Here is a 115,463-nt window from a genome sequence, read left to right as displayed (position 1 = left end):
CATTCAACTCAAATTAAACATATGGATACGTTTTTGGAATGCCCAGGCCAAGTTCGAATATGGTCATGGTTATCAATGATTTTTGGCAGCAGTAATGCCCCCGTTACTTTGAAAAAATAATATATGAAATTTACAGTTTCTGTTTATGTATCTACCAACGTGTTTACATATTCAACTCAATATTTGACATATGGGATTATGTCAAGGAAATGGGATAGGTCAAGTTGGAATTTGGTCATGGTTCGATTGATTTTTTTGGCAGAGTTATGTCCCTTTCACTTTGAAAATATATAGATACATCTTAGGAATAAGCAGTTTAAGTTTGAATTTTCGGTCGTGGTTCAATGATTTTGGACAAACTTATCTTTCTTGAATGTTGGAAAAATTTTGAACTTTCAGTTTCAGCAACTCATACTTTTGTGGAAAGTTTGAATTTGGTCGTGGTTCAATGATTTTGGACAAACTTATCTTTCTTGAATGTTGGAAAAATTTTGAACTTTCAGTTTCAGCACTCATACTTTTGTGGAAATGTATGTAGCCATTATTTTGGCTACAAATATGAAATATGCTATTTTCAAAAGGTTAAGACTAAATAATTTCAGTGCTTTGAACATTGTATGAAAATGGTTTGTTTAACATTGAAAAGTTTTAAGGCTTTTGAACTGCAAATGAAAAAAATAATTTGTTGCAAACAAATTTGGAACTAAATATTATAACATCTGAAATTTTGGCTGCATGCGGGGGCATCCGTGGCATGATGACACATTTCTAGTGATGATATTGTTGTTTCCTTTAATGATATACGATTTACTGCTATATGAATAAAAATGTATTATGATATTTGATATGTTTAGTAGGTAATTTTAGTCCAAACACGTGATTAAACAGTTCAATACAAATTACAGGTTGGTCAAACTAATCTAATATGTCAGCTATATATATGTGTATATCACGGTGGACTGTACTTTACGTTCTACACAACAGAATCCGTGTTGTATAGTCTTAGGCATTTATTTCTCGCAAGTACTTTTTTCTCATATTCAAGGTAGTTACACTCTCTGTTAGTTTATTAATTGTTTATGATACATTTCAACGGAAGAGTCGTCCTCAGTAATACACCACGAACATTCGGTTACAAATTTAATAAACACTCAGGTTTATTTTTAATAATCATGATTATACAAAATAAAAGCACGCTTTCTTATGTAAATTTCAGCAATCACATGTGTCTACAGTTAAATTTGTTAGATGTGTGGTATTAAGACGTATGTTGTTATTTTTTACGGTAAGATTTTCTGAACATATATGCTGACTGTTATAGAAAGGTTTCTTATTATATTGTTACTGTTAGTGTTAAACTGTTGCTCTATGGTAGTTGATCAAATAATATATCTACTATTTTCATATAGATATGTATTGTATATGTAAAGTATCTTGATATTTTCACAGTAAAACTTAACAACTCTAGTTATTGTCTTCTTATTATTGATATCAGTAAACATTATACGAGGGTGTAACTATAGTAACCAACAAAGTTTACTCACAGTAACATTTCATCATTTTACGCCGATTTTAACACTTTTATATCATTGTCGATGTCAGTCCAGATGTCAGTCCACCTATACGGCTTCCCTAGATATCTAGCCACATTGACTACTGACTTCTCTGTAATTGAAGGACTACTAATCCTACATGATTTCTGAATCAGCAGTGAGAGACAAATGACCAGTAGACACAATGTCCGAGATCATTCGTCACGGAGAAATTTAGCCACGCTCGAGGATCGAACAAGCGGTCCTTGGATTACAAATATGTTGCTCTAACTATTGATCTTTGCTGGGGACAATAAAACATTTTAAGGCTAGGATCTTCATGTAGTATACATGTATATGTAAGAACACTGGTCAAGATCAATGTTGGATGCACTACAATGAAACATAAATTTCAAACATGTTTAATAAAACGCTAAATTTACAAATGTGTCAAACTGTATTATGACGTTTTTAAGAAAACAACAAATGATAGTTGTGTAACATGTCTTAACAAACAAACAAACAATTACAAAATAATAACTAGAAGCTCCTAGACACTTTTACTAACAAAGTAAAGTCTGTTTTCATTAATTATTGGTAGATTATAACATTTAGTAGTTATAAAGTCATCTAGTAATATGGTTCATCTGGTATTTCAGTAGACGGCGACGCTATAGAAATTCTCTCAGATCTGAAGTCGTCATCAATGTTTTCATACTGTACTGGTGATGGTGACACTGGTATTGACATCGACGGCGTTTGTCGTCTAAAACATTTGATATATATTTTTAACTACACAGAATTCGTAAATTAGGAGATAATTTGAAGTTTCGGTGCGTTATCGAAGGGAACTATATTGTGTGATACGTGCTCACTGTTCGTACAATAGTATACAATTATTGTATGATAGTGGGGTGAATATCCAAATAGACCGAGATAATATGATATTGAAAACGATGCTAAATTGATAAGTTTGGATCTCCAATAATGATTTATATTAGGAGATTGCATGTTGCAATCGCTTAAACTACATTGGTTACAAATTATACGTTGTTGAATTAAAAATAATATCATTACTTATGTCACAATTACTTTGCCACTCTTATTTGCTTCAAATTATAATTTAATACATACAGTTATGACCTCAATGATAATTAATTAGTTTGTAAACATGTGAGTTATATTACATAACATAAGGCATTACAATATAATCTATACAAGTATCCCTTTCAATATAACAGAAACACATGGAACCCGGACATATCAGGCTAAATTAGGGACTCATATATCATAGACACTATTGCGTGTGAGGCTAAAATTACAGATGGTTTATAACAATAATACAGTTATTGTCTTACCATAACACTGTAATTAATAACTGTGTTAAATTCAAAAAAGAAAATTAAATATGACTAGTGAAAACATACTGTAAAGTGTTACGACGTTGTTTGGACAAACTTGTGACTTGACTCAATGACGATTGTTCCGGTCCATACATGACGTCAGCACTCAGTCTGCCAGTGTCTGTAGTTGAGCGTCTGTTAGGATTCATATATTCCCAATCATCTATTCGAGGACGGGTTATAGATTTAACAGGAGCAACAGACTGTTCAGGGCTGTCTGTAAAACAACATAAATGTACATTGTCATCCATAAATACTTTTACACCTCTGGGAAAAATGTTTTGTTGTTGAAATACAAAATGTGTATCAATTTTGTTATATATTTATCATAACATAAGGTAACAATCATTTATACTGAAGTGATGCAATCTCTATTTCGGAAATGAATGACCAAAATGAATTTTCCAAAAGTTATAAATTCATTTGTGTTTATTCATAGTGGTATGTGCTTAAGATTACCAAATTGAATGAAATAGGAATGTCCTATTTGGAAATGTCTTCTTAATTTGAGTAAATTATTCCAGAAATTGACATTTATCCTGACACAATTTCTCTTGTAAATTGTTTTATGATAAAAAGGGAATTTTTGTATAAACTTACAATTTTAGCAGAAGCTTCAACACTAATAGCACTATTCTTTCCCATTTTTAACTTTATAGCTGTAACTTAGCTAAAAAGGTATACAACAAAAAGGAGAGAATTCTTATGTACATATATCAAACACATTAAAATATTAAAAATCTCAGAGAACAAGTGATGAAAATTTGTATTTCTTACTTGTTCCATCCATCCATTTGCTATCGTTCACCCTCACCTCAGTTACCTTAAATGAATCAAACAATCAAAATGAAATATAATTGCTATGATTCGTCTCTTTATAGTTATTTTCACATAACAAATTTCACTGCTAGTCACAAAAATTAAAAACCCAAATCTATGAACGGACAGACAATTATATTGACCTTATGGAATAATTTCCCTATCTATCACACGTCAAGTTATTTTCGTTCCTTTACCATATAGCTTAAATAAATAGTACACTAAGATATTTTTTTTAATTATAATTACCGTAACTCGTCCGCTTGTAGCACTGCCGGGCCTCATTGAGTTACCATCTACCGGCGCTGGTGTTGCTAGTAATACACGTGACGGTAGCAGAACCTCGTTAGCATGCACGTGTCGATATTGGGCTAAAAAAAGAGCAAACAAACTTTGACGTTTTCTCAAAAGTTCATAGGTCATCGTTTAAAAAGATAATATAACTTGGTGTTGACAGATTTTTTGTCAGAAAATTATCTATGAAAAACAAGATTATTCAATGAAAAGTTCAAAGTTATTATTAAAACATGATCATTTATAAAAAAAAAAGAAAATGTATACAGGATTTTTCTTACGTGCTTCTTGTTTACCAAAAGGCATTGGGCGTCGTTTCTTGTCTAGTTGACGCTTCGGTTTACTTTTAAATGCCCTGTAAATAATATATATGATTATATCTATTTACTGTCTGATACTTTCATATCTGAAATTATTAATCATACATGTATATGTTTGTTTGATGATACATGTATATGGAATAATAAATGATATATTCGTTAACTGCTTAATGACAAACAAAACAAAAAAATATCCTACCTAAAGACTCGATTATCAAATAACAACTTCTACATGTACTAATATCTTGTCAATCACCAACTTCTTAATGTTGTAAAATCTTATCAGTTAACCACTTACTTCTTCATGTATTTATATCTAATCAGTTAACCACTAACAGCTACATGTACTTATATCTAATCAGTTAACCACTAACTTCTTCAAGTACTTATATCTCATCAGTTAACCACTAACATCTGCATGTACTTATATTTAATCAGTTAACCACTTACTTCTTCATGTACTTATATCTAATCAGTTAACCACTAACATCTGCATGTACTTATATGTAATCAGTTAACCACTAAACTTCTTCATGTACTTATATCTCATCAGTTAACCACTAACATCTGCATGTACTTATATTTAATCAGTTAACCACTTACTTCTTCATGTACTTATATCTAATCAGTTAACCACTAACATCTGCATGTACTTATATGTAAACAGTTAACCACTAACTTCTTCATGTACTTATATGTAATCAGTTAACCACTAACATCTGCATGTACTTATATGTAATCAGTTAACCACTAAACTTCTTCATGTACTTATATCTCATCAGTTAACCACTAACATCTGCATGTACTTATATGTAATCAGTTAACCACTAACTTCTTCATGTACTTATATCTCACCAGTTAACCACTAACATCTGCATGTACTTATATCTAATCAGTTAACCACTAAACTTCTTCATGTACTTATATCTAATCAGTTAACCATTAACATCTGCATGTACTGATATCTAATCAGTTAACCACTAAACTTCTTCATGTACTTATATCTCATCAGGTAACCACTAAACTTCTTCATGTACTTATATCTAATCAGTTAACCACTAACATCTGCATGTACTTATATCTAATCAGTTAACCACTAAACTTCTTCATGTACTTATATCTCATCAATTAACCACTTGCTTCTTCATGTACTTATATCTAATCAGGTAACCACTAACTTCCTCGTGTAGTTATATCTAATCAGTTAACCGCTAACTTCTATATGTACTCATATCTATCATATCAAAAGTTAATGAATGGCTTACATGAAAAAAAATCCAAAATCGTCACACTAGACCTACTGTTGATGGCCGTTTTGTGTGAACTTTAAGATAGTTTCTACACTCGTACAATATCCCAATATACAATAATGAACCGCTAGTACTGTACTGGTACAATATCCCACCGAACAATAATACTGTATCATGTTTTTGTTCGCTTTTGTTAAAAACAACAAATGTATGTTACTATCAAAACAAATCAGAAAACTGCATGTATATAAAATGTTGGAAACTTACTGCTGGACTTTACTCCAGTCAATTAGAGGAGTCTTTCTTCTCATACACACTTGAATAATGCAGCAGACGACAAGAAGTAAACATGTTGCTATAGTAACTACAGACATAGTTAACCACGTGATATTTCTTTGATCCTCTGGAAAAAAATAACATTGCAAATAATGATCTAAAGCTGAAACATTATGACAGAATTGTAAAAATATTGAATATGACATTGAATAAGGAAGAATCGAGTTTATCTTTACAAATTCCAAAACAATGAAATATTGGTAAATGACCGCTACATTTGTCTCGTCACATATTTACGCCCCGACTGAATGATAATGGTGTATCAGACACAGTTGTATGACTTGAACAATGCAACATGAAATATTGTCAAACAAAATGAGACGGTTACATGTCTTCATTTCTTAAATTTGTTCAGGTTAAAACGATTATAATAAGACTATACCAATAAATTCCCAGTTTCTATCAGTTGTTGGAAGTTTGACAACAGTAGAATCTAAAAATGTCATGGTAACTGTCGCTGTAGCAAAATTTCCATCTTCATCAGTCGCATTCACAATCAGTGTTTTAGTACCCTCTATAAATATCAACATTTACTATATATAGACATTTACAATCAGTGTTTTAGTGCCCTCTATAAATATCAACATTTACTATATACAGACATTTACAATCAGTGTTTTAGTGCCCTCTATAAATATCAACATTTACTATATACAGACATTTACAGATCAACATTTACTGTGTACAGACATTTACAGAATAACACGTTAATATCATCATTTACTTTATATACACATTTACAGAATAACACGTTAATACCAACATTTATTGCGTAGAGATATTTACAGAATAACACGTTAATATCATTATTTACTTTATACACTGTACACACATTTACAACTGTCATAACACGTCATCATTTATTGTGTTCAAACATTTTCAGAATTATACTTTATATCAACATTTACTGTGTAGAGATATTTACAGAATAACACATTAATATCATTATTTATTGTGTCCAAACATTTACAGAATTATACTTTATATTAACATTTACTGTGTACAGACATTTTCAGAATAAAACATTAATATCAACATTTACTATCATTTACTATATACGGACCTTTACAGAATAACACATTTGGTATCATTATTTACTGCGTACAGACATTTACGGAATCATTCTTTATACCAACATTGACATTTACAGCATTCCACGTTAATATCAACATTTACTGTGAACATAAACATCAATATTTACTGTGTAAAGACATTTACAGTATTCCACGTTCATATCAACATTTACTGACTGTGTGCATATATATATTTAGAGCATCATATATTCATATAAACGTTTACTATGTACATAAAGCTACATACTTCCAAATATACATGTATATATTCATATTATCTGTCAATAGTCTACATACAATTAATACATTACAGTACATTTAAACATAGTTCGCAGTAGAAGTATATTTAAATTACTAATGTTATTCATGTCATGTGTTTAAAAATATCATGAGCAATATCACGATACTGTATCATGTTGTTAATAATACATATACGATTTTTTCCTTGCATTTTACACTTATATCTTTTTAAATAAATGGCATTGCAAACAACACATTAATTGATGTAAACATCTGAAAGACTAACCATTGGCGAGAGCAGTTAGAACATCTGTAGCATATATGATACCATCTTTAATAATGAAATGATCCCCGGTACCAATCGATGACTGATCTAATGCATAACTTATAGTAGTGTCTTCACCAAGATCCGCGTCTGTTACTGTTACCTGTATTAAATATGTATATGTATAACAACAATAACAACCAATAAAAACAATATCAACATCAACTATAAACGGACAAAAAAGGAATCAATTTCACAAGAACTTGTGAAGTGGTCTAAATTTAACAATGTTAGACTACAAATCTATGGGTCGCGAGTTCGACCATCCCTCCATCCCTTCCTGTCCCTCAACACGCTTATCATAACAAATCTTACTTGTGAGAAACAAACATTCTACAACACATTTACTTTTTCCTTGTGACTCTTAGAATACAATAATCTTTTTTTTATATGCTTGTATATCAACAAGAGGAAATTGTTTAAAAATATTACATATATGTCGGTGTATTGTCTGTGCTTGATATGTAAGAGAACTAATTTGTACTGTTACCCACCCACAAAGTTCATTGGCGGATATATCATTGGGGTTGAATAATGTCTGAAATGTTTAATGTTTATATGGGAAATGAGTTAATGCGATAAAGATCAGGACAAAGTCGACTAGTAAACTTACATAATTATGATAATGCCCCAGCTAGATTTACCTTTATTATTGAGAATCCCATCGGTGTATCTGAGCTCACTTCAACAGAGTATGTAGTTGGATTAAAGACTGGAGTATGTTCATTTACATACTTTATATCTATATACAGACGTGCTGTATCTGTTGATAAAAATAATACCAAAAATTCGTCAAATATTCTTAGAGAAACAACACAAAATAATTTTTAAAAGCATGCATATAACAAGATAATAAGTAATGATGTCGGACATTTAATGAAAATTCTATAATTTCTAGAAATACATATAAATTCTGAAACATTTAAACAACAAATTATTATACATGTATGTTTAGCTGAAATATTGACATCGCAAACCCACCATGACTTAGGATTAACTGTAAATTTTTAAAACTATGCCAATGTTGGTATTACATGCATATTATATTTAAAGAATCGCGTGAAAAAAAAGGTGACACAAAGTAAAGGGTGCCATGTCATGATTTGCATCATCAGTCTTTGTGACATTGTTTATATCCTGTTTTCATAATGGACTTGTTTCTAATCCAAGTTTGGTGAGGTGGGAAATCGTTCACCGAATAAAAAATGGAACTACATTCGTATTATATAACTATTGAAGCCTTGGAGGGTCACTTTTGAGTTTCGACTTACGGATGTTTTACTTTTGACTTTTGATTTAAGACTTACGTCTTATGACTTTTGGCTAACCCATTTTACACGTGCTTTAGAAGTTGAAAGCAGCAACTTTGGTTTCAGGTATGTTTTTTAAAAGTTTTAAATAATTTCATTGAGATTTGTCATGGAGGAGAGGATGTGTTAAGGAGGGAATTTAATATTATTTGATATAATCCCATTGTGGTAATATATCACAGACTTTAATTCCACAAGTGTGACTGTGTGTTTTGTGCAATCTGCTGTGTTCTTAATATGTTCATTATATTAGTGCTTATACATTTTTTGTCCTCATCACAAAATCTGTCCATGAGTAACAAACAAATTTTTACAAGTAAACAGGGAATACAAGTTTTACGTCTTAAAATGGCATGGTGCACAGTATTAAACATGTATCGCAATTCAGCATTTTATTGTGCTAACACAGACTCAGTATTTCTGTAAAGTACTTAGATAGTGCTGACCAATTTCATAAAGAACGGCAGTGCTATGTTCATACACACAAGTACAAAGTTAACTGAGCACCATTTGCATTTAGCATTAATGTCTAATTTTGTTGTATATTTTAAGTTTTTAACAATTGAGAAAAGAACACTTAAGAGCAAAAATAGATATAGGACCAGTTAGAACAAAATATCCTACTAGCATTTTAAATGTTATATTTCTCGCACCTATCAATCTTTAAAAGACGGAGCTAAGAGATTTACCCATTTTATATACTATGAATGTATAAAGATTTAGATAAAAGATAAACTCTTATTTCAGACACAACTACTGGACAAAAGGTAACGAGGACGAAAACCTTGATGTTGATCTGTGTCTTCATCATTATACTGTTCGGCATTACCAAAGCTACCATGCCAAGATACCTACCCTCAACATCTATAACAAACAAAACTCTGCTGATAATAGAGTACTTTCTGGTACGGCATGGCATTACGACGTCATTTAGTACAGTGAATAGACTTTTTAAACGCTTAAATTTAAAACGGCGTAATGGAATATATATACTAGGGCCGGGAATTATATTCGAATATTCGAATATTCGAAACACTACCGAATATTCGAACATTAAAAAACGAATACGAATATTCGAAAAATATAATTTGATATTACTTTCAAATTCAATTAATATCGTAAATTAAACCTTTGACCTGTATTTGACCAGGTGTTCACACGTTTGTATGACACGTGTCAACGATTATCGCCAATTAACTGTGAAAACTGTGGGGTCTAGTTGATCAAAAGGGCGTTTCACACTTTGCAATTTACCTGTTTAACAGTTTAGATTTTTTCCCGATTTTAATTATCTTATTTATTGTTTTCTGTGCTATAATCTTTCCTATTAATCATTGTCTTAATTTTGTGGAGAAGAATAAATAGGCACGCATTAATCGGCGGTTATGAAAGCATGGGAAGTGTCTATATTCCGTCAGAATATTTATTCCGTAGATATTACACTCCGTGTGATATTTACTGCGTTATAGCTATATTTATTTTAAGAATATTTTAAATCTTATCTAAAATTATAAATTAATATAAAAAATAATACAAGTTAAGTTTAAATATAATTATTTGTTATTGGGGCTAAGAGGTTACGATGATTCATATTACTGTCAATCAATCACGCGAGTTACATAGCTCCCGTTAATAAGACAAATATAGGATTAACTGAACAAAAGGCAATCAAATTATGAATTTATTTCAAATTGTAAACATATATGTCGAATAACAATATATAAATTTTAGAAAAAAAGCTGACGTAGTAATGAAGGTATTTTTAATCGTCGATTATTAAAAGCATATTAAAGTAGTATAGTATTCGACTCAATCAAATTCGGATACGTATACGTCAAAGAGAAATATTGGAACAAATGTTGTAAAAACGAATATTCGAATATATTCGAATATGGAAAACGAATATTCGAACATCAAATTCCTTATTCGTTCCCAGCCCTAATATATACTCCTTTTGAGACTGTGTCTGATGTTATTAACAGAGAAATACAAACAAGTGGGCAATGCATAGGGTACCGTACAATATGGCGTAGGTTTATGCTGGATTACCACATGTACGTCAAGGGGGACGACGTCATGTAAATAATAATAGATGGTATTGAGATGCGGAAAGCTCATCGCTTATGCCGACGCGTATACTACGCCAAAGGACCAGTTTTATATGACATATGGATGTTTAAACTTACAATAAGGATTTTGTATCCATGGTGCTGTGAATGGGTATAGTAGAAAAATAATATGGTTAGAGGTTTCGGACTCAAATAACAACCCACACCTTATTGCAAGATACTTTTAGACACCTTTACTAAACATTATCAAGTCCCCCACCCAATACTACGTTGTGATGTTGGTACGGGAAACTGCATTGCTTTACTATTGCAGCAATACTAAAGCACATCTAACCAACGCATTGAGAAATGGTGTAGTACATTACGACAAAATGGAATCAATTGGCGGATACCTTTTTTTCAAAGACTTACGCGATACATGTGTATTTAATGATCTGGACACGATACAATGTAAGAACTCAAAATTTTGCTTCATGGACCTCATACAAACCGAGTTAGGCCGGATTGCACATGAAATAAGGCAACAAACCAGTTATTCTGTTATTTGTGGTAAACCTGACACAACGCTCTTTACCAGGTCTGTATGAAACTCACGACTTCGGCAATGCAGCTAACTTGAGAAACGTATATATTTGCAAAGAACATGTATTCACGCCCAAAAAGACAATGTGGGGAATTCGTAGAATTAGAACCCCTTCTGAAGCCAGATCTATTGATGCCATTGGACCCTGATTTAGCACTACAACTGTGTACCGAGTTGAAAGATTTAATTTTGAGAATAGATTTAATATAAATACGCTTTAAAACGACTAATACTGATTGTTTTCGTGTTATTGATATATACTAGGTTACTATAGGTTAAGTTTCAAAAAATGATTTTTTAAAATCATAAAGACGATAGTTAACGATTTCACTTCATTATATGGTGGTTTGTAAATATTTAGCAAAATGTTTACAATTTATTTGTGAGTTATCTTTTAAGTTATAGTTTTTAACCACTCTAATTTGCATTATAAGGCATTGTAAAATTGACAACATTGTTGAGTGGTATACCTAAAGGACACCTGTATGCAAAATTTAAGCAAAATTTACCGTACGGATTTGGAGTATGAGTCAGAACATATACATTAAAAAGGCTTTTTAAAAGAAATACATGTATTGAAAAAAAATATCCGTTGTCATCTAATCATTATCATGTTTTGATAATATATCTATATTATATATTATATCTATATATCATATATATGACGTAATATCATGTTTTGCAAGTGATGCTTGTTTAGATGCAAATAATAACATTCTAGTAATGAACTATGCATGTTAAATGCATGACTATTCTCGACACGATAGAAATATGCATGGAAATGTTTCTTTACCCCACCAATTTGAACATTTTCTATCATATCATTCTAAATTTAAAAAATCACTAAAATTACATTTAGTCAAAGGGCTTGTATCAAAGTCTGCTAAAATCTTTCTAGAAAGTATACTGATTCATTCTGTGAAATATGTAAATCTTTTATCGGCTAGTCTGTAATATATAAAGCATTGGACATGTTATATGTCGAATTTGCTCTTAGATTTAGCATTAATTAGGCAATGAATATCTGTAAAAAATGATAAAAATAGAAAACGAGCATATTTTCCCATCTAAATATAGCTAGAAAAATACAAAAATACTGAAGAAAAAAAAATGAAGAAAAAAAAGTTGGCTCCTATGGGATTCGAACCCACAACCATCTGATTTCATACAACTATTGTAAATACTCTTGAAATGGAGGTAGTGCATTACAATGGTCATACCTTAACGGGTCATTTCTTAAACAGTCTTTGCATGTAATTTTTCACGAAAAGCATACGTGTAGTGGGAATCTTCCTAAAGTTATTTTAAAAAATCAAATCTAAACACATTTATTGTACAAGTTAATGGTCCTTTCCAACTCAGCAGCCTGTAAATATTAATTTGTAAAGTTTTTACATCACAATATAGGTATGTGCAATTTTGTGACTTTTTACGTAAAATACATGCTGTATTTCTTTTTGTTTTTGGTATACGTATTACGCGATTAACTACACTATATGAATCGACTTCTGGTTGTATCTCTTCTATCAAGCCCTGGTTACAAAAAGGCTGCCCGACTAGGAATAGAACATCGATCTCCCGTGTGACTGGCAGGGACACTTTCCACTATGCCAAATGTCACAGGGGGAGAAAGATATGCAGCCATATCGGGATTCGAACCCGGACCCCCTTACAGGGCTAGTTCTGTCCCGACCGAGATCGCACATCATCTACTGAATATATTCGTTCCGTGACATATAAGTTATACTTGTAATTTCAAGTATGTGTAATTAGATTCAAACGTCTTATTCATTCGCAACAAATAGCAACCATACTTTATAGGATGTATTATGGTATTTAAAAGGAATATATATGATTGTTATTCAAAACTAATAATTGATCTTTGTTATAAATGCTGACTTATTTTCTCGTTTTTTATGTTTTGCCTTGTGACTTTTCACTTATAATTTATCACTTTTTACTTATGACTTTTATCTTTTGACTTTTGACTTATAACTTTTGCTATTTTCTGTTACTCTTTGCCTTAGTATAAACATTAGTTTTACTTGATTTTAGATTAATGCAAATAAGCAAATGTGTGATACAATCACCAAACGCAAGGGAACACATCAGCCGAGAGTGGTGTTGAAATCATATAATGTTTACAAGTACATTTAGCCACCAGCCTCATTTTTGCATTAGAATCCTCATTTGTTGACAATTTATTATTGTGTTATTGTAACTTTGTTATAACCAAAATAAATTTGTAATTTACCACCGGTATAAACAGTATATAAATGTTACAGAGATTTTTTTTTATCCATGTAGAGATAGTGTTCCATTAAAATTATAAGTAAGAGGTTGAAATGAGCAAAGTAGAAATAGAATAGCAATCACTATAGAAGTAAACTGTGTGGAACCAGCCAACTCCCTCAACCGACTACCTAAATATACCTCTACCGAGAGACCACACTACCAAAGGTTTTTACTTCACGGTCTAAACCGTGACAGGTTGGCAGAGCTATCAATACTTTTTTGGAATAAATGCGTTTAAACAGATAACAACAAACATTGTTTATTCTACAAACATGCTTTATTTGTGTTAACAAAATTGTTGTCTTATAAGAAAACAAATGTATTAGATATGCAAAAACAAACTGCATTTGAGCTTCATTATATTTTAATTTAAAAAAGAGATAAGAAATACAGAGGTAAGCATTTTGTTTTAAAAAATAGCACATATGCCTTACTTAAAAGCAAACACTAAGGAACAGCTAAAAATAAACACTGCCATCAACAAAAACTTATTAACGTCACAGAAGACATATATACATGCAATATTTCTACAAAACAACACATTGTTGATACGTTACTGATGAAAAACTAAAAAATCATGATTGTTCTAACGAAGCTTTTGAAAAGATAAGATAAATTAGGTAAACTAGCAACGCTAGAGTGTCTGTATTATTATTGAAGTCATGATTTTCAAAATCATTGTCAGAGCGTTATTTCTTCATTTCTAAATGTTCAAAAGAGAGAAAAAGAAAAAACAAACATTCTCTAGCTAAAAATTTCCTAGTTAACTTTAAGAAACTGTATACATTGTATAATGTATATATTAAATAACGTCCACAAGTTTTTTTTTTTCGAAGAATGACCGACTTTATATGTAATGGAAATCTCATAGTATTTCGTAACGAGCATACCTCCAACCCACAGCATGTCGAAAAAGGGAATGTGTAACTTAGGAGAACGATTAAATGTTATAATCAAAAGTTTTTTAACAACACAATGCACTCTGTCTCGCCGAGACATATCTGCCAGTAAATTCAAGTTGATGCCTTCAACAGTTTTTGAGATAATTATGAGTTTAACAAAATCTAAGTATGGAAAAACAACAACAAAAACACACACAACAAAGGGGAGTTTCTAAAATGTATGTTAGCTATGATAGCAAGAAGGATGTTTCTTTCTGCCTCGCCAAGCTATATGAACATGCAAAGTTTGATTTCGGTACCTTTCATATAAGTTATAAATTTTATGGCCAAATACTGAAAATTATGAAAGCCAGAATAATGAATTCATGATTTTTCACACTTTTCTCTGTCTCACCATGACCTGTCTATCAATACAAGTTTTATACCATATTGGTGATATGGACAGGATAAAATAAACGTGGCGGGACGTGACATTGCGTGTTTCCACTAAAGCGTCCACAATTAGTGGTGGGGTTAAAACTTGAAAATTATCGAGCGTCTAAAAAACAAGTGTGAAAAAGTAACACTCGTTTTCCGAAAATGACTTAATAATTCCATAGACAATAACGAATAAAACCAAATCACCCAGTGTTTGGACATTTTGCATTTGCTAAACTGTACTACTTTCCACTCGGAAGGAACGCTGTTTTGCGATGAAACCTCTTAGTCTTCTAAACTGGCTCCGAAAACTTGAAAAATATGTATTGCTGATGCTCTTGCAACTGCTTTGTAGATGAAACCATTCGACAGCACGTCCTTAATTCCTACAGGTAGCTTTACTAGAATTAAAATTGAAAACATTAAAAGTATGTGTTATCTCAATTGAAATGAAATACAAATATATACAAAATGAAATACAAAACATCCCTTAATACATAACTGTATACAAAAGTTTATATACAAATAACATGTACTTTGTACTTGGTAGGACTGGTGTCCTAAGTTATTGATACTGAACAAGTGTATAAAGTTTCAATATTATATCATAACTGGTTTATTTGACCATATTTCATAAACCTTCTGACAAAACATTTTAGCTTTAAAAATGGGCATAAGTATGTCAAATTGTGAGCCACTCATACGAAACTTGGTCATTGACCTTAGACGTCAGCACTTAATATGTGTTTTAAGTTTCAAAGGAATCGCTAAAATAGTTTTTGAGAAACCATTTTTCATGAAAATTCTAAACCATAAATTCAAAGTCGAAAAAGAGGCATAATCTGATAACAAAAAAAAATCAGAGATTTCTTACTTAGAGCGTGTTCTAAACAAGTGTGTGAAGTTTCAAAGCTGTATGATTTATTGTTTTTGAAATACCATTTTTCATGAAACTTCTTAACTTTAATTTTTTTTTTGTCAAAATAAGGCCTATAATTTGGTCTATATTTAACATAAGATGGACGAAGAATGAACTACGGGTGAAAACCGATTGAAACTGCAGCAAACAACAGTGCGAGACTTATCTGGATTTAAAACTGGAACCCATATAAAAAATAAAGCGTTTGATTCATACCCTGTATGTCAATTTGAGATAATATATGCCTGTTCCGGAAATCAAAATAAAAAATGGATACCCAATGCAATGCAATGCAAGCAAAGTATTTTCTTTTCCTTATCAATTAAAAAGGCTTATATAAGAATAACATTCTGTTCTTGCATATGAATCCACATATTTTGTTTTTTAAATATGTCTCCAGGAAACTTAGGTAAATGAACTTACCTCGTCTGAATCGTTGTCATATTCTGCCATATTTTCCTTGGAAATTATGAGGCAAGCACGTGGGACAATAACAAAATCCATAAGTCAAAAATCAAAAGTCATAAATCAAAAGTCATAAATCAAGAGTAAGAATCATAAGAAAATAGTAAAATAAATCTATAAGTCGAAACTCAAAAGTGACCCTCCAAGGCTTCCATATATAACTCTTTGACTTTGTTTTTGTAAGACGTTAAAGACTATGACCTGCAAATGTTTGTTGGAATATTATGCTGATGGAATTACAGATTTCGGATAAATTTCGGTTCTTCTCGCTATTGAAATATAGTCATTAATATTTCTTAATGAATAATGATTTTCAAACTCCAGCTCGACAAATGATGGGGAAAATTGCGTAAAATAATTTGGTAGTAAAGTAAATTTTCCTTTTTATATTTAAACTAATTTTTAGATTTGCTTTATGTTTAAAACATTAATCGATTCTATCTCTTTAAGTAAATTTTGAATTGGTACGGATCTTGTTCAACCAGTTAGTACTCGAGGGGCTTTGGGTCGAACATTTTTCTAACGCATCTTTTCATATATTGTGCAATTGTCCACTACAAAAATTGCATAATAATTCTATGTTAGGACGTACGTTAGATATGTACATTTTATTGAGAGTGTTCCTTTTTATCATAACTTTTCAGTATTTTTATTGAAACAACAACTCTGGAAGCTATAGAGACGGTCATACATACACATTGATGTCCTGTCCTATCTTGACTAAAAATTACCCATAAATGTTATCAAATTTACCCATTCTTACCATTTAATCCTCCGGCGTCAGTGACGTAAAATTTACCCATTCTTACCATTTAATCCTCCGGCGTCAGTGACGTAAAATTTACCCATTCTTACCATTTAATCCTCCGGCGTCAGTGACGTAAAATTTACCCATACTTACCATTTAATCCTCCGGCGTTAGTGACGTAAGATTTACCCATACTTTTCATTTAATCCCCCGGCATCAGTGACGTAAAATTTACCCATTCTTACCATTTAATCCTCCGGCGTCAGTGACGTAATATTTACCCATTCTTGCCATTTAATCCTCCGGCGTCAGTGACGTAAATTTACTCATACTTACCATTTAATCCTCCGGCGTTAGTGACGTAACATTCACCCATACTTTCCATTTAATCCCCCGGCATCAGTGACGTAAAATTTATCCATTCTTACCATTTAATCCCCCGGCGTCAGTGACTTATAAAATTTACCCATACTTACCATTTAATCCCCCGGCGTCAGTGACATATAATTTATACCCATATTTACCGTTTAATCCCCCGGCATCAGTGACGTATAATTTACAATGAACGGCTGTTCCTAGACCTAGAGCGGCATTATCTAAATCATACTCCTGGATGAACTGTAATTGTCCAGATGACGGTTTGATATTTATATAAGCATCGTATAATGTCCCACAATCTGTTGAATACGTGATTGAATCACCGTCCGGATCCACGGCAGACATTAGTCCGGGATCACTTGCAAAGTCGGCTGCCTGAGATAGATAGATATATCATTATTATAGTAAAATATAGCTGTGCAAAACTTAGAATTTTCGAAATTATTTTACATAATTACTTAGTGAATTCGTATTGTAAAGTATATAAAAAATATACTTATGCATGTAAAGTTAATAAGACGTTGTTATTTTTTTCGTTGAAGACACGTCCGGGAGATTATACGTAAACCTATGGTAAGTCACTTTTTTTCCTTAACTTTAGGTACTTGAGACTCCTAACATTAATAGAGGAAGATCGATTCATTACATAATAATAGTAAATACCATTTATATCAGATATAAAATGTAGATATTGATATCAATTCGATTTGCATCAATAGATATTAACTTCTTGTTATAATTCTAATTGATCTATGATTTTAAAGATATAAAGTAACTCACAACTCCCTCATCTTGTGAAACCAGCCAATCAGCGTAGATGAAAACAGGTGCTTCATTAACGTTATTAACGGACGCTGTAAACGTTTCACTAACTTGCGTCTTTCCGTCACTCACGTAAATTGTTAGAGTAAAACTTTTTGTAGTGAGAATATCGTAGTTAATACTGTATGTAGAATGAGTTGTTAGCTCACCGCCTGGTTAAATATATGTAAAAAAATATGAAAATGTTATCTAAATTGATTGCATATATTTTCACAAATAAAGTCTTACCAGAATTTCAGCAAATTTGATACATAAAAATGAAATATCTTGCTTACTGTTTCTAAGCAATAGTTTCTGCTACTTTTTTTTCAAAAGATTTTTTCTTCATTATTTTGAATCTTCCTAGGCAAAAACTTACTCTAATTTTTGCATGTATATGAGAAAACTTGAGAATAACACCTATACGAGTATTTGAAAATGTTATAGATTTTGCTAGCAAGTATTTGGTAATTACTCACTTGAGGATAGCTGAAATACATCGTATCCCTCTTGGTCATTTATTGTCATATAGTATGTTAGTGTATCACCACTGTCAGCGTCAGTTGCCGACATCTGGTACAGCGACTTTCCCAGAGCCTCGTTTTCATCTACTGACACGCTCTGACCATTCACGTTTGTAAACACAGGCGCATTATTTACATCTGATATAAACATATATACATACATGTAATTAATACAATGTACCTATTATCCTGATTTCTAAACCACCGTTTAATAATCTCATAAAGTATTGTACCTTTTTCTTAAAAAAGTAGAAAAAAATAGAAAGGTTCCAAATAATAGATTAGAATCAACAATATAATGAAAATATATCTGCAGATACTGTAAATGGATACCAAATATTTGTTTTGTTTAATTTCAATGGGAAAATATATATAACTTCCGTATCTTCAAAGAATAAAGAATGGTTAATTTATGACGGGAAGTGCAATGTAAACGTACTTACTTTTCACATAAACTATCAGGTTTTCCGCTGTAATTGCCGGAGGTCGTGAGTCCAAGGCTTGTATAGATATTGTGAAAGGTCCTAGAGGAGAAGTATGTCTTAGCATATCATCATTAGCTAGAACTTCTCCCGCTATAGAAATAACAAAAGTTTTACAGTGATAAATAACATATACAATGTAAATATAGCTGACCGGCTATTATCGAAGACGAAACATCAAACAAGCCCCGCCCCGCCAAAAAAAATTATAAAAAAACCCAAAAAACGAAAATAAAACAATACAGATTAATGGTAGAGCCTCAAATACTAGTAACATTTTATTGAATTAGAATATGCAAACATTAAACCATGATAAACAATATCACTAATAAAAAACTGTACAAAGTTTCGGAATCCCAAACATCGTTAATAACTTCAAGATATATACAAACAGTAAATATATCATTTATAAACAGGGTAAACTACATATAATATTTCTATTCACATTATTCGTGGTTCGTTAAGAAGCTAGATATCGTATTTGTACCGTGAATTGCATTTTAAAACTTTTCTAGTATGTTTGGTAGAATAACTTACAATCTAATATAGTGAAAGGACACGAAGGGGTACATGACGTCACAGTTAATGTTCTCTGGTCAGTATCACCGTCCCTGTCAGTGGTTGATATAGTCAGTAACACATTACCGGCAACTAATGTGGTAGCGTCCACTTCTACCATGTCTTTTAAGATAAAAACACACATTATAGATAGCTATGTTAACATAAGAACTAAAATGATATTTACAATGAAAATACGGAAATTTAAAATACACATTTTACTTTATCAATATTTCATTTATAAGTTTATGATAAACATGTATAATTTAGTAGGGGAACTCGTTGAATAAGATGGTTTTGGTCTAAATCTTAACAACATATAAACTATTGTGAAAACTTAATTGTTCACTAGATAAACGAAATCATATCATACTTGGTAGGTTTGCGAAGATTGGTTCCTGGTTTCTTATAACATTAACCCAGAATGAGCCGGTTACTGTAGTACCATATGTGTCCGTACATTCTATTGTAAGGTCGTAGGTACTGGTGGTATCATAGTCTAACTTTGGATCCTCTATCAGATATATACCAGCTTCTAAAATATCAAAATATCTCTTATACCAGTTTCTAAATTATCATGTATAACTATATACCATGCTCTAAAATATGAAAAAACCTCTAAAAGCTTTCTAATACATACTAGCCTCTTTAAATAATTATAAAATACACAAAATTCTGTTATATATATCGTATAATTATGTCACTTTCAGATATGTTCAAAGCTTCTAAAATAACCCAAATTTTGTATTTTATATATAGTATAATTAAATCACTGTCAGCCTTAAAGTATCATAATATACTGGTCTTTCAAATATAAAAATATATGTGTCAAATATCATGCAGCCTATAAATTATCAAGTATCTGATATTTGTTTCTTTGACTTTGTGTAACAATAACAAAATTACGTGAGCTTCCAGGAGTAGTTGAGATCATTTTAACAATGAAAGGTTTTTCCCCGGCTCCTGTTCCTATAGTCCAGTCATTTTCCTTACACCACATGCCCTGGTTAGCCGGATCTGACATTGTCACTGTGTATAACAGTGCCTCATCTAGGTCATCCTCGTGTACCGTGGCAAACCCAGGTAAATTGTCTATAGATGGAGCCTTTAATGTTTATATAAAATAGTAGAAATGTAATAGAAAACATTACAAATGTAATTATATACATTACATTAGTCTTCAAACTAAAACCTTGTTATTGTTGTTGTTTTTGTTGTTTCTTTTTTCTAAATATGTTACTAACGTTGTTTCATTGTCATATTCTACTTATAAAAGTGAAACTTTTATTTTCTGAACATTTGTTTAGATACAGTAGAAGATTATATGTAATTGATAATCAAAACAAATATATAATATTCATAATCGTATATTCATAATGAAACAAATAGTAAATGACACAGTATTATACGAACTTAAATTGTAGGCAGAATGGGTGAATTGAGACATGTATGTATAGAAATACTACTTATATAACTTACACTGTCAGTGACAGAAACAGTTAATGTTGCTGTAGCAGTTTGTCCACAGTGACCTTCTTCAATACGAAACACGGGGTGATATGTTCCTGGTACAAGACTCTCTTTTGTCTTTATCAAATTCGGGGTAGCTGAAAGTATGTTACAATGTATTAATATTTTTGATGTCATGTTGACATGAAGGCTATAATTCCTTTATACAACACTTGCTGACTTATTATTAATAAGTTTGTGAAAATGCTAAATATACTCTCGGAATGTCCTGTTGCCTTTAGAATTGTTGGTAAAGTTGTTTATGTCAGTTTATACAGCAAGTGAATTTTAGAAAAAAATAAGCTGTCATGAGATATTATTATATGTAAGATTTCACTGATTCACACCTAAGTGGCCTAGAACTCGATCACCAACCAAACAAATAAAATGATAGATATGTGGTATGTAGATACATAAATAGAAATTATCAAACAAATAATTTATGATAAGGGTAAAATTAACCTCCTGTTGTGAGTTCAAACATGTCACTCCAGGCTGGTGATATTGACACAGTCAGGTCGGCAACATCATCTGGGTTTATATCGTTATATGACAACGTCATCAGTGTAACTCCACTTACAGCAACATCTATGTCCGCATAGCTTAATGTAGCTGGTAGATTCTTGAAATACGGATGTGTGGCTGATAATAAACTAAACTCATGTAATATCTAACATAAAATATATATAACATGTAATAACTAACATAAAATATATATAACATGCAATAACTATCATAAAAATAAATATAATATGTAATAACAATTATTTTATATTAAATATGTAATTCAGAGACAGTATTTTCAATGACTTCTATAAATTGATATAAGTTACACAGATAGATGGGTACATTCCTATGATACGATATTTCTTTTTTAGTTTTTACATGTGTAATGTTATTTTACATTCTTACCGAGAAAAGACATTAAAATGTTTCATATTCAGGTGCTTTGGAAATAGACACGTACAATTTTTATAATATCTGAAAATGTTCTATAGAAAATAATTAAAAAGAAAAAACAAACTGTGATGGTTTTATAAGATTATTAAATAAATACAGTTATAAATTATTGAACATATAGAATTTCTTACATTCTCTTGCTTCAATCTGAATTTTGTATTCGTTATCCTCGTCAATGTCCCCAGAGTACCAATTATGTGTGTCGCCAACAGACGACGCTGATACGCTCGTAGATGTCCAGCTTAAAAGTTTGTCTGCATTAGTGACTTTGTTTATGACATTACCAGTCCTGTAATAATATATAATGTATAATGTAAAGTAGAAGTAACTTTTTTGTCTATATTTATTATTTCATTTAATACTGGGAAGACATTAAAATAGGCTACTTATTTAACCTCGTATAAAAATAGAATGAGTTCAAAACACAACTAAGTACAAACTTATTCCATGGTGAAAATTAAGCCATATTCTCAATATGTTACAATATCGTAACATTGTTCAAAACTTTCTTAAATATAACATTTGTAACCACTGAAATAGTTTCACAAGAAATTGATATACTAAATGACTGAAACTACAACGGCGTAGTGACTGGTCAATGTTATTTACTTATAATCATGTTGTCTATTTTGAAATATAAACGTGAATACATTTCTGTTATGTTATAGTTATTATTTAGATAACTACTGTACAAAAACAAAGATATTTGTGTATTATTTTGGCCTTTATAAACCCGACAGAGCACTTCTCTTCCTACCCTTAACGAGCCAAACCAGCTAAACATACTTGTAATCTGACCTGACTCTAAAATATAGAACTGTTTGAAATAAAAGCTGGATAAAACCGCGACACAAATATAACAGGTTAAAGAAAATGATAACTTAAATTAACATAAAACAATTTCTCACCATCCGAAAACATCTCCTTCACGAAATGACACACGTTTATCATCGTCTGGCGTGAATGAAGTACCTGAAACTGAAAACATGTCTTCCACAATAATGACCGTTCAACGTTAACAATCTGTGCATCTTGAATAAAATTATTAAATGAAAAAATCTTCATTAAAATACTATTAACTTGAGATTTTTCAATTTTTACCATCATTAACAAGTTGTTTAAGATTTTGGTGAATCAGATCAACATTAGATGAAACTTACGGGTATAATCCTGCGTGCTCACAAGTTCAAAATTTGTATTAGCATTTTGTCTCCAGATTTGAAGTGTGAAGGCACCACCAGTGCCTCTGAAGGTGATTTTGTTGATGACACCACAACAGTCAATATGATAATCAGGGTCCTGCATCAAGTATGACGTGGCTACAAGAACAGACGACAACATACAATAATTATTACTTTACAAATTAATCAATAACTTTCATAAGTATATAGATAGATAGCTGCCTAAACACTAGAAAAAAAACCCGACTGCCTTCTTACGTAGAACATAATAAATAATACAATTAGAGATAAAAAAAAATAATACCCGGCCTTTCAACACAGTAACAGTTATTATATATTCAAGACCTTACCAGGGGTTTGGGTGAACCTTTATTCCTTCTATTTAAAGATTCACACTTAACGAGAAGCGAATAAAAGGACAATAGATAAAAATCAAAAAGAAAAACGCGGAAACTTTAAGAAATGTAAAATAACACACCGTGCAAATGTTGATTTGCGTGTTTAATGCAATATGTTTCTAAGTTCTGTACTGTATAGTTCTACACATGCATATTTTGACATATTTATGAAACTTAATTAAGGTTGTATAACATAACTAATTCATGTGACAGTGTTTTAACTCTCTTGAAGATTACTAGAATGCATATGGATACTCCCCGCTATAAAGAAACTAGAACATTAAATGTACAATGACAAACCTGAGCCTGCCGCACCACCAGTGGCAATAGGCGTGCTGGATCCGAACGTGTTTGTGGTACAATGTTTAATACCTGAAACAATTACAAATTTAAAATGACTGAAATAAAGTAACTGTAAAAATCGTAAATCTTTTACAGCAAGTGATCCAATCGTTCGTAATTATAAAACCTACTTAAGTTAATTGAACAGGATTCGTAAGATCTGCTTTAGTATAGACACTATCCGTATTTAACCATGTATTGGCAACGATCAGTATGGCATCTATTCAAGATACCTATACTTTGCAACTGTGCGCATGATACCTAGTCAAGTAATGAGCTCGATCAGTAAGGACGCTTATGATAATAATTATATATATAAAATAATAATAATAATAATAATAATAATAATAATAATAATAATATAATCATAATAATAATAATATTAAGAAGAAGAAGAAGAAGGAGAACAACAATAATAATAATAATATTAATAATAATAATAATAATAATATTAATAATAATAATAATTGTGTCACTAGCCGTGAGCTATATACGTTGGGACAGAACAATTTTCTTGTTTACATATCTTACCTAAGTATTTGTTGTCAACTTACAATTATAGCTCATCGTAAGCTCATTTAAACATATAACTACGCATTCTTTTCTCTCTCCCTTAAATTCTAACTTGATATATAGATTATTTTATAAAACCATGTCTATAAATCAAAATTTAATGATATTATAGTATACATACCTGCCCTCTCAAATGAAGCTGGACGAAAAAATAAACAAATAATCCAAATGATAAGTTTCATGTTGTTATTTCTTATATTATCACCACGAGCTTGTCATATTTTCCTTTTAGTTCCATTTAAGTATTCTTCAAGATCTATAATTTCGTGTATTTGTTTTCATAAAATCATAGAGCATAGAACAAAAATAAAAAGGTTAAAACAAAAGAACTTTCATGGATCAATGATATATTTTTAAACAATAGGTAAGTCATGACGAGTATGTATATTACGTATATACACGTACAAAACTAAACAATTTTAAAAATCAATATTTCAATTCTTTAATATGTATATATTTATCTTCTTTTATGAAGACACTTGTAATATCTTTTACAATGAAATCATAGTTTCTTTTGTATAACTGTAGAGATTTTCTTCTATATAATTCATTACAGACTAACCACTTTTTCAAGTTTTAGAAACGATTAAATTTGAGTTTTATGTTTTCTAGGATTAAACTTTTATTTGTATTTATCATTTATACTGTATCTGTTATTGTAGGGATTTCAAATTAGTACTGTTCACTATAATTGTATGGATTTCAAATTATAACTTTAAATTTTCTCGCTAAGATTGCTATTTAGAAATGGTTTTATCATTGAAGGTATTTCAAATAAGTTCTGTTAACTATAATTGAAGGGATCTAAAATTGGAAATTTAAATTTTCTCTAACAATTTCTATTTAGAAATGCAACTATTATTGAAGGGATTTCAAATTAGTACTACTCACTATTATTGTAGGGATTTTGATTTAGATAGAACTGTTAAAAAGATCTCAACTAAAGAATGTTTTATGGATTAATGGACATCCAGTTAAGATAAAATTATTGTTTACGTATATATTTAAACAGTACTTTTTTGTTTTTACTATATTTGAAAGAAATCGTGTCCCATTTTATAACTTAACACTTTATCGTACTGATTTTTGTTATATCAAATTTTCATAAATATTTTATAAATTTTCCCCCTAACAATGGGGCAACAAAACATGATACAATAATAAACCTTATGTTATCATCTCCGTTCTCGTGTTTCAAAACAAAAAACGGAGATGTTTTAGGCAACAAGGTGTTAAGTTACTACATGTATGTAATGAGAGAGATTTCAAAATCAGCCAGCAGGAAAAGTCTGATCAATGCTAGTAATACAGTTCTGTAATGACATAAGTTTAGTTAAACATCAAAACCTTCCAAAACTGAGATTTCTTAATAAGCTATAGGTCTAGTATTTTGTGCTTTAAACAACTAGTGTATTTAGAATAAAATTATGTTACTGTATTGAAATATAGATACACTTGTCTTGATAGCACAGTATACAGTATTTATATTTATATACAAATATGACCTTATTTCTCTAATCTAGGTTATATCGTTAACTTTTTAAATCAGTCGAGTATAACAAATATTTTCATCCATTAAATATCTCCGTGTACCCGTATTTAGCTGATTCATGGTGTACGTAAATATAGAACATTATAATGTTTACATAAAACACGACACATATATCGTCTTATGTAAAACGATAGAAAGTTTGGACGAACGTATTTTCTCTATTTTCTGTTTTAGATACTCGAAATTAAAATATATAAATATACCAAACATGGACTATAAAGAATGGAGTTTTGTTGTACTTATTATTTTGGAAGGTAATTAAAAGGTTTATTAAACGTATAAATTTATCTTTTAAATTGTTTCTTTAATGGTTACTCAAGATTTTAACTTCCGTTTACATTTGTTATTTTTGTAACATTGACTATTGGTCGTTGAAAATGAACAACTAAACTAGCCTTAGACAAGAGATACATGGTCATTGTATTGTTTGAGTTTAAACTAGCCTTATATAAGGGTTACATGATTATTTTATTGTTGGAGTATAAAGAAGCCTTGTATGAGGGTTACATGGTTAGTGTATTGTTTGAGTATAAATACCCTTGTATGAGGGTTACATGGTTAGTGTATTGTTTGAGTATAAACTAGCCTTATATAACGGTTACATGGTTATTTTATTGTTGGAGTATAAAGAAGCCTTGTATGAGGGTTACATGGTTAGTGTATTGTTTGAGTATAAATACCCTTGTATGAGGGTTACATGGTTAGTGTATTGTTTGAGTATAAACTAGCCTTATATAACGGTTACATGGTTATTTTATTGTTGGAGTATAAAGAAGCCTTGTATGAGGGTTACATGGTTAGTGTATTGTTTGAGTATAAACTAGCCTTATATAAGGGTTACATGGTCATTGTATTGTTGGAGTATAAAGAAGCCTTGTATGAGGGTTACATGATTATTGTATTGTTGGAGTATAAATACCCTTGTATGAGGGCTACATGGTTATTGTATTGTTTGAGTATAAACCAGCCTTGTATGAGGATACATGGTCATTGTATTGGTAGAGTAAAAACTAGCCTTGTATGAGGGTAACATGGTCATTGTATTGTTGGAGTATAAAGAAGCCTTGTATGAGGGTTACATGATTATTGTATTGTTGGAGTATAAATACCCTTGTATGAGGGCTACATGGTTAGTGTATTGTTTGAGTATAAACCAGCCTTGTATGAGGATACATGGTCATTGTATTGTTGAAGTATAAACAAGCCTTGTATGAGGGTTATATGGTCATTGCTTTGTCGGAGTATAAACAAGCCTTGTCTGAGGGTTATATGGTCATTGCTTTGTTGGAGTATAAACAAGCCTTGTCTGAGGGTTATATGGTCATTGCTTTGTCGGAGTATAAACAAGCTTTGTCTGAGGGTTATATAGTCATTGCTTTGTCGGAGTGTAAACAAGCCTTGTATGAGGGTTATATGGTCATTGCTCTGTCGGAGTGTAAACAAGCCTTGTATGAGGGTTATATGGTCATTGCTTTGTCGGAGTGTAAACAAGCCTTGTATGAGGGTTATATGGTCATTGCTTTGTCGGAGTGTAAACAAGCCTTGTCTGAGGGTTATATGGTCATTGCTTTGTCGGAGTGTAAACAAGCCTTGTCTGAGGGTTATATGGTCATTGCTTATTCGGAGTGTAAACAAGCCTTGTATGAGGGTTATATGGTCATTGAATTGTTGAAACATAAGCTAGCCTTGTATGATCATTGTATTGTTTGTGTTTTACTTTTAGGATAGTTACCATACTTTCTTTTTTTTTACATTAAACTATTAATTTTAAAAAAGTCAAAAGGCTTTGCCAGTGCACCTACTTTCAACAAACATAAAACTTTCACTTTCTACATTATTAAAACTATAACAGAAACTATAATAATAGTTACTTTAACCACAATAAGACTTTAACCTTTTATAATATTAAACAATAAATATAGTTACTTTTACCACAATAAAACTTTAACCTTTTATAATATTAAACAATAAATATAGTTGATTTTACCACATTAAGACTTTAACTTTTTATTATACTAAAATGTTACAATTATTACTTTTATCACACTTAAGATTATCACATTATACAATATTAAATTATTATTTTAGAGTTTGTTGGGATTGTTGCGGGAACCACTTGCAGTTACATTTCATCTACAGGTGTCAGAAAATACACATTCTGTATGCAAAAATGTTGTGAACGCGGAAATAAAAGTTATTCTAACGTGTGCTGCACGTAAGTTTCTTCATTTCAAGTTGATTATATTTCTACAAATGTATATAAACTAAACATTATTTGAAATATGAACGGAAATCTGAATATTATATAAGTTACTTAGTAACACTTTTATACGATTCCTTAGTTACTCTTTGGTCAGTCAGGTATGTAAATTACTGATTCCATCAGAGGTTTTTATCTCTTAACATATCTTGAAGTGATATTATACGTATATTTTACTTGTTTGATAAGGTATGAAAAAACTATGAGTACTTTGAATTTAGATTATCATCTTGTAAATCAAACAATATCATAAAATAATCGCACGAGTTGCTGATATTCCTTCATGTCAAGATATAAGAATGTCCATGATCAAAATGTTTCCAAAAATGTTATTTTGACATTGAAACATTTTTTAATTTAATATTTATCTCGTTAATGTAGAAAGAATGAGTGTATTCAATCAGTTACAGTATGTGACACCCTGTGAACGGTTATCTATAATAAAGCTGTTATTTTGTATAATATACTATGTTATATCAATATTATAAATAAACGCTATACTGGGGTTTATATACGTATATACCATGTATTGTTAGGTACATTGACTTATTGTGAAAAAGACCCCAGGTTTTATACATCTAGATATCTAACGTTTATATTGATATATTAGACATAAACTATAATGTATTGTATATTTCAGATATGACGGTGAGAATCAAGTATATTTGGGAGCTGGCATGGCAACACTTATTGTTATATCTGTATTTGTAATCTGTTTTGTATATGTTTGTTGTAAAAATCGTATACAGAGGTTACATACTCGTGTTAGAACACGGTCACAATCTGGAACACCAAATCAACCTGAAACAACAATACCAAGTAATTTCTATTTCATAAATTCCTATCATTTTCTAAATATCACTCGCACATGAAACGAATGAAGGTATATCAACTGTTCTAATTGATATGTACCAACAGATATATTTTACATTTGTTATTTTTCGTACGACATTTACATCAAAGTAAAGATAGAGTCACACATAAACGACCCGGGGTTATTTGATATGTGTCTAGCTATAAAACACATACGTTTAAATTTTTTTTCGACCATAGTGAAGAATTTGTTACAGGATTTTACCATATGTTTTGTACTGACATTATACAGTGTTTTATAGGTAAAAACTTGCCTCTCATTAACATGTTCGTTCGTCCGTCAAGGACAAGCAATCTTAAATTACTATATGTAGTAACAGAACATTTGATATCTAACAAATATTTGTAATAAAGATATAACATAATGTCCTATACATTTTATTGTTGATACAAAGGACCTTTCCTGTGTACAATTTTACTTGCAGGCTTACCAATTGCTACTTGTTATGACAAAGAATAGAATAGATGGGGCTTAATTACTTTAATGACTGCTATAACCTGGGAGACATTTTTTTTCTAATTAGAATGTAAACATCAGAAGAAGATATAAAAAGAAAGAAAATAATATCTATATTAAAGCAATATTCAAAAACTGTACATATTGAACAATAAATACAACATATGTAATAATGTATAACATATGTATAGTATGTTTACACCATTGATGATCAGTTTATATTTTACCATAACCTTACTTTATTTCAGCTGTCAGTTTGCAAGTGGAACCCTTACAGCCACCGGCCTATGAAGCTTTACCACCACCTTACTATAGTGTTGCACCAGGAACCAGTGATAAAAAATACGAGTTTTCTTCTTTACATAACGAACCTCCACCCGCGTATACACCATAACATTTCGTGTGAATATTAAACCATAACCTGAGATATTTCCATGTCTTTTCAACTGTAACGCACGTGATCACGTGATAAGAAATCTTGCACTAAAAAACAACGTAATTTATCGTTTTGAGGTTTAAGTTTTTTTATGAACTTTTCGCCATGTCGACATTAACCAACAAACTTTTTACATCGTTCTTTCTTTTTATTTAAATATATCTTCCGGTTATTTTGTTTTAAGAATAATCGGTATGCTTGTTTTTCTTTCAATTGACGGAGAAGTTTAATTGTTTATATAAATTTGTTAAAATTATGTATACATGTATATTTATTTGTAATAAACATTATAATATGTTACTCTCTTCGTTTGTATGCGATCCTATAGTTAAATTAGAACATCTGAATTTTCTTCCCTTTTGTTGAATAAGGTCTACCCTCAATCAGGGCTAGAATTTGCGACCCTTTAGTTGAATTAGAACTCGAACTTGCAAACATTTATTTGCGTTAAGGTTTGAGCCCATATTCCTCAATTTGTTCATATGTGCGACACTATAGTTGACTTATGGCCCAAACGTGCATTCACTTGGTGGAATGAGGGTTTACATATTATTTGACCCTCAATCTTGATATTGAATGTGTACGACTTAAATTTCTTAAGCATCAATTAAAATTTAAAAAAACAAAACAAAAAAGAAACAAACATATTTATGATACATGGAGAAACTGCATGTATACCGCTATCTTTGAATTACCAAATAAATCATCTGCAATCGTTTTCAGAAATGTAAAAAATTGCTTAAATTTTGGACAAGAAATTATCATTGGATTTATCATATTAATGACATTAACATTATTCGTTTACTAAAATGTGGAATGATAGAGATATATATGTCGTATATGGACGAACCATCACTTCAGAAACAGAATATGCCTTAAACTACGCAATGATAAATAAATAAAGATTTGTTTCTGAACGAATGATATGACTCTATGAGATAGTAAATTTATTTTACAATAGGAAAATTATTTTACAATTTTCTATTTTAACCTTCCAAATAATTTCCATCTACAGAAATACAAAGTTTCATATGTTTAATCCAATATAATAGTACTCTTTAGTTAAACCTTCCAAAAACTAGCTTAAAATGGCCAATCTTAAGACCATTTTTGTATTTTCTGATCGCAAGATCAGATAAATACATAGCTTACATCCACGGTCTAACACAAAATTTCCTAACAGTTCTAACAACGCAAAGTAGTTCTCACTCAAAACTGCTTAAAAACCAGCAATTTAAAAGAAAGAACAATTTTTTGTTACAAGTGTCCAACAAATTACTACACATTCAAACTTTAAAAGTAGCGTTGGATTATAGAATTGTCAATAAATGCACACTCACAAATTACGCGGATGAATATGATTTTAATCAATGAAAAAGCTATTTTTAGCGAATACTACACAAATTAATCTGACTGCCGAGTAGTTGAATATATAGTTTCTACATGTTGGACTGTTTGGGCGAGAAGATTTTTTTGCTAAATTATTTACTTCAATTTTAAACAACAGGTTTACCCTGAACAAAATACCTCGAAATTACCTTAACCCGAAATCTGGGACATACGATACGTTATCGTATATCCCAGCCGAAATGCAATGAAAATTTTAAATTTAGAATGACTTGATTTTATTCAGCCACTGATTTTATAACTTCTCCATGGTGCAGGGGTAACGCGCTCGTTTAATGCGTGAGAGGTCTGGAGTTCAAATCCCAGTCGAGTGAACATTTTTTTAAATTCTTTTTTTAGTGTCTTTGTTAAGGAAATAGCCACGATATGCAAAGATAAAGTGTGGCTAACATAAAAAAATGAACATAAATGATTTTTTAGCAACGGATATACATGTATACAATCATTTATAATCCATATGTGTAATGCATGATCAACACCACACTTGTGTAATTGTCCCTTATTATGTTATCGCTATTAGCGAAGACCCCCTCTAAAGGTATCTGTTCACACTTACTAACAATATGACACTGGTTACATTACCATGTTGAGCAAAATTGTTTATTATACAATAATTGTAATAAAAAATACAGATTTTATGAATATTGCTTTCTTTTCTTTTTTGTGTTTTATGTGCTATTTTAATACTGAGTTTTTACGTTTACTACTATTTCAATAATTCAATTGTCATATTGACCGACGATTATAAGTAAAAACTTAACTGGAAAAAGTCAGTAAATTATGGTTAAACTTTTAATATATAATATTGTTTATTCTTAAAACATATACATGTACATTTGTATTTTTCTTTATCATTTTTTAAATTATCAATCAATTGAATAATTCATAAAATCTAATTTGTAACTTTGAATAATTCCCCGGCATCTTTACTAAACACGAATAACAAATTAAATAAAATGTTTCAAAGTTGATAGTGTCATATTAATACCATAAAAATGTACCTTTTTTCTCAATTATTGTACATATTTATCGTTTTTATCTCATATAGATAAAATAAAACATGTTATTGTTGTTGTTGGGTTTTTTTTCGAATTGTATGTTTATTTATAATAATAATCAATAAATTTGAGAGTTGATCTGTGTTTATTAATTATTGTAACCAAACTAAGTGACAAACATTCATTTTGAAAAAAACTTATATAACTGTAAATATTTGTTCTGTTCTGTAACGATATCAAACATCTACTCCAAAACCGGGAGAGACCGGACAATAAACGTGTGGTACTATTCGCCGGTCACTAGTAAATTCCGGTCAAAATAGACCAGGAGAGACCGGGAATTACCGATAGGAATACATCCCTCTATAAATAGATTTTCGGAATATATAGGTCACCAACTCATCATTCTATTCAGCTTTCGGATACATGAACCATAATAACCCACTGTGTACTACAAAATGATAAATAAAAATACCCCGAAGAGCGCGATTTATTGACGGAAAAGGTTATTTCATTTGAAAATGTTTGCATTGCGAAATTCTCCAGTTCGCTATTCATTGTATATATCGCGACATTTCATTTTTAATTAATAACAAGTAAAATTGTTTCCTGCGGGGAACGTTTTTAATGATATAAATATATTTCATTTAACTATTTTCAATGGGGGGGGGGGCGAGGATAAATAAACGTTTGTATCAGGAATATAGTTGACAGTAATCGATTAATATAGAAGAAGGTTTTTGGAAACTGGTGACCGTTGATGACCGGAGAAGGTCGAACATAAAACAATTATTTCTTTTTTAAGAAAATAATTAAATAGGCCTACCATTTTATGAATAATTCCGAGCAAAAAAAATAATAAAGTAAACACACAAGTATTAATGATGGCAGATGCCACTACGAATATTTTAATTTTGTAGATTTTCAGTGTTTGTAACATTTTGAGATACATATTAAAGAAACATTGATAATTTTCAAACACATCATTCAAGTTTTTCCACCTTAAACGGTAACATAATTATAGAAAATAAAAAATATCACGTAATAGTTTTTTGTTCTTAATTAGGTGTCTTATTCCCTAGAGGATTATCCGTAACGTACCGGCAAACGGTATTTATCCAGGTTTCCGAAAAGGTCAATTAACCAATCATGTACGGTTTACAGATCACATGCTCCTCCATGTACCGAAAACAGGTCACGTGCTCCTCCATGCCTTAAAAGTTAAACGCGTACCAATACCAGTCTCCAGACCGCAGGACATTTAGAAAAAAAAATTCATTTTTCACATTATTAAAAGAAGTGTCATTTTTATCCACTGTATATAAAAGAAATATCCTTCTCTTTTTCCCCTTTTCTAAATATATGATTAATGTCTTGGAAGTTAGATTACCCACTATATATTTCTCATATTGACGTAACTGCTTCCGGATTGTATATGATATACACATATGTTTAATGATTCCCTGCGGTCCGGAGACCGCAGGATATTGGTACTCGTTTTACTATTGAGGCATGGAGGAGCACGTGACCTGTTTTCGGTGCATGGAGGAGCATGTGATCTGTAAACCGTACACGATTGGTTAATTGACCTTTTCGATAACCTGGCTAAATACTGTTTGTCGTTAGTTTACGGAATTACCTCGAAGGAATTAGTCAGAATTAAACCTAATTAAGAACAAAAACCTATTACGTTATATTTCTAATTTTCTATAATTATTTTACCGTTTAAGGTGGAAAAACTTGAATGATTTATTTGAAAATTATCATTGTTTCTTTTATATGTATCTCAAATTTTACAAACAAGAAATTGTTTATACTGAAAATCTACAAAATTAAAATATTCGTAGTGGCATCTGCCATAATAAATAGAGATATTTTCTGCGTAAACTTGTGTGTTTACTTTATTTTTCTTTTTTTGCTTTTAATTATTCATAATATGGTAGGCCTATTTAATCATTTTCTTAAAAAGAAATAATTGTTTTATGTTCGACCTTCTCCGGTCATCAACGGTCACCAGTTTTGAAAGACCTTCTATATTGATCGATTATTGTCAACTATATTCCCGATATAAACGTTTATTTATTCCCCTCTGCCAAAACGGTGTTGAAAATAGTTAAATGAAATATCTTTATATCATGAAAAATGTTCCCCGCAGGAAACCATTTTTACTTGTACATAAATGTTTTGACTCTATACAAACTTGAGTACTTGATTCTTGAATTTATACAAACTTCACTAAATATTGCAATATTATAGTATTTTATGGAAAAATATTTTATGTATATTAACAACTATTTGAGCATCATTGTACTTTTTACATCAGGAAAAAGAAACAAACTACTACAAATTAGAAATTAGATACAAAGTTCTCTATGACTTTACAAACTTAAAATTGTAATGTTTATACACATTTAAACAGAAAAAATCTGGTACAGTACACCATACAAATAGCGTATTTAAATAAAATGGCTGCAGCCACGTGAACACTAATCTTGTCAGTGACATCAACATCAACAAGTAAGTGCATTAAAACAGGGGAAACTTGTCTTGTAAGTGACATCAACATCAACAAGTAAGTGCATTAAAACAGGGGAGACTTGTCTTGTAAGTGACATCGGCATAACACCAGGCCACTATTATGTGGTAGACTTGTCATTGACATCAGCAAAAATGTCATGGTAGTATCACATGTGGAAACTTTTAAGCGATAAACAGATTTTTTTTTTCAAAATTATCTAATTGTCACCGGGTAGCTCTACTAAATTTACGTTAACAGTTTGTTGCATAACGTCACGGGGTGGGAACTTTTACGCGATAAACTGAATTCTTCTCAAAATTGTTAAATTGTCAAGGAGTTTTTCTTCCCTATTTCGTTATTGTTGCCACACTGTTCGCTATTTTTTGTTATTGAGAAAGTTTAGTAAAAATGTCACTTTTTAAAGTCATTCTGTGACACTTTTAGAGGTATCAACAGAATTCCATGGATAGGACGTTTGCAGTCTTTTATCAAATTTATGCTATGTTATATCTTCAGAAAGAAAACGATTAATACATGGATTACAATGTATGAATAAGAAAACATTTTTTTCTATTTATTTTTTATAAATGATGTTGCTGGCAAATAATACACGTTTACTAGTAACTCTGTCCAGGTTATTGTCGTTCCAGGTACTAGTCGTTAACCTCAATAGGTATCTTTTAGTGTACTAAACAGTGCCCACCCAACTTTGATACTCGAAAAGTACTGAACTGCCCCGAGAAGAAATCTTAACCCATTTCTTCATGAGCATTTTGTGAAAAATGGATGTTTTCATTGAAAAGTCTCCTGTTAAAAGTTCAAATTGCTATAAGACTATAAAAACTGCCTCAATACTAATCAAACTTGGCACAAATGTTAACTGGACCATTGCCTTTGTAACAGCATGCTCAGGCCTAAATTTTCTGTTACCATGGCAACGAGGGGACATCTCAAAATTGACAAAAATCACTATTTTGTGTTGATTTTTTTCTATCAAAATTGATTTCAAAGTGTTGCAACTTCTCAATGGATTGAGATAGAGTCAAATGCTTTTCAGCGTTGGTTACGCGTTACCTTATGATCGATCTGGGGTTAATTTTAGCCTCTCACAAGTCCAAGATTTTCTTGGCGATGAGGAGGACTGCCGCCCCCCTTCAAACCCCCCAAACAGAAGGGGGGCAGACCCCACATCTGGCAACCCCCTGATGTATCTTTTGGTTGTGAGGCCGCGCCGAAAAAGTGGTCACTTTCTTTAGCAACATTTCTGAAACGAAAACATGTGTTTGGGGCCCAAACAGGACATTTTTTCACTATTTGAGGCCTAAAAGAGGGGGGGGGGGGAGTAGAAAGTGCGTTGTTTCGCGTATATATGAGGTAAATGGTTAAAAGGCGCAAAATATCATAAACAGTTTACGTATAACAGCTCTTGATTATTGCAAAGCTTTGGTATTAGAGGGAACCAAAAAGTAAATCCGGGTACTTTAAAGGTAGATTCAAGAGTGTCGGCCGGTGTATACATTTTAATGTTCGTTTTAAACTTCAGCTGCAAATGAAAGATACAGCATTGAGGGTAGAGGTACCAAGTTATACCAGGGACGAAAATGACCTAAATAGAATTAGCGTTTTATAACTTTTGTTGTAGTCTACATTGATATATAATGTACACAAATATAGAACAATTAAATCGATTATACGATATTGTTATATTTGTTACAGTTTTATGCATATTATCGTTGTTTGTTTAACTGCCATCAAACTTGGTTTATTTCGTAAAGTGTGTATACACGCTAATAAAATTTTTATAGTCCTACTTTCCGGGATTTAATGTCAATAAACTTTACCCGGATATCTCACAAAATACAAGTTGAACCCAGATTTTAAAAACGTGTGTAGCTTTCCGTAAAGGATTAAATTTATTTACCTTATATACAAATACAATGGACACAGAGTATAAATGTGTATGATAGTTGTCATCATTACTTTTCAAGGTAAGTTAACTAAAAATCTTGTTTAAAATTCGTCTTTGGAAATAGTATGATTAAAGATTTATGTAACATGTACATGTTTTCATAAGATTTAGAACATGTACGCTTTTATCTAATGTAATGTTTTGAAAAAAATACTATACTGTAATATTAATTAAAGCTTTAATTCCAATAACATGTCAATTTATAAGATAAACATTTTCAGCTCAATATGTATATATCACAATGTTTACAAACATATAACACATGCAGATTTAACTATTTATATACTTAAGTATATCTGACCTACTTTGATAAAAGGTCATCTATATGTAGACAAATTTTAGAGGTTTATACAAGATGTAGGTAATAAACAACAACAAATATAGGGGAAAAGACATAAATAATGATTTATTACAAAATAAACGACTTTTATTAAGTCATTGTTATTTATTATTTTTCTTTAATACTCATAAGTTTTCTTATTCTATTCTTTATCCAATTTTATTATCTTTTAAAAATTAATACCACAAGTGATTTTAAAAAAGTTTTCAATAAACGTGGTCTTCACATTTTATTCATTAGTAAAATCGGAAGTCTTTTAGACACCAAAACTACCATGAAATTTAAAAATTCTGTAGCTCGAAGATGCTTCGAGCACCAGCATGTAATTTGGAAGTTTCCGAAAACATTTGGGTTAGCATTGACTCAGTTCCCAGATTTCTGAAGTTTAACATCGACAAACTATTGATTTTCAGCGCAGGGATGAAACAGGACAAGGGGGTTTGGCGTTTGGTATTTAAATATCAGGAAGGATTTATCCACACACCACACAGTTTGATGATCTCCAAGCATGAAGAAATTTTAGAAAAAGCTACATTGGATTGATATACTTTTCCCAAAAATTTAAAAAACCAAATTTATTTGGTTTTATTTAAAAGACCCCCCTGTGAAACAAAACTTTTATAAAAAAAATTTTAAAACCTCTTTATCCCCCGGCAAGTATTTGGATTTTTTTAAAGTAACCCTTTTTTAGGAGATTTTAAAATACAAATGTGTCTAAATTTAAAAGTCTTTACCCCTTTTTTTAATTTTTTAAGTATTGGAAAATAATTTTAAAATTAAATTTCAATTTTGGGTCTAAAGGAACCTACAAAGTTATTTTTTACAAAGGTTGCAAAAATATTTTGCCCTTTGATTTTGGTGCTAAAATGATAAAAATCGTCGGGTTTGAAATTTTCATCCCTTTCTTTAGTAAATCTAGTTTAATTTTTGGGTACAAAAAAAGTAAAGTTAAAATTTCCTAATTTGTTTTCAAAAACGAATGTCACTTAAGATCCTTTGAAAAAATTTATAAAAACCAAAGATGACTTTCAAGGGGCTTAGCTTCTAGATACTGAACTGGTCTCCTGGGTTTCTACCCAGTGGATAATGCTAAATAATGCCTGGGAATATATTTAAAACAGTTTTACTTTTATCTTGTAATAGACCAATAATAAAGAAAACCCTTGTGAAAACCAGGGCCCAGAAATTTTAAACAAGAGAACAGAACCATGGATTGGGACTCAGACTTTCCTTAGTGAAATTTAATGGTGAAAGGGGATAAAGCTTTTAATAAATATAAATGTGATAGAAACTGGATAAATTATGCATTTCATTTAAGCTCTCAAGAACAAAGTTTCAGATATCTTGTTGCCAAAGCAAAAAGAAATATTTTACTAATACACTGGATGAGAACAAAAAGACTCAACCTCTTTATGGAAAACTGTTAAAAATTCTTGGTTTGCTTGTTTGCGCAGCAAGGGGTTCCCAAGAAGGGTTCATCTTCAACCAGTTCAAATATTTGTTTAAATATTGATGATAATTGTGTGTTTTGAAAAGAAACTTATTGCTGAATCATTTAACAAATTTTTATACAACAGGTTGCATGTAAAACTTGTTGAAAAGTTGCCAGAAAGTATGCATAAATTTGGTACGAAATTTTGTTAATACTTTTTATGCAAACAAGGGTGTTTTTGCAAACAGTTTTTCTTTTTTTCCATTGTTTCTGAAAGTAAAGTTCTTAAATACTTAACTTCATTAGGTGTCAAAAAAAGCTTACTGGCTTAGATGGTATACCCTCACGTTTTATCAGAGATGGCATCCCCATTTATTGCTAGTCCATTAGCTCATTATCATAAACTTATCCCTTATCCAAGGTCAAAGTCCCTGATGACCTTAAATCTGCAAGAGTTGTTCCCCTCTATAAAAAAACGACAAATTGTCTGTTTGGTAATTACCGGCCTGTGTCCATTTTTAAATGTTGTATCTAAAATCCTTGAAAAGGTGGTTTATTGACCAGGTTGAAGCTTATTTTAAGGATAAAGATCTGCTGTATAAATTTCAATCAGGTTTCAGGAGTGGCTTCTCTACTGATACTTGTTCTGATTTCACCTTTACAAGACTTTATCAGGTATGAAAATGATTAAAGGTAATGTTGTTGGTAGGTGCGTGCTGCTGGATTTGCAGAAAGGCGTTTGACACAGTCGACCATTCCATTCTTTTAATGAAACTTGCAAGCATCAGGTCTTAGTATTGACGTCCTAAATTTGGTTCAAATCATATTTATCAGATAGACAGCAGCTTGTAGATGTCTCTGGTACTTATTCTTCCAATTCCAAAATAACATGTGGTGTTCCTCAGGGCTCAATCTTGGACCCCACCTTCTCTTTTTAATTTATGTGAATGATATGTCAGCTGTTCGGTCAAAAATAAATTGCTTTTGTATGCTGATGATTCTGGTATCCTTGTATCTGGTAAAAGTTTATCTGTTGTTGAAAAGGCATTGACAGATGATATGGAAATTGGTCAGCCCAATGGTTAGTGGACAATAAGTTGTCATTGCATTTGGGTAAAACCGAGTCAATTTTATTTGGGTCCAGGCAAAAAAACTTAGGTCACAATCTAACCTGCATATAACCTGTTCTGGTACATCCATTGAATCAACTTCATCTATCAAGTATCTTGGGATTACTATAGACCAAAATCTGTCATTTTGCGCCATGGCCGAGTCTGTTCTTTTAAGAAGGCCAACTCTCGGTTAAAATTTCTTTACCACAAGAAAGAGTTTCTTACTCAGCATACCAAGAAACTTCTGGTTATGTCTCTTATTCAGTGTCACTATGATTACGCATGCTCTGTTTGGTATAATAGCTTGACACAGTCTTTAAAAAATAAGTTACAAACTTGTCAAAACAAAATAATGAGATTTGTACTTGACTTGGACTCTAGAGCCCACATTGACCCATCCCACTTTAAGTCCCTTAACTGGTTACCGGTCCACAAAAGAGTTGAACAGATAATGTTGTGTCATGTTTTTAAGATAAAAAAATGGCCTATCTCCGGATTACATGTCTGAACACTTTATTTCACAAAGATTCCATTCAATAATTATAGTACAAGACTTAGTCAAAAGGGAGGATATTGTCTACCTAAGGTCAAACGGCCAGGGTTCTAAATCATTTGCTTTCTCTGGTATTAAATAATGGGAATGATTTACCTGTAAAGTTAACGGAGATGAACAGGTTACAAAATTTTAAGGTTGCCATCAAAAGTCATCTTATGAACAGTATTTAAATTTTTTTTTTAAACATGTTTTTACATATTTCGGCTCAGGATTTTAAATTGTCTGCCATTTATCTTATTACAATTTTAGTAATGTGTTTTAAAATCCTAGCTGTAAACAGGAGTATCATTAACTCAAGATTTGACTGTGATATACATTTTTATGATTTATTAGTATTCTTAAACATGATTATTGCCTCTCTATGTCATGCCGCCAATACAAAGGACCACAATGGAAATAAGAGCTTTTTTGCCCTTTTTTGTGTTATCCTTGGTTTTGGTGAGCATGTCATAGTTTTACTCGTATGTGATATAGTATTTAATAATGCTCATTATTTTATCCTATGTTATATTGTCAACTATGTATATGCTTCCTTTGCCGAAATAAATCTATCTATCTATCTACATACATGCACAATGATGGATAGAACTTAATAATGATACAAATCATTACTTGGACATAGTAAAATATAAACAAAAATCTATTAAAGGCACTTGGTTTCGGGGAAAAATTCATATTGATCTGAAAGCATGTTAATTTTAGGTGCATTTTCTCAGAAACTATAAAATGTATTTCTTCAAACTTTGTGTACATGTTTATTGTAACGAAAGAACGCAATTTCAGTAGAGCAGATTATCCTAAAATTATTTTGTTAAGGTTATGCTCCCTTTACAACTTCGATTATTTTTTGCCATTATTAACCTCTTTGTTAATGTCAAATCCTCAGAAACTATAAAAAAAGTTAGATCTATTCACTTCAAATTAAATACACATATTAACTATCAACATTTTGAAGATACAGCAGATAATCATATAATTCATTTGTGTGATAAAGTTTCGTAATTTTGTAAATTTACACACAAGTTATTTTTTGCCTTCCTTTCAATTTAAATATCATTATTTCTCTATACTTTTATAAAAGTTATTCATTGTGGCTTTTATTATGCTTTTATATTCTTAATAGTTTATAAAAGTTATTCCACAATGAATAACTTTCTTACCCAGCTTCCTCGTAGACGCTGAACGTGTGACGTCATCTTAATTATTTTTAAGGCAAAAAGAAAAAGAAAAGGTGTTTTGCGTTTAAATGCTATAAATCACATATGTGACTAAGAAGATAGGTACATTTTTAACTTGCACTATGCACTCGTAAAATATGCAATTCTCTCACTTCTCAGAGTAAATATAGTATGAACAAATATCCTCAATATATTGTACAACTAGCTACCTTGTTAAATTTAGGCTTGCTATATTGACATTGCTTTTAGTGGGAGTAATGGAAACATGTCGAATATTGTAGGACTAATAGTTACCTTGTTATATTTATGATTGTTTCAGTGAGAATGAAGGAAACATCTCGTGTATTACACCACTACTAACAAACTTGACCCATTAATGTTATTTATATTATCATTGTTTCAGTGAGAATGAAGGAAACATCTCGTGTATTACACCACTATTAACAAACTTGACCCATTAATGTTATTTATATTAACTTTTTTTCAGTGAGAATGAAGGAAGAATGTCGTTTATTATACCGTTACTAGTTACCTTGTTCTGCTTGGTTATTGTCGGCCTTTGTGTCATATATATCCGCTGCAAACAAAAGATACTTCAACAATCAAGAGCATTTGATGCACGTCAACATAGAAATACAAGACTATGTCAAACGTCGCCTTCCAGACACACAATTGTGACTAGTTAGTATTTTCATAAGGTCATAAAGCTCGTTTATCTTTAAGTGAATAATGCATCATTATATTTCTAACTTTTCATCACTGTACCTCACTTACATCAATCGATCACTGTACATGACTTACATCAACAGATCCCTGTATGTGACTTACATCAATAGACCACTGTACGTGACTTACATCAATAGATCCCTGTATGTGACTTACATCAATAGATCCCTGTATGTGACTTACATCAATAGATTACTATACGTGACTTATATCAATAGACCCATGTACGTGACTTACATCAAAAAATCACTGTACGTGACTTATATCAATAGATCCCTGTACGTGACTTATATCAATAGATCACTGTACGTGACTTACATCATTAAATCACTGTATGTGACTTATATCAATAGATCACTGTACGTGACTTATATCAATAGATCACTGTACGTGACTTACATCATTAGATCACTGTACGTGATTTATATCAATAGATCACTGTACGTGACTTATATCAATAGATCCCTGTATGTGACTTATATCAATAGATCCCTGTACGTGACTTATATCAATAGATCACTGTACGTGACTTATATCAATAGATCCCTGTACGTGACTTATATCAATAGATCACTGTACGTGACTTACATCAATAGAATTAGATCACTGTACGTGACTTATATCAATAGATCCCTGTACGTGACTTATATCAATAGATCACTATACCTGACTTATTTCAATAGATCACTGTACGTGACTTATATCAATAGATCCCTGTATGTGACTAACATCAATAGATTACTATACGTGACTTATATCAATAGATCACTGTACGTGACTAACATCAAAAGATCACTATACGTGAAGTTTATTAACAGATCCCTGAACGTGGTTTATATCAATAGATCAATGTACATGACTTATATCAATCGATCACTGTACGTGACTTATATAAATAGATCACTGTACGTGACTTACATCAATAGATACCTGTGCGTGGCTTATGACAATAGATTCCTGTACATCACTTACACCAATAGATCACTGTACGTGACTTATATGAATAGATCCCTGTACGTGACTTACATCAATAGATCACTGTACATGACTTACATAAACGATCACTGTACGTGTCTTATATCAATAAATTCCTGCGATGACTTACATAAATAGATCCCTATATGTGACGTACATCAATAGATCACTGTACGTGACTTACATCAATAGATCACTATACGTGACTTATATCAATAGACCACTGTACAAGACTTACATCAAAAGATCAATGTACGTGACTTATATCAATAGATCACTATACGTGACTTACATCAATAGATCACTGTACGTGACTTACATAAATAGATCACTGTACGTGACTTACATCAAAAGATCACTGTACGTGACTTATATCAATAGACTCATGTACGTGACTAACATCAAAAGATCACTGTACGTGACTTATATCAATAGATCACTATGCGTGACTTACATCAATAGATCACTGTACGTGACTTACATAAATAGATCACTGTACGTGACTTATATCAATAGACTCATGTACGTGATTAACATCAAAAGATCACTGTACGTGACTTATATCAATAGATCACTATACGTGACTTACATCAATAGATCACTGTACGTGACTTACATCAAAAGATCACTGTACGTGACTTTAATAAACAGATCCCTAAACGTGGTTTATATCAATAGACCACTGTACATGACTTACATCAATAGATCACTGTACTTGACTTACATAAATAGATCACTGTACTTGACTTACATAAATAGATCACTGTACTTGACTTACATCAATAGATCACTGTATGTGACTTTCATCAATACATCATTGTATGTGATCTACATCAATAGATCACTGTACGTGACTTACATCAATAGATCACTGTATGTGACTCATATCAATAGATCACTATACGTGACTTATATAGATAGATCAATGTACGTGACTTATATTAATAGATCCCTGTTCATGACTTACATCAATAGATCACTTTACGTGACTTACATAAATAGATCACTGTATATGACTTACTTCAATAGATCACTGTACATGACTTACATCAATAGATCCCTGTACATGACATATATCAAGAGATTACTGTACGTGACTTGTATCAATAGATCCCTGTTCATGACTTATATCAATAGATCACTATACGTGACTGATATCAATAGACCACTGTACAAGACTTACATCAAAAATCAATGTACGTGACTTACATCAATAGATCACTATACGTGACTTATATCAATAGATCACTTTACGTGACATACATCAATAGATCACTATACGTGACTTACATCAATAGATCACTGTACGTGACTTACACCAATAGATCACTATACGTAACTTTAATAAACAGATCCCTAAACGTGGTTTATATCAATAGACCACTGTACATGACTTACATCAATAGATCACTGTACGTCACTTATATCAATAGATCACTGTATGTGACTTACATCAATAGATCACTGTACTTGACTTACATCAATAGATCACTGTACGTGACTTATATTAATAGATCCCTGTTCATGACTTTCATCAATAGATCACTTTACGTGACTTACATAAATAGATCACTGTATATGACTTACTTCAATAGATCACTGTACATGACTTACATCAATAGATCCCTGTACATGACGTATATCAATAGATCACTGTACATGACATATATCAAGAGATTACTGTACGTGATTTGTATCAATAGATCCCTGTACATGACTGATATCAATAGATCACTGTACATGATTTATATCAATAGATCACCATACGTGGCTTATATCAATAGATCACTGTACGTGACGTATATAAATAGATCACTGCACGTGACGTGTATAAATAGATCACTGTACATGACTAATATCAATAGATCACTGTACTTGACTTATATCAATAGATCACTGTACATGACTTGCATCAAAAGATCACTGTACGTGACTTATATCAATAGATCATTGTACGTGACTTACATCATTGTACAGGCTCAATCTAACCGAGCCTGCAACAGTTTCAATTTTGCCGTGTTTGGCTTTTTTAGGGATTTCTCTCTATTTTACATCAATAGATCACTGAGCGTGACTAACATCAAAAGATCACTGAACATGACTTACATCAATAGATCACTGTACAAGACTTACATCAATAGATCACTGTACAAGACTTACATCAATAGATCACTGTACAAGACTTACATCAATAGATCACTGTACATGACTTACATCAATAGATCACTGTACATGACTTACATCAATAGATCACTGTACAAGACTTACATCAATAGATCACTGTACAAGACTTACATCAGTAGATCACTGTACAAGACTTACATCAATAGATCACTGCACGTGACTTACATAAATAGATCACTGTACGCGACTCACATCAATAGATCACTGTACAATACTTACATCAATAGATCACTGTACGCGACTCACATCAATAGATCACTGTACATGACTTACATCAGTAGATCACTGTACAAGACTTACATCAAAAGATCACTGTACAAGACTTACATCAATAGATCACTGTACAAGACTTACATCAATAATTCACTGTACGTGACTTTCATCAATAGATCACTGTACATAAGTTACATCAATATATCACTGTACGTTACTTATATCAATAGATCACTGTTCGTGACTTACATCAATAGATCACTACCCGTGACTTACATAAATAGATCACTGTACGTGACTTAGATCAATAGATCACTGTACGTGTCTTACATCAATAGATCACTGTACGTGACTTACATCAATATATCACTGAACATGACTTACATCAATAGATCACTGTACAAGTCTGACATCAATAGATCACTTTACAAGACTTACATCAATAGATCACTATACAAGACTTACATCAATAGATCACTATACATGACTTACATCAATAGATCACTGTACATGACTTACATCAATAGATCACTGTACATGACTTACATCAATAGATCACTGTACGTGACTTACATCAATAGATCACTGTACATGACTTACATCAATAGATCACTGTACATGACTTACATCAATAGATCACTGTACAAGACTTACATCAATAGATCACTGTACAAGACTTACATCAATAGATCACTGTACAAGACTTACATCAATAGATCACTGTACAAGACTAACATCAATAGATCACTGTACATGACTTACATCAATAGATCACTGTACATGACTTACATCAATAGATCACTGTACAAGACTAACATCAATAGATCACTGTACATGACTTACATCAATAGATCACTGTACATGACTTACATCAATAGATCACTGTACATGACTTACATCAATAGATCACTGTACATGACTTACATCAATAGATCCCTGTACATGACTTACATCAATAGATCACTGTACATGACTTACATCAATAGATCACTGTACAAGACTAACATCAATAGATCCCTGTACATGACTTACATCAATAGATCACTGTACAAGACTAACATCAATAGATCACTGTACAGAGTTGTCTTTGTTCATCTTGTAGCTTGATTCGGTAAAAAACCCTGTTATAACATTCTCATTTGCAACGGCACACATGTCAGTGAAGAATACTCTATTAAAATTCCTTAAGTTTTTATGCATATTATGAAATTTAAAAAAAAAAGAAAACAGAGATGATAAAATTACTACTTGAAATTTCAAACAAAGGCATACAACACAAGGATTATTCCTTTTAACCTTCCTTGATATTTAAGTTTTTTTCTGTGTGTGAATATAACAATGTTAAAATGACTTTTCAACTTTATTACATCTGTTATTGAAACTGTTATGTTAAATTTAATAACTTATCACACATGTTGATTATTTTTCTTTTCATACAGTAAGAAGTGACTTGTAAAATATATACCCAGCATTATATAGGCTTTTCATCATATTAATTGGTGTTTAAAGGAAAGGTGTTAATAATTTGATTCACATCATTACAAGTTTATGACTTTTTTTCAGCCGTCAGTTCTCAAGTTCAACCTGAAATGCCTCCGCCTTACGAAATTCTCCCGCCACCTTACTACACGATAGATGACGGAACCAGCGAGAAAAAAGGGAACAAGACTGCATTTCCGGACGAGCCTCCACCAGCTTATTCTCCTTATGATACCGGTGTTGTCTAAACTGATTAGTTGCCACAAATTATGAATCGTTACTTTAATATTTGATTAAAACCATATGACAAACATAGCACCATAAACTGTCAATTATAATGAATGTATTGCTGACAAAGACAATATGTAGATTGAAAAATAAAGGTTAAAACCTTGCTTCAATAATTTGGATACGTAACCAGTAAATTATTATCATGTTTTACATTTATGTTGTTTGTTTAAAATATCATTTTTACAATAATTTACTTTCATACTGTTTGATAATAAACTATTAATATGTAAATTATAACTTTCATGTTAAAAATTCCATTTTCTATAATACCTGCGTGTTTGAATTGAATGTTCTCTGAGAATTTCTATACACATATATACATTCATTTGCTGAAGGGTCTGTTAATTCTATGATCGTTAATGATTCACACAAATACGCTTATGATAGTTTAAATGAATTCTAAATACAACAACAGATCATGAATTTATTTACCATACAAGCAGCATTTCTTGAATCTAACTAGTGTTGTCAATTAAGCATTATGGGTATTATTATTATTATTATAATGGGTAATTATTATCACGTTTAACAGAGCGCTGTCAGCCAAAAATCACCATTCCAAAAATTGGCACTAGACAGACTATACCCCACTCATGATTAGTGTAAGCATACATGTGTATGTATCGTTAAATTATTGTTTAGTTTCACTTTGATAATAAAAAATTGCTGTATTTTATATAAATAATTACGGAAACATGAAGCACTATATTGTGAAGCTTTTTGTTTATATTATATATATAGAAAGGTGCTTTTATCGGCCTTTAGGAAATTAAAAATATTTCTATTTTGTCGCCTAGGAAAATATAAAGGTGTGTTTTTGTCCGTATAGAAAATTTAAAGGTGTGTTTTTGTCCGTATAGAAAATTTAAGGGTGTGTTTTCCGACAGCTAGGAAAACCGTGTTTTCCGACAGCATAGGAACATTAAAGATGATTTTAAAGGTTATTTAAAATCAGGCACGGCAGCATTTATTTGATGATGTCGTGTCAGAATCGAAATGATATATCCAAATCGGTAATTTTATCGCTTGATAAAATCACTGTTTGTCGTTCGAATGCGCATCAATATATCACTCGGGCTACGCCCTCGTGATATAATTCTTCGCATCCGAACTCCAAACAATGATTTTATTGAGCGATAAAATCGCAACTTGGGATATTTCATTTCTTAATCAAAATAAGTTAAAACAAGAATTTGTAACAGAGTTACAAACGTTCCTCGCCATAGGAATGTTTTACATGAAGCACACAATTGTGATATTTCAAAGAATTGAGGTATATATCTGGGCTTCAGTGCAATATCTTTTTCAATGCAAAGTCATTGAATGGTCTAGAAAAGTACGAATATAAGGACATGCAGGTCATGGGTCTAGAAAAGTACAGATATAGGAACACGGAGGTCACTAAATTGTCTAGAAAAGTACGGCATAGGGACACGTAGGTCATTGAATGGTCTAGAAAAGTACGGATATAGGGACACGGAGGTCATTGAATGGTCTAGAAAAGTACAGGTATAGGTACACGGAGGTCATTGAATGGTCTAGAAAAGTACAGGTATAGGTACACGGAGGTCATTGAATGGTCTAGAAAAGTACGGCATAGGGACACGTAGGTCATTGGTCTAGAAAAGTACGGCATAGGGACACGTAGGTCATTGGTCTAGAAAAGTACATGCATAGGGACAAGGAGGCCATTGAATGGTCTAGAAATGTACAAATATAGGGAGGGACACGAAGGTCATTCAATGGTCTAGAAAAGTATGGATATAAGGACACGTAGGCCATGGAATTGTCTAGAAAAGTAAGACATAGGGACACGTAGGTCATTTAATGGTCTAGAAAAGTACGGATATAAGGACACGTAGGTCATTGGTCTAGAAAAGTACGGTATAGGGACATGTCGGTCATTAAATGTTCTAGGAAAGTACCGATATAAGGACACGTAGGTCATTGGTCTAGAAAAGTACGGGCATAGGGACACGTAGGCCATTGAATGGTATAGAAAAGTACGGATATAATGACACTAAGGCCATTGAATGGTATAGAAAAGTACGGCATAGGGACACGTAGGTCATTGGTCTAGAAAAGTACGGCATAGGGACACGTATGTCATGGAATGGTCTAGAAAAATGCGGGTATTGGGACACTTGAGTCATTGAATGGTTTTCAAAAGTACGGATATAGGTTCTAAAAAGGCCAATGTATATAGAAATTTATGTCATTTATTGAATAGTCTTTGAAAAAAATACAGATGCATGAGGATTTAAGTCATTGAAAGGTCTGAAAAATTCGGGGATAAACACGTAGGAGATGATTAGAAGATTGGTCATGAGATTGCATTCAGAGCAATATCATATGTACAAAATGACCTTTGGAATAACATGAACAGAACTTCTGTTGAGATAAGTATTTTAATGTAAACGCAAATATAAGCTACTCGACAAAATGGCAAATTGTTCCCATGTTAAATAAAAGTTTTATAAAAATATTTCAGTGGAAATATTAAATATAGAAACACACTAGAAATGGTATGTTACCCTGGCCTTGGGATTGAAATATACATGGTTAATATCAAAACATTTAGGTTTTTTTTTTCGGCAAGTGTTAGATTTCTATTGAGTTCAAATGCTGATGTGAACAAAGGACATGACTGTTGTCATGTACAAGTTTGTTAAATATAAAGATATTTTGTACAACATAATACTCTTTATGAACGTGTTCCTGAAAAAACAATATACAAATAGTTGTCATGGATAATTAATGATATGGTGATATATTGTCGGAATAAAAATGGAATGCGTTTCCATATAAAACACCTATAAAAGCATTGAACACATGTAAAAGTCATTATAATGCTATCTTTAATAAAATGAACATTCCATCAAAATTGTTTGTATACTCAAGTGTTATATAATAGTTCTATAATATTCACACAATATGAGCGTCATATATTATACTCATATTCTCATACTCATTATACAAAATAAGTCTATTTTGAGTATTTGTAACTTTATCACAACAGCATTGACAACAACATTTAGTTGAAATATTTCATAGATCAGAATGCTTGCCACCTTCATAGATAGGCTGCTAAGGTTTCCAGTCTTAACTAAATGTCTCCATTTCCTCCGCATCCGCCATCATGGATCTGCCATCATCTTTTTCTTGGCCTTCTTCCGGTTTATCAACACTCCAATCTGTTTTCCTCCGCGCTTTCAAAAAAACTAGAAGTTGCAATAAGATGGTAATGACTTTTGGCACGATTTCAAATGAATGTTTTTTGATCCTATAATCGTCATTATCATACAATGCGCATGCGCCTTGATCGGTGCAAGAAGCACTCCATATTATACATGCTGTATCTATGATCCGTCCAAATACCAAAGGACCCGCGAACCATCCTACAAAGGTGAATATTGTTTTCGTTCATTCAAAAAAGAAAAGAGTTAGGAGGGTCATAATGGCCCAGGGGATGTGGTCTACATGGTTTAACTACCTGACATTCCTATGGTTCATGTTAAATATCTTAGCTCTAGCAATTATAATTTCAGAGATGCTTTTAAGTTTTTTTGTTATACATATGTGGTAAACACATGACCCCGGGGGCTTTAATTTGAGCAACTTGGTAAAGACCCATCAGATAATGTCATACGTCAAATATCTAAGATCTAACCTTTACTGCTTAGCAACTTACTATATAGATGTACAAATGTACTATATAGATGTAAGGAAAAATCAAATTTCCCCCTTGGGCGTGAGCAACTTTTACCAAATGGCAATAATTTCGGCTCAGGCTTGGTAGAAATTTTCATGACGATTATCTTAGCTGTACCTTCATAATTTCAATCAATTATTTAAGCTCTAGACATTATAGTTTTACAGGAGACGAGTTTTAAAGATTTTACTATATACATAAAAGGAAAACCCTGGAACCCCCACTCACCCAAAGGTCAGGACAAAGTTTGTTCCCAGGGATATTATTTGATCAAGCTTGGTAGAGGTCCACTGCATGATATTTCATTGGAAATATCTATGCTCTAGCCTCTATAGTTTGAAAGATAATTTAAAAAATACTATATACATACATGTATAAGGAAAACCCATGAACCCCAGAGCAGAGCCAAGTTTGGCCACAGAGCTTTATCTGAACATGCTTGTAAGAAGATCCACTAGATGATGTTTAATGCCTAATATCTATGGTCTCAGAGGAGATGCATTTTTAAAAAAAAAAATATTTACATGTAAGGAAAACCAAGGACCCCCTTAGACGGGGCCAATTTAAACCCAAAGGCCATTATTTGAACAAGTTTGGTAGAGGTCTACTATAGGATGTTTCATGTCAATCATGTAAGCCCTCGCGATTATAGTTTTATAGTTTAAACAACTTAAAAAAAGCGTCGCCTAAGGATCATTTCTAAAAAGTTTTGGTATTACTGACCATATTATACAGATGTGACTCTTCAAATTCAAACTAAACATTAAAAAAATCAAATAAGGCAACTAAAACTTTTACATCAATCCGTAACACTTACCACATAAAGTTGATAATAGTGATGAAAATCCGACAGCCATAGACTTGTCGAGCTCACTAACACTCCTGAATTAAGTAAATATTTGTAGACATGAAGACATGCATTACATTTTGTAATTGTTGTTTTATAAATGATCATGACGCTTATTATGAAGAAGCTAAAATGATATTTTGGAAATGCGACATATCATGTCAAACATGATTTCATTTTTAAGTCTGCACAAAAATCATTTAATGCTTTGAAAACTGTTTTGTTCATCAGTTTTATTGGAATATAATGCATGAAAACTATTTATTTATTAATAACTACGTAATAAATATTTTGTAAGTAAAGATCACAGTGTAATAAAAAATTTAACAACAATACGTAACAAATAAAAATGGCATTCGTATTTAAAAAAAACACACATACAGCATAACAATATATACTGTTCTATGTTTAAACACAAAGAACAAAATGAACAGTTTAAGAATGTGCTATATTAAAGTGTGCAATATCAAACTGTACATTTAAAGAGTGTGCTTTGTTAAAACATGCATGATCATGAAGCATAGAGGTAAGTGCAATTAGGACAGTGCTTACGTCAGCGTGACTATAAAGCATAGAGGTTAGTGTCACTAGGGCAGTGCTTACCTTAGCATGACTATGAAGCTTGGAATCATACCAAGTGTTGCTAGAAACGCACCAAACACATTATTGATGAGATATGGATACAACATCCCACATGGAGTCTCACAGAGGCCAGGGATAGCTTTGGCATTCTCACCAGCGCATGCGCAGTCTTTAAAATTCTGAAAATGTAGCTACATGCCATTATTTATTAAATTGATTAGATAAGTATTTAATTTACCAATTTTGATTTTAATGATTTATATTATCACTATTACTAGTATATGTTTGTGGCGGTAAATAATAAATCTTTTCAAAAGATACACTTAAATTTCTTCAAATTTAAAACAACCTGATTTCTCAGTTTTTAAAAGTAACCAAATTAGATAGGTTGAAACATTCAAATGTTTTATGACAATGTTCTTACATCGATGCGTTTTGTCAAAATGCAAAACAGTCCCCCTTCAGGCGGAGACAATGTGTTTACGCATGATTAAAGTTTAGCCTGATTCCACTATATTTAGTCTTGTAAACTATTCTCAATTACACGAAATCAGACTGTTGCACACTACGGAGACAAAAAAGCATTGTCTTTCCATTTTTTTTGCAACTAAGCAAGAAATTTAGAACTTGGTCCTGAAGTGTAAAGATATGATGTGAACATATATATTTTTATTGACGACTTGCAAATTAAATCGTGTTATGCCGCATTAAATCATGTGTCTTATTCAAAATCCTATAAGACTGAGATCCAGATCAGTCAACACGTTAACATGTGAAACCTGCCAAAACTTCTTTTTTACATTTATAATGGCAATAGTATACGAATCATAATTATAGAAAATCAGACTAATGTACCACGGTGTCTTGATGTTGACATCCGGCATGGCAAGGTGACATATAGTTCATGTCGGATACACATACAGGGAAGTATGTGTTCGAATCACATCCACACATTGACGTACATGTTATGTTTGTGTTGTTAAGTACCCGGCTGTAAAACAATATAATGAACTCGTTAGAGTAACTTAACAAGATACATTTCGAGCCCTAGATATACTAATATTTTATTTGAAGTCTTTAACATTCTTACACACGTGACAAAAAAAAAGAAAAGATAAAATAGCTTACGTAATTTCAATACAGTATGTAATAAAAACAAACTAGTAACATTCGTTTTTGAAATTGTACCGATAACTAACAAAAATCGAATGTTGAACTGAATGTTAATTGTCTAGCTCGACATTGAATGTCGATTGTTGATTGTTAATTGTTCTGCTGAGAAATTGCACATTAGAATGGTCTAAAATACCAATAAATCAAGTACACATATAATGATTTTTTACGAACAAGTGACATTATTTTAAGGCAGAGGTGCACGTGAGTTCAAATATGCGCAGGTTCATTATGATTATATGTCATATAGTGTTGATGACAGTGTTGCATAATTTAGGGTTGATTTAAACAATCCACGATCGCGATCATGCTTTTTTAAGAAAAAAAAATCATAATTTTGTTGACAATTGCTGTTGAATGAATACAGTATGTAAATAAAGTTATCAGTGGTCTTTTTTACGTCGTTAAAGTAAGATTATGCTTATGTTTTATTGTCAACTTGAGCTGAACTGAATATATTTTCAAAAGATTCACTGTTATAATGGTTATTGACCAATGGATATTTATAGACATTTCTTTGTGCCATGTGACTTATTTATTGTTCATGTGAAGTAAATGATATACATGTAACTGAAAGGATTAATGGTAACGTGCATTCACCTGTTCACTCGCTATATATCTTTGGATTGTCATATAATGTCACTAACTAGAGTGATATCGTTTTCAAAGCATGGCTTTAACAACTTGGTTTCTATAGCATCAAAATAACAAGTACAATTGAGTAATTTCAGATTTTGAACTATTTACAATCTAACCTTAGAAATGATGTTACAGTTTTACCTTGGAGCATTAAATCCTGATATTTCAGCATTACTACAACCAAACACAAATCCGAGGCAATTTTGTGCCAGTGATAGACAACCTACCAATAGTAACATCTTCACACAAGACAAAGGGGACAACTTTCGCTTTGTTACAACAAAACCTCCAGTTACCGTTCCTGCCGATGCTGCTACAATGTTCATCACGCCTATAATAATGTTTGTCATAAAAAACTTTAAAATTTAAACAAACTGTTTTTTTTTTAAATTCAAATATTTTGTTCGACGAAATGAATAATGTTCTTTACTTGATATCTGATTGAACTATTGTCATGTTTGCATCTGGGCACATTATCTACTCTACCAAATCTGAAACTTTGGGCTCAAATCCTTAAACTAAAACAGTTATGTACGAGTGTACCTCTTACTGAGCACAAGTGTCATGTTTAGAATTAAGGATTTAAACAACTATAACAACATAAGTTACCTAATAAAACGTTTGCTTTCCATGCTGGAATAAAGAATTGAGTTTCTAGATATTTTGCACTAAACGCTAACATGCCAGCAACAGCAAATAATGTAACACAGGTGGAGGCAACAAGTGGCATATAGACGGTGTTACAAACAAGCCGCGCAATAGACTTGAAGAAACCTGTAAATATAAAAGTAACCGGCTGGTTAATATGACCAATAGACCGACCGTCACCGTGGCTATTTTATGTGATTTTATCAGTTAAATATGTGATAATTACTAGAGCTTAATCCTACCAATAATGTTTTCGAAAATACAGTAGAACTTGATTTAACACATAATGTTTTAAGAAATACAGTAGAAACTTGATTTTACACATAATGTTTTAAGAAATACAGTAGAAACTTGATTTAACACATAATGTTTTAAGAAATACAGTAGAAACTTGATTTTACGCATAATGTTTTAAGAAATACAATAGAACTTGATTTAACACATAATGTTTTAAAAAATACAGTAGAACTTGATTTAACTCATAATGTTTTAAGAAATACAGTAGAAACTTGATTTTACACATAATGTTTTAAGAAATACAGTAGAACTTGATTTAACACATAATGTTTTAAGAAATACAGTAGAACTTGATTTAACACATAATGTTTTAAAAAATACAGTAGAACTTGATTTAACTCATAATGTTTTAAGAAATACAGTAGAAACTTGATTTTACACATAATATTTTAAGATATACAATAGAACTTGATTTAACACATAATGTTTTAAAAATACAGTAGAACTTAATTTAACACATAATGTTTTAAGAAATACAGTAGAAACTTGATTTAACACAGTCATAATGTTTTAAGAAATACAATAGAACTTCATTTAACACATAATGTTTTAAAAAATACAGTAGAACTTGATTTTACACATGATTATTTAAAAAATACAGTAGAACTTGATTTTACACATAATGTTTTAAAAAATACAGTAGAACTTGATTTTACACATAATGATTTAAAAAATACAGTAGAACTTGATTTTACACATAATGATTTAGAAAATACAGTAGAACTTGATTTTACACATAATGATTTAGAAAATACAGTAGAACTTGATTTTACACATAATGTTTTAAAAAATACAGTAGAACTTGATTTTACACATAATGTTTTAAAAAATACAGTAGAACTTGATTTTACACAAAATGTTTTAAAAAATACAGTAGAACTTGATTTTACACATGATTTTTTTTAGAAAATACAGTAGAACTTGATTTTACACATAATGTTTTTTAAAAAATACAGTAGAACTTGATTTACACATACTGTTTTTTAGAAAATATAGTAGAACTTGATTTTACACATAATGATTTAAAAAATACAGTAGAACTTGATTTTACACATAATGTTTTTTAAAAAATACAGTAGAACTTAATTTACACATACTGTTTTTTAGAAAATACAGTAGAACTTGATTTTACACATAATGTTTTAAAAAATACAGTAGAACTTGATTTAACACATAATGTTTTAAAAATACAGTAAATCTTGATTTTACACATAATGATTTAAAAAATACAGTAGAACTTGATTTTACACATAATGATTTAAAAAATACAGTAGAACTTGATTTTACACATAATGATTTAAAAATACAGTAGAACTTTATTTTACACATAATGATTTAAAAAAATACAGTAGAACTTGATTTTACACATAATGATTTAGAAAATACAGTAGAACTTGATTTTACACATAATGATTTAGAAAATACAGTAGAACTTGATTTTACACATAATGATTTAAAAAATACAGTAGAACTTGATTTTACACATAATGTTTTAAAAAATACAGTAGAACTTGATTTTACACATAATGATTTAAAAAATACAGTAGAACTTGATTTTACACATAATGATTTAAAAAATACAGTAGAACTTGATTTTACACATATTTATTTAATTGTTTTAAAACAACAAAAGAGCTTGATTTTACACATAATGTTTTAAAAAATACAGTATAACTTGATTTTACACATAATTATTTAAAATACAGTAGAACTTGACTTTACACATTGTTGTCTGTAACTCAAACAGTTGTCCCTTTTTCCAGTAGAGCATTGTACAGTGTTAAATATTACAACTGTTAATGGAATGAAATAGCAATAAAAAGGACAAGAACGTATTAAACTATTATATCAGGCTGCAGATTACAACTTACCGAACATTGATTGTTTGAGCGATGTGGGTTTTGTTTGCGGTTTCTGATCTGGGCGGCGTGGGCGCATGCGCTTTGGAAAACATAATAGCGGAAACGAGACAAAAATAGCTAGAACACCAAACACAAGAAAACCGAGCCACCATGCTCCTATCCATGCTGGATGTCGTGGTGAAATCGGCACGTCTGAAATATAATTATATTTATACTGTCAAAGTTTGAAGCATTTTTTTTTTACTTTTATGTTCGCAATAAAGATAAGAGAAGCCGTAACCTAATCATAGAAAATATAATAATAAAAACAGTGTAAAATATGTTTGGGTAAAATCCTGGTTAACAGAACTCAAATATCAAAAAAAAAAAAAAACATTACTAGAAAGTTTTTTACTGAAATTTCTTAAAATAATTAAAAATTTCAACATGTCATAAAAGAAAACTTGACTTATACATTCAGTGTAAAGAAGTAAACGTTACCTCTACGTTCCGTGTCAAGAAGTGAACATAACCTATACATTCCGTGTCAAGAAGTGGACATTATCTATACATTCCGTGTCAAGAAGTGGACGTTATCTATACATTCCGTGTCAGGAAGTGGACGTTACCTATGCATTCCGTGTCAAGATGTGGACGTTACCTATACATCCCGTGTCAAGAAGTGGACGTCACCTATACATTCCGTGTCAAGAAGTGGACGTTACCTATACATCCCGTGTCAAGAAGTGGACGTTACCTATGCATTCCGTGTCAAGAAGTGAACGTTACCTATTCATTCCGTGTCAAGAAGTAAACGTTACCTCTACGTTCCGTGTCAAGAAGTGGACGTTACCTATACATTCCGTGTCAAGAAGTGGACGTTACCTATACATTCCGTGTCAAGAAGTGGACGTTTCCTATACATTCCGTGTCAAGAAGTGAACGTTACCTATTCATTTCGTGTCAAGAAGTAAACGTTACCTATACATTCCGTGTCAAGAAGTGAACATAACCTATACATTCCGTGTCAAGAAGTGGACGTTACCTATACATCCCGTGTCAAGAAGTGGACGTTTCCTATACATTCCGTGTCAAGAAGTGGACGTTACCTATACATTCCGTGTCAAGAAGTGAACGTTACCTATTCATTTCGTGTCAAGAAGTAAACGTTACCTATACATTCCGTGTCAAGAAGTGAACATAACCTATACATTCCGTGTCAAGAAGTGGACGTTACCTATACATCCCGTGTCAAGAAGTGGACGTTTCCTATACATTCCGTGTCAGGAAGTGGACATTACCTATACATCCCGTGTCAAGAAGTGGACGTTACCTATACATTCCGTGTCAAGAAGTGAACATAACCTATACATTCCGTGTCAAGAAGTGGACGTTACCTATACATCCCGTGTCAAGAAGTGGACGTTTCCTATACATTCCGTGTCAGGAAGTGGACATTACCTATACATCCCGTGTCAAGAAGTGGACATTACCTATTCATTCCGTGTCAAGAAGTAGACGTTTCCTATGCATTCCGTGTCAAGAAGTGGACGTTACCTATACATTCCGTGTCAAGAAGTGGACATTACCTATACATCCCGTGTCAGGAAGTGGACATTACCTATACATTCCGTGTCAGGAAGTGGACGTTACCTATACATTCCGTGTCAAGAAGTGGACGTTACCTATACATTCCGTGTCAAGAAGTAGACGTTTCCTATGCATTCCGTGTCAAGAAGTGGACGTTACCTATGCATTCCGTGTCAAGAAGTGAACATTACCTATACATTCCGTGTCAAGAAGTGAACATTACCTATACATTCCGTGTCAAGAAGTGGACGTTTCCTATGCATTCCGTGTCAAGAAGTGGACGTTACCTATACATTCCGTGTCAAGAAGTGGACATTACCTATACATTCCGTGTCAAGAAGTGGACGTTACCTATACATTCCGTGTCAAGAAGTGGACGTTACCTATACATTCCGTGTCAAGAAGTGGACGTTACCTATACATCCCGTGTCAAGAAGTAGACGTTTCCTATGCATTCCGTGTCAAGAAGTGGACGTTACCTATACATTCCGTGTCAAGAAGTGGACGTTACCTATACATTCCGTGTCAAGAAGTGGACGTTACCTATACATCCCGTGTCAAGAAGTAGACGTTTCCTATGCATTCCGTGTCAAGAAGTGGACGTTACCTATACATTCCGTGTCAAGAAGTGGACGTTACCTATACATTCCGTGTCAAGAAGTGGACATAACCTATACATTCCGTGTCAAGAAGTGAACATAACCTATACATTCCGTGTCAAGAAGTGGACGTTACCTATACATTCCGTGTCAAGAAGTGAACATAACCTATACATCCCGTGTCAAGAAGTGGACGTTACCTTACATTCCGTGTCAAGAAGTGAACATAACCTATGCATTCCGTGTCAAGAAGTGGACGTTACCTATACATTCCGTGTCAAGAAGTGGACGTTACCTATACATTCCGTGTCAAGAAGTGAACATAACCTATACATCCCGTGTCAAGAAGTGGACGTTACCTATACATTCCGTGTCAAGAAGTGAACATAACCTATGCATTCCGTGTCAAGAAGTGGACGTTACCTATACATTCCATGTCAAGAAGTGGACGTTACCTATACATTCCGTGTCAAGAAGTGAACATAACCTATACATCCCGTGTCAAGAAGTGGACGTTACCTATACATTCCGTGTCAAGAAGTGAACATAACCTATACATCCCGTGTCAAGAAGTGGACGTTACCTATACATTCCGTGTCAAGAAGTGAACATAACCTATACATCCCGTGTCAAGAAGTGGACGTTACCTATACATTCCGTGTCAAGAAGTGGACGTTACCTATACATCCCGTGTCAAGAAGTGGACGTTACCTATACATCCCGTGTCAAGAAGTGGACGTTTCCTATGCATTCCGTGTCAGGAAGTGGACATTACCTATACTTTCCGTTGAATACTTTTAAATCTCTGTAGGTACTGTGTGTTATTGACTACTCATACGGAGAAGATTATAAAATTGAAAACATTTTATGAAAAAAGTTATGTTACCTTTACCTTCACAATAAACACTTGATTGGGCAAAATGCCACTTTAACTAAAAGAAGATTAATTGCATGAAAAATAATATTTACCTTGCAATGTGACATATTGCCTACTAAAGTAGCCACCCACTGCAAATGCGATTGCTGGTCCAAAGATGCCTACCCCAGAAACTATCCCTGTTAATATAAATTTATCAATTGTTAAACACTGTAAAAATGTAACAATGTCACAAAAATGTGGAACTTGGCATAAAATATGCCAAGCCTAGATCCCTCGTTTATAAGAGAATTCAATTGAACCATATTAATTACAGGATCTTTAAGTACACTCAGTAATGGGATGGATCTCGGATGAAATTTAAAGTCTTACAGTTTTTCCTATAAAGTATTCTGGTGGAATGAATTTAACAAAGTATTTGAAGAAAACAGTAATAATATATGATAAAATGGCGAATATTAAAGTTGCTTCAATACCTTTATGAATGTATATAACGATAACTGAACATTCATTATGTAATCTACAAAACTATCTATAGAATCTTTTACACAACCACAAATACAGCGTTATCATATATAAAATGTATACATGACTATAAAGACAGCAAAGTTTCCAGAAGGGAAAGATCAAATAACATATTATAATATAATGTCAAACAAATCATAATATAATGTCAAACATATTATAATGTAATGTCAAACATAAGAAAAAACTAAATTTAAACAATAATTATAAATTCGTTCAGGAAAAAGCGATTACAAATTACTACCAGACACAAAATCTGATTCAGCGAAATATCCCTTAGCGATTTTTCTCAGTAAATTTAACAATCACGGGTTATTTAGGTAATTGGTTGAGAAAGATTGAAATGTCAACTGTATTATTTTAAACAATAAATTACATATATTACATAAATTACACCAATTGCGTCTTGAATCACATAGAATGTATAGAGTAGTTTGTATATTGAAATATATTTGTATATTATATTAAACATAATAATACAGTTAAATTAGACAAAACACGAGCATTAAATAATAACGAAACATTTATTTCTGAATAAAAGTTTAGTATAAAAGTAATGACAAGCATAAGTAACCAAGTTTGACTAAGGTTGCCTAAAATTTTCTACGATTGACTAAAGATGACGAAATAAAAAATACAAAAAGTTCATACCCATATACATCGCAGTGTTCTTTTTGTTGACATTGTCATCAACGTATGTTGCAATAAAAGGATATCTCGGCGCCTTTGCTAAACCTTGAATTATCATTCCTAAATTAAAAATAAAAATCAGTAGTTTTAGACGGATGCTAAATTAAACTATTAAGGAAACTATATATATATATTTTTATATTTACAAAGGCCTATACGGTGAAACAATTTAGACAAATCTAAATGAATGTGTTTATCTCGGACTGGGAAAAAAAATCATGATCTGATTAAGAGTCTTACCTATTGCTATAAATGTTATTGCAACAGTGGTGTATTTATTTGGTTCTCCAACACCAAAACTTGTCTCTGCCCCTTGAACATCGCATTGTGAACTATTTGAAATTATTACAGCATATCCGGTTCCGTCTGAAGACTCTTTTGCTACATTACACAAAGGTGACTTCTTAGACATTGAGAAGCTATTTGTAGTGGAATTATGATCTTTTAATGTCCTTGTATTTATCTCCGACAGCTGTGCTGCCTGCTCAAACACGAAGTCTTTTGAAACGAAAAATGGGAGGCAACACACTATACCAGCGACACCATATAAAATAACACATACACATAAACTTCTCGGAATATGGACTTTCCTAGCAAAGTAACTAGCTAATAATGTTGTCAGAAGATATCCGAAATCGTTACAACTAAGTAAAAGTCCGGACTGAGAACTACTAAGACCGTACTGTTTTTCTATTGTCGTAATCTGGGATACTATATACATGCTTAGAATTGACGTCATCAGACCACAGACGCTGTATACACCAACAAACGATCCCATTCGGGCACACGACTGTAAGCACTGAAACTTAAACGGACCAATTCCACATAGCATATCGTCCGGAAGACCTTCGTGATGTTTGTGGTGACCATTTCTTGTCACGTTGACCGGAAATGCATCTGTTTCGTCTGTTTTGTCGTCTGGTGCCATTTTTGCAGACGGAGATCAAACAGCTGTGATAGTTGTTATAAATAATGTATATAGTATATGTGAAAACAAGTTACATACAAATGTTATCTACTTGGTAAGTTTAAACCTCAGCAGGGTGTCTTACAAAACATAAGGAAAGTCTGTGTAACTTAACACCGGGTTGTTAAACTGTAATCTATAGAGAAAAATCAACATATACAGTATATATTAAGCCTTTACTATTTCTCTTATGAAAGGACAAAATATATACAAACTTTATCCCGTTAACTTTAACTTTTATGTAACTCCTTGAAACACTGCTTAAAATGGCGTAAACTTTAAAATCATATTATTCCTCCATGGCCTTGTGTAACACTATAAATTTTATCATTTTATCTATGCATTATTTGCATACAATGATAGAGGTGGTTTCAAATTATCTTTATTTTCTTGCTATCACTTGAATATATCATATACACGACTTGTGCACATGCTCACTTCTTAGATATATTCTTAAATGAAAAAAAACAAACTGTAACGGTCGCATGTTATAAAATCTTAGTTTGCTGTTTAAATTACACGTAGAATTGATACCTCCTTATTCAAATACTATATCATGTTATATAATACGTATGATTTTAATACCTTAATAAAAGTAGAACTAAAGTTAACTTACCAACTATCTCACTATATGTTTATTCCAACTTTTGTACGCACTTTAGTTTGGTAAGTGTCCCAAGTCACGCACTTAAACGCATGACAATGTTTCAGTTTAACATGTCCGGAGATAGTGTTTTATATCTAGGACATTGTATATTCTTATCTTTATTTATTTATATACCCGATCACTGTACCGTAACCAAGTAAACACATTACATGTATCATGATAATATTCGAGTATTTATTTGAAATATCATAAATCTGTTAAATGACAAATATAATATAGGTCGGATGAGGTCTATTTAACCCAAGGTGCTAGTCCAGGTTCATATATTTAACCCAAGGTGCTAGTCCAGGTTCATATATTTAATCCAAGGTGCTATTCCAGACCCAGGGTGCTAGTCCAGGGTCATATATTCAACCCAAGGTGCTAGCCCGGGTCCAAGGTACTAGTCAAGGCTAATAAGTTTAACCCAAGGTGCTAGTCCAGACCCAAGGTGCTAGCCCAGACCCAATGTGCTAGTCCAGGCCCAAGGTGCTAGTCCAGGCTCATATATTTAACACGAGGTGCTATCCCAGGCTGATATATTTAACACGAGATGTTAGCCCAGACTCAAACATTTAACTCGAGGTTCTAGCCGAGATCCGAGGTGCTAACCCAGACGATTAGAAAATATTTACGTTTTCTTTATGATTCCCGGAACGGTACCTCTTAAAGACTGAACTGTTCGAGTGTTTACGCAATATTCGCAGACGTTTACTTATCTTCTTGGAGAATGGAACTTATAGCCCCTGTACTAAATGACAAAGTTCCCAATCTTTTTTCAGTTACATTGTAAAGAAATAACAAACAAAAATATTTGTAAAAACAATTATTAAACACATCCAGTATCGGCTTGAGAGGAATTCAACATCAAATGTGAAACTTGTGAGAGTTTACTCCGGTGTGGGGTGCCTGGATGGTAAACATAATTTATTTATTCAACCTGTCTGAGAGACACCTACGTTTTCATTTCATTTAATCACTAAGTACATAAACAATAAGTGTACAGGGATTTTATCAAAAACTAGATATCCAATAAATGTCCGTTTTATTATCATTTTTACAACGTATTGACTTTGAATTGAATCTGTTCTTTTAAGTTGTGGCCGCGGGTTATAACATTCTATTGTAAAGAAAATAATAATTACCGTTTAGTAATGCACTAATACCCATTATATCAATACTTTCAGTAGTACATAATATGCACGTAAACAAATTTAATGCTTTGTATGAACTATTTACGTCAAAGTCTTTATCTGCCGAAAATATTTGTGTATCTTATACGTTAGCACTGTATGTAATCTTATAACCTCCCTTTTTATTGTAATCAATATTTATGTTCTTGTTTTTTTGAAAGGTATTTGAAAAAATTAAATAATGTAACATAATTCTAACAGGATATATTTATAAATATTTAACGGTACATATATAATAATTAGAAAATAACATTTAACTAAATGCAACTATACATGGCCTATAAAGACACCTTTTAAGAATAATGATACATACTGTAAACAATCTAAAACCTTTATTTCATATGAACAAACATATTTTAAGACCCAGTTTACATTCCATGTATATTATATTATCCATCTGAACAATGTTGAGAAAATATCAAAGTTTGTTTAATATATATATATATATATATATATATATATATATATATATATATATATATATATATATATATATATATATATATATATATATATATATATATATATATATATATAAACATATTTATATTTAAAAGATAAAACATATAATGCACCCTTTTCTTCAACAATCATCTCTTATTCGATATATGTCCATCACAAAGAATATTTTTACTAATCTTTATTCGTCCTATCAGCATAAATACAGGCAAAAACACTGATACATCACTTCAATTGTAAATATTTTCGGCCTACCAGCATAAATACAAGTGAGAAAACTAACAAATCACTACCGTTGTTCATATTTTCGTCCTATCAGCATAAATACAGGCCAAAACACTGATACATCACTTCAATTGTAAATATTTTCGGCCTACCAGCATAAATACAAGTGAGAAAACTAACAAATCACTACTGTTGTTCATATTTTCGTCCTATCAGCATAAATTCAGGCCAGTAAACTGACACAACACTACCGTTGTTTTATTTTTGTCCTATCAGCATAAATACTGGCCAGTAGACCGACACATCACTGCCGTCGTTAATGTTTTCGTCCTATCAGCATAAATACAGGCCAGTAGACCGACACATCACTACCGTTGTTAATGTTTTCGTCCTATCAGCATAAATACTGGCCAGTAGACCGACACATCACTGCCGTCGTTAATGTTTTCGTCCTATCAGCATAAATACAGGCCAGTAGACCGACACATCACTACCGTTGTTAATGTTTTCGTCCTATCAGCATAAATACTGGCCAGTAGACCGACACATCACTGCCGTCGTTAATGTTTTCGTCCTATCAGCATAAATACAGGCCAGTAGACCGACACATTACTTCCATTGTAAATTATCTCCAGACTGAAATTATAAAATTTAATCTTCCTTTGTTTAAAGCAGTAGTTCGAACCGTTCATTCAAAAAAAAAATTTTTTTGTAAACTGGAAACATCAATATTAATGTACTAGCTATAATGGTAGATATATTTATCACTCTAAATATTCCAGCAATATAGAGTATGGGTATGAAATACAGAGCATTCTAGCAAAGACAAAATGACCCTGTGACATATACATCTATCACTCTAAAGATATTACATTTTAAAGTAAATACATTTGTCACTAAAGCTATACTATCTATAGTGGTATATACATTTATCATTCTAAATAACTAGCTTTAATTATCGATACATTTATCACTGTTATACACTAGCTACCAGGATACATACATTTATCACTCTAATAAACTTACTATTATGGAGGATATGTTTATCTCTAAACATACCAGCTATTACGATAAGATGTATTTATCACTGTAAATAAACTATTTTTTATTGTAAATACATTTATCTCTCTAAACATTCTAGCTGTATGGGTATATTCATTTTGTTTGTTTGTTTGTTTGGGTTTTACGTCACACCGACACAGTATGGCTCATTCGGCGACGTTCCAGCTTTACTTGTGGAGAAAGACCTCAGGTACCCTAACCACCGACGTTCCGTAGCTAGCTGGATAGCTTTCTCACATGACAGAATTCAAAGTCCCTGTCGGAATTCGAACCCACAGCGGTGAGGGGCAAGTGGTTTGAAGTCAACGACCTTAACCACTCGGCCACGGGCGCCCCTTGTATATTCATTTATCACTCTAGATATACTAAATGCAATGATATATTCATTTATCACTCTAGATATACTAAATGCAATGATATATTCATTTAAAACTCTAGATATACTAAATGCAATGATATATTCATTTATAACTCTAGATATACTAAATGCAATGATATATTCATTTATCACTCTAGATATACTAAATGCAATGATATATTCATTTATCACTCTAGATATACTAAATGCAATGATATATTCATTTAAAACTCTAGATATACTAAATGCAATGATATATTCATTTATCACTCTAGATATACTAAATGCAATGATATATTCATTTATCACTCTAGATATACTAAATGCAATGATATATTCGGTTATCACTCTAGATATACTAAATGCAATGATATATTCATTTATCACTCTAGATATACTAAATGCAATGATATATTCATTTATCACTCTAGATATACTAAATGCAATGATATATTCGGTTATCACTCTAGATATACTAAATGCAATGATATATTCATTTATCACTCTAGATATACTAAATGCAATGATATATTCATCACTCTATCAATTCATTATCATCTAGATATACTAAATGCAATGATATATTCATTTATCACTCTAGATATACTAAATGCAATGATATATTCATTTATCACTCTAGATATACTAAATGCAATGATATATTCATTTATCACTCTAGATATACAAATGCAATGATATATTCGGTTATCACTCTAGATATACTAAATGCAATGATATATTCGGTTATCATTAGATATACTAAACGCAATGATATATTCATTTATCACTATATACTAAATGCAATGATATATTCATTTATCACTCTAGATATACTAAATGCAATGATATATTCATTTATCACTCTAGATATACTAAATGCAATGTTATATTCATTTATCACTCTAGATATACTAAATGCAATGATATATTCATTTATAACACTAGATATACTTGCAATTTATTATCACTCTAGATATACTAAATGCAATGATATATTCATTTATCACTCTAGATATACTAAATGCAATGATATATTCATCACTTATCACTGATATATTCTAGATATACTAAATGCAATGATATATTCATTTATCACTCTAGATATACTAAATGCAATGATATATTCATTTATCACTCTAGATATACTAAATGCAATGATATATTCGATATACTAAATGCAATTATATCATTATCACTCTAGATATACTAAATGCAATGATATATTCGGTTATCACTCTAGATATACTAAATGCAATGATATATTCATTTATCACTCTAGATATACTAAATGCAATGATATATTCATTTATCACTCTAGATATACTAAATGCAATGATTATTCACTCTAGATATACTAAATGCAATGATATATTCGGTTATAACTCTAGATATACTAAATGCAATGATATATTCGGTTATAACTCTAGATATACTAAATGCAATGATATATTCGGTTAAAACTCTAGATATACTAAATGCAATGATATATTCAGTTAAAACTCTAGATATACTAAATGCAATGATATATTCATTTATCACTCTAGATATACTAAATGCAATGATATATTCATTTATCACTCTAGATATACTAAATGCAATGATATATTCATTTAAAACTCTAGATATACTAAATGCAATGATATATTCATTTATCACTCTAGATATACTAAATGCAATGATATATTCATTTATCACTCTAGACATACTAAATGCAATGATATATTCATTTATCACTCTAGATATACTAAATGCAATGATATATTCATTTAAAACTCTAGATATACTAAATGCAATGATATATTCATTTATCACTCTAGACATACTAAATGCAATGATATATTCGGTTATCACTCTAGATATACTAAATGCAATGATATATTCATTTATCACTCTAGACATACTAAATGCAATGATATATTCATTTATCACTCTAGATATACTAAATGCAATGATATATTCGGTTATAACTAAAAGCAATAGATTCATTGATCACTCTTATAAACTAAAAATAGCTCTGAACTTAAATATGTAATACTCTGACTTTTGTTTTAACAGATCCAGAACGTCGGACTGTGGGTGTTGTTTAAGATAAGTTCTCCACGCTGACCAGGTTGACAGGTAACCTATGTAAGCATCAACTGGCATATCACGTCGTATAGCAAGGTCATCGGTCTCTAGTCTGTAACAAAATTAAAAGCAAATATACATAAATACACATACTAGTACATGTATACATAAATAACCATAAAACCGGAACTAAAATGATATAAAATAAAATGCAGAATAAAGAGTTAAGTAGATCGTTATATTTTTTTTCATTTTGCTTTAACTATGATGATCTGTAAAACAAAATAAATTGACGAGTATTTCTATTAAAATCTTATTCATACAAAATGGCTCAGTAAAATATATGGAAAAAGTCCATAAAAATGAAATATATAACTTGCATATTAAATTCACAAACCTAGGTAATTTTATCTAATATAGCAAGCATACCGTAGGTAGGGAAAATATAGAACTTGTATAAGTAATTAGTTGCTTCACAAACGTAAACTTATATTTATCATGAATGTAACCTAATCTGGATTAATTACCTTTGCCAGTCTTTAAATGGATGACTCATACGTGCATAGTGTTCATCAATATGTTGTCTTTGTTTATCCCAATAAGGTCCTAATAGATTTCTATAGAACTGCCAAAAATGTAAATAAAAAATAAATAAGGAGAAGACATAGAGATGGTATATGGATTTCAAGCTCACTGAAAAAACAACACGACAACAACTGAAACATAAGCAAAGTATACAGGCCCTCAGCTGCTACATTGTGATTGAATTTACTGATACTAAAGACTATTTATAATTCAAACTATAATGCAAGTCAAACTTTAATGTAAAGTTTAATTGGTATGCATTATAAATATAAGCTACAGTAAAAGTATATATTTTTGTCTACCTGAAAGCGCTGTATGCTAGTTTGTCTTTATTGATAAAAAATAAATGTGCTTATTAGAACATTATTAAGGTACATTTATGATTATGTCACCAATTTATGTAAAATATAGTCTTTTTATGTAAAATCATAAAATATATTCAGTAAGAATCGTCACCTACAGTCGAATCTACTAAAATACAAATTATTAAATCCAGATTAGGACCAAGTAAAGCACGTGCATTTAAAATCTTCATCTATGAAGTTCATAAAGATTAAATTCAAACCTCATTCACAGCAAATTGTGCTTTTTCTCTATCTAGTACATTGTTCCCATATCCATACGCTACAAATACACCACCTGGTTTTATAACTCGTCTCACTTCGTCATACAATTTTTCTATGTTCATCCAATGCAAAGCTTGAGCCACGGTTATTAAATCTACCTCGTCATTATTCAAAAAGCTCAAATCTTCACCGGGACCCACACGGAACGTCAAATTTTCAATGTCCCTAGGTGCTGACGCAATTTGTTGCTCACTGACATCATATCCGATTACTTTTTTAAATGTTTTAGTTAAAGGAACAGAACTCTGTCCATTGCCACATCCTATGTCAACCGCGAGTTCAAAATTACATGAATCGTTTTTATTTTCCTTGTAATAATTTTCTATCGTAGTATACACTGTGCTGGGATAAGTTGGCCTGTATTTAGCATAAAGTGACGCATGCTGTTTTTCATCAAACAAACGAATAGACATAGTCCTATATGATATATTAAAAACAGATGAGAAAATAGCACTACTCGATGAAAAATATTTACACATAATGTTTATCATAGTAAACTTGATCTAAGATATCAAACGTACATGTCCTTGTAACCTTGACATGTCCCTGAGATAACTGATTTACACGTTGTGAAACATTTAAACATACCACCTTTATCAATTGCTGTAAATGGCCGCTAGCAATCAAAGGGAAGTAATGTGACTGTACAAATGAGGCGTCAATTCAGAAGGGAAGTTACTGTCGAACAAAAAGATAATTCTCCGTTTTATCTGTAGTTTTTTTCACACTTGATCTAATTTATCATATTTTATTGTGACTTTAAATTTGAATGCATTTTTGCTACATCAAAATGCAAAATGCTTTAAACAAACAAGGTGCAAGTCTGCGCGAGTGACAAGGAAATGTATTATATATATATATTACATTTCATCGAGTAATAATTAACGCCCAGACCATCATTCGTCCTTTTAACTCTACATATTAACGGTAGCCCGAGGCACAACAACATCCGGTGAGAACTGTTCAACATTAATGTTTATCTCATTACTCGCCGGTCTTTTTCTGACAATAAATAAATTTCTTATCGCCGATGAAAAACTTGGATTAAATACCACATACAGTATAACGTTGTAGGCCGTGCTGAATGTAGCTAGAGCTATTAGTAAAATATTAACAAATCCTGCAGCGTAATAACTTGTATCCTTCCGGCTGATCTTCTGTAATAGAGTAACATAATGTTCACAGTTCATTTTAGTAAGGCGTCAATTTACTGCTTTACATGCTTTTTGCTTCATGTACATACGCTCTCAGAGTATAATAATATCATATAAAAATCATTTTAAAATATAATATACCTTATTCTATAAATAAGATGTCGGATTTTGTTCCAGATTTCAACCAGCTAAAGAATTCTTACATATAATTGTTTGTACATCTTAATGAAACTATAGAACATGCCTCCTTCATTATTTTGTTTAGATTTTCCCCTCCACGCATAATTTATTAAGTACCGTGACAAAATAACGGATATAAACACACATCCTATAAAAAGGCCTATATCTCTCAGGTGGCAAATGTCGTACTATATATTATAATTAAGCTTTAAATTACTAATTAGATGTTTAAATATATATCAGTCATATCAAAGTGTCTGAAAATGTTTCAAATAGTAAAATACTATTATAAATTATATATATTAAAAAGATAGAGAAATAGAACGCACTACGTACATAATGTGTATATTAATTAAAATTTTAAAGATTTTATTTTACTTCGCTTTACATTAAGGCAGCTATCATTTTGTAGGCACACTCTCAAATCTGTTCCTGTAACCAATCAGTAATTAACAATAATTTCTTCTTGCTTTAGAAAGAATGACAAGCACCTGACGGGGGTTGAACCTACACGACCAGTAATCTTTAAATTGCTAGTCCCCATGAATACCACTTGATCATGCTACCTCTTATACTCTCCACAATGTATATTTAGAAATAGATCAGCGTTATTTTGAGTAATGTATTCAAATGATTTTCATGCGGACTAAATACTGACGTAATCCGGAAAGAGAATTGTGTTCGTTTTGATACAACATCATCAAGGGGTTTTAAAATATTTTTAATCACGTTTGAAAAATATATGTCATATCTATTTAAAGAAAGTCATTTTTCATATCTACTTAAAGAAACACATTTTTTTCATATCTACTTAAAGAAAGATAGATTTCATATTATACTTAAACAAATATCTTCCTATCTATCTGTATTAGTGATATTAACGTCAAAATATTTAAGTATGAAATCACTTACTGCGTATAGAAGCATCACAAAGAACGGCAGCCAGGATACAGCAAAAATAACAGCCACTGCTATAAGAAGCTTCACTAATTTCTTTCGTGATTTAACCAAGTGAAATGAATTATTTCCGGTTCCGGTTGTCATGCACTTACTTGTGTCCCATACAAAAACTGTCACGTGAAAATAGTTTTTAAACATGAGAATTACGGGAATAAGGTATGATACTAAAGCCAGAAATACAGCGTTACTGACGGAATAAATCATAGACATATGTTCACTTCCACAAGATGCAAGTACAACAGTTGTATTGTTAGTTTTCAACGTGACGTAGTTGACGTCATATTCTACTAAAGTAGGTACAGACACTAAAATACCCAGAATCCATATAGCTGGTATGATCTTATAACACAATGTACAGTAGTTAATTTGTTCTGTTTGACATTCGATAATTGCCCTCCGTCTTTCAAACGAGATTGACACGAGAGTGTAGATAGAACTTGTTATGATAAAAATAGGACTAAAGTTAACGACTTTACATAGGATAACACCTGAAATATAAAATAATATATATAGTCTTTAAAATGTATACCTCAGATGTTGTTTTCTGTATTGTAATTCAAGAAGTTAATGTTATTACCTGTAAGTTCTTTAAAACAATTCAAATAGTGTATACTAAATTATAAGTATATTTATTGTGAGTTCTATTAAATTCTACATTTTTGATGTTATATTTTACAATACATCTAAAGGTTAGTGTTCGGTTTATTTTCTTCCTAGAGTTATTCTATTTTATAACGCTATCTGACAAAATACACTATGATACGACAACGTTTTTTTTACTGAACTATAAATACTTTGGAAATGCAAATGAGTTGATTGATTGCATTATTGATTAAACATATCAAAATGTCATAACCATTAGAATAAATAAACATTTTGTTAAAAAACCCTAAACTGAATGATTAAAACGGGAAACATTGATAAAAAAAACCATTGGGGATTTTTTAATTCCCCCCCCCTTTTTCCCCTTAACGGGAAAAAAGTTTTTTTTTTTTTTTTTGGGGGGTTTTTCGTAACCGTATAAACAATACTTTCAATTAAATGGCAGATTCCTTTGATAACTACAATTTCTTGTTGACAACTTGATTTGCTAGATTTTTAATTTACAAGCATCGATTATTCTACACGTGAAGCATAATCTGTCAGTTATTTAAAGGGAAGACACATCATTTGTCAGACATCACATATGACAGGTACCAGTTATATCAAGGAGCCTTAAATATCTGTCAGGTACCAGTAAATTCAAGGAGCCTTAAACATCTGTCAGGTACCAGTAAATTCAAGGAGCCTTAAACATCTGTCAGGTACCAGTTATATCTATATCAAGGAGCCTTAAACATCTGTCAGGTACCAGTTTTATCCAGGTGCCTTAAACATCTGTCAGGTACCAGTTTTATCCAGGAGCCTTAAACATCTGTCAGGTACCAGTTATATCAAGGAGCCTTAAACATCTGTCAGGTACCAGTTTTATCAAGGAGCCTTAAACATCTGTCAGGTACCAGTTTTATCAAGGAGCCTTAAACATCTGTCAGGTACCAGTTTTATCAAGGGCCTTAAACATCTGTCAGGCTTAAACATCTGTCAGGTACCAGTTTTATCAAGGAGCCTTAAACATCTGTCAGGTACCAGTTTTATCAAGGAGCCTTAAACATCTGTCAGGTACCAGTTTTATCCAGGTGCCTTAAACATCTGTCAGGTACCAGTTATATCAAGGAGCCTTAAACATCTGTCAGGTACCAGTTTTATCCAGGTGCCTTAAACATCTGTCAGGTACCAGTTATATCAAGGAGCCTTAAACATCTGTCAGGTACCAGTTATATCAAGGAGCCTTAAACATCTGTCAGGTACCAGTTATATCAAGGAGCCTTAAACATCTGTCAGGTACCAGTTATATCAAGGAGCCTTAAACATCTGTCAGGTACCAGTTATATCAAGGAGCCTTAAACATCTGTCAGGTACCAGTTATATCAAGGAGCCTTAAACATCTGTCAGGTACCAGTTATATCAAGGAGCCTTAAACATCTGTCAGGTACCAGTTATATCAAGGTGCCTTAAACATCTGTCAGGTACCAGTTTTATCCAGGTGCCTTGAATATCTGTCAGGTACCAGTTATATCAAAATGTATTAAACATCTGTCAGGCACCAGTTTTATCAAGGTGCCTTACTCATCTGTCAGGTACTAGTTACATCAGGGTGCCTTAAAATATGTCAGTTACAGATATATCAAGGTGCCTCAAGCATTTGTCAGGTACCATAAATGTCAAAATGCCTTAAACATTTGCCAGGTACATGTACTTGTTATATCAAAATGCCTTAAACATTTGCCAAGTCCCAGTTAAATGGGTGCTTTATGCATCTGTCAGGTACCAGTTGTATCAGAGTGCGTTAAATATCTTTCAGTCAAAGTTATATTCAGGTGCCTTAAACATAAGTCAGATACAACTTAACCAGCTGTCTCATTGATTGTTGACGTACTAGTATATCTATCTATTCATGCTACAAAACATGATGTTTCTTCTGCTTTTTTTTGTATCTATGCACGTTATAGCATTGATGGTGTCTATTATTTGTGACTGTTTTTTTTTAAGGTGTAATTCCTATCTTTGTTTGCTACAAAACCGGTGTTTTCTTCTATGAGTGATATAGCTATACACGCTACAGCTACAGGACCCATTAATCTTTCTTTGAAAAATTATATCTATACATGCTATAGAACCAATTCTGTCTTCTGTTGGTTAATATTGGAAGAAGGAATAAGTTATTTTTGCACTATATTTCATAATAACAATATTTCTGGGGAGTTCAAAATTATAGATATCCGGTGGTTGCTATCTACAATATCGGAATAAATAAGAGAAACACGACTGAGAAAATGTTTTAGGGTAATAGACTGTCAAGATGTTACTTTATTTGATAAGAGTCTGTCACGTAACATATTGCGACAGAAATCTTAAAACATAAATAATTGAACATTGCATGATTTTATAAAATAGGAGAAATTTTGTTTCGAGAAAATAAATCGAATGATTTGAACAGTGATAAAGATGTTCTTGTCGACTTGTGTTTGTTGAATTTAGAGCTTGACATTTTGTCGTAAATGGGAAAAGCTAAGACAAACAATCGACGTTTTTTATGAGTAAAGTCCGTTGATATTTGAAAATTGTGAAGTCCCATATAATTATGCTTGGTTTATATGCATATTTTAGTTCTGTAGTTTACGCAGTATACCTTTTTGTTTGATTTTTATCACTCCTAACCGTATTAGCAGAACAAAGCAAATTTATTTCATTATAATGATTAGTAACACTTACCCTAGTAGTAAAAGAGTCGAGTGAGATTAGGAATAAATATGTATTGTTTTGAAAAGTTAAAAGCTGAGAAAATAAATGTCGAAATATAAACGAATATACAGAGTAAGAAAACGATGACAAATCGTCAAGATAACACAAAAACCTTTATTAAATCAGGGTTTTATATGCAACGGCAGATGAAAATTCTAGGAACTGTTAATGTCATACATATGTTCACAGTTTTTATATCTATTTACATAATGTGTTACAGTGTAAATGGACTGTACATTAAGAAAAGAGGACTTGCAATGTCAGTTTTAGCAAAAGTAATAATTTGTCTAACAATGATGGAGATTAAACTAGTAAATGCAGGTCCTACTGGAACATGTATAAGGGCCGCAAAAAATGTTTTTATCAAGAAGACTTTATACTTTTTAATATAACCGTTGTAAAACTTTTCTTCAGTTTTTCACCTTTCAAATAGGTGATTTTACTGGTTAAAATAATATACTCCATATTGTCATACACTATTGTTATAGGAATACTGTAATACATTTATCTAAATTCAATGAATATAAATATACAGTATAAATATGACCTGTTGTTTGTTTGCTTTGATTTGGGTTTTACGTCACGTCGACACAGTATAGGTCATATCGCGACATTCCAGCTTTACTGGTGGAGGAAGACCTCAGGTGCCCTTCCGTGCATATTTCAGGCACGAACGGGCACCTGAGTAGAGCCACCGACTTCCGTAAGCTAGCTGGATAGCTTCCTCACATGAAAGAATCCAAAGTCCCTATCGGGATTAAATATGACCTAACCTAAGTCTGACCTATTAGATATTAGAATACTGATACATTAAGTTTCTTTTAAAACCATTGGTGCTACTTACATGAATATAAGGTAAATTTATACATTTGCTTAAATTAGGTTATTTTTAAAGGCATAAAATTTATTTGTGTTAATTACATACATATTAAAATACATCGATAAATTTTGAAATACTTTTATATTATACATGTGTTTAACTTAGATACATATAATTGACGTAAGAAAAATGCTTTATTATTCAATAAATCACACAACTTAAAACATGTGATTAATTTAATGGCATTTATTTAGTATAAAGAATTCTATCAGTAAAGAGACATTATGATAAATAAATATTTTCACTACATATTAAATAACTTGAATATATATTTTAATGACATAAATATTGATATAATATAAACATATTTATTTAACTTAAATGAATATCTAAGTACTTTATGTCTTTAATACATTTTAAATTTAAATTTTGAAAATACTAAATACGTTTTATACATTTCCTTTTGCTGGGAAAAAGGGTTTAAAAAAAAAATTTATACATGTGTTTAACTTAGATAGATATTCATTTAGCATAACTAAAATACATATTATAAGACTTCAGTACTTTTGCCTAACTTAGATAAAAACTAACGGACTTAAATACATTTTATTAACTCAGATATATATGTATATTAAAAAACTTAAAAATATTTGTTTAACCTAGATACACTTTGAAAATACTTAAACACACTCGTTTAATTTAGGAAAAAAAAAGAAATACTAAATGCATTTTTTTCTATTTCAGATAAATATCTATTATTTGTTAAAGTTACATGTAATAGACACTTAAATCTTTTGTTTAACTAAGATAAATATTAAAAGAATTAAAGAATTTGTTGAACTAACTTAAGATAAAAATTGAAAAGACTAAAATCATTTGTTTAATTAACTTAAATAAAAATTTAAAAGACTTAAATCATTTGTTCAACTAACTTAAGATTTAAAAGACTTAAATCATTTGTTTAACTAACTTAAGATAAATTTGTAAAGACTTCAATCATTTGTGATTTACATGAATATTTATCAAAGATTTTTAAAAACGATGGGGCTCCTTATATAATTATCCAAAAAAATAAAAAAACATTTATTGATTTTTGAAAATATCAAAAACCAAAATTGAAACAAAATTTTTAAACTTACCTTTTAAATATAAAGAAAACAAAAATTTTATTTGATTTTTTATTTTAAATTGATATTTAAAAAAACATTAATTTTTATTTGTTTTAAAATTAAAATAAGAAATTTTTAAAGGGTTTTAACTAAAGTTTTTCTTTTTCACATGAAAGCAAAAAATACTTAAAGCTTATTGTGTTCGATCACATTATAATGTTTTAAAAATTTTTTTCAAAGCATGTTTGGGGTCTTATAAATAATATACCATAAGTTTTTAAAAAAATTCAATAGGGTTTTCTTTTTTACAAATATTCAATAAAAAGTATCCCTACATTTTTTGCAAAAGCAGTTTTGGTCTAAGGCAAACCCGTAAAATACCGTGAACATGTTCATTTATAGAAACTATTTAAACAGATAATTAGGAAACAAAACGCCAAGTGTAAATAAATAAATAAATAAACAAACAATGGAACAAACCTTCATAAAAATTTTCCTCATGGGTTATATCATGAAGTTTCTGAGGCATAACAAATCCCGCCAATAAAATGTCGCTTATAGCCAGATTACATATCATAACATTAGTCACTGAACGCAACTTCCGGTAACGTAACACACAAAATATCACAAGTAAATTACTTAATACTGCAAACAATAGCATTATAGCTGTAAATATTAAAAATATCCATTCCCCAACGGTGACAGACATTGCTATTTTTATGTGAATGAAAGTAATAAAAATGTTCCTGAATATTCATTTGTTGTGTCCATCATAATTGCTTTGGCTTTAATGTTTCTTGGAGTATTTGCAAACTCTCTATCATTAGCGATTGTTGATGTCGTCTGCTAATGCAATATCTGATAATGAAGAACTTCCTTTTTCTAGATAATTGCATATAAGATGGCAGTTTATTCAGTAAAACCTGCCATTTAAATCTCCAAACCTTCAAACATTTCACGTATTTTATATTATTCTTTATTATAATTTAATACAGTCATGTCTTTAACGCGCAGTTTTCAGAGTAAACCTTTGATACTGTTAAACGAACCCTTACAATGATACGATATTCCTGATTATAATTGTTAATTATCTTTTATATATCATTACATCGTGATTTTTCTAGCTATGTTAAACGCATCCATGATTTCAGATATAAGATTAAAATAGTTTTATAAAACGAATGTTTAATTTCTCGTTGATAAAGACAGCTTTTTCTCCATAAAATACTAAATATAAGATACATATTTTCTTGTTTTTGGCCGGTTATTCTTATACCGCTTCAGTGTTTCCTATATATACTATGCCAACTCATCACATACTTTATTACCCAGTTTTATGTTTTGTTTTTGTACATAAATTAGATTATCTTTATGATCTTAACTGCTTTACGAGATTTTTCATTTAACCATAACCCCTCTATATTACCTTGGAAACGTGAGCCATGTTTGATAAAATAAATACAAGCGTAATATGTGTAATTTTCTTTTATCTATTCACAATTAGCATGAATATTCCTGATGGCATGAGGCATATTACAAATAGGAAAAATAAGGATAAATCTGTTTATTCTAGTCCTCATTTATAAAATCAATACATCTAAATATTAGCCATTTGCCGTTGGGATTTGATGCATTATATTTACATTAACTAACTCTCTTTCTAATTAACTACGATGTCATCACATGTTTGCAAGGTTTAACCGATAAAAGGAGAAAACGACAATATCTTTGTCACAATGAGCAATTTTATAAAAAAGGGGAATATTTTTTACTTGTGCAAAAAATAAATTGAATCATTACCAATCGAGTTAAAATGATATTCTTATTTTAGAAACTTTAGCATGCTTAAATGCATTTTTCTGTTTAAAGCATTGACTGGAGATTTCTCCATATATTATTCTACCTGCTTTAAAATGGCTTAAAAATCTACTTTATAACCTTGATATTTTTTGTACTAAGTTTCTCGGACACTCACACATGAAAATGTTTTATTTAGTTCATTAAATATGAAGATGTAGTAATTGGTATCTCAAACTTAGCACAATGAATCTATATTGTTGTCAAGTTTTTTTAACTACGACGTTTCTGTGTTGCAGCAAGCATGAAGAAAGGGATAAGGGAAATTGATGAAAATGTTTATGGTCTACGCACAACATCAATTTCATTGGTAAATTTCGAGGTTACACCAGATTGTTAGAATAACTATTATAATTGTTAAACGTTTAATTGTGACCAAGGGAAAGTTAAATACATATGTTTTGTTTTGTTTATTTGTTTGTTTGTGTTTTTTTTTTACTTCGTATTAGAAATAGATGTTTGTGCGCAGAATTGACTAACAGTTGTAAACAGAAGTTCCTGCAAATCATTGAATTCTTGACTTCTTGTCAGCTGTTTGTTTGAACTACTATTTTCATTGCAAATATGTGTGTGTATTATCACATAAAAGCACCCTTAATATATTAAATGAAATTATTTTATATGGTATTTTTAACTTTCATTTTCAACAGGTATGCAGCGTTTCAATCATCCAATCTAAACCTTTCTCTCCTAAGAATTAAGGTACACTATAAAGATACTTTGGATTTTTTGGGCATAACAAGTTTTTGGCAGGGAACTTTCTACATTGATGACGTGAGTTGAAATTTTGACTTTACCATTATTTTTTTGAAAAAATTATAGTCAGTTTTATAATTTTCCCAATTTGCGGCCCTTCGGGTTAAAAATTTTAAATCCAGCTTTTTTGAAAAGAACAGGGTTTATTTTTTTAAAACTGTCGGGTTTTTTCCCAATTTAAACCCAAATTCGTCATCTATAAATTGTTTTAAAATGCACTTTGACAGTAATGTTTTTAATTGACATTAACAAATACGTTTTTTTGGGTTTAAAAACACATTTTGTTAGTTTTAACGCTTTAGGGGAATTTTTAATGTATACATGAATATTTTTTTCCCCCCTCTTTTTAATATTAAAATATTTAGACAAGGGTAAAATAAATTTTGGGTTTTGCTTTTGTTTTGAAACCCTTTTAAAATAACAATACAATACCTTTTTTTGTTTGATTAATAATTACGTTTACAGCAAAACAAATCCAAACTTTAAAATGAAATGTATCAGATAATTAACATTGAAATGCAAAATTGGAAATACAAGTTTTGTCCTACATGTTTTTTTTTTTTTTTTTTTTTTTTTTTGGGGGGGGGGGGGATGGGATGAGGTAGCAAGGAAGTAGGATATTATTTTTAGATACCTCGTTTTATCAGAGAACGAGTATAAATTTAATTTATGAAAAAGCAAGGGCGATTTTTTGGGTCTATTTAAATTTCAAATTCATCAAAAAATATGATTTTTAATCTCAAACTCTTTTTTAAAATTTGTTTTGTTTGCAAAATTCCTATAAAACAAACAATTTAAGATCATGACATAAATTTACAAGCAAATAAACACGTACTCGTATAAACATTCTGATAAATAAACTATAGCATTATGTTCTCCCTTCCAATTATTCAAGTTCTGTTACTGGCAATTGTTTGATTATGCATTTATGATACATTGTTTGTGTGTTCAATTTATATTGATAGAATAATCACATCCTAACATTATGATATCAATGGCTATTAGGGGTATCAATCAAAAACTGGAGACTCATGCCTAAAAGAATTCTGAGATTAAACTTACACTCCTCTGAAGTGCTGAACAATTCACTAAAAATGTTCTTTTGTGTTTTGTTGACACCACATTAGACGAAAAAAGAACTGACAGCTTGAAATGAACAAAAGTTAGACGGAATAAAGATGTAATAAGAAGTGGTACATGCTTTTTACAGGACACGTGTAATTAAAAACAAATAAAATACATAACAAATGACACAGCCGGTGTTTTCGCTCTTTTTTGTTGAATCTAATTGAGTTATATATTGGCTACGATTTCACAACAAATTTCCCAATTTCTGTGAATTGTATTCCCCCTTTATATTATCCGGTGGAGATATAACGAAGAACAAGAAGTAGCTTAATCTTATTTATCTTAACATATATTCAAGTTTACAGTACACCAATACATACATTAACATCAAACAAATAACATCTCCGTCACAACGTGATAATTTAATGTTGATCCAATGGTTTTGGCAGTGATCCAAAACCTTAAAGATATACATGCTTTAATACCTTACTGTTATAAAACGCCATTCCCAAACATATTCAAAACTTTCTTAACAATATAAACTCTTTTGTATGAAAAATAAAAAACATTTAAATTCACAAAAACACGAAAATGTTTCGAACCAATTTGAATATTGAGCTATTGAACAGATTTAGAGATTGACCTGTTTATGTTTCAGAAAATGTTTAGCTATCAAAAAGATAATTTACTGCATAACTTTTCAATACATGTCAAATTACAAAATGTGGCTACTAAGGTTTTGTTTTCAAGGAACCGCTTTAAGCAGTGCACATTTCTTGCATAAATAGGAACAATTTTCAATATGAACAAAATCTAAACTACAAAAAAGATGGTTTACAGAACAGTTCATCCTCTACTTTCTGAGACTTTATCCCACTTTTATAAAGTTGAGGAATGTTTTTCACAAAACAATAGACATAAAGAAGTGTCTCTGTGTTTATACCACAAATATAACCAAGTCTGTAACTTGGCCTGTGTATATATAGCATATTTTTCATATTACCATATTCGAATATTTCAATTTTACTGACTTACTCACTACCATCACCTTTGATAGCATTTGTCACAATCTCAACAGGCCATTCATTCCCCGGCACCTGTCCACCATTCCTAACGAAATTGTGCTACTATGTTGAAGCGTTTATTTCTCCATCGTTTCTAGAACATATCTGAGATGTATCCTTTGCGGTGAATTTAGGTCATTATAGAAGGAGAACATAAAAAAATAAAATTGAATTTTTTGTAAATAAGCAAGACAATGAAAATAAATGCAAATTGTTTGCTACAAAGAGCAAATCGGATATGTTATAAAGAGAAAAAAGCTACCTATTGTCGCTAAATGTTATTACCTTCACGAAAATAAGTAGGCTAAAACAAACTACCAAAAAGAACCTTCAATGCCATTTAAAAAAATTGTGCGAAGGAAGTAGAAGATCAGTGCCGGAAGTTTTTTTTTTTTTTTTTTTTTTGAGGCCCCATCTGGGTAACCCCGTTTATTTACCCCGTAATAGGTATGAGGGGGTCGGGGTCATCCTCCATCATACCTTACATTGTTAAGATACAATAAACATGTTGCAAAATAATTATATTCATGTAAATATTGTCAAATACATCTACAGTATATATTTTGCATATAAATATAAACAACATACATACAATAAACCCATCTATTTTCCAAAAATATTTTACCAATAAAAATTACTACTTATTAATAAACAATTAAACAATCTGTTACGAGGTAAAGTTTTGTTTCACATATTAAGTGTAGTTTAAGCAATTAAGAATCTTATAATTGACCATCTATTATTTTCATCATCTGTCAAATGTGTATTTCTATAGATATTCCATGCTAATTTCAAACTATTTTTAAAACCAATACATGTAGGTAAAAAAAAATTTCTCTTAGACAAATAAATATATCTTTTCAATTCTAGAAACAATATGTCATATTTAAAATCTTTATTTTCTGTACCTAATATGAATGATTTACAACAAGGAAGTTAATTTTTGTCTTGTTACAAAAATCTAGGAGAAGGGTGTTCCCTCGCGATCATTAATCACAACAAAATTACATGAAAATTGCAAGCTCGGTTTAATTAAGTCTGTACATCTGTACATGAGGGATAATGAATAAGTGAAACCCTCCCACACAACCCCTTGCCCCGGCTTCAGCGGTTCTCAATCTTCAACTAAAAGTGCTGGAATCAATGAGTCCAAAGGACAAGAAAATTAAAACAACACTGAAGTGAAAATACAGGACAACTTGTTATAGCTACCGCACGGTACCTGACACCTGCAGTTGTGAAGTATAAAATTCCGGAAGAAGGGTGATCCATCGGGAGCATTAATAACTACAAAACTACATAAAAATTGCAGATTCGGTTTGATTGGGTCTATAAATGAGGAAAAGAATAAGTGCAACATTCCTCACGCCCCATAGCACATAAATGAGCGGCACTCAATGTATATATGACAAAATACATATTTTGTTTTGGGTTAATATTAGCATTGTCACAAACAAAATACAAAGTTTCCAAAAAGAAACAAAATATTGAAAACCTCTGTGGCCAATTAATGTCTTTTTCATAATTTACAACAAGACACACACAAAATGTTTTGGACAAAAATACAGCATTAAGAGCCTTCTATAATTTGTATCATTATGGGAAATAAATAATTAAAGGGAAGTAAATGCATGATATATATTTATTTTGTAAAATTATATCAGTTATTCTCCATTTTGTCATTATCGCTGTTTTTTTCGCGGAATCTTTTGGTTTCCTTTTTTTGTGGATTTCATTACATTCATAAGTACTATCGAAATTTCCGAATCCGGAACTTCTAACATTCGGAAACTTCTGAAATCCAAAATGTCTTCTTCTGTTTTCCATAAAATAAATACCTCTGAATTACGGAACTTCTTAATTCTGAATTCCGTAATATTTTCTGGTAAAATTGGTTTATATCACTTCAAATTACTTTCAAATTCCGTACATTGAAAAAGGTATATCATAAATATCATAAATGCGATTGTAAAACATTCAAAATGTCATTTTTTCCAATCAGCAGAAACCATTTATTATGACATCTGTTCAGCATTACAGCATGTCAATGTAAAATAACATTGACTACATCTCAAAAATAAAAGCAAAATAATGACAGATATAATTTAATGCGTTATAGATCGAAAACACATACGGAGCACTTCATATATAATCGGACATAGTGATATTGTCTCGAGGTATTCGCCCTCTCCCCTCACCTATATTACATGTTTTCTCTATGCTTTAACAATTTCGAGGTTATATCGTTGTACCATCTATCGTTATTTATATAAAACAGCATAGCACCGTCATATTCTTGTCTCAATTCTCATTTCTTTTTGCAGTACCTGCTAACAGCGTGCTGTCCAGTACGTTCTGACGTCATTAAATTGTTTTGTCAAAAATTCAAATTAACAAAGTGATTTAATTAACGCTCAATAACAATGAAGTCAAAATTAGGCAACAAACGTCACAAATATATTTTTTGCAACGTCCAATGCCTTTCTGTACACTTCCGTGTAAAGTATATCACAAAAACAACATATGATGTATTTGCAAAATGGTATATTCTCAAAGTGCTCCTTAGGTTCTGGTACAAGGTTGCCTTTGTAACTGGTATTAAGTGCTTGTGTGCACACAAGCTATAATTTGAAAACATTACTTGAGATATTATTTTTATCTAACAAAATCCTACAGCCTTTACATTAATATAAGCCCCCCAAAAAAATGTTTTTTGTTGTCACCGGAATTTACAGATGGCCTTTGTTTATCTTAGATGATTGATTCTTTTACTAAGATAGTTTTCAAGAGCAGTTTAAATGTATGATACTGGTGCGTTGTATTCGTCAATTGCCGTGTCCATGCGTATTCGTGCGTGTTCGTTCCTGCGCGCGTGTGCGTGTGTTTGTTCACGTTTGTTTGCTCTGACAAAATACACTCATTGTACCTTTATGTTTAATATTGATTGTTTCATTGATGAAAAAAATGATATCGCCTATCTTATTGTGATTATTATTATACGTACAGTAAAAACAGCCTATGATTGTTTAGAGTTTACAAGTAAACAAAACACGCGCTTTAACGTATCGACATAATATAATGCTAGTAGTTCTTGTGCATTAAATATAATTATAACAAGGATTATAGCTTTATTAAATGGATTTATAACAAATTACAGTAAGGTTCATTATTCATATGATTTTTTTTTAAATTACATTTACAGTGTATTTCCAATTTACATGTCATGCACATCCATTTAAAAGGGTTGGGGTTACCGTTCATTTCCATTTACATTAATTGCATATACATTTTATAGGGTTAGGGTTACTGCATATCTATTTTACATGACAATTGAGCGTAAGTTATTTGGCGACGTAAAAAGTTGTAAAAGAGAGAAAATTCACTGTGCACAAAATGTTGAACAATTAAAAAAATAATGTGTGATTGAAAATGGTGGATATACTCCAACAAATTGGGCCATATGAGTATCAGTTAAGTCAATTAAAAAAACTTCATCTATGATTTAAAGTTCATGAAATCAATATATGCCAGCGAGCAAGCTCGAAAATGAATAAGGACAAAAGTGAAAGCATATGTGTTACTTATTACGTTATCAATTTTAATGCAACATTCAAAATATAAATATTGTTTTAGAGTTTTTAATTCCTTTATTTATACGTTTTGATTCCCCGACTTTAAAAGGGTATATGTTTTGAAATAGAACATACAATTATTTTGATTTCTTTCTTATATTTTGATCCATTGTCTACCTTGCCAGCAAAATATCACTTTTGTTTAACTTAATCAAATGCAGGTTTCTGTTTCGAATAATGTTGCCGCACGTAAATTAAACACTATATCAATATATTGCAGAATGTAAGAAATAAGGAAACTATTAACCAACGGGTTAATATACAGTTGTCGCTTCATGTGATTAAAAATTGCAATTATACAACAGCAATACCGGAATCTAAGTTGTAAAGCAAATGTTGTGGTACTTGAGTACCAAAAAAAATTGAAAAAGTAAGAAGAAAAAAAACAGCTGTGATCTATTTGAATTATAATAATTGTACATCTGTTTCAACAATGTGATTATTTAGTAAGAACATTCAAACTTATTATGTTTGAACAGCTGTTTCATTACATGTCGCTAATTGCGATAGATTGTTTTACAGAAACGGTGAAGAGTGTAAAAAGCAAAAACACAAGAAAAACAACAACAAAGAAAATTATTATTCATTAATAAAAAAATTGTTATCAGGTGAAAAGACAGGAGATTTTTGGGGATAAAATGTCTACAAGATACTTTGAGAAATAAAGATGATTTAGCTTTCATGAATAACATTCCAGTTTTATCATGAGAGTTGAAACACAGGCTAGGATCAGTTGAAATTAGATGTCAGTCTCGATAGAATTCTCATTTAAACCGTTATTACCAGAAAATTGTTCAGTGCAAGGAAATAATGATCATTGTGTTGTTTTTATGAGATAACAGGAAAAAAAGAGAAAAAAAAGGGTTGGTCAAAAGGTAGCGAAAAGGAAAAAGGAAAAGAAAAGGGAATTGCATGAAATTAAAAGAGTGAGTTAAAATAAAAACCAAAATTTGCAAACAGTGCAGAACACGAAAAATTCTCAGCAGTTAATCTACAAAACATAGATATGATATCTTTTGCAGGTGATAAAACAAAAAGGATTGCATTTTAGGACTATTTTCAAAGTGCTGTGCACAGAAACATAACATTATCAAATGTTGAAAAATTAACTTACTTGAAAAGAGGAGTTTCATGGGGAAGCAATGGATGCAATTGATGAAGTAGCAGTGACGAATGACAACTACCACCAAGCTATTGATACTTTAAGAAACATTTTTGGGGAAATTATAGAAATTCATTACAATAGTTTAATCAACATTCTACCATTTATAAACAGAGTCAGCAATTTAAGGATTTTCATAGATGAAGTAGATAAGCTTTTTAGAAGATAACAAGTTTTAGATCAAAGTATCATAGAAAGAAAATACTAGTATTAAGAAATTCATGCTTCAAGTGTTTGAGGGTCGGTCATCAAGCAAGAGAATGCAAGATAAGAAAAAAATGCTATTACTTCAAACCAGCCAATGTTCATCATAACAGTTTATGTCCAACAAATTTCAAAATAGCAATTACAATCTTATGAAAACGCTCAAAGGGTCGAAGTAAAAAAAGGACGAAAACAATAAGTACACACATATTGAACCAGGTCTACTTTCAATAAATGAAACAATTTTAATGCGAACTATCACGACAAAAATACGTAAAATTGAAAATATGAAAATGTAAGATTAATGTTGGATTCGGGAAGTCATAGAACATGTGTGTAAGAAAACCAAGCAGGTAGACTCAAACTTTAAACTACAGGGAAGCAAAATATACAAGAAAGTGATAACTTGTGGGAGTAAAAGAAGACAATTTATGTCAATTACTGCAAACATTGTACCAAGTATTACTGGAAATTTAAGAAGAAAAACTATAAAATTGACATCACAGAAAAATTACCCACAATTGACACAAAAACTTACAATGACAGATGAAAGTGACAGATTAGACTTGCTCATTAGATTTGAAATTGTAAAATCAGATTAAATGGAAGAACAACCAGAACTCCATCTATTGTCATTATGTTTAGGATGGATATTAACTGGTAGAACAAAGGTAGATGAAGATCAAATGTCGAATTACAATGATGTTCAAATGTCAATTCTACAACATTGAAGCTCTGAATCAAAACGTTATACAAGTGTAGATGAAGCTGTGCCAGCAAAACATGAATTAGAATATTAATGGAGTATTGTGTCATTTGGAATCAAGCCTATTGAAGATTCCGAAGTGCAAATAATTATGTCAAATTTAAAGGAAACGTTGCAATATCATGAAGGACGGTATAATGTGAATTTGCTATGGATGGACAACAAAAATGATCTTCCTACCAACCGTGAACATAATGAAATTAACAGTAACAAGAATACACCAGAAACGTGACTTGATGAAAACATTATAAAATATGTGTTACAAAACAGAAAACAGTATTAAACACTATATGTGACACCATGCTATTCTTACTCGCGAGAAAACAACAACAAAATTGAGGTTCATTTACTATGCATCTGCAAAAACAAAATATAATTTGAATGCATGCCTTAACCGTGGAATAGTTATGATACATGGTTTATTTCAAATATTATTAAGATGCAAGTTACATCATAAAGGTATAGCTGAATATTGAAAAAGCATTTCATCAAGTAAGATGACAAAAGAAGCTAGATATGTCACAAAGTTCCTATGATTAAAAGCTATTTAAAAGGGAATGTCAGACATGTCAAATGTTGACGAATATTGGTTTTGCACAGTGCCTTTTGGCTTGGCGTTTTACATTAGGTGCTATTGAATGCCATTTTATGAAAACGAAATTGCATGAAACTAAAATTGATATTTACGTTGATAATCTTATCCCAGGTACAAGCGGAGAAGATGTATTAATACATTTGTACAATATGATTAATAAAGTACTTGGACATATGTGGGACATTGAAAATGACACACTTGGGTTTATCAAAAGTGTTTCGCAAGAAACCAAGTGTTATAAAAAGGAATGAATTAATGAAAGTTATATCAAGATCCGTTAGGACTATCTACCGCGGTTGCAATGCAAGGACATTTATTTATTTTAAAAACAAACTATGGAAAAGAAAGCTAGACTGGGATGAAAATGTTAACGAAAAGGAATTCAAAGAATTGAGTATAATAATACTAAACAAACTAACTAACTAACTAACTAACTAACTAACTAACTAACTAACTAACTAACTAACTAACTAACTAACTAACTAAAAATAACTAACTAACTTACTAACTAACTACTTGGAATGTTTTACGGATGCGTCGGAAATGTTATCGCAACGTTGTTGATGTTTGCTATTGACTAAAAATGAAGTAACATGAAAAAAAACAAAAAAAACAACAAAAAAACAAAAAAGAAACAGCAAAATCAAAGAAAACATTTATCTTCTTGTTCATATTGTCAATCAAATTCTAAATATCTTATTGAACATTAATTCACAAATTTTCTTTAAATTTCTATTTCAGATTAGTCCAAAACAGAACTGAGGACATACGTTTGACTTACAGTTAAGAATTTTCAAGTCTAAGATACGGAGGAAAACGGAAAAAGTCGTTGTTACAGTAGAAACAGCCTTAACTGATTTTTGATCATCTAAAAATGGAAATATGTGTAAAAAAGTTAGGCATAGAAGTCCGAGGGGTCCGTCTAACAGACCCGACAATATCTTCAGACGAAATGGTTGAACAAATCCAGAAGTTAGTTACGAAACATCGCATCTTGATTTTTAGAGACCAGGGTGAGGTGAGCGGAGACAAGCATGCTGAAATTTCCCGATGGTTCGGAACCATTGGTGGAACATTGTCCAAGGATGATCCACTTTATTCCCATCCCAAATGTCCTCATCCAGATGTGTATAGAATTTCGAATGACCCTGAAGAAGGCTGCATTAATGTTGGACGTTCCGGTTGGCATATTGATGGTAGTTACTTGCACGAGCCTTTCGGATATGCTTTGTACCATATAATTGCTGTACCAAAGACAGGCCCTACAGGTCACGAATCAAAATTAAATATATTTATTTACGAGCAGTTTTCTTGTTTTTATTACTAAATATTATTTATTTCAGAACACATGACTAAAATAAGTTTTTTTTATTGACTAATCAAACCATCAATATATCATTTGCACCAAAAGAAGGCAAGCGTTTTACAGTAAGCTATGTTTATTATAATTCCAACATTTCCCCTTTTTGGTTCAATTCCATATTAACATAAATTTACTAAAGGTATTGCAAGTTAGGATCTTTAACAGTAAGGTACTGACATAACATTTTAAAAGATACAATAATACTTATATAATTTTCTCACAGAATTTATTGGTTTTAAAGAGCTGATTAACAGCATTTCTGAAGAGACGAGAGCAAGATGGGAGCGTCTATGGATGGTGGCTGACAAGGGAGAAAACCTTGCTCATCCCTTAATTTATGCTCACCCAGTAACTGGAGAATCCGTAAATAATTTCATCTTATTTGAATCACTAATATAGTATCTGATATGGTTGTATATATGCATAAAGCGTCAAATTCTGTTGTATTCACATAACGATTTATATTATACATTTACCACTTAATTATGAAGAAACTGTGAAATATACAATTATAAAAAGTAAGAATATATTCAACACGACCAGATTGTTATCAAATAATGAACACCTCGCGAAAAAGATTTATTGAGTAAAATTGTAACACTTGCAGCAAATTGTTTTCAGTTAATATAAAGGAAAGGAGATGATGCAAAAAAAGTATACATTGATTGAAAATAAACTTCCTAAATTTCATGATTCTTCAGTAATTCTCAATGTTTCGATGTATCGGAAGATATTTGTATTTCTTGAAGAAAATATAATGTTCTCTCAACATAGCAAATGAAAAAAAACATCTGAGGTGTATCTGTAGTATAGATCTTTCAACAACTAGAAAGCTTAAACTAAGTTTATGTAAAAAGATGCATGAGTTTAAACCATTTATTATATGTGTTAAAGCACCCCAAACAAGTTAAGCCTGACCGTCATCATAATTTCAAATTTAGGTAATGTGTATTCATCTGGGCATGACAAAGGCTTTTATTTGGGACAAAGACACACCCAATGAGCAAATAACTAATTCGGATGAGACAAATGAATTATTACAAGAAATCAGATCAGAGATTGAAAAGGACGGAAGAAGATTAATATATTCGCATGAGGTTTGTAGTTTACTATTTCAACCATTTAAAAATTATGATGTCCGAAAACAATATACATATATGTCTTGTTTGCGACACATCGGTGGGTTCTACTTTTACACAATTAAAACCTTTGAGTGATGTGAGGGGTGTCATTTTGGAAAAAGGATCAAAAAGTCTTCGATTGACCTTTTAGTATCAGTAGAAACTCAACCATATTTTTCAATTTTAGAATATACCATTGCTTTACCAAAATAATTGTAATGTTTAATTATGATTGATAAGAGATGCATACAGTTTAATCATAAAAAGAGTGTCAAAAAGTGATCAGACCCAAAACATGAGACAAATAAAGAATCCCTAAAGAACGCACAACACGGCAAAAACTGAAAATGTTGCAGGCTTGGTTTGATTTAGCCTGTTTATTGACGGTAATGGAAAGTGCAAGTTTCACCACTCTCCCCATTTCGCCCTTACAGCCCTTATCCCTTTCTTTCCCATATGGCCCGTTTTAGTTTATATCCTGTTCCTGAATTTAAAAACCTTTTTTAACATAGAAATAAACCTGTAATGGTATTTAATATTTGGGCTTTTGGTCAAGATGTCGGTATTCCTGCAATATCCATAGTTGAAATGTGCTTGTTTACCCACTATTAATACATGTCGAGCTTGTCGATACAGTTTAAAGACAATTGATTATTATATACATTCTGATATGGTGTGATCTTTCTACTTCCTAAAATATGTAAAGCATACTAAGTGAGATTACTTAAATTATCTAATACTTGAATATTGACTCTTCTGTATTATGTGCAAAGACATGTGTTAAGCAAAAGAACGCCCAGATTGCTAATGTTTCATTATTTTGTATAAATTTATTGATTATGGTCTTATCACCCTTAGGTTATGGAGCCTGTTATTTTGCAATTAGTCTTTTGACGTCTTATCTTTGATATGTAGGCTTCAAACCTCAAATCCCATTGTAAATTCAATTTTGTTTATCTCCGCCTATTGGTTTATTATTTTAGGACAAACGCATTCTTTTACATGGGTAGCATTCGCCGCTTGGTATAGTATGAAAGTGCTCCATTCAAAGTTCCATGATAAAACCCTATGAACACATCTGTGCATGTTTCTAAGTTCAATATTTCACCATTTTTTATGTTTAATATATGATATTGCTTGAGTCGGTGCTGGGAGGCGTGGACGGTAGATTGCAGTTACCAATTCCGTCCATAAATAGGCTCAATCAAACCGAGCCTGCAACATTTTCATTTTTGTCGTTTTTACGTTCTTTAGAGATTCCGTTTTCCTCTATTTCATTGCCTTATCAGTGGGTTTTTGTACCTTGGCGAAGCTCTTAAAAACACTTACATAATCAAAGATGTTGTATTTTTGATCTTTACAGATTGTTCAGCACGACATTATTGTTTGTTCATGCTTTTGGTATTTTTAGTTCTTTCTTTTTGATCTTTTTATACTTGGGTGGTGATACAGAGTCTGCAACAATTTCAATTTTAACAGTTCATTGTTAAGAAAAAATATTGAATTGGAGATTAATTGTGTTCTATTTTAGTGGAAAGATGGAGATTTTCTAATAAGCGATAATCTTGCTGTGGGTCATTACGCCAGCGATAGTTCTGCAAGGGATAAGTCGGAGATAGGATTACGAATTCTTCATCGTACAACCGTTAAAGGAATCAGTAGACCGACAAAGATGATTTAAAATGAAGCAAGATGTGTGTTTTGGTGATATATATTATTTTTCGGAAGACTATGGGTTATTTAATTGTGCGGGATTTATTTAATTGTTTATTTATTTAATTTAATATAATGTTTTTTTATAACTTTAAACACATCATTATAAAATTTTCTCTAGGATACACTTATCTTTTTTACAAGTGGTGCTTCGACATTTTTAAACCTTAAGATAAAAGGAATTAAAAATATGATGACAGATGAAAAAGCGTATGAAATGAGGGTGATTTATGAAACTTTTAAAAAATGTATATATAAACGACATATTGCTATTTAAAATAAAACCGAACTGGTATTATGGGTTAAAAATATCCTGATACACATATATTTTTATCATGTAATTTTTTCTCTCCTCTTCTTCTTCTTTCTTCTTCGTTATTTAAATTGAAATAACACACATATTAAGCATGTTTTAAATGTATTATGCCATATGAACAATCATGTACGATTTTTTTTAATTCACTGTTCTTGAGAATGACATTATAAATTTAAATAGACATAATTAATTGTTTTAAAGAATTTTGATCTCTCCATGAGGATTTTTGATTGATTGGTGCCTCAATTAATATCTATTTTATTATTTACCTCATGTTGTCTTGTTTATATTGTGCATGTATTGTGTGAAATAAAGATATTGTATTGTATTGTAAGTATATTAATTTTACCTGAAGTACGATTAGTATAACAGCTAAACAACGTTATGTTCTGAAATTAGAAACAAAAACAACAGGTATGATTAATGATAATTACAAGTGAAAAGCGTTTTTAAAACACACAACTGATGCTGTTTATTTGTTTTGTTTTCGTTTTTTTAAGTGTGTGTTTTTATTATTTGAAATGATTTAAAAATAGCGGATTAATTGCATCAATGTAATGTTTGTTTTTTATTAATACATGTACCATTAAGATATGCCTTTGTATTTTAGCGTGTCAGAAAAAGATCATTAACATAATTGATTTAAATAGAGAATAACTGAATTAAACAATTATACTACTATAAAGTATTTACTTTTAAGAAAATTATGCTTACTAAAACATTTGCACAAAATGAGACAAAAGACAATACTACCATACATATATGTTCATGTGTGCCATGGGTATATATTTATATTTATTGTGTGTTTTTTAATGGCTCAATTTTTCAGAGTTAAAAGAACTGATCTGTTTAAAAAAGCACGAATAAAATGTTTATATAAAATCTAAAACAAAGCTTAAAGTCCTAAATGTGCATTGTATTTTCTATGTGAGGATATGTTTATGTCTAATGCAAAATCAATGAATAAGATGTGTTTTTTAAAGCAACATATTGTGATTATATATACGTTCATTGCCGTTAAAGACTACCTGAATTCTAATTAAGATAAAAGTCATTTTTGTTATACCTGCTATATCATACTGAACATTTCATCCATTTCAATTAGATTGTTTTCCTGTGATAAACATTTGTAACCGAGTACATATGTTTAAATTATTAAACGCCAGAGAACTGTTAAGATATGGTAATTAATTTGAATATATGACAGCTTTGTAGTATAATGTAACCATTAAAATATTGCAAAATCATACTACTGCGCTGCCACAGGTCCGCTTTTGCTAAGTTCAGATGTGGAACTCCACACTAATGAACGCCTACCAGTAAAAAGGCTTTGTCCCTTTTGTAATGACAAGGTAGAAAGTGAATTTCACGCTGTAGAGGAACGATTTATGTATGAAGATATAAGTGCAGATTTATTTGAGAAGGTGAGTGTTAAAAACCAATAATTTCACACAATGACAACTATGTAGAAGTTTATCTTTATATTCTCAAATGCGAGTTGCGTACGGTTTATTGCCAAAACCTGCATTGACATACTTAAGAGAAGGGTAACTTTCCTTCACAAAAAAGAATACACAAATTGCTCCTTTTTATGGTTTGTCTTTGATATATATTTTTTATCTGACTTTAAAATATGTACATTGTATATAAAAGAATAACAGATAAATGTTTATACTTGAATGTGGGTTTTAAGATAAATGTTTTATCTACACTAAGACTGTGTCTTGGACATATTAAACATTGTTACTTACTTTTTCGAATAGTGGTTTGATATGGTCCAAGATAAATATAATTGGACAGTATAATTTTTTTAGTGAAACCAATCTGAGGAAATTTTAATTGACAGGATATGGTTTTAAAAATGTCATTAATTGACTTATAATTCTAAGTATTGACAGCCATATACATAAAATATTGGATAATTATATGTTGCACTTGTATGAGGCATCCATTGACGACCAAAGAATTGATATAACAAGTATTCATGTTAATTATGTTGAAGAAAACAAATCGTTGAAATACTCAAGTTGGTAACATTTTGAGAATGTAAAGTATTGAGTAAAATAAATGACATTCTTTCCAAGGTTAAATAATATGTAATGGTCAACTTATATTCTTACTACTTGCATTTAAACATTTTAGTATAATTTTTTTATTCATTGTGTTCCATTTTATACCACATTGTAAACTTCTGCAAGAAAAAATGGTCTGTGGAGTTGTCTCCCTTAGGGACAAAAGAAAATGATCTCTTGTAGTTCTGTTTAGAAAATTTAATCATGTATTATATGTTTGTGTTTCATGATTTATATTTATTTTAATGTTTACATGTAAAGATGAGACTTAAATAAATAAATAAACAGTTACAGTTAGTTAATGGTGACCAATAGTTTGTTGATCTAAAGGTGGATGTTGATACATTTACTTCGAAACAATAGGATTTATTACTGGCAATATTTTCTAAGCAAACCAAAACTCCTTCTTTGACCTCAGTACAATGCATATTGTTTTGACTGTATTCATAACACAATAACTGATTAATTGACATACGTTTGTTTTCTCATTTATCGTTTAGCTTTACTGTTAGGGTAATGGACTTTAGTGCCAGGAGGTACTTTGTACCAGGAATGTCCAGATATTACATATAATATTTGAATAAAACGATATTTTGTATGTAAATGTTTTCACTATAATTTCTATCAAAATATGGTAGTTTTTTAAGAAAATTCAAAGGTTTAATAACCCTATTCACATAAATGTTTTTAAGCATAAAAACCAGCAGTATTGTTATCGAGATGGACCCAACATTACATTTTGAATGTGTGTGCAAATGCTTATTTATTTTATATCATTTTACCGTGTGATAATTGATGAATATTAGATAGAACTTTAGTATCATTAGCAGTAATGGACCATTTACATATGTGTTTAACTTTTTATTGGTTGTTTAAAAGTCTTTCCTGGTATTAAGTACTTATAGAACAAAAACGGCTATGAGGTTATTTACAGAACTATCTGATTAATAGTTTAAATTTTCTTTTGGATAATTGTTATTTTTATCCAAAACTGGTAGCTTCTACAGTAAATAACCATTTTATCCTCAAATAAGGCTTACATTCCCTGTAGATAGTACAACAAGGATATTAATAATTTTTACTTTTTTTTATTAATAATAAAGATAAATGGTAGACTTTTTGAATCGACGGTTTCAAAATATATATATATATATATATAATATTAGTAAACAGAGTATTCATTAAACTCGCTGTACATAATTGTGTATGAGTCAAATAAATGTGACGGCAATTATTATCAAAACCTTTTTATCGATTGTATGGCAGTAAATGTATTTTTTAGGGAAAATTGAAGAATTCAAGAGTACGAAATTCAAAGAAATATACGTTAACTAGATATCCTGATGTTCGTCTATAAAATATCTCAAGAAGAATACTTTTATACAAATGTATTACTAACAATTGTAGGATTTAGTATTTATAAAAATCTGGAAACAAATTAATACCTCATGAGCATTAATCACAACAAAATTACATGAAAATTGCAGACTCGGTTTGAGGAATAATGAATAAGTGCAACATCTCTCACGCCGCCTAGCACCCGCTTGGGCTGTACTCGATTCTTAACACTTAATAGCGCTGGCATCAGAAAAATATAACAACACTGAAGTGAAGACCGGGGCGCCTTTTTACAGCTGCCACACAGCACTTGACACCTGCTGTTGTGATGTATAAAAATCTAGATTCAAAGTGTTCCCTCGGAAGCATTAATCACAACAGAATTACATGAAATTTGAAGACTCTTGCAAATTGCATAATAAAGCCTTCTTTTGCAGTAACAAATGGTCAAATGAATTTGATATGTTGGAACTGTTTAAAACAAAATTTGAAATAATGTATACAAGAAAATGAAACTAAAACATTTTGACAAGACATTTATTGTTTTAAAATATTTATACTTATCTCTAGATACGTTCTTGGCTTTTATCCCTTTGTTTGTTTTGTGTCTACGTGTATGTTGTTCTATAACATACAATATCTCAAATTGAATTTACTTAACTATCTCATTACTTATATGTATAATTATGCATATATAATATTTGTAAAAAAAAAAGATAAATTTAGGAATAAATTGGTCAATTTTAAATCCAAATTTATATCAAACGCAATTTTATTGTAAAACTTAAGAAAATTATAAAATAAAATATTAAAATAAAATGAATAGATAAATATTGTATTGTATAGTTTTGTATTGCTTTTTGATATACATATTTTCAGAAATAATAAATTAAAATATTAAAAAAGGTAAATTGATCAATAAATTGATCAATTTTGAACCAAACTTATAACAAACGCTGTTTTATCGTAACATTTTTAGAAAAAAGAACGAAAATATCGAATAGATTATTTGATTAATAAATTTGTCAATTTTAAAACCATACTGACAACAAACGCTAATTGATTGTAAAACTTTCAGGAAATGACAAATAAAAAAAGAATTAAAAAAACACAAATTAGATTAATTGGTCTGTTCAAAACAAAACTGATTTCAACACGTTCATAATATCATACCTTAAACGATTTAGAAACAAACTGATATCCAATTCTATTTTATTGTAAAACTTTCATGAAAAATAAATTGAAAGAAGAAAAACAAATAAATGAATTGATTAACACATTGGTGAATTTTTAATCCAAACTGATTTCCAACGCTTTTTATTGTCACACTTTCAGATATTAATTGAAATGTTTAAAAATCAAATAGATACATTAATGAATAAATTGATCAATTTTAAAACCGAACCAATATCCAACACTATCTTATTTCAACAATTTCAGAAATTATAAATACAAATATCAAACAAGAGGGACATGATGGCCCTGGATCGCTCCCCTGACCCATCAACCTCATCCAAGCAATGTCTTAGACAAGCATCCTGGCCAAGTTTGATGACAATTGAGTAAAATATGTGATCTTTATTGTGTTAAAAAGGTTTTTCCATATTTGGGCAATATGACTTAGTTTTTTAAACAACCTTCCTGACAAACTTCCAGAATATTTGGATTAAAACTGCAGCCACTAGAGTGTTAACAAGATTTTTCTATTTTTAGCTCCTTTGACCTAATTTTTGACCGGAGATGACCCATCTTCGAACTTGACCTAGAAATCATCAAAACAACCTTCCTGACAAATTTCCAGAATATTTGAATCAAACTGCAGCCACTAGAGTGTTAACAAGATTTTTTTCTATTTTTAGCTCCTGTGACCTAGTTTTTGACCGGAGATGAACCATCTTCAAACTTGACATAGAATTTAATGTAAAAATATCAACGTGAAGAAAACGATTTATGAAAATGTTCAAAAATAGTATTTTTGTGAGTAAAAGAATTTGATTTGCTTATATTTAAGTCACGGCGTAAAATGATTAATTTTATCTAGTGGTATAACGTCATTTGTGAAGTACATGTCAAAATCACGCTTTGTGCGCGTAAGATAAACTTACAAAAAAGCGTATAATATGTTTTATAAACTTAGTAGAAAAGAAAATATGAACACAATTTAATGACGACATTGGAATTTCACTACTTTGTGCGTATTGACATACAGGTGGTCGGTAGCTAGTTCCAAAATATATGCTAACTATTTTAGATATTTGTAATTATTAATATGAATATGAATTTACGAGCTTTTGTAAAACATAATATATTTATAGAAGTATGACATTTATTACTTAAAAAAGTCGAAAACTTATCTTCAACATGGCATTTGATTTTATTAAAAACATAGAACACATTATTATGCCCCCACTACCCACCTTTTACAAACAATTCCAGGTCAAGGACTATAACAATGACAGCACTATCACAATTACACGCGCAAGTCCCAAATGCACATAATTATGCTGACCAACATTCTTGTAAAGTTTCTAGATCCTATCTCAAATACTGTTTGGGCTACATGCGTCACAAGTATAAATTGCAAATTCGTACTTACTGAAGAAATTAACTCTGGTATTTCTGCGGAAATTACTCTGATATTTCTGCGGGAATCAACAAGCTTAACCTTAGATGAACAACTATATTCCTGTTGGTTTTGTGACCATGCCCTTGTTCAAATACTGTTGATACTACATACGACACAAGTTGACAATTTCCGATTTGACTAAGTCAAGGGCAATTACTCTGGCATGACTGCCCAATTCGACAAGCAAATCTCCAGATGCGCAATAACATAATGCTGACTAACGTTCATGTAAAATTTCATGACTTTAACTAAATTATTTATGGAGCAACACTAAAGATTCCGGGACGGACAGACGCACGTAGTCAGACACAGGCGCACGGACAATTAAAATGTTTTAATTTCCCCTCCCCCTCAGAGGGTCGGGGCTAAAATCGATATTTTATCATCAACTCAATAAATACTAATGTTAAAATATTTGTAAATATTTTCGACCAAGCCAGTCACTGTATATTGACAATGTAGGTATCTTACTGGAAAAAATGATAAGCAATGCTGATTTACGATGGCGATGATGATGTTTGATTGATGGTAATAATGATGCTGTTGTTGCTGTTGTTGATGATGATGTATTGTTAACGTTGATGAAAGTAGGTTAAAACAACGATGGTTATGCTAGTTTACTAGGGTTAGGGTTAAAATGTGTGACATATACGGTCAGGCATTTACTATCAAATTACTGAAACGTATATAGCACATAAAGACAGCTGTGATTGATTCGGCCGAATATGTCCCACACGTGTGACATATACGTTCGTGACATATACGGTCTGACAAAGCATATCGATGACGATTCCGGGAGTCAAGTCAGGTAGGAAGGTTTTTAATTGATTTTGAGAGAATTCCCAAACACAAATGGTGTAATTCACACAGGGATATTAATTGATTAATTAACAAAAACATTAAATTAAACGCGAATAATATCTAAAAAAGCATTAATATTACAATAAATTCCGCGATAAGTGAATTTTAAACACATATAATCTTCTGCAGAGAATATGCGCGTACTCGCATAATGAATTAGGTAATAAGTCATAGTGGGACGAAAATTGTAGCGAACTAAAACAAATTAAGTTCGCTACGTTACGAAGAATTCGATGGACAAATGATTTACAAGATTTTTAGAATTATATTCATTTGCGCAAACAGTTTAAGAAAAGGTGTTATATCAAAAACACCTTTATAAATATCTGGGAAAGGTATACTAAAATATGATCAACAAGATCATCAAGGAAAGGCGGCGTTCAACGAACGCAGCCCCCACCCGACCCAGTAACAAGAGCCAGCGGCAAGGAGCCCAGGAGGACCACAAACAAAAACAGGAAAGGGCACAAGGCAGAGCACGGGCAGGCAAACTACTACCTAATATTAAATAATAAGTAACTGATAAGGAACTAAAAGAAAACAAATAAAAGATTGAATATTAGGCCCATAAAGTCAAAAGGCACAGGGAAAGGGGACATGAGACCCGGGGAGGTGGGGGGATAAATAGAATAAATTAAAACTAGGAGCAAAGGGGGAGATACTTACCGTAGACGAGAAAACAACAAGAGACACAAAAGTGTCACAAAAACAGTATAAAACAACATAGACAAACCTCTGAGGAACACAGAGGGACGCCGCCTTTGAACGGTTAGCAGCACAAATACTGCCGGTTAATGGTGCACCAAACCTCACTCTTAGCCCCACCATGTTCCTATAAACGAGACAGTGTAAATAAAATGAATCCTCCGCCAACTGAAATTCTAACAGTTGTCATGGTTACAAAAGGTGAAATAAGTAAAACATCGAAATGCTCATGTAGAAACATACAAAAAAAAACAATGACCATAACAAAAGTACTCAATGTCTTAAAACATACTAAAAGAAACGAGTTATACTTAACATCACTAATTCCGCGTCATCACTTATTTCACGGTAATGACATAGTTTCATTATTGTTCATAGTGTTAAAATTGGCCAGAATTGACACATTTTATTCATACACCTAAACAACAAAGTTTTTGTGCAAAATATTTTAAATCTCTAGATTTTTACGTCAAATAGAACAACATTTTACAAATTTCTGCAAAAAGCAAAAAATATCCCTTTAAATTTGTGCACACGTCTGAAACAATTATTTTCTAAATGTATCTGTTTGTTGGAAAAATAAATTTTGTGTTACAAATTAAAGGTAGTTTTAATATTTCAAATAAATCAAAAGAACATGTAGAAATTTTAACTGAAACATGAACAATCTTAAGTGTAACACTATTTACCGTGATTTAAATGATGACAAATTGTTTTCAAAATGGCCGACATATGTTTTATGTCTTGCCCACTAAAACTGATTTTGACTGAATATATTCTTGTTTCCTTGTGTTATACAGCAGAAAATACCTTTATATTACAGCTTATGACACATTTTGTACCATTACTTTCATTTGTTGTTTTCTTTCTTGTTTCAAAGCGTTAAGTACCGTGAACTAAGAGGAGTACAGTTTACTTCATTGTAATTAAAATCCCAAAGCATTTCGGCAAATATTGAAATCTAGTAAAGGTTAACATTTTTGCTTTGCTCTTTAATAGTTTCTTTTATATTTAAAGTGCTTTGTTTTCTTTTTTCTATCTCTAAATTAAATGGTTTAAATCTATTATGTGTACTATAAGTTTTATATGTCATAAACTAATTCTTTCGTTGTTTTAAATTTTGTGTAAAAATGTAAATAAATGATCTAAAATACTATTTCTTCTATCCATAACACCTTGCACAAATACAACTTTAACTTTACAGCACACAAGACACATAAACTTAATGTTAAAGTAATTGTTTCTAAAAAAAAATATAGAAATAAAAAAAGGCTACTTGTATCACTCACAAGGTATATAATAATGTTTTGTATTTATTGTGTAAGTTATATACATTTTGTACATTTAAATAGTAAAATACATTAAAATGTACTTTTACTAAATTAAAAATGCTATACATTTACAAGATATATTTATAATGTTTGAATAAACTAACAAAAGTTATTAATCATATTTAAATGAGTACATGTAAATTCTTATTTAAATTAATTCATTTAATTTTAATATAAGTACAACAATATTGTTTGTACTTTATTTATAATGCCTTATTTCCTTTTCATGCCCATTTTTTGTCACTACACCAAATAAATATATCTAGCAAAAAAAACCCTATTGTATGTCTTGCCCTTTAACCATAAATGCCCAGCTGCTAGATTATTTCAGAGGCTTAATAAGGAATGATAATCTTCCAGGATTAAATAATATTGATTTAGTTTAATCATATTTTATTGCTAATATATACATGTAAATATACAGAGAAACAAATTGATTTCAAAATAACACATAGCAAAAGGGTTTGGCCCAAGTTCTTACAACATTAACGATCGGCCCTTCCCTGAAGAATCAACATTGATGGCATTTATATGAAAAAGTGTAACATGTAAACATATAAAGCGATCAAAGAAAAACGATAAAGACAGCTTAACATCAAAAAGATTAAAACAATGTAAGAAATAAGTTAGACAGAAACTAGAAATGTGTCCATAGGACACGGATGCCCCCACACGCCACTGTTCTGTCAATCTTAATACTTTAGGTCAAATATTTTTTTGGACTACATGTGCCACAAGTTGAAAACTAAAAATCAACAAAGGGCCATAATTCTGTTAAATTGATCGTAGCAAAAATTCCTTCCTTTACTACCATCTACACATTAAGGTTGTTCATCCCTGGAAGTTTAAGCAAAATCTGCCATCCGGTTTAAGAGGAGTTGCGTTCACAAAATTTCTGCATAATATATAGTAAAAAAATCAACAAAGGGCCATAATTCTTTTAATTTGGTCGCAGCAAAAATTCCTTCCTTTACTACCATCTACACATGAAGGTTGTTCATCCCTGGAAGTTTAAGCAAAATCTGCCATCCGGTTTAAGAGGAGTTGCGTTCACAAAATATCTACATAGTATATAGTGAAAAAATAAACAAAGGGCCATAATTCTGTTAAATTTGGTCGCAGCAAAAATTCCTCCCTTTACTACCATCTACACATTAAGGTTGTTCATCCCTGTAAGTTTAAGCAAAATCTGCCATCCGGCTTAAGAGGAGTTGCGTTCACAAAATTTCTACATAGTATATAGTGAAAAAATAAACAAAGGTCCATAATTCTGTTAAATTTGGTCGCAGCAATAATTCCTCCCTTTACTACCATCTACACATTAAGGTTGTTCATTCCTGGAAGTTTAAGCAAAATCTGCCATCCGGTTTAAGAGGAGTTGCGTTCACAAAATTTCTACATAGTATATAGTGAAAAAATCAACAAAGGGCCATAATTCTGTTAAATTTGGTCGCAACAAAAATTCCTCCCTTTACTACCATCTACACATTAAGGTTTATCATCCCTGGAAGTTTAAGCAAAATCTGCCATCCGGTTTAAGAGGAGTTGCGTTCACAAAATTTCTACATAGTATATAGTGAAAAAATCAACAAAGGGCCATAATTCTGTTAAATTTGGTCGCAGCATAAATTCCTTCCTTTACTACCATCTACACATTAAGGTTGTTCATCCCTGGAAGTTTAAGCAAAATCTGCCATCCGGGTTAAGAGGAGTTGCGTTCACAAAATTTCTACATAGTATATAGTGAAAAAATCAACAAAGGGCCATAATTCTGTTAAATTTGGTCGCAGCATAAATTCCTTCCTTTACTACCATCTACACATTAAGGTTGTTCATCCCTGTAAGTTTAAGCAAAATCTGCCATCCGGTTTAAGAGGAGTTGCGTTCACAAGATTTCGGGACGTACGGACAGACAGACGGACGGACGGACAGACAGACGTACGGACTGACGGACACTCAGACGGACAAGTGCAACGCTATATGCTCCCACTCTGTGGGGGCATAAAAAATGTATATTTATGTATTTATATAATAAAGACAAGGTTTAGGATCCATCATTTAGCATTATTCGTCAAAGGAAGCAAACATCCATCATAAAGTGATTGTCAATTATTTATTGTACCTGGTTATTAAGATTAATACAATCTGTCGATTTTTTGAATATCAAGTGTTTCGAAAACGGTCAGTAGTTTTGATTAATTTTTGGACAGCCGCAAATATGTGTTCATTATTGTTAACATCTAAAGAATTACTACCCCACAGTAATAGCTCAACATTAAGAGGATGAAAAATTCTGGTTTCTGCGAAGAGTATGAGTCTCTGAGGTTTAAATAATGGACAACAATAGGTAATGCTTGGAATCCTCACAAATGTTAATAATATTGATATGATTGACTCTGAGTTTACCGACGAACAAAATGCTATTTTAAATTCGGAAATTACTACAGGTGATAACATTATTAAAAAAAATTGGGAAATCCCAAGGAAAGGACGGATTTGCAGCAGAATTTTATAAGTTATCATCCAACATCATCACGCCTATTTTTCTTATAGATTATTTAATAGAATGTTTGATACTGGCGATTTTCCTAATTCTTAGAGAGACAGTATAATTGTACCTGTTTATAAGTCTGTTTATAAATTAGAACCATCGAAGTATAGGGGTATATATCGTTGATAAATGTAATGTTAAAAATTATTTTCAATTATTATTTACGACGGGTTACGTACATGGGTGGAAGAACTTAACAAAATAGACGAGGCAAGTTTAAGAGAAGGTTATTCTACCATAGATAACATATATACTTTGCAAAGTTTAGTACAAAATATCTAAGCAAACCAGGCGGTAGATTTAATTTTCTTTTTGTTGATTTTCAACAGGCCTTTGATTTTTTATTACATCACAAACTGTTAAATTGTTTACATAAGGTCAGAGTTAGGGTGTACTTCTGCGTACAAGCTGACAAAGAAACTCAGGCGTTTGACTGTGATGGCTACAAGGCAAGGGGACGTAACGAGTACAATAATTTTCAATCTTTTTATCAATGAGTTATCTCGCTTCATCCGAACAAAAGGTCATCGAGGCATTTTTTTGAAGCCCAAGAGGTTACTCCGTTTATTGTCCCGTAATAGGTAAAATAGGGTCGGGGATCCATCCACTATTTTACCTTACAATTTATTATAATATTACAAAACACATGAGAGCATTTATATCATACATAATTTTATAATATATACAATACACAGAAGATAAATGTTTTCTTCGGATTCAGAGTATTTCATTTCCACAAAAACTGGATATAATATATTCAGGATATAATATATTCACTTGTAATATATAAGTAGTTAATTCAAAAATGTACTATCACTTAATGAGTACATAGATTTTTTAACTTTTGTATAACTTACTTTTGAAGATGCTAGCTTTAAACTGCAGACGAGACCTTGTAAGGATGGTATTATCTCCCTCCTCTTGCACAAGAATATATATCTTTTTAATTCTAGACAAAAAATATTAAATTGACATTGATCTCCTTTTTCATATCCTAAAATGAATGTCTTACAATCAACTTTCATTCAACATTATGACCTTTTAACAATTGTTGCACATCTGAGATAAAAGTTTTAATAGCAGAACAATTCCAGAATAAATGAGATAATGTCTCTTTTTCTTCTTTGCAGAAAGTGCATTTATCAGATTGTGTCAATTTCATTTTAGACATTAAATAGTTTGTTCCAAAAATTCTATGGGTGATTCTAGTTTGAAGCCATTGGAGGTAACTATCATTAGTTTCAGTGTGAATCCATTCAAACAGGTATTTCCACTCAGTATCATCAATGTTAAAATAAACATTCCATTTTGATATACATGTAGGTATTTGACAATTATCAATAAATATTTTATTTATGGTAGAGGGTCCACATTTACATATAATATTTGTTTTATATAAAAGAGAATAGATGGCAATTAGAATGCGATTTCCCGATAACTCTTTATTGAGCCTGTTCATGGACGTTACTGGAAAGTGCAAGTTACACGAAACACGAAAAATGGCGAAATTTTGAATTTAGAAACATCCGCAGATGTGTTCATACGGCGGTTATTATGGAACCTTCAATGTGACACAGTAGTGTCATTCCATGAAAAGCAGCGTATGGTCCCCAATTAAAACAAAGCGTGTGCCCTAAACGAGAAAACAATGGGCGGAACTAAATAAAATAACTTGACAGTCATAAAGACTTAACAGATTTATATAATTATATAAATAGGCATAAATACTATATCTTATTGCTGATTAAAAGGCTCATTAACAAATGTATGTAGCAATTATGTTGAAGATCTCATAAAGAACATCAAACTACGAAAAGGTTCAATGATCAACATTATAGAAATACCAATGAAGAAATACACTTACATTGTCATATAACTGAATAATAGTTTTGTTGTTGAACCATGATAAAATGAATGACAAGAAATCATACAATAATAAATATAGATTTCGGAATTTCATGTTGGTAGTTACATTACGATTAAATTCAGCGTAGTGCAATCATTGTCCCACTATTTTTTCCATTGAATTGATCATATTTATAAATATATTCTGTTCCTCGCAACCGGACAGTATGTGCCCTTTTTGAAAACAAATATTCATTACAAGCAAACCAATTTACACTCCCTTACAAGCAAACCAGATTATACTCCCTTGTGACAGTTGCGCCGCACAATCACAGTAACTACACGCACAATCACAGCAAGAACAGCGCAACCTATAACAGATCCTATTATAATTCCAACCAGTGCAGCAGTTGACATTCCATTCGATTTCTGTAAAACTAAATCAAACAAAGCATATTTAATAATAACAAAGAGGATAAAAATATATCACTATTTTAGTAGATAATTTCATTTACAATGAAAAAACTGCATTTCATATTTTTATGTTTTCTTTTTGTTTACAATTTTAAAAAGGTTTTATTCCCTACTGCTCGTCCGAGTAATTTATTGCCTCTAAAATATCTCTGAGTTTGTTAAATTTACATGTAATTCAGATTGTACAGATTGTAAGTCCGGCAAGACACCAGTGAAAATACGGAAGATATGTTTCACTGCAGTGAAAAATAAATTTTTCCAAATGTGAAATTTGGCAATGAAAAACAGGCATTTTACAATTTAATATTTCCATTGGTTAGTATTAATAAAAAAATTTAACATAAAATATCTTACATTTGAATGAAAAAGGGTTTGTTTGGGTGTTTGATGGCTTTACATAGCAACCGAAAACCGTTTGCCCTTACAGCTTTACTGGTAAGGAAGGCCCTCAGGTCCCCCGAGCATTTTTTTTTTGAGGTCAACCACCGACGTTTCGAAAGCTAGCTGTAAGCTTCTTCACATTAACGAACCACAAAGTCCCTGTCCCAAGTGGTTTAAAGTCAATAATCTTAACCACTCAGCCATGCACACGTGTTTGACAATTGGTTACATCTGAATATAAAGCAACTGGGTCAAACTAGACTGTAGAACTTGAATGTATGAACAGTTATATCTGCAAAGACTGAATAAAATCAATTTATGAAAAGATAACACAAATTCGAATATGAAAAATTACTCAAACAGCGGGGTCTGTCTGATGTTTTATAAAGCGAAACGTCGAACTGTATCTTGTCATTACATGTCCTGGCATAAATGTTATAAACACCACAGATCGGTTGTAGATCGAACTCGCCATCATCATCATAGTCAGAAACATAACACAACGGCAGTTTGGTAGGAACCTCGTTTATCTTAATTGGACCTGGAAAAAAAATACATAAAAATATTAAACGTAATCATTTACACCGGATAGTATTTAAGGATCAAAATTGATGAACTTTAATAAAACTAAAGACCGGAATAATAAACTTCATCTAAACTACAACAGAATTTGAACTGATAAACTTTGGCGTGTTTTAATAATATGTTGCAAGACAGATTCAATAACAAGGTAAAAAAGAAATGTGTTCAACCCATAAATCCTCCCCATTTAATATTCAAAGAAATGGAACTTTTCGAATCTGTTGGAAGAGCCCTTAGCATATCTGTTAATATGAATTTATATTTTGGTACCTATTAACAACTTACCTGGGAGATAAAATCCCCATTGATAGGTTTTATCGTCGATACATCCATCTATTATATCACTCATTTCTGTCAAAGTCGGATAGACAAATTGTTGTCCTTTGATATAGGCGTCTAGCCAGCCATGTTGTACATCACCTTCGGACAAAACCAATAAATCACCGACAACAGTACCGGCCGTGTAAACAAGTGAAAAGTCGTCACAACCTGCAACATCAATAACCGAGTCTCATCAATGTACACAAGTAAAAAACATAAAAATTATCAATTATGGACCATAGCTGTGCTATAGGTCTAGTGTCGGGGGGAGGGGGAGATAGTATAAAAAAGCGGTCCGAGAAATTCAAGATAGCGTCCAAGGTGGCCGCAAAAATGAAAAATACGAAGTTATTAATTTTTGACTGCTGCATATATTCTTTTGATGCATTTTTGTATCACATATATGTCATAAATGAAATATGAATATATATATTTAATGTCAAAATACTTTTTGATCGTCAAAGGGAGAAAAGTGTGTCGAAAAAAGTAGAAATAATGCTATGTACATTTTTTTTCTTTATTTGTTTTTGTTATTGCCAAATGATTTATTTCTTATGACGTTTATTGCCGAAATAAACATTTTAAATTAAACGGTGCCATTGAAAATATTCATTTAACTACAATTTCTTAGAAACTATGTTTTTTAAACTTTATTGGATAAAAAATATCATTTAAAAAAGTACACATATCCGTTAATTACTTTATTTAATCTATCTTGACGGCACAAATTGATTATTTTTACACTATAAGGAAGTTTACTGTAAAATTGACCACATAGGACAGTTATATGCCTTGAATGTCACCTGTTTGCAAAATTTGAACAAAATTTACCGTATGGTTTATGAGTTATGGACATTTTTCTTGACTAAAACTTTGCCATTAGAAGGAGCTTTTTTTCAGAAATGAGGAAACTCTAAGTTATCTAATATATTATCATTATGAAAAATGTTTTCCTATTGCTCATTGTTAAGAAACAAATAATAACATTTAGGTAACAAATTAAACAACCAAAATGATTGTTTTTAAACGAAATGTTTTTAATATGTATAAAAATGTAACCCTACCCCACCCACTTTTAACACTTATTTAACCATTTCCCTATGTAAAAAGCATTATTTAAAAGATCCCTTAAATTTTCCACAATTAGGGGCTGTTTTCAAAGTTTGCCTAAATTTTCTTAAATGTATATGGGTTGGTCTTGCAAAATATAAAATACTTATACCGTGTAGTTTTTATTTCATCAAACTTTGAACAATATATGGTATCATATAAGTATTTTATATTTTGCAAGATTAACCAATATCCTTTAAAAAAAAATAGGCAAACTTTGAAAATGTCAGCCCCTCATTGTGGTAAATTTTAGGGATATTTTGAATAAGGCTTTTAATAAAGGAAAATGGTCAAATAAGTGTTCAAAGGAGGTGGGGTAGGGTTACATTTTTATACATATAAAAACATTTTGCTCGTGTAATTTGTTACCTGGATGTTATTCTTTGTTTCTTAACAATAAGCTATAGGAAAACATTTTTCAAAAAGATAATATAATAGGTTGTTTAGAGTTTCCTCATTCTGTAAATAAAACCTTCTAATAACAAAGTTTTAGTTTAGAAAAAATGTTCATAAACCACACAATAAATTTGATTTAAAAGTTTGCATACTTAAGGTATATATCTGTCCTATATTGTCGATTTTACAGTTCCTTAAAGTGCCCATTATAAGTGGTAAACATTTACATTGAAGTTACATACTAAAACTTCATTTATATTATACTGTACTACAAACTAAGGAAAAATGCAAATGCATTCTCTCAACAGCATATCTTGTTCATTATCAAAATAAAAAAACATTTACTCCACAACATATTCCCTGAATCTATTTAATTTATAACCAACAATTTAAAACTGTAAAATATTCTTTTTCTCACAAACATATCTGTTTAACTGATGATCATAATCATACTAAGATTAGGTTTCTATATTTCCTTTACAATATTCAGGGTGCCAAATTTTATTAACGTTAATGTTTCATTTCAAGATGAAAGGCTGAAGCTAATATTTTTGTGATTACATTTAACTATTGAGAAATTGAACTATTTTGTTGATTTCTTAATATCTAGAATGATTGTTTATTAAATAACAAGCAGATCATGTGCTCAATGTCAATGAAACACATTAAAATCAATACTCTAAATAAGTAATTGTTATATACAGTGCATCATTGAGTTCGTCCGAGCCTAGGTATATAAGGAACAACTTGAGTACGTCCGAGCCTCGGTATATAAAGAACCAGTTGAGTACGTTCTAGCTTTTATATATAATATATAGAACACAATATGAGTATCGGTTAATATAAAAAAACAAGGCGAGTATGTGACAATCCTTCACAAAGCTCAAGGTGATTACTTTAGAGTCCCAGTTCATATAGTACAAGGTGAGTTGGTCAGTGTCCCGGTTCATAAAGGACAAGGTGAGTTAGTCAGAGTCCCGATATATTTAGGTCATAGTGAGTACTTTAGAGTCCCGGTTCATATAGGACAAGGTGAGTAAGTCAGAGTCCATGTACATTGAGGACAAATTGAGTACTTCAGAGTTTGACATGGTGATAACTTCTTTGCTCTATAGATGAAAGTGAGTAAGTCAGAGTCCCGGTTCATATAGGACAAAGTGAGTAAGTAAGAGTTCTGGCTCATACAGGACAAGGTAAATTTATCAGAGTCCAGGTTCACATTGGACAAGGGTAGTTAGTCAGAGTTCAGAATTATATAGGACAAGTTGAGTTACTCAGAGTCCTGGCACATATAGGACAAAATGAGTAAGGTCAGAGTCCCGGTTCATAAAGGACAAGGTGAGTTAGTCAGAGTCCCTGTTCACATAGAACACGGTGAGTTAGTTAAAGTCCCGGTTCATATAGATCAAAATGAGTTTGTCACAGTCCATGTACATTTAGAACAAAGTGAGTACTTCAGAGTCCCAGGTCTGTAGATCATAGTGAGTCCTGGTTCATATAGGACACAGTGAGATAGTCAGTGTCCCGGTTCATATTGGACAAGGTGGAAACGGCAGAGTCCCGGTTCATATATAACTGTGTGAGTTAGTCAGAGTTAGTTCTTATAGGAGAAGATGAGTTAGTCAGAGTCCCGGTTCATGCAATCATGGTGAGTAAGTCAGAGTCCCGGTTAATATCGAACAAGTAAAGTTCATTGAAACATTAGTACGAGTTTGTATGAGATTCGGTTTTATTGCATTATCCCTACGTAGAGTGTAAATACGTATACGGTATTTAATAAAGATGACTTACCTGCGTAATAGATTGTATCTGTAAATAGAGAAAAAAGAAAAAAGGGAAACTACGTTATGTTTATGTTAGCTTAAGGTCGTCAACGTACCAGTTTATAAACTATGACATGACGCTGAAGACATACCCGTAGGGAAAGTCCACCAATAATCGTGCCAGGAAACTGACACGCTCGTATTAATTCATCGAGCACGCCAAGAGAAGTAAAGTGAAGCATATGCTGACAAAATTATATATAATCTATTGATAATCCATGTATGAACATAAAATACTTTATTCGAACATAAACTACCTAATATTTTTGCGATAGCTGAAAATATTTATCCATTTGTCGCCATCTTGCCAAAATGTTTAATCACGTGAGTACGAGATTGACCTCGGGTTTATTTAGATAATGCGTGGACGGTTACGAAAACAATGCCATGTCCTTTACATATTTTCTTACAACATGCTTTTTTACATAATTATAAAAGATGATGTGCCGAGTTATATTCTACTATTTTATTTAAATGCTGTTAAATCACGCCTGGTAAATGATAGAGAGATATACGGTAAATCGCTCTATCGCTACTTCAGAGCTAGTGCATGTCGCTTAAATCAAGTGCCAAAAGTTTGCTTTTTATATATTTTGTAAACTCTACACCAAAAGAATGCTTTGCGATGTAGATTGGACAAAAGTTTTCAGAAAGCGTAAAGTTGTTATAATTGTGTTTGAAATGTAGTTGTGGCGGCGTTTCCCAGTTAGCGAATTCAGCGTTGAAATGGACTGTTTCATCGTGTGAAGAATTTTGTTTACGAATAAAATGTTTTAATTATGAAATATAACAGGTCTTTTGATTGGTTGTTTTGTAAGGTTTTCTTGTTACCGTCTTGTCAGACAAGTTTGAGATTAGGCGCTTTATCAAATTTGTGCACCTCCGGTTAAACCGATGTCTTTCAAAGGTGCATGTACTTCAAAAGAAGGTTTGTTTCTTACTATTGACGCTTTGCGGAAAGTATCTGGTTTAAAAAGTTCACATGTTGACAGCAAGTGGTGCAGATTGGTCATTTATACAGAAATATTTATATTTACGGAGAGGCATTTTTCTGTGTTTGTTGCATTAATCAACAGCTACTGTTGCTTTTAGGGGTATAACTTGTGTATTCATGTGTATATATAGTTTGTTGATATAATATGTAGTTTGTGGCTTTCGTTTTATAAAGATTCTTTTGAATATTGTGATAATAGTCAGTTGGATAAATTGATAGGTTAGGGCTTAAAGGAAGTATATTATTCCTTCAGTCTTTTCTGAAGTATCGGTATTTCACCTAGCGTTTTTCCCTCTAAAGGAGGTATTGTACTTTTTTAAGGGTTCCTGGACAAGTGGTAATGGTAAGTGGGCTTTACCCTTGTTCTTGTTTAGGTGGTCATAATGTTATATTTCAATTTATTTATTGTACAGTGTTTTTTAGTTGCTTGTTTTTCTGTTTTGTCTTTTTGTTAATTAAAGCTACACGCATTCAGATGTTCCACATTTCTTCTTAAAAATAAATCTAAGGTTAGTAGATTATTGATGGTTATCATTTACTTTTTTCTAAGGTCTTGACGGTAAAGGGATTCTGAAGGCTTGCTGTTTTAATGTTTTTATGAATACTTGTTAATATTTATGTTTAAATGTTCGTATGTTTGTATATGTTTTGCTTAAAATTATTGTTTTGCTTAAATTTTGCTTATTTTTGGCTGGGAGTTGGCGGATTTAATGTATTTCATACTAGTTGATTAGCAGTTATAGACCTTTTTACAAGACGATTCTTCCATAGTAACCGATGTTGCATTTCGCGCATGCGCATTCTGCGTAGGGCAAAAGCGCAGTAAAATTGAGAACAGTGTATGATACTTTAAGGCTTTAATAGTCGTGATTCCATGTTATGTCAACCAGAAAACAGTTATTATGGGATGACTTAAAGCGGTAAGCACTTAAAACGTTAATTGATATTTATAACAGATATAATAAATATGCGCGACTAATAATCCAATGGTCAAAAGGCGCACACAAAAGTCGTCTGTTTAAGGTATCATTAGACGACGACTTTTTCATCTGTTATTTAAATTTAAACAGCATCGTGTTAAAGATTTAATTTTATTACCACTATATTACATAATACTGGGGGCGTCCGTGGCCGAGTGGTTAAGGTCGTTGACTTCAAACCACTTGTCCCTCACCGCGGTGGGTTCGAATCCCGGCAGGGACTTTTGATTCTTTCATGTGAGGAAGCTATCCAGCTAGCTTACGGAACGTCGGTGGTTCTACTCAGGTGCCCGTTCGTACCTGAAATAATGCACGGAAGGGCACCTGAGGTCTTCATCCACCAGTACAGCTGGAACGTCGCTAAATGACCTATACTGTGTCGGTGTGACGTAAAACCCAAAACAAACAAACACACATAATATTACACAATGTGTATTGTACAGTTCCTTTTGGATTGGCCAGGCGGTAAGTGTCAAACAGATTGACACGCGACGCGGTTGTTTGTTTCCAGCTATAATATCATTCAACCGGAACGTTTCAGTACCATGACATAGTTAATCACGTACAATTATGAAAATCGTAATTTAAGTTACTTTTATATATACCGATCTCATCAATGTTTATTGATTTTGAGAAGTGACAATTAGTGTGACTTGCATTGAAAAAATATTAACATGTGTTATGAGGAACCGGATAAAATGTGTGTTACTTCATTTCCTTAAAGATTTTGAAAAAAAAAATTAACTATTTAAAATATGACTTAAAATTTATCTGCTTTGCATCACAGTCAAGTAAAGGATAAAATCAGGTAAACTGAACACTAAAAATGCATTATCTTCGTGTCTGTTCTGGCTTTTTTCAGAATGATAATTAACCTCGATTTATAAAATTTCTTTTATCTTTTTATGAACTATTTCAACAACAATTTAGTTGACTCCCATTTGAATAATAGATATAATTCCACATTTTCTTAAAAAAGTTCAATGGAAGTATGGTAATTTTTCTACCTTTTACCTTAAGCTAACTCGGAATTGTCTATGCACTTCTTCTATGTTTCTATGTAATGCTATACGCAGATTGCGCATGCGCGGGAAAATACTTCTTCCGATCGATTTCATCATAGCAATGGACCGCGTCGTTAAAGGTCTATAGGTCACTATAACATTATTCTGTGAAAAGATTTGATACATCAGGTGACTTTCTGTTCTAATAGAAATATATTATCTAGTTGAGTTGAATAAGATATTCATTAACTGAATAAATTATTATTATGCTTTTGTGTTAAACGTGTCTGCATGCTCTATTAAAAAATTATTATTATTTATTATTGTGTTTCTGGTTATGACATAATTAAACAGATTATTTTTCATCCAATTATCGTCTAAACAGCGATTAGGATTTAAAACAAATACGTTTCAAGCAGATTTTAGGTCTAGAGATAAGATTGAAATCAGATCAAAACATTTGTTTCATGGAGACAGCTCTTTCGTGTCGTCAAGGAGATAGTTCTATGGTTTCAAAGGAGACCACAATCTTAGGACAAAGATTGTAAAATTTTTTCGGTGAAAAAGATCTCTTTAGGATGTTGATACAACGGGTATCTTCATTATGATGTAAGGAATCAACTATATGACACTATTTGTTTAATATAAGCAGGTATTCCTGCTACATCATTCACGAAGTGATCTTACTTTTATCCCAACTTCTGATAGAGTAGTAAG

General features: G+C 31.3%; 6 protein-coding genes and 1 long non-coding RNA gene across 8 annotated transcripts in view; 3 read left to right on the top strand and 4 right to left on the bottom strand.

The window, feature by feature from the left end:
- Positions 1-2,045: 2,045 nt before the first annotated feature.
- Positions 2,046-25,284, bottom strand: LOC132757597 (protocadherin Fat 3-like). The gene is made up of 23 exons (XM_060748919.1): positions 25,128-25,284; positions 24,392-24,463; positions 23,673-23,831; positions 23,421-23,490; positions 22,644-22,801; positions 22,015-22,194; positions 21,523-21,650; positions 20,950-21,148; positions 20,417-20,578; positions 20,023-20,166; positions 19,447-19,578; positions 18,959-19,141; positions 18,459-18,652; positions 17,825-18,053; positions 8,237-8,355; positions 7,554-7,695; positions 6,337-6,468; positions 5,886-6,021; positions 4,330-4,403; positions 4,004-4,125; positions 3,713-3,758; positions 2,960-3,152; positions 2,046-2,298 (listed from the first exon to the last, which is right to left on the bottom strand). Exons 1-23 carry the CDS (start codon positions 25,186-25,188, stop codon positions 2,163-2,165), a joined length of 3,171 nt encoding a protein of 1,056 aa, XP_060604902.1. The 5' UTR covers positions 25,189-25,284; the 3' UTR covers positions 2,046-2,162.
- A 1,363-nt stretch (positions 25,285-26,647) lies between these two features.
- On the top strand, positions 26,648-30,884 carry LOC132757607 (uncharacterized). Its single transcript, XM_060748929.1, has 4 exons — positions 26,648-26,812; positions 28,647-28,773; positions 29,459-29,637; positions 30,397-30,884. Exons 1-4 carry the CDS (start codon positions 26,767-26,769, stop codon positions 30,540-30,542), a joined length of 498 nt encoding a protein of 165 aa, XP_060604912.1. The 5' UTR covers positions 26,648-26,766; the 3' UTR covers positions 30,543-30,884.
- A 6,412-nt stretch (positions 30,885-37,296) lies between these two features.
- Positions 37,297-48,666, top strand: LOC132757606 (uncharacterized). Its single transcript, XR_009629475.1, has 3 exons — positions 37,297-37,495; positions 42,582-42,775; positions 47,756-48,666. It is a non-coding gene; the product is annotated as an uncharacterized LOC132757606 (long non-coding RNA).
- A 1,979-nt stretch (positions 48,667-50,645) lies between these two features.
- On the bottom strand, positions 50,646-63,722 carry LOC132757596 (solute carrier organic anion transporter family member 2B1-like). Of its 2 annotated transcripts, none has more exons than XM_060748917.1 (11): positions 63,566-63,722; positions 62,223-62,933; positions 61,944-62,042; positions 60,860-60,946; positions 57,732-57,914; positions 55,525-55,689; positions 55,057-55,246; positions 53,959-54,094; positions 53,125-53,282; positions 52,492-52,556; positions 50,646-51,360 (listed from the first exon to the last, which is right to left on the bottom strand). In XM_060748917.1, exons 2-11 carry the CDS (start codon positions 62,908-62,910, stop codon positions 51,065-51,067), a joined length of 2,067 nt encoding a protein of 688 aa, XP_060604900.1. In that variant the 5' UTR covers positions 62,911-62,933; positions 63,566-63,722; the 3' UTR covers positions 50,646-51,064. The 2 variants fall into 2 exon arrangements, with proteins under 2 accessions (XP_060604900.1, XP_060604901.1); XM_060748918.1 differs by lacking the exon at positions 63,566-63,722 and adding an exon at positions 63,165-63,299.
- A 1,635-nt stretch (positions 63,723-65,357) lies between these two features.
- Positions 65,358-70,811, bottom strand: LOC132757595 (putative methyltransferase DDB_G0268948). Its single transcript, XM_060748916.1, has 4 exons — positions 70,110-70,811; positions 69,487-69,584; positions 68,934-69,071; positions 65,358-66,108 (listed from the first exon to the last, which is right to left on the bottom strand). The coding sequence occupies exons 1-4, from the start codon at positions 70,659-70,661 to the stop codon at positions 66,033-66,035; spliced, it is 864 nt and encodes a 287-aa protein (XP_060604899.1). The 5' UTR covers positions 70,662-70,811; the 3' UTR covers positions 65,358-66,032.
- A 14,688-nt stretch (positions 70,812-85,499) lies between these two features.
- On the top strand, positions 85,500-95,949 carry LOC132757605 (alpha-ketoglutarate-dependent taurine dioxygenase-like). The gene is made up of 5 exons (XM_060748928.1): positions 85,500-85,636; positions 89,581-90,107; positions 90,426-90,565; positions 91,144-91,299; positions 92,855-95,949. The coding sequence occupies exons 2-5, from the start codon at positions 89,714-89,716 to the stop codon at positions 93,002-93,004; spliced, it is 840 nt and encodes a 279-aa protein (XP_060604911.1). The 5' UTR covers positions 85,500-85,636; positions 89,581-89,713; the 3' UTR covers positions 93,005-95,949.
- A 9,322-nt stretch (positions 95,950-105,271) lies between these two features.
- LOC132757604 (uncharacterized) overlaps positions 105,272-115,463 on the bottom strand; it is a 14,840-nt gene continuing 4,648 nt past the window's right edge. Inside the window, exons 3-6 of the mRNA XM_060748926.1 lie at positions 111,737-111,754; positions 108,404-108,607; positions 107,892-108,077; positions 105,272-107,118 (exon numbers count right to left, since the gene is read on the bottom strand). Coding sequence (XP_060604909.1) covers positions 106,979-107,118; positions 107,892-108,077; positions 108,404-108,607; positions 111,737-111,754 — 548 coding nt within the window. The 3' untranslated portion in view covers positions 105,272-106,978. The remainder of the gene's footprint in view (positions 107,119-107,891; positions 108,078-108,403; positions 108,608-111,736; positions 111,755-115,463) is intronic.

The sequence above is a fragment of the Ruditapes philippinarum genome, unplaced genomic scaffold (genome assembly GCF_026571515.1).
Source record: "Ruditapes philippinarum isolate M1 unplaced genomic scaffold, ASM2657151v2 ctg2174_1_1_1_1, whole genome shotgun sequence".
Classification (NCBI taxonomy): domain Eukaryota; kingdom Metazoa; phylum Mollusca; class Bivalvia; order Venerida; family Veneridae; genus Ruditapes; species Ruditapes philippinarum.
The sequence above is the reverse complement of the archived record's forward strand: the minus strand, read 5'-3'. Positions and strand labels throughout refer to the sequence as shown.

Excerpts from the sequence above, each read along its gene's own strand:
- LOC132757597 (XM_060748919.1), bottom strand. The coding sequence starts at position 25,188 with ATGAAACTTATCATTTGGATTATTTGTTTATTTTTTCGTCCAGCTTCA. Across the intron at positions 21,651-22,014 it reads GTTTGAACTCACAACAGGAG|CTACCCCGAATTTGATAAAG; the intron begins GTTAATTTTACC and ends ACATACTTTCAG. Across the intron at positions 21,149-21,522 it reads CTGTTTCTGTCACTGACAGT|GCTCCATCTATAGACAATTT; the intron begins GTAAGTTATATA and ends TAAACATTAAAG.
- LOC132757607 (XM_060748929.1), top strand. The coding sequence starts at position 26,767 with ATGGACTATAAAGAATGGAGTTTTGTTGTACTTATTATTTTGGAAG. Across the intron at positions 26,813-28,646 it reads TGTACTTATTATTTTGGAAG|AGTTTGTTGGGATTGTTGCG; the intron begins GTAATTAAAAGG and ends TTATTATTTTAG. Across the intron at positions 28,774-29,458 it reads TATTCTAACGTGTGCTGCAC|ATATGACGGTGAGAATCAAG; the intron begins GTAAGTTTCTTC and ends TGTATATTTCAG.
- LOC132757596 (XM_060748917.1), bottom strand. The coding sequence starts at position 62,910 with ATGGCACCAGACGACAAAACAGACGAAACAGATGCATTTCCGGTCAAC. Across the intron at positions 57,915-60,859 it reads GCAATATGTCACATTGCAAG|ACGTGCCGATTTCACCACGA; the intron begins GTAAATATTATT and ends ATTATATTTCAG. Across the intron at positions 55,247-55,524 it reads GAAAGCAAACGTTTTATTAG|GCGTGATGAACATTGTAGCA; the intron begins GTAACTTATGTT and ends ACATTATTATAG.
- LOC132757595 (XM_060748916.1), bottom strand. The coding sequence starts at position 70,661 with ATGATAAACATTATGTGTAAATATTTTTCATCGAGTAGTGCTATTTTC. Across the intron at positions 69,072-69,486 it reads CCATTTAAAGACTGGCAAAG|ACTAGAGACCGATGACCTTG; the intron begins GTAATTAATCCA and ends ATTTTGTTACAG. Across the intron at positions 66,109-68,933 it reads CTGGATCTGTTAAAACAAAA|TCTGGAGATAATTTACAATG; the intron begins GTCAGAGTATTA and ends TTATAATTTCAG.
- LOC132757605 (XM_060748928.1), top strand. The coding sequence starts at position 89,714 with ATGGAAATATGTGTAAAAAAGTTAGGCATAGAAGTCCGAGGGGTCCGT. Across the intron at positions 90,108-90,425 it reads ACCAAAGACAGGCCCTACAG|AATTTATTGGTTTTAAAGAG; the intron begins GTCACGAATCAA and ends ATTTTCTCACAG. Across the intron at positions 91,300-92,854 it reads GATTAATATATTCGCATGAG|TGGAAAGATGGAGATTTTCT; the intron begins GTTTGTAGTTTA and ends GTTCTATTTTAG.